This window comes from Thalassophryne amazonica, chromosome 1, assembly GCF_902500255.1.
Source record: "Thalassophryne amazonica chromosome 1, fThaAma1.1, whole genome shotgun sequence".
NCBI lineage: Eukaryota > Metazoa > Chordata > Actinopteri > Batrachoidiformes > Batrachoididae > Thalassophryne > Thalassophryne amazonica.
In genome coordinates this window covers 93562977-93707155 of record NC_047103.1, presented here as the reverse complement: position 1 = coordinate 93707155, position 144179 = coordinate 93562977, and the positions used below count along the sequence as shown (strand labels likewise).

The 144179-nt window shown below is 41.9% G+C and overlaps 1 protein-coding gene across 1 annotated transcript; it reads left to right on the top strand.

Moving 5' to 3' along the window:
• Positions 1–41453: 41453 nt before the first annotated feature.
• On the top strand, positions 41454–117367 carry dtx3l1 (deltex E3 ubiquitin ligase 3L1). The gene is made up of 5 exons (XM_034172747.1): positions 41454–41579; positions 67579–67664; positions 67733–67869; positions 97507–97718; positions 117287–117367. Exons 2-5 carry the CDS (start codon positions 67583–67585, stop codon positions 117354–117356), a joined length of 501 nt encoding a protein of 166 aa, XP_034028638.1. The 5' UTR covers positions 41454–41579; positions 67579–67582; the 3' UTR covers positions 117357–117367.
• The last annotated feature ends 26812 nt before the right edge of the window (positions 117368–144179 follow it).

Sequence of the window (144179 nt, the reverse complement as noted above, 5' to 3'; positions counted from 1 at the left end):
AGGCAGCCAGGCACCCCAACCATACAACAGCCTGTGCTTTGAGAATGGTGGAGACCCAGACTTACAAAAATTATTTTGATTATTTATACACATTCATATTTGCAGTTGATACATTTTGGCCAGAACTGTAACCATACTTTGAATATGAAACAGTACATTGCAATTTTTGCACCTGTGACTCAAAGTAATAAAGTGGAAATTTGTTGGAATATTTGGTTAAGACAATGATTTACCAGGTGTGCCCTTAAATTTTCAGTTGGTGGCTACTGCACTCTCAGTAAAAACTGTTAGTCTGGAGCTCTGCTTCTTAGATGTCGAAATATTTGAAAATGACAATTCCTGTGTTTGCGGTAAAACATTGAAGTTACAAATGTAGTTATGTAGGCAATTATAAATTACTTGTCTATTAACCTTACATTTTTTTAATTCTCTCTCTCTCCTAGGCCAATGATGATCAGAGAGATAATGGTGACAAGCCCTTGTATCCTGGTGCTCTAATTTCGAAAGGAGAGACTTTACTGATGCTGATGTCCTTTCTGTTGCTACACAACCTAACTGGTGAAGCACTTACTCATCTGCTGGAAATGTTTAATATAATATTTCCTGGTCTGATCCCATCCACGCATTACCTGTTCCACAAAGAATTAGGAAGATCATCTACATTTGAAGTACATTTTTATTGTGAATGCTGTACAAAATATTTTGGCATTAGAGCTGACTGTCCCCATCAGTGTGACTCTTGTAGCACACCATTTGATCCAGACGCCAACGTAAGAAAAGGCTTCTATTTCTTAGTGTTGCCCCTTCGTGCACAGATAAAGCAGCTTCTGCAAGAGCACAGTACCAGTCTTAATCACAATGCTAAAACAAATGGGATTCTCTCTGACATACAGTCAGGTGAAGAATATCAAAAGTTATGTGAAAGTGGAGTTCTTGGAAAAGATGACATAACATTAATTTGGAATTGTGATGGAGCACCAGTCTTCAAAAGTTCAAAATGCAGCATTTGGCCTGTTCAATGCCAGATCATTGAACTGCACCCAGACCTAAGACAAAATCTAATTTTAATACCTGCGTTATGGTTTGGACCTAGTAAACCATCCATGTTTACATTTCTAACACCATTTGTCAAAGAAGCATCATTATTGGAAACTGAAGGTGTTAATTGGCAAGACATCCAGGGTAACCAGCATGTTTCTAAAGTGTTTGTGCTGATTTGTAGCTCTGATTTGGTGGCCCGACCTTTACTTCGTAACACAAAGCAGTTCAATGGCTTTTATGGCTGTGATTTTTGTTACCACAAGGGTGGTAAAAACTATCCATATGAAAGACCCGAACCTCAGCTGCGAAATGAGAGGGAACATTTTAGTCATGCAATGTCAGCATCAAGTGATGAACCAGTGGCCCATCTCCTTTAATGAAGCTTGGTCATTTTCAAATGATAAACGGTTTTATTCCTGAGTATTGATACAGTTGATACAGCAAACAGTGAAGCCCCCTGGTACATTGGTAAACAGATCAAAGAGGTTGATTTGCGCCTAGAAAAAATAAAGCCTCCTGTAGAGATAACTAGGACCCCAAGGTCAATTAGTGAAAGGAAGTTTTGGAAAGCTTCAGAGTGGCAAGCCTTTCTCCTCTTCTATGCCTTGCCAATTTTGAGAGGTATTCTCCCTGCCAAATTTTGGAATCATATGTTCCTTTTGGTATTCAGCATATACACATTACTGCAAGATAAGATCAAGGCTAGAAACATCGTGGTAGCAGAACTGGCTCTTTGTTATTGAGTTTCAAAGACTTTATGGAAAGGACCACATGACATTCAACATACACTTGCTCACACATGTCACACAAAGCGTTAAACACTGGGGGCCTTTGTGGGCCACCTCAACTTTTCCATTTGAGTCCAATATGGGCACTCTACTTAAATATTTTCATGGAGCACAATCTATCCCTTCGCAAATAGCTGAAAAATTTCTAATGTGGAGAGAACTGCCTGGAAAGGCCAAACAAGCCATTAATTCTAGAAATACAAATGTTCAATCATTTATAGAAAAACTTTATTGCCGCAAGTGTAGAACAGAGAAATGTGTCACCTTAAATGGAAATGTTAAGGGTTTTGGTAATCCCACATTCCAAGAAAATATCTCGGCTTCACATCGGCTTGCCATTGTTAAATTATGTGGCAATATTAGCAACTGCTTCTGGTATTACAGACGTTTTTTGATTGATGAAGTTCTGTATCACATTCAGACATACAACTAAGGAAAAGGTTCAACAGTGCTGTGTACTTGAAAAATGGTCAGCTGTGTTTAATAAATAGTCTGGTTGTCTTTAAACAGAGCTGTGCACATCAAAACCCTTTTCATTGTACTTGTATCAAACATTGCTGTGTTTTGGTTGAGAAACTGGCTAAATCTGGCCGGCCTTTATGTAAAGATTCACAGATAAATGTACACAGTCATTTCATACATGAGGTCAGAAAAACTGGAAACTTAAGTGCCATTTGGCCTGATATGATTACTGCGAAATGTGTTGTTATTGAAACTGCTGATAAACTTTACATTATACCATTGCCAAATCCATATGAACGAGACTAAAAGTTGATACAGACTGCTTTTGCCATATGACATACTGTAAAGTCTGGACTATAAAGTGCACCTCATTATAAGCCGCACCTGTTGATTTTAGGCAGAAAAATGATCAAATCAATAATACGAGGGCTGTCAATAAAGTTACGGTCCTTTTTATTTTTTTCAAAAACTATATGGATTTCATTCATATGTTTTTACGTCAGACATGCTTGAACCCTCGTGCGCGTGCGTGAGTTTTTCCACGCCTGTCGGTGACGTCATTCGCCTGTGAGCACTCCTTGTGGGAGGAGTCGTCCAGCCCCTCGTCGGAATTCCTTTGTCTGAGAAGTTGCTGAGAGACTGGCGCGTTGTTTGATCAAAATTTTTTCTAAACCTGTGAGACACATCGAAGTGGACACGGTTCGAAAAATTAAGCTGGTTTTCAGTGAAAATTTTAACGGCTGATGAGAGATTTTGAGGTGATTCTGTCGCTTTAAGGACTTTTCACGGTGCGAGACGTCGCTCAGCGCTCTCAGGCGGCGTCATCAGCCTGTTCAAGCTGAAAACATCCACATTTCAGGCTCTATTGATCCAGGACGTCGTGAGAGAACAGAGAAGTTTCAGAAGAAGTCGGTTTCAGCATTTTATCCGGATATTCCACTGTTAAAGGAGATTTTTTTAATGAAAGACGTGCGGACGGGTCCGCGCGTCGGGACGCAGCCGCCGCGACGCTCCGCCACAGGAAAAACACCTCTGTTGAAAGCCTTAAGGACAAGCTGGAACATGTCCTGCCTGTTAAACAATTTCTCATATACTCACTCCACTGAAAGCCATCAAAAGCCGCCTGGATTTTACAAATGGTTATCAACACGGAGGTGTTTTTCCTGTGCCGCCGCACCGCGTCGACTGCGTCCCGACGCGCGGACCCGTCCGCACGTCTTTCATTAAAAAAATCTCCTTTAACAGTGGAATATCCGGATAAAATGCTGAAACCGACTTCTTCTGAAACTTCTCTGTTCTCTCACGACGTCCTGGATCAATAGAGCCTGAAATGTGGAGGTTTTAAGCTTGAAACAGGCTGATGACGCCGCCTGAGAGCGCTGAGCGACGTCTCACACCGTGAAAAGTCCTTAAAGCGACAGAATCACCTCAAAATCTCTCATCAGCTGTTAAAAGTTTCACTGAAAACCAGCTTAATTTTTCGAACCGTGTCCACTTCGATGTGTCTCACAGGTTTAGAAAAAATTCTGATCAAACAACGCGCCAGTCTCTCAGCAACTTCTCAGACAAAGGAATTCCGACGAGGGGCTGGACGACTCCTCCCACAAGGAGTGCTCACAGGCGAATGACGTCACCGACAGGCGTGGAAAAACTCACGCATGCGCACGAGGGTTCAAGCATGTCTGACGTAAAAACATATGAATGAAATCCATATAGTTTTTGAAAAAAATAAAAAGGACCGTAACTTTATTGACAGCCCTCGTATAATATATTAATTATAATATATTAATAATTATAATATAATAATAAATAAGACACACTGGCCTTGTTGTTGACATAATGAAAGTAAACACTTCACTCATCTGGAAACATGCGATTTTCAGAGTCCACTTTTCTAACTTTTGACAACACCATAATTTATTCAGTTTTCTGAACCATGTACTATGAGAGAGCAGCTAAACTGTTGTGACCGCTCTGTCTGGTCCTTCTGTCAGCAAAAGATTCACAGGCAGACAGGGCTGTCCTCACGTGCCTGTTCAAAAATCACTTACTGCTTGGCCTGAGCAAATCTTCAATTAGCCGCACCGCATTATTAGCCATGGGCTCCAAATATAAGGAAAAAAGTAGCGGGCTTGTAGTCCGGAATTCACTGTAAATGCCCAGGCCAAATGCAACCTCTTCAGTCACTGCATCCAGTACACAAATATGATCAAGACACAAATGCATTGTTTAAAACCTGTTGTGATCACAATCCCCGATCAGGGACTAAATATGGTGTCATTTTAGTAAATTGTTTTCAAGGGATTACATACCAGTGGTAGTATTTTCTTGCTTAAGTATAAGTACAAATACAGCAGCGGCAAAATGGCTTGAATAAACTTAAAAGTATTTCAAATTATACTTAAGTGAAAGTACAAAAGTATGTACTTTCTAAGCAAAAGTGTTACAAGACTAATCCAGGACTAATCCAGGTCTAAAACTGGACTAAACCAGGATTAAACAAAGATTGAATGAGCCTTTTTTTAATTTTAATAAAATGTTTCTGATTAAAAAAAAATGTGCAGCTTTAAACAGATCAGTGTGAAAATAAATGTTTTAATCTATCCATCCATCCATTTTCTTCCGCTTATCCTAGGTCAGGTCGCGGGGGCAGCAGCTCAAGCAAAGCTCCCATGTTTAAATCAGTATTTAAAATAGTTTTACTTTTTAATCTTACAGTAAATCAGCTTAAATTAGGTGGTCCATAAGAGGCGAATAAGGGTCAACAACACGGAGAACACAAGTATACAAATAAAATGCTTCACAAATTAGGTGGTCCATAAGAGGTGAATAAGGGTCAACAACACGGAGAACACAAGTATACAAATAAAATGCTTCACAAATTAGGTGGTCCATAAGAGGTGAATAAGGGTCAACAACACGGAGAACACAAGTATACAAATAAAATGCTTCACAAATTAGGTGGTCCATAAGAGGTGAATAAGGGTCAACAACACGGAGAACACAAGTATACAAATAAAATGCTTCACAAATGAATTTAGTGAAACTCAACTAATTTAGGGTCCCTGAGACTGAAAATGATGCTTTCAATTTTGAATTGGCTGTCATTTTTAAGATATATAAAATATCACCAATCTGATGTTTTTGTGATATTTGCATTTAGAATTAAATTAAACCAAAATGTTCATATCCTATTTCTGAAGTAGGCAACTTCCAAAAAATTGTATACCAGTGTAATTTGAGAGATGGGAAATGTATAGCTGCTGACGTCTTTTTGATTTTTTTTTTTTTTTTTTTTTGTACATGTTATATTGAGCAGTCTGAGAAATGCAACTGGCTTAGACCTGCTGCACTGGAAAAAAAATGCTACTTTGGATCAACTTAAAAAAAATTGATGTAATTTGTTACAGCCACAATTTTCCATTAGACCAATGTAAATAAGTACTTTGAATGAAGTGCACTGTATTTCACTTTTTTCAGTGTGGGAAGTTCAAAACCCAGTACCGTCTTTAAGTATGTCTACACTCTGCTTTATTTTATGCATGCATTGTACATACATTGTTGCTATTAGCATGTGATGAATGCATGTGATGAATGCCAGTATGAATCAACTGTTAAAGTCAAATTTAATTTAAAATAAATGTTTATTAAATGTTTAATTGTTTCATTTAATGTTTAATTGGTAAATGTTTAATTTGTCTTTGTGTCTGTGTTACTTTGTACAAGAAAAATAGTTTCACCTACACCCAGGGATCTCTACATGTTGTCACATTTTGTTGTTGTGACACAATCAGCAAACATTTAGGTCAAAATGAGTAAAGACTAATCTCAAACCATTGTCTTTAAAATATCCCTTAACACCTATCTGTACTGTGTGAATTGCCCTCATAGTTGCATGTGGAAGTAGTTCTCTGATATGTTTATTACATAAAATAGCTCAGCAGTTTAAAACAGGCTGGAGACCCCTGACCTACGCCACTGCTCACTCTCAAACTATAGTTTTGCCAAATCTGAAAAAAATTAAAAACAGGATAAGATATAAAGCATATTGTAGTAGCCTATACTACAGAGAAATCGGTGTCTGTACTATCAATGTACTCTGTAAGTGCATCTTAGTCAAAAAATAATAGTAGTATAAATTTAAGTATAGATGAAATAGACTTAGTATTTTAGTATATTTTTTATAAGCAACGTAAACTTTGTCAAGTATATCTCTGATATTTATATATAAGTATATAAAAAGTAAACTGGAAGAATACTTTATTTTTTTAAGTTTAAAATGAGTATACTTGAAACATACTTGCATGTACTACTTTTTGTTCACATTATGTGTGAAGGGGCCTTAAGACATTCCCTCCTTTGGTATTTTGATGATGTGGTGGAGAACGCTGGTCACAATCTCCAACAGGTTTTCAGTTGGGTTTGGGGCCTGCTGACTGGCCAACATATTCATTCACATCATTTTCACACTCATCAAACCATTCACTAATCATTTTAGAATTTTCCACCCACATTCATTCAGGTTTTCTCATTATTTTTCACCATCTTTAAGTTACTGACATGCATGAGAGGCCTCACAAGACATACACATTCACAGTTGTCCTCCAAGGAACTGATGCTTCACTCTTGTCTTGCATGATAAAGTGCAATTGTTTTGGCTTTGATTTGTCCACACCTAAAATGTGAAGTCCAAAGACACATAGAGCTGATTTGCTGCTGTGCAAGACCGAGACAAAAGTGCTTTTGCTATCAAGCACTTGCGAAACGAGGTGAGTCTTTTTCCACTCTGACAACAAATGGAGATATCAGCGATATTAAAACAGACAAGCCCTTCCCCCCACTTCAACCTATTTGGCACAATTTGCTTGGAGTTAATAGTCTGTAGGAGATTTGTTCAGCAGTGAAGCAAGGGGATCACATCCAGTCCAAACAGCCCACAGTATGTGTCACATCTGATCACATCAGCTATGGAATTCAGACAACAAAAACCTTGCTGCTGAGAGAAAGGGATAACAGTATCTGTTTCTGCATGTTAGAACCAAAAATGACAGGTACTGCCACACATTTCTGGCCCCACACTGAAAAAAATGATACTTTGGATCAACTTAAAAAAAAAACTGATGTAATTTGTTACAGCTATTTTTTTTTAGTTTCTCACAATGTATATTTATGATTTTGTAAAGTGATTCCAGCAGATTTAAACTGGAAACCACAATTTTCCATTAGACCAATGTAAATAACTACTTTGAATGAAGTGCACTGTGTTTCAGTTTTTTCACTGCATGAAACATCATTCTCAGTTCACTCTTAGCCTCTCAGCCATACCAGCTCTTCACCATTGATAAAACTGCTCCCCAGAACAAGATCAACACTTGAAACCATGACATAATGGAATATGTGACGTTTGAGAGCATGTGCTGGTGCCACATGTTGTTGCATCTGACACATGATGGAGCTGTCTTCTATCCGGAAATGCAACCACCAAGATGGACAGCTGGTCCTTTCGACCACTTGAAATTAACCATTGATCTGCTACAGCCAGTCAGGCAGAATCACAACATACAGTTGATAAAACTTTATATCTGACATTTCCTCACAGTACCCAAGATCTTTAGACATGTCCTCACTGTCACCATTTAGCGTCCAAGGCTCACAACCCTGCAGTAAGACAGGAAACACGAGGATCCTAAAACTTGGACCTTCAGCCTCCTGCAAAGATACCAACATCGGCAAACATTTCTGTCCAGGGACTTCATGACTACATATGCTCTCCCAAGGCATCTCTTTCTCAAAGAGCCAAGACCCAAAGATATGAATCTTAATACTGAGATAAGTGACTGTCTCTACAAAGTTCAGGTGCATACTTCAGGAACACATCTGATGGCTGAGTCTAGGAAGTCTTGATCCAGGACCATCACAATACCAGACACTCTCCTCATTCATGGATTTAGGTGTTGTCATCAGGGTAGCCGTTGCAATTGCAAAAATCACAGTATTGTCCATGAAGTCAAAGTCAATAAACCTTTTCTTGCCAACAAAGGCACTTAAGTGAGTTTTCACACTTTAATAAATAAACACATTTGTCCTTTACTCATAATCTGTCTCATTGCACTTGGGTCCAACTGTCATGCCATCATCAGCCTTAACCAGACAACAGCTGGTGAGTCACCTGATCACAGATAACTCTAAGAAATGCTTCCTTGTCCACTGGCATGGATAGTAAAGCCTGCTTTCACTGCTTCCTATACCGCATGGAATTTCCATCAAAAAGTGCACTATGATCCCTATGAATGATATTCAGAATTCCTCAGATATGAAAGACCTACTCCTGTGAACACTGCCATCTCAAATACAGTCCAAAACAACTTTCAGCATCCGGATTCAGAAGAACTCCTACATTCCATTTGGTTTGCAAATCCTCCAGCCAGACTGGTTGCAAATTCGTAATCTTGAAGTCTGGCCAGATTTGATCTTGGACACTAAGCAGGTGGCTTTCTTCAAGCCTTCTAGTGCATACTCAAGGAAACAGCAACAAGTCTGTGGTCAAAACTCATAAAAAGGACACTTTCTGTAGACCCTAGAGTTCTTCTGAGGTCTCCAGGATTTCCCCATGATTTATTTCGCAACACTGCCAGTATTAGAATACTATGCCCAGGAGTGTGGCTCAATGAAACCAGGGTCCAGGAACTCATAGCCAAAACATTTGTGCAGTCAAGGCACATTGAGACATTTTCTCCATGGTTACCAAATCCACGAGAACTAATGGAGTCTTTATAGCTAGCCCTCCTGGTGCTAGTGATCACACTGAAATCATTTATGACATCACTTGTATAACCAGTATATCAGCTCTGAGGCAGTTGTCAGTGAAGCTGCAAATAAAAAAAGTCTGCCTCACGAAGATATCACTCACAGTCAGAATGTACACTGAGATAATCAATCAATCAATCAATTTTTTTTTTATATAGCGCCAAATCACAACAAACAGTTGCCCCAAGGCGCTTTATATTGTAAGGCAAGGCCATACAATAATGATGTAAAACCCCAACGGTCAAAACGACCCCCTGTGAGCAAGCACTTGGCTACAGTGGGAAGGAAAAACTCCCTTTTAACAGGAAGAAACCTCCAGCAGAACCAGGCTCAGGGAGGGGCAGTCTTCTGCTGGGACTGGTTGGGGCTGAGGGAGAGAACCAGGAAAAAGACATGCTGTGGAGGGGAGCAGAGATCGATCACTAATGATTAAATGCAGAGTGGTGCATACAGAGCAAAAAGAGAATGAAACAGTGCATCATGGGAACCCCCCAGCAGTCTACGTCTATAGCAGCATAACTAAGGGATGGTTCAGGGTCACCTGATCCAGCCCTAACTATAAGCTTTAGCAAAAAGGAAAGTTTTAAGCCTAATCTTAAAAGTAGAGAGGGTGTCTGTCTCCCTGATCTGAATTGGGAGCTGGTTCCACAGGAGAGGAGCCTGAAAGCTGAAGGCTCTGCCTCCCATTCTACTCTTACAAACCCTAGGAACTACAAGTAAGCCTGCAGTCTGAGAGCGAAGCGCTCTATTGGGGTGATATGGTACTACGAGGTCCCTAAGATAAGATAAGATAACTGACTAAATTAATAAACTACATTTGGAGAAAGCTTGAGTCTGAGCCTGATAATATGTTCATTAAGAGGGGTGTCATCTAACACCATAGGAGAGGTCATTTCTGCCACAAACGCCACTCCATTTATACAGTTGTATGCAAACGTTTGAGCACCTCTGATAATTTTCATGATTTTCCTTTATAAATCATTGGTTGCCTGGATCAGAAATTCCAGTTAAATATATCATATAGCAGACAAACAGATATTTGAGAAGTGAAATGAAGGTTCTAGTATTTACAGAAAGGGTGCCCAAATTTATACACCTGCCTAATTTTGTTTAAAGAATTATTGCACACTTTATGTAAATCCTATAAACTTCATTTCACATCTCAAATATCACTGTTTGTCTGCTATATGATATAGCTAACTGAAACTGCTGATCTAAACTACTGATTTATTAAGGAAAATCATGGAAATCACCAGGGGTGCCCAAACGTTTGCATACAACTGTATGTTGAGTAAGGTGTGTAACAAGTTATGCTTCATTTACACATAACGACAAGTCACGAATGCCATGAAGTATACATTCTTGGCTGCTGATCACGAATGTGATGATTCGGGGCAGAGGCATCAAGAGTCCTCAGGAACTGCTGCAACCTGTTACAATACGATACGTTACGATTAATGGCACGTGTTGCTGGAGAATTATCAGGAACCATTACGCACGGTCAAGAATAGTGTTCCGCGTTGTTACGCGCTATCGCGCGCTATTGCGCGTAACAGCGCATCGTTAAGTTCTGTCACGTTGTGAATGTGGTGAATTGTCTCCACACACACACCCATATTCGTCCAACCGAATTCAGATCGCTCAAGTTTTTCAGAAGAACTTTGTGACTGCATGCGTAGTTGGGCTCTGTGCCCTGGAGTGGTGCAGAGAGGAGGAGGAGGACAGAGCCAGATGTGTGGCTTCATGCGGCTCTCGTGTCGCGCATTTTGCCAAACATCAGGCACATGCAGCAGGTGGAACACCTGCAGGAGCGCGCTGAAGAGCACTGAAATTAGACTTTTAGCAGACTTGGTGTCAGCTGTCAAACTGAATGTGATGCAGCAGGGTTTAATTGTGCGCGTGCTTCCTCCGCCGGACTGGAGGAGGTGCAGAGATGTCTGGCTGCACGTGAGTCTCGCTCCTCTGGTTGCTCAGACTCGTTCTCCCGCTCATCGGTTACAACAGCAGGTGGAACACCTGCAGGAGCATCCTGAGGAGCTTCAGCAGGAACTGTGGAACGACACTTGGAGCCGAGTTTAATTGTGCGCACGTGACAGAAAACTGACGTGGTGCGCAGTGAAATGTGACGCCGCGTTACAAGTCGTGTCAAAACTTGACAGTTTCCGTGTCACTTCGTAATAACACGTGAAAGAAAAATGACATTCGTAACGTGTGCATTTACACATAAGCAAGACGTGTCACGAATGTCATTTTTCTGTCATTCGTGACACATTCCTGACATTCTTAATGTGACTTAATGCATCTGAATAGGTTTCTTAATAGTGCGTGTTGGTGCGTGATATTCTTGATATTCGTGGAGCATGTTTTTGCCTGTCAAAAAATCTTCCACGAATGTCACACACCACCCTCATTTCGTCTCACGTCGTGGAGGTCACAACTGAGCGTATTGATCCGTCTTGATGAGTATTGATCCTTAATAGAACGTGACAACGTTCGTAGTGGTTCCTATGATAGTTCTTGGAGCCCAAACTGTCACGCATTATTACGAAGTGACACGGAAACTGTCAAGTTTTGACACGACTTGTAACGCAGCGTCACATTTCACTGCGCGCCACGACAAATCAGTTTTCTGTAACGTGCGCACAATTAAACTCGGCTCCAAGTGTCGTTCCACAGTTCCTGCTGAAGCTCCTCAGGATGCTCCTGCAGGTGTTCCACCTGCTGTTGTAACCGATGAGCGGGAGAACGAGTCTGAGCAACCAGAGGAGCAAGAGGAGACTCACATGCAGCCAGACATCTCTGCACCTTCTCCATTCCGGCGGAGGAAGAAGCGTGCGCACAATTAAACCCTGCTGCACAACATTCAGTTTGATTGCTGACACCAAGTCGGCTAAAAGTCTAATTTCAGTGCTCTTCAGCGCGCTCCTGCAGGTGTTCCACCTGCTGCATGTGCCTGATGTTTGGGAAAATGCGCCACACGAGAGCCGCATGAAGCCTCACATCTGGCGCTGTCCTCCTCCTCCTCTCTGCGCCACTGCCCAACTACGCATGCAGTCACACAGTTTTCTGAAAAACTTGAGCGATCTGAATTCGGTTGGATGAATATGGGTGGGTGTGTGTGTGTGTGTGGAGACAATTCACCTCATTCACAACGTGACAGAACTTAACGATGCGCTGTTACGCGCAATAGCGCGCGATAGCGCGTAACAACGCGGAACATTATTCTTGACTGTGCGTAATGGTTCCTGATAATTCTCCGGCAACACGTGCCATTAATCATAACCCATGGTAACAGGTTGCAGCAGTTCCTGAGGACACCTGACGCCTCTGCCCCGAATCATCACATTCGTGATCAGCGGCCAAGAATGTGTACTTCGTGGCATTCGTGACTTGTCGTCGTTATGTGTAAACGCAGATATGAATCAGAGATCATGTTCTGAGTAGCATACAGGATTACATCAATTTGTGGACCCTTGCTCTGATTTTAACATTATAAATTGTGCTCTTGTGCTGCTACTTCTGTGTTGTCAAAAGTCTCACACGTTCAAAGGTCAGAGCAAGACTGTTGCAGGTTCAGACCAATAAAGACCATTTAAGCGCTTGTTAAATCCCCATCTTGCACTTGCATGTTTATGTTGTTTCCTCATCTTCATTGAGGCAGTGGTGTAACAGACTTGAATCAGAACAAATTCAGTGAGAAAACTGAGGAATGCAAATATCAAAAAACATAGATGGCTTTCAGCACATAGAATGTTGTGCAGTGTTAACAGGCTAGAAGCAGCTGGCTTTTTGTGCCTCTATGTGGTGCTCCCCTCAGTAGTGTGCAAAAGGTGAGCAGAGGCAGCATCGGTGTGTTGGAGCACACTTGTAAAAACCTCAAGATCTCTGAGGTTTTATGAAATATGTATTTGAAGGTAAGTAATATCACCTTTTGAAAAATATCAACAATAAAGGAAGAATTGGATGAGATTGCATTGTATCACACCAAATCGAATCACACTGAACCAGATCATTCCATAATAAAAAAGCATTACTCCTGAATCATATTGTAGCCCATGCATCTAGATCTGTATCTGATAATTTTATAAGGGAGTGATGTATACCCATAATGTCGACCATTGTGGTGACCAGACCAAAAGCAGGTGTATCCACCAACTGAATTCTGGCCACCACTTTTCGCACCTCAAACAGTGCATCCACTGCAATGTACAGTGGTCATCCTTGCTCAGGGAAATGATGTTCAAAGTGTTCCATGGTCTTCTCTTTGCATGGTTACTCAATGTTTGGAATCTGCCTACTCCAGGCAGATTTGTGGAGAACCATACTGTTTGTACTTCTTCATGGTTGATGTTAATTAAGCCTAAGACAAGCTCAATGCTTGGAAATGTTTATGTATCAATCCTCTGACTAAAGGAAACTAGTTATAAAATAGATTATTTCTATTAACAATAAACTGCATATTTATACTGTATATCCTTATATTTTGTCCAATTACTTCTGGCAACTGAAAATAGGGGAACTCTGTAAAAATTGTGATGATTACCATAATTACTAAATGTTAATACAGTATAAGGAAGTCTACGGTACAAGCATATTGTTTAATTTTAACTCTTCGGTGATGTACAGAGACAAAATTCCCCCCCCCCCCCCCCCACCAAAAATAAACAAACAAAAAACAAAAAAGAACTGAGTCACTGGCTTAATACTTAATGACACAATTTTTTTTAATTAAGGGAGCTCTTGTATGCATATTGTTAAGTTGCACAACAGCTTGTATTTTACAGTGTTGTGTTATAAATTAATGTGTGAGGCAACAGTAACTCAAACATAGGAGGAGAGAGGACACTAACCCACTGTGGTCAGGAATCTGATCCAATACAGGAAACAGAATGAGTCACTTCTTCCAGTGAGCCAAATCCGTACCGCCAGAGGATTGAACCAGTGTGGGAGGAAAAGCATATGGTGATCAACTCTGAGATTGCTGTTCATAAATCTTGACCTGTCTCATACAACTCTGTTTGTTCCAGGAAACACATACAAATTCTAGACAGTCTTTTTTGGTGATTTTACTATGATTTCAACATCTGCAAATTAACACAATTGACCAATAATTTAGCTGTATAAACATTTTATATGTCCGTATATTCACAGAGTTTTATTAAGCGATTCCACCTTGGCACTCAATGCCCTGATTTCTCAGACTCTGTACTTGGTCTTTGCAGGCAGATAAATAGTCCACACTGAGGAGTTACTGCTTGTTTCCTTCCTATGGATTTCCACTTTCTCCAACCTTCCGATGGTGCACACATTTTTCATTAACAATACACAGGCCTATTGTTACCAACACATCATCCATCACAGAAAAAAAAAAAATCACTATGTGGACCAAATCCTCAAACCCGTAGTTCTGATTTATGGTCATTTCACAAGTGGCTCTGAAAGTGTGAAAAGACCCTCTGCTTTGTGGGGCGAGGTTGCTCTCTGATTCTGGATTAGCTGACAGTGTGGAAACTATAGATGGATGAATGCAAAAGGAGCCTGAGGAGTTAATTAAAGCACAAGTACCCATTTTTACAACTTTGGTCATATTACAAGATTGTTAGCAATCATGTCTCTGAGTGCTCACCCACCTTTGACAGGTGTATGAGAAGAGGAAATATGAGTACCAGTAGGGCAGTGACTGCAGAGCTGCAAATTAAGTTTAACCACCTTTTTCTAAACCTTAAAATTGCATAGTGCAGTTATTACTGTATTTGTGCATTTCGTCATTCCTTTCAGTTGTTATATTTCATGATATTATTACAGTTTTTGCAATTGCTTACACATTAAAATTAAAACGTTCACTCAGATAGTAAAACCTAGCATTAGCAAAACATTAGCACAAATTGGCACAGCTCTGAGTGCATTCTCATCTTCATATTTTTAACATAGCACCCCACACAATGTTTGTCAAAAGATGACACACACTTTATGTACAACACAGCAATCAATCACTTGTTTGCAACTTCAAGACACTGCCTTTTAAAACATAACACCTCTCAGTAGTGGGCACAGTTCCGCTAACCGCTAATTAGCTAAGCTAAATTTTTCGTTAGCAGATTAGCTTTTCAGCTAACTTTGAAACCATCAGTGTACCAATTACTTCTGCTAAATGTAGGCCTGCTAGCATTTTTACTGGCATAGTAATTAAAGCTTAACAGTCAAAACCATCTGCAAACCCTAAAATCAAACATTAGTGCATGTTGTGTTTTGCAACAGTCAGGCTGCTGTGAGAAGCTCAGCCCTCCCCCAGTAGAAGGGGGCAGGGCAGCTGCCGACTGCTGCGACAGAAAAGCATCACTTACTTTTTACATACAACAACACAGGCAGTGGCACAAGAGATTAAACGTAAAGCACTTTTCACTCATGGCCACAACATAACTCTTCACCAAACTAGCAACACTCCTTGAAATATAAAAACACAACAAATCTATAACACTAACAACACTGCTAAACTAACATGTACCACAATAATAATTTAAACAACAAAACAAAACACGAACTCCCATAATGCATTGCAGCAGTGACAGACAGTGTGTCTGCTTAAAAGACAGCCTGTACATGCAAATCTACTTTTTAAAGTGAAAAGACACTTACTTGTGGAGTTAAATTTGTCTCATTAATACCTGCAATTCACAGAGGGTGATTTACAAATAGCCCTTGATTTGCACATGTTTTGTGATCCACAAACACAAATTTCGATTTGTAACTTGTGTGTTGGTTTGTACAAGTGTGATTTGCTATTCACACTCCCATACAGTAGATGGCAGTGTTCTATGCATTTTGACAGGGGTGATGAGAGGAGACTCATTTCCCGTAATGCCTTTTGGCATGTGTGTCAGTTAACATTCAAACCTTCAGAATTAGCATGTTACTTTAAAAGATATGTGCAATATTTTCACTTTGTAAACATGACAGAGTTGCTGTTAATGTTGAATGAATTTTGTTCATAAATGAAACCATGACTGAAAAGTGCTTTGCTTTCATCACTTGTGCCACTGTCTGTGTTGTTGTATGTTAAAAGTAAATGACACTTTTTTCTTCTTTTCTTTTTTTTCTTTTTTTTGGCAGCAGCGGGCCAGGTGCATGAAGGCAAAAGCTCTGGCTCATTGTGATTGCTTTTGATTTTACTCAGAATCCCCTGTGGTGCTTAAACTCATAACTGGCTTATCAGTAGCTGACAGTGTGCCAAGTCAATATTAAAACTTAATGGTAACTTCTGCCAAGATTTTTAGTGGCTTAGCATTATAAAAGTTAACTTTTCAGTTCTAATAATAATAATAATACATTTTATTTGTAACGCACTTTACATTCCATAGAATCTCAAAGTGCTAAAGTTAAAGGATTTGCGGTTATCAAAACTAATGTTTTGGTCAGCTGTGCCTACCACTGACACCTCTGTCAAAATTCATCAATAATGTCGCACCACAGGTGAGAGACTCACAGGTGGCTTGGACCAGTGCTAGGTTTGTAGGAGTAGTTAGCAGGAATATACCCAGGAGAGGTCACTTAAAGTGATATTTTTTTTTCTGGCCATGATAATGTGTGCACACGTTTTCCTTTAATTGAGCCCACGAATTAGTAAAACGTGCTCTCAAATTAATAAAACATGCGCATGTTTTCCTGGCCGTGATAATTCCTGTGCACGTTTTAATGGCCATGATAATTCATGCATACATTTTCCTTTAATTGAGCCCTCGAAATAATAAAACGTGCGCACGTTTTCCTTTAATTGAGACCTTGAATTAATAAAATGTGCTCACATTTTCCTTTCGTTCAAAATAATCTCCATAATATGACCTAAATTGTCATCCATAAATTTTAGACCCCATTCCTACCAGGCTGCTCAAGGAAGCCCTACCATTATTTAATGCTTCGATCTTAAATATGATCAATCTATCTTTGTTAGTTGGCTATGTACCACAGGCTTTTAAGGTGGCAGTAATTAAACCATTACTTAAAAAGCCATCACTTGACCCAGCTATCTTAGCTAATTATAGGCCAATCTCCAACCTTCCTTTTCTCTCAAAAATTCTTGAAAGGGTAGTTGTAAAACAGCTAACTGATCATCTGCAGAGGAATGGTCTATTTGAAGAGTTTCAGTCAGGTTTTAGAATTCATCATAGTACAGAAACAGCATTAGTGAAGGTTACAAATGATCTTCTTATGGCCTCGGACAGTGGACTCATCTCTGTGCTTGTTCTGTTAGATCTCAGTGCTGCTTTTGATACTGTTGACCATAAAATTTTATTACAGAGATTAGAGCATGCCATAGGTATTAAAGGCACTGCGCTGCGGTGGTTTGAATCATATTTGTCTAATAGATTACAATTTGTTCATGTAAATGGGGAATCTTCTTCACAGACTAAAGTTAATTATGGAGTTCCACAAGGTTCTGTGCTAGGACCAATTTTATTCACTTTATACATGCTTCCCTTAGGCAGTATTATTAGACGGTATTGCTTAAATTTTCATTGTTACGCAGATGATACCCAGCTTTATCTATCCATGAAGCCAGAGGACACACACCAATTAGCTAAACTGCAGGATTGTCTTACAGACATAAAGACATGGATGACCTCTAATTTCCTGCTTTTAAACTCAGATAAAACTGAAGTTATTGTACTTGGCCCCACAAATCTTAGAAACATGGTGTCTAACCAGATCCTTACTCTGGATGGCATTACCCTGACCTCTAGTAATACTGTGAGAAATCTTGGAGTCATTTTGATCAGGATATGTCATTCAAAGTGCATATTAAACAAATATGTAGGACTGCTTTTTTGCATTTACGCAATATCTCTAAAATCAGAAAGGTCTTGTCTCAGAGTGATGCTGAAAAACTAATTCATGCATTTATTTCCTCTAGGCTGGACTATTGTAATTCATTATTATCAGGTTGTCCTAAAAGTTCCCTAAAAAGCCTTCAGTTAATTCAAAATGCTGCAGCTAGAGTACTGACGGGGACTAGAAGGAGAGAGCATATCTCACCCATATTGGCCTCTCTTCATTGGCTTCCTGTTAATTCTAGAATAGAATTTAAAATTCTTCTTCTTACTTATAAGGTTTTGAATAATCAGGTCCCATCTTATCTTAGGGACCTCGTAGTACCATATTACCCCAATAGAGCGCTTCGCTCTCAGACTGCAGGCTTACTTGTAGTTCCTAGGGTTTGTAAGAGTAGAATGGGAGGCAGAGCCTTCAGCTTTCAGGCTCCTCTCCTGTGGAACCAGCTCCCAATTCAGATCAGGGAGACAGACACCCTCTCTACTTTTAAGATTAGGCTTAAAACTTTCCTTTTTGCTAAAGCTTATAGTTAGGGCTGGATCAGGTGACCCTGAACCATCCCTTAGTTATGCTGCTATAGACGTAGACTGCTGGGGGGTTCCCATGATGCACTGTTTCTTTTTCTTTTTGCTCTGTATGCACCACTCTGCATTTAATCATTAGTGATCGATCTCTGCTCCCCTCCACAGCATGTCTTTTTCCTGGTTCTCTCCCTCAGCCCCAACCAGTCCCAGCAGAAGACTGCCCCTCCCTGAGCCTGGTTCTGCTGGAGGTTTCTTCCTGTTAAAAGGGAGTTTTTCCTTCCCACTGTAGCCAAGTGCTTGCTCACAGGGGGTCGTTTTGACCGTTGGGGTTTTACATAATTATTGTATGGCCTTGCCTTGCAATATGGAGCGCCTTGGGGCAACTGTTTGTTGTGATTTGGCGCTATATAAAAAAAATTGATTGATTGATTGATTGATCCTCACAGCGCGGAGGCGCTTCGGCCTCAGCATCCTTTATAATGTGCTTAAACTCCAGATGATGCCATGCTGGATAGTCAGAGTTCTCTATATGTCCTTGTGCGCCCAAACCATGATACACCCTGACCAGATCCATTTCAAATGGGGAAATGTATTACACTGTCTCCTGGTTTGTTGACTAATAGCCAACATTTATGTGTCAAGACAATATTGAGTAATTGAGTGCACATTTTACAAATTGTGGCCACATTTAAGTAGATTGTGCCTTCTTTTACTCAAACAATGCTTAAAATGTGCGCACAATATAAAAAATGAGCACACAATATAATAAAACGTGCACACAATATAATACAACGTGCGCACATTCTCTCTACATACAAAACATTTTGACACTTCTAGGGCTCCATAGTGTTGTGGCTGGCGTGCCTGGCTGGCTTTTGTTTGTCTTCTGTTTCTGTCTTTTGGTTTTCCTTTCAGGTGGTACGCGTTTAGGACTGAGTGGCTGAGTTATCAGGACCTCACCCTGATCACCTGAGGCTCGTCAGGACTCACAGCTGTGGTGCATCTACACGGATTGGAGCATGGTGGCATTTAAGTCTGGAGTACACAGTGTGTATTTGCCAGAGACTCGACCTTGTGACCAGACGGGTGAGATCGTCGTCTCAAGAGCCATCTCATCATCAGTGGATGCAGAGAACGTCCAGGTTTGATGCATGGTCTGTGAAAGAGGAGAGGGTGAGGTCTCACGCTTGTCAGCACACTTCCTGAGGTACGTTAGGTTTTGTGACTAACATTTGTACAGTCAGTAAATGTGGTGTCCCTCACACCTTACTATATTGAGCTGTTATGTTAGTCGTTTTAATCAGCTTCCACTGCAGTGAGTTTGTGAACAGGATGTTCCATGCCTGCAGGGTGGGAAGCTGATTAGTAATTAAGCCAGGAAGTGTTTGCTGTTTGTACACCTTTGAGCGGTCTCTCTGTGTGTTGAGTGTGGACTCACATGATGATTTCTTCATTCACAGACTCGGTTTGTCGCGGCCACCTGGGGGGTGTCGGTGGGGTCCTTGGGTCCGAACTGGTTCTGGCTCCGGACCGTTAGCGCTGCTGGGAGCGCACCGCAATCCACCACGCCAGACCGCGCACTTTTATATTTATCACATCACTGTTATGTTTATTAAACTCTGTTATCCTTTGTACCGTGCTCTGCTTATTTCATACTGGGTCCTTCAAACGCTGGTCAGTTCTCCGGGCTGCATCCGACACATAACAGTAGTCTCTGGCCAAACATCACGGACCCAGCGGTAGCAGAGACGGTAACGCACCGGGAAGGCGGCAGCAGACGTTCAGAAGTTATCCGGATCAGTTGCGGGTGCTCTCCACCCGGATGGTGCGTGTTTGAGAACCCATTACTGAATACTGATTTGAGCTCTCTTGCAGCTGTGTTCCTGTGTTGTGCCTTATCCGTGGATCGTGGTGGAGTGTGACTGGCGACGGCTTCGCGTCACGCTCCGACCGGATAAGAGGTTTAAACGGGAGCTGCAAGAGTGTGTCTGTAATGGGTGAATGCGCACGGCGGAGCTCTGTGGCACGGGTCGCTGAGCTTCCTGTGTTACAGTTGTAGCACCGTTTCCCCGGGTGAAGATAACTACTGCGTCTGTTGTGTCAGCTCCGGCGTTATTTAGTTGAAACACATTTTGGTTGTGTGTTTACACGTAGCTGCGCACAAAGAAAAGCATGAGTTTGTTTTCTCTGTTACCAAAGGGGGTTTTTCATTTTTAGCACTTTGGCTCCCTCTGTTGGTAACTGAGTCACATTACCGTCATAGCTCTTAAGGTGGAGCAGGTGTGTTCCATTTGTTTGAGCTTGACGGTATAAATCACTTATTAGTTTTGTGTTGGTTCATTTTTCGTGGGTGTTTTTTGAGTTGGTTTTTGTGTGGGATTTTTTAACACTAATTGTCTGGGGTCGTGACCCTGCAGTTCTGTTTGGAGCATGAGAAGGACCCAAATAACTGTATGTTAGTCTGTTAGTCTTTCTTTTTATTTCTTTTAGTTTCACCTCCCCAGGGTTTGATGGGACGGTCCCCTGGGGGGTGATGGGGGGGTAATTGGGTTGTTTTTTCTTTTTTCTTTTTTTTTTGTTTTTTGTTATGCCCTCTCTTCTCCTCTGACTCCAGCCGGGTGAGCCGTACATGTCGGCATTGCTGGAGTGGTGCAGTTTGGTTATGCTGGGCGTTTCCCAGGTAACCTCTGCACCTGGGAGGGGGGGGGTTCGGGGTGTTGTTGTTTTTTTTTGTTTGTTGATTCCCTGTTCCACCTCCGGCTTCAGCGCGCCTTTGAGCCGTCTGCCATCGGCGTGGCTGAGGTTTGGGGCAGTGGGATATACCCGCAGCTGGTGGCTGGTTTGGAAGTCGGAGGAGTGGCGCCGTTTTGTGCCGTCTGCCATAACCGCTGTTCCACTCCTCCTGGTTGGCTTCTGGGGTATAGTCACGGTTGGTGACGCTGGACGTGCTTCCAGTTTCCACTGCGCCAAGGGGGTGGGGTTGGGGTTGTTTTGTTTGTATGGTTTTTTTCTTTCCTTTTGTTTTTCCCCCAGTTTCCGCCCTCAGGGTGTGACTGTGGTGTCCTCTGGGGGGGAAAGGGCTGTGGGTCCATCTAGCCTTAGACGGCCGGGGCTGGGTCCGTTGGTCATGAGGGGAGGCGTCTCCTGGGGTTGATGGAACGGTCCTCTGGGAGGCGCTGGGAGTCCCCGTGGGTGACCTTGGATCCCAGAGGGACCTCACTGTGGTTATTACTCCTGGAGCTGGCGGGATGTTAGTCGTTTTAATCAGCTTCCACTGCAGTGAGTTTGTGAACAGGATGTTCCATGCCTGCAGGGTGGGAAGCTGATTAGTAATTAAGCCAGGAAGTGTTTGCTGTTTGTACACCTTTGAGCGGTCTCTCTGTGTGTTGAGTGTGGACTCACATGATGATTTCTTCATTCACAGACTCGGTTTGTCGCGGCCACCTGGGGGGTGTCGGTGGGGTCCTTGTGTCCGAACTGGTTCTGGCTCCGGACCATTAGCGCTGCTGGGAGCGCACCGCAATCCACCACGCCAGACCGCGCACTTTTATATTTATCACATCACTGTTATGTTTATTAAACTCTGTTATCCTTTGTACCGTGCTCTGCTTATTTCATACTGGGTCCTTCAAACGCTGGTCGGTTCTCCGGGCTGCGTCCGACACATAACACATAGGAATGTATCGATACATTCAACCGATTCATTCTTCAACCTATATTCAATTGAATACACCACAAAGGCCCGAGCTCATTTGAAATGGACAGACGCAAAGTGGAAAAGTGTGCTGTGGTCTGATGAGTCCACATTTCAAATTGTTTTTGGAAATCATGGATGTCGTGTCCTCCGGACAAAAGCGAAAAAAGACCATCCATAGTTCAAAAGCCAATATAACACACCCCCAACATCTGTGATGGTATGGGGGTGTGTTTGTGCCCATGACATGGGCAACTTAAGCCTGGGTCCCACCAAATAATGAAGGATGAAGAAGGAGCCACGCATGGGTGTGTCAGTGATTATTCAAAGAATGACCCACGTTTTCATCTATCACGTATCCACTATGAAGGTGCCTCTATGTGCCTCTCTGTACCCCGCATGTGCCACGTAGCAGCCTCTAGTGAGCCATGACTGACCTGTCATTAGCTCCTCGAATGGCTCGCTTCAGCCACACTAAGCCACGTAGTGCCATGATAGCTCCATGATAACGCCATGTTGGTACACGTTTAGGCATGGGTTTGGTCCAAACTTCCAGCCCTCCCACACCTGGTCCCTTTAACGTGTGGGTTTTCAATTCACAGATTCACAGCAGCATTTAAAGATGTCCCATTTTTTAAATGCAGTCCAAAAATAGACACTCCAGCACAGTCCTGCGGTTGTACACTGTGCGCCAGGCTGCTGTCCACCTGTAATGCACCAGACCAGCTAGAACCGAACCACGGGTTCCTGATGAGCCGCCTCTGTGCTCCTCGCTGGCTCTGTGGCTCGCTGGCTTTTCTTCTGCGGCTTTAAACTCACAAAACTTTATGTTCGTCCATTTATTTCTGCAAAATCGCTCTTTTGCACATGCTGTTGTCCTTTCATGGACAGCCGCCTCTGTGCTCTTTCTAAGTGGCTTCCTTTCCATCCATGGCTTGCTGGCTTTATTTTTTCCCTGGCTTTAAACACAGTCATTTTTACACCGTGATTCCACTTTTAAATTTGTGTTCGTCCGTTTATTTCTGCAAAAGCGCTCTTTTGTGCGCGGTGCCTTTCTGCATACAGAATGAGGTGACCGCTTTAATTATATACACCTGTGGATCATTTTCAAATATATATATATATATATATATATATATATATATATATATATATATATATATATATATATATATATATATATATATATATATATTTCTTCCGCAGCTTACAAGTCACTGTGATACAACTTTGTGTTATGTCTTCAAAATCGGTCTTTTACATGCTCTCCTTCTGTGTTGCCGCACAGCTTCTGTTCTGCTTTTATCAGCGTCACTGGAGTTATTTCTTCCATGGCTTTAAACACACATCCACTTTCACGCAGTCATCCAAATTTTAACTTTGTGTTTGTCCAATATTGACTGAAAAATCAATCTTTTGTGACCTGGCATTCTGCCTAAATGTCTCATTTGAAGAGTGATGATGAGTCACTGCCTCAGTGTGCACACACAGCGGAGCTCATGTGATCCATTATCAAGACATTAAATCAACATACTTTTACATACAACAGACATCAACATACAACAGACATACTTTTACAGCTAGGAACTGTTTTATCAAGCTATAAAAAACATTAAAAATAGTTACCTTATGCTGTTCCACATGGAGCAGGAAAGACAGGAAAAAAAAAGCATCCAGATGAAACAGTCCTCTGTGATTCCAGAAGTGATTAGAGGTGTTTACAGCATCCAAGGTTTGGCAGAAAATGATTAATCTGCTACAAAATAATTGTGCGCAAGGGGAGAGCCACTCCAAAAATAGCTCTCAGGTCCTGTGTAGGTGCCAGGCACATGGATAATGGGCTTTTAGCAGACTCATAAGCATCACTCAAATGCCTCTAAGCCATCGCAGTACCTCGTGCACAAACTGCGCCACGCTGTTGTTGCTAAATTTTGAACTTCTTGAAATTAGTGCCACGCTCAGAGAGGAGCCTCGTTAAGTGAAGATAATGCCTCTCAGAGCTGCTAAGAGCCATGAAACTCCCACGATAGTTGAAGAAACCCTCTCGTAGCAAAGAAAACATGCATGGCTCATTATTCATCCTTCATTATTTGGTGGGACCCAGGCTTAACACTTCTGTGATGGTGCCATCAGTGCTGAAAGGTACATCCAGATTTTCTAGCAACACATGCTGCCATCCAAGCAATGTCTTTTTCAGGGACATCCCAGCTTATTTCAGCAAGACAATGTCAAGTCACATTCTGCACATGTTACAACAGCATGGCTTCGTAGTAAAAGAGTGTGGGTACTAGACTGGCCTGCCTGCAGTCCAGACCTGTCGCCCATTGAAAATATGAGGCGCATTATGAAGCGCAAAATACGTCAATGGAGACCCCGGACTGTTGAGCAACTGAAGTCGTACATCAAGCAAGAATCGGAAAGAATTCCACCTACAAAGCTTCAACAATTAGTGTCCTCAGTTCCCAAACACTTATTGAGTGTTGTTAGAAGGAAAGGTGATGTAACACAGTGGGAAATACGTATACCACTGTCCCAGCTTTTTTGAAATGTGTTGCAGGCATCCATTTCAAAATGAGGAAATATTTGCACAAAAACAATAAAGTCTATCAGTTTGAACATTAAAGATTTTGTCTTTGTCGTGTATTCAATTGAATATAGGTTGAAGAGGATTTACAAATCATTGTATTCTGTTTTTATTTACATTTTACACAACATCCCAACTTCATTGGAATTGAGGTGGTACATACTATATTTACAATTTGTCAATAACAATTTGCTAGCTCCAACCATGCCAGATGTTATCCCAGTATAACTCATTTATTTCATTTAATTAAATTTATTTCAGTTATATGGCACCAAACCACAACAAAGTTGCCTCAAGGCGCTTCACACAAGTAAAGACTGAAGTAAGGACTTACCAACTCCCAGAGCAAGCACACAGGTGACAGTGGTAAGGAAAATCTCCCTCTGATGATTTAAAGAAGAAACCTCAAGCAGACCAGACTCAAAGGGGTGACCCTCTGCTTGGACCATGCTACTGACATAATTGACAAAACAATTTACAAAACAAATATACAGGAAATTTATCGGTGCACAGTATGAGAGGGTTGCAGACGTCAACACCACTCCCATCTTTGGATGGAGCCTCACCTCAAACACAGAGAAAAAACAGAATCAGGCATCGAAAAGAAAACAAATACAGTATAATTTGTCAGCATTAAGCAACAAGAAAAACAGAAGAAATACTAAGGTGATCACCGGCCAGTAGCCCTAAGCTTCACTAAAAGACCCAGAATTTAGATAAAGTTCAGGCCGCAGCCCACTCTGTTTCCTAATAAAATGAATTCAAAGACTAAAAAGCATAGTAACACACTATGCCAGTATGCTAGTCATACGAAATGAAGCCCGACTGGTATTCATATAAGAGCTTATGGGCTCTGAGATAATCGTCAAGTTGGTTATAGACGACTCTGGGCAATTCTATGGTAACAGAATTACACCAGCAGCAAAATCTGGACATATGGCATCTAACCACGACAGATTAGCTCAGATTGTAATTCCCTTATCGTAGAATTGCCCCTCTCTCAAATACTTTAGATACCATGCTCAGAATCGAAACCAGTTGGTAGTTACCTGCCTCAAGTTTGCTGTTCTTTTTGTGAATCGCCATCACCCTAGCCGCATTTAGATCATCTGGAATTTTACCAGTAGCCAAAGATAAATTTAGAATATGCGTTAAAGGAGAAGTAATGAGCTTGGCACCATCTTTAATAAATCTGGGTGACAGTTGGTCTAAACCGGTAGCATTGCTCAAATATAGATCGGACAAGATCTTAGTAACCATGTCCTCCGAGACCAAAGAAAGTTTAAAACTATTTACCGGAGCAAACAAAGATTGATAGTACTCCCTAATATGGCATATGCCATATTTACAGACAGAAGGCGGAAGCTTGTCAACAAGTGTTGAAGCGATGGTAGTGAAGAATTTGTTGAAGTGCTCGGATACCTTTAATTTATCGAAACATGTCTCTCCATTTATATTTAGACCGATGTTGGAAGGTTTTGTTTTTGATTGCGATGACGTTCCAAGACTTTTTAGAGTTTGCCACAATTTTTTAGGTTGTTTTTTATAGTCATCGACTTTACTTGCTATGTAATTAGATTTGGCTTCTTTTTTTCCAATATTGCACCTGATTTCTAAGATAAATGTACTTTTCGTTTAAATTGTGGTCTTTGTTTTTTTTTAATTTAGAGAAAGTTCGATCCCTTTCATGTATAAGATGCAGGATCTCTCCTGTCATCCAGGGATCTGTATGTTGCTTAATGCGAACATATTTGAGCGGTGCTATTTGGTCTATGATGGAGAGAAACTTATTTTTACATACATACCATGCCCCATCCACCGATGTACAACCATACACCTCCTGTCAGTCCACCTCAGACAGACAAGTTTCAAATAGTTGTTTACTATAATTTTTGAGAGACCTGATATGTATACCATAATGCTGATTAATTGGTGACTTTTTAAGCTTACGAGTACAATAAATGAGTAAATGATCACTAACAGTGAAATCTGATACACCAGTTTGAGATATTTTGGCAGGGTCAGATACAATAAACAAATCTAGAACCATTGCTGTGGTTGGAGTAATCCTTGTTGGCTCAGTAATTAACTGTGACAAATCAAACTGCGATAAAAAACGTTTATAGCTAGTGTGAAGTTCACTGGTTTTTGCTTTAGGAGCACTAACATCCACATTGAAGTCACCCATTATAATACATTCACTAGCTCTAAAGTAGTCACAGTTCATGCATGATTGCTCTAAACGTTGGAAAAAGTCTGTCTGCTTTGGTGGTCTATAGCACGCGCCGATGAGGATGGGCTTCGTCTTTGGGAGATATACGTCAATCCATACTGTCTCTAGATCAGGGGTGGCCAAGTTCGGTCCTCGAGAGCCACATTCCTGACACTCTTAGTTGTCTCGCTGCTCCAACACACCTGAATCCAATGAAAGACTCGTTAGCAGACTTTTAATGAGCCTTTCATTGGATTCAGGTGTGTTGGAGCAGGGAGACAACTAAGAGTGTCAGGAATGTGGCTCTCGAGCACCGAACTTGGCCACCCCTGCTCTAGATCATCACTGATGTCATTCCGTGGGTTGAAAGCAATGTCACTCCTTACATAAATACAGACACCTCTGCCTTCACGATTCCTGTCTTTATGTGTAAGCAGGTAACCAGGTATTTCTACTTCTGTGTCTGTCACTGTTGCATCAAGCCATGTCTCTGTTACTCCTATTGCGGCTATTTTAGTGTCCACCACCAACCTGCGTAGTTCATCCAGCTTTGGAAGAAGGCTCTGCGTGTTGAGGTGTACGAAGTTGAGGCCCTTGGAGTGCAGGAAGTCCTATTGCCTCAGCTCGGGTTCATCTGAGACAGGATCAACAGGCTGGGGGGCGTCATCAGCGGGATCAAACAAAGAGTCAGATATCTGCTGCAACACACATTTGGGACAATACCAAGGGTCATCACAGTTACCTAGGCGATGGTATTCCTTCACTGGCATATCCATACACTTTCGATGGCTCTAGACATCACAGGAGTCACATTGCAGGGCTGCTTGATTGCTTTTAACATTCTTGTCACATAATCCGCAGGGATTCGTAGCATTCGTGGTTGTCTTTGATGGGCCTGGTTGTATCTGGATGTCGCCGGACATCAGTATCAGTAGCATAAACAGATATAATCCAGGTTTGACAGTTCTCTTAGTCCACGATTGTTTACATTTGGATCGGCGGCCAAAGTCAAGGTCAGTTCCGGTTAGCACTAGCGTGCCTGCCAACCATTTTCTAATCCACGAAATCACAGCAGCATGATCACGATTTTCTTCCCAGGTCTTCTCCCTGCTATCTATGTATCTTCTTATGTTTTTGGTGCATGTTTCATGTTTGGAATCAGGGTATAAGTTGAATAAACTGACCAAAAATACGAGGAGCAGGAAAGATAAACAGCCGAATGCCATGTTGGTCATGTTATGAACAAAGACTAACCACGTACAAAAGTTTGAGCATCACCTCAATTGGGGGGATGAAAAAAGACAAGAGTACAAGGCGACGTTAGCTCCAAACTGGTCTTCGGCGCCTGTTGCGGGATCCGACTGTTGCGGGATCCCAGTCTTTTGTTGCCACTCTTACAGCTTTTTTGAAATGTGTTGCAAGCATCCATTTCAACATGAGCAAATATTTGCACAAAAACAAAAAAGTATCAGTTTGAACATTAAATATCTTGTCTTTGTGGTGTATTCAACTGTATATACAACCCCTGGCAATAATTATGGAATCATCGGCCTCGGAGGATGTTCATTCAGTTGTTTAATTTTGTAGAAAAAAAGCAGATCACAGACATGACACAAAACTAAAGTCATTTCAAATGGCAACTTTCTGGCTTTAAGAAACACTATAAGAAATCAGGAAAAATAATTGTGGCAGTCAGTAACGGTTACTGTTTTAGACCAAGCAGAGGGAAAAAAATATGGACTCACTCAATTCTGAGGAATAAATTATGGAATCACCCTGTAAATTTTCATCCCCAAAACTAACACCTGCATCAAATCAGATCTGCTCATTAGTCTGCATCTAAAAAGGAGTGATCACACCTTGGAGAGCTGTTACACCAAGTGGACTGACATGAATCATGGCTCCAACACGAGAGATGTCAATTGAAACAAAGGAGAGGATTATCAAACTCTTAAAAGAGGGTAAATCATCATGCAATGTTGCAAAAGATGTTGGTTGTTCACAGTCAGCTGTGTCTAAACTCTGGACCAAATACAAACAACATGGGAAGGTTGTTAAAGGCAAACATACTGGTAGACCAAGGAAGACATCAAAGCGTCAAGACAGAACACTTAAAGCAATATGTCTCAAAAATTGAAAATGCACAACAAAACAAATGAGGAACGAATGTGAGGAAACTGGAGTCAACGTCTGTGACAGAACTGTAAGAAACCACCTAAAGAAAATGGGATTTACATACAGAAAAGCTAAACGAAAGCCATCATTAACACCTAAACAGAAAAAAACAAGGTTACAATGGGCTAAGGAAAAGCAATCGTGGACTGTGGATGACTGGATGAAAGTCATATTCAGTGATGAATCTCAAATCTGCATTGGGCAAGGTGATGATGCTGGAACTTTTGTTTGGTGCCGTTCCAATGAGATTTATAAAGATGACTGCCTGAAGAGAACATGTAAATTTCCACAGTCATTGATGATATGGGGCTGCATGTCAGGTAAAGGCACTGGGGAGATGGCTGTCATTATATCATCAATAAATGCACAAGTTTACGTTGATATTTTGGACACTTTTCTTATCCCATCAATTAAAAGGATGTTTGGGGATGATGAAATCATTTTTCAAGATGATAATGCATCTTGCCATAGAGCAAATACTGTGAAAACATTCCTTGCAAAAAGATACATAGGGTCAATGTCATGGCCTGCAAATAGTCTGGATCTTAATCCAATTGAAAATCTTTGGTGGAAGTTGAAGAAAATGGTCCATGACAAGGTTCCAACCTGCAAAGCTGATCTGGCAACAGCAATCAGAGAAAGTTGGAGCCAGATTGATGAAGAGTACTGTTTTAAGTCCATGCCTCAGAGACTGCAAGCTGTTATAAAAGCCAGAGGTGGTGCCACAAAATACTTGTGATGTGTTGGAGCATTCTTTTGTTTTTCATGATTCCATAATTTTTTCCTCAGAATTGAGTGATTCCATATTTTTTCCCTCTGCTTGGTCTAAAAAAGTAACCGTTACTGACTGCCACAATTTTTCTTCCTGATTTCTTATAGTGTTTCTTAAAGCCAGAAAGTTGCCATTTGAAATGACTTTAGTTTTGTGTCATGTCTGTGATCTGCTTTTTTCTACAAAATTAAACAACTGAATGAACATCCTCCAAGGCTGGTGATTCCATAATTTTTGCCAGAGGTTGTAGGTTGAAGAGGATTTGCAAATCATTGTATTCTGTGTTTATTTACATTTCACACAACGTCCCAGCTTCATTGGAATTGGGGTTTTCTTTTCCTTGATGGTGGAAGTAGAGATGAGCTTCTTAATAAGCCCACGACTGTGTTCAGTATTTGTCAATAAAAGTGTGTGTAATGTTAATGTCACACACTGTCAGCCACGGTGCACCTAATATCTTTTTACTTCAGTGTGCACGCGCAGCTCAGTTCAGCATTTACACACAAACACATTTAATTAATTTCCATTTTGCATTGCAGTGAGTTGAGAGAACAGTGATCGAACCGCAGCTTTCATTGCTTTTGCAAGTTGTCTCTAAAAGTTCTAAAAGTTGGCAGACGTCATCATACACACAACACTCTGCACTTATGGTGGCATCAGCACGACCCAACCAAACTATTTGAATGCATGTGCATATTCAGATGGAGGCGTGGTCAGGGAGGAGCTTAGTGCATGTGCACATATGCTAAATTCCATGTTCAGTGGGATGTTCAACCGAATGTGCACACACTTTGATACATCTGAATATATTTGTGCTTATGCCTGATTCAGGGCTTTGGCGTACGGCAACTTTAAGTACAAAGTCAACGCAGGTCTTTGTACATGAGGCCCCTGATGTATCAAAGTGTGTGTATGCATGTATCCAAGCACGTTCTGTTTGTACATCCCACTGAAGCAGAATTGAGCACACATGCACACGCACACACAACAGGCTCCTCCTTTTCCACACCCTATTTGAATATATACATTTTTTTAAATAGTTTTTTGTGTTATTTGATGGTACCATAAGTGTGGATTGTAGTATGTTTGAGGACTTCCGCCATTGTCTCTGTGTTGTCTTGTGTAAAAAATTAAAGCACTTTTAGAGGCAACAAAAGCTGTGGCTTAGTCTCTGCTCTCCCATGCAGCTCACCACAATGTAAAAGGAAAATGAAATGAGTGTGTCTGTGTGTGTAAATGCTGAGGCCAGAGCAGCACACAGACTGAAATAAAAACATAGGTGCAAGGTGGCTGACAGTGTGTGACATTCTCAACATTACACAGGGTGACAATCAGGGGCTTGTTAAGAAGCTCTCTAGTTCCACCATCAAGAAAAAGAAAACGCATTAATAATACTACTAATAAAAAACATATTTGAATGTGCACATGCTCAAATAAGCCCGTGCTAGTTTTTGTTCAGAACAATTACACAAATAAACTATTTAACCATCAAGCAGCCACCCATCATACACCATGCCAGCCTCTAGCGTGATGCACATTTGCGCATCACAATTGATTTGAACATTGATGGAATGAAAATGTTTCCTGTTAACAACAAACGTGCCCCTGTTCTGTGGAATGGTCTCCCTGCGTAAATAAAACAATGAGATTCTGTGGAGACTTTCAAGTACAGATTTAAGACGTACTTATTTTCCCTTTCATATGGCTAGCATACTGGTCCAGTTTTGTTTTACGCTTTTTACTCTTTTAATTCATGTTATTAGTAATTGGAGTGGGCCGCGGCCTCAACTTCACCTAAATTCTGGGTCTTTTAGTGAAGCTTAGGGCTAGTGGCCGACGATCACCTTAGCATTTCTTCTGTTTTTCTTGTTGATTAATGCTGGCAAATTATACAGTATTTTTTGTCTTTCTGATGCCTGATTCTGTTTTTTCTCTGTTTAAGGTGCAGCTCCATCCAGAGATGGGAGTTGTGTTTGTGTTGGCGACCCTCCTGTCCTGTGCACCAACAGCATTTCTTGTATATTTGTCCGTGAATTTGTTCTGTGAATTATTTCTGTAATTTATTTTTTGTAGCATGGCCCAGGCAGAGGGTCACCCCTTTGGGTCTGGTCTGCTTGAGGTTTCTTCCTCAGAGGGAGTTTTTTCCTTACCACTGTTGCTCTGGGGGTTGGTAAGGTTAGACCTTACCTGTCTGAAGCTAATTTATTTGTAAGAATCCCCCGGAAAGTCCCTCTGTTAAATAAAAGACATGTGCAGAAGAGGTTACAATTTGCCAAAGAACACATCAACTGGCCTAAAGAGAAATGGAGGAATATTTTGTGGACTGATGAGAGTAAAATTGTTCTTTTTGGGTCCAAGGGCCGCAGACAGTTTGTGAGACGACCCCCAAACTCTGAATTCAAGCCACAGTTCACAGTGAAGACAGTGAAGCATAGTGGTGCAAGCATCATGATATGGACATGTTTCTCCTACTATGGTGTTCGGCCTATATATCGCATACCGGGTATCATGGATCAGTTTGGATATGTCAAAATACTTGAAGATGTCATGTTGCCTCATGCTGAAGAGGACATGCCCTTGAAATGGGTGTTTCAACAAGACAATGACCCCAAGCACACTAGTAAATGAGCAAAATCTTGGTTCCAAACCAACAAAATTAATGCCTCGCAGATGTGAAGAAATCATGAAAAATTGTGGTTATACAACTAAATACTACTTTAGTGATTCACAGGATTGCTAAAAAAAGCAGTTTGAACATAATAGTTTTGAGTTTGTAGCATCAACAGCAGATGCTACTATTATTGTGAACACCCCAATTTCTACTTTTTTTTTTACGAAAAGCCCAATTTCATAGCCTTAAGAGTGTGCATATCATGTTGCCCCCCTGTGCAGTGACAATAAAGACTATTCAATTCTATTGTATTATTCTTTACTTATTCTGGTTTCCCGTACTGAAGCCATTCAATATGAAATATTAATATTTACATTTCCTTACATTATTTTGGTGCTTCTGTGTGAGGTCATTCCAATTAAATATCAATAAATATTAATATTTCAATTCCTTACATTATTTTGGTGTTCCGTGCGAGGCATATTAACAATAAATGTTAACATATAAATTCCTTTCATTATTTTGGTGCCCCGTGTGGCACGGTAACACATTCCATCACTGATCTATTACAGTTTTTGCCAATTGCTTACACACATTTTGCAAAATTTGGCTTGCTGTGTCAAAAAACTCTACACACAAGCAGACACAACACTTGTTACCAGACACCTCACAGCGCTGTCAAAATTAAACCCTACAATCAAAACCTAACAATCCCTTCTAAAAATGTCATTCCAGCAACAAAATGATACACACATGCACCATTTTGAACATGATGTGTTTTACATAAAACACTGGTCAATATATTTTATTTACTTTTTCTCAACAACAGCTTTTTTTTTTTTTTTTTACAAAGAAACAGAAATTTCTTACAAACACCTAAAGAAAGACAGAGTACTGTACAGTTCAAAATAAAAAAGCAAACAAAACAAAACAATGAAAACACGTGTTTACAAGGGATGTGAATCGTACAACAACTCACGATTCAATTCGATTCTGATTCTTGGGGTGACGATTCGATTCAGAATCGATTTTCGATTGAGAGAGCTCTGAGAAATAGTTATATTATTTAAAAATGTTTATGTTTAAGAAAATGCAGCTTTACAAGGTTAATCAAGTGTTTCTAGATGTAAATTTACTTATCTGCTTTGCTCGTTTGGAATTGGCTTGCAGTTTACCGAAGCGCTGGTCAGTAGTCGGCAGATACCGCTGCTCCCGTCTTTTAGCTCCAGGTGATGGCGTAGCATGTGGGCTTGCGGATTTGAAGTGTTTCCGAAGTACTTGTCTTTCATTTTGCAGATTTTGCACACTGCATAAGTCATGTCAAGCTCCTTCTTACACAGCAAATAATAAAATCCAAAATGCGCCCAAACATTTGCCTTCAGCAAAGACAGTGCTGGTTGAATTAGCTCTTCGTCCGCCATGCTAAGCTACAGCCACTGAACTCTGCAGCTCATGAGTGTTTGAAGCACGGCAGACCCCCCCCACGGGGACGCTGTAGTACGGAAGCCGTTGCCTGACAAACAGTACATGCAGCGAGTAAGCAAGAAAATGTTTAAAAAAATGCTTTTTAAAAATCGATTCTTGGACATTTTGGATCGATTCAGAATCGTAATAAATAAGAATCGCGAGTTGGACGTGAATCAATTTTGTCTGACACCCCTAGTGTTTACAGTACTGCAGTTTACATACATGGTATGATAACACCAGAATGACATTGCACTTGACAGTACTACCCACTGTGTGGTGGCTGAGGTTTGAGGTGACCCTTTGTCCACACTCTAAAAAATGAACCACTGTCTCAATGAGAACAAGTGATGTAACAATTTGCATAGAGTTCCTTCAGTTATTTTACTGTCAATTAACTATGTAAAGTTATTTCAGTGTATGTAACTAGAGAAGTCTTCTGGCATTATGAAACAACTAAATTGAAATAACAACAACAAAAAAATGCAAACGGTTGCATCAATTTTTGAGACAGAACCTTTTTTTTTAGAGTGCAGCTTCTCTCAGTGTGAGGCCATGGTTGATCACATGGTCCACCAAAGTTTCTCATATTTCATCTGAAACATTTCTCCTTCTTGCTCTTCTTTGTCCTTGTCCACATATGTGTCTTTGTCTTCCTTGTCCTCTTCCTTTTTCTCTGGGTCTTATCACCTCCATGATTGCAGTTTTGACAAAATGTCTTACCTGAGTTCTATTTGCAGTGCCAAATGTCAGCCTGATTGGTGGTGAGTTTTCCGTGTGAGTGCTTTCAAATGTGTGCATAAGTATTTCCATTTGCCAGATGTGTTTCACATTTTTACTAAAAGTGTTATCCCAGCGATAACAAGGTATTTTATCTTTGAGTTTAATGTTCTGCAACAACTGTGTTGAAGAATTGCAAGCAAAGTGCAAAGCAGAAAATGTGTTTAAGGTACCTAAAAACGTGTTTTAGGTAATGTTACAAGAAGGTTTGGATATGAAGTTGTTGTCTAAGCATTCAGTTTTTGATAAAAAAAAAAAAAAACAGAGTTGGATGTGCCTTCACATCCATCAACCCTACAGGGTCGAATTGTTATTGACAATTATGATGTTTGAAGCAAAAAGAAGCATAGCATAAACTAACAACATGTAACAAAGAAATGCATATTCCAAAGAGCAGGCATTTAAAGGAAGAGGTGCAGATAATAGATAGTAATAGATAACTGTTCAGTCAACTTACACACAGCTCTCTCTCTCTCTCTCTGTGTGTGTGTGTGTGTGTGTGTGTGTGTGTGTGTGTGTGTGTGTGTGTGTGTGTGTGTGTGTGTGTGTGTGTGTGTGTGTGTGTGTGTGATAAAGTGAGAGAGAAAATCTCAAAAACATTCCCCCACATCACAGAAAAGTGGACTTAATTGAGAGTGAAGAAAACAAAATGGAGCTGTAGCGTGGTGATTCTCCTTTCACTTTCACACATCACACAGAAGAAGACAATAGGATTGAGTGTGGAAAAAGTAAAGTGCAGACTCGACATGCACAGACAAGTAAAGAATCCCTGGATGTCTCATTGATCCACATGTTGAGCTGAAAGAAGCCTGGCTGAGCAGGCACTCTGCACTTCTACAAATTTGTTTGTACTGTGTCTTCACAACAGATGTACTGAGAGTGAGCTTCAGTGTCACGTCAGCTGTAACACTGCATTCTGCCAGCTTTTCCAGCATCACTTAAAGTTAGCTGCTCTTTCACAGTCAGATTCAAATATATTAACAACAGTTGACCTGACTTGTATACAACTTGTACCACAGTGGATGGTTCCTAGGACTTTTACTGATGCTTTTCCAAGAATGTGGGAATTGTAGCTTCAACACTAAACTTAAAAAGTAAAAGCAGAAGTGCAAATGGATTGCTTCATACTTTAGATAAATTCGAAACATATTTAAAAGTTATCCTCTCTGAGTCAAGACAAATAAAACCAATATTGGTTTGCTAAAACAAAAAAACAAAATCAAGTAAAAAGGTATTTTACCATATCAAATGCAGTTCAATTTCAGTTAAAACTGTAGATTGTTTTTGTCATCTTTGCAGAGATGCCTGGTGGTGCTGTTAACTATGTAAGTGAGCGAGTTGTGCAAGAAAATGAACACAAGAAAATGAACAGCTGTGTATTTAGGGTCCTGGGGCCTCATTTATGTGTGTTTATATTAGTGGAAGATAAAAAAAAAAAAAAAAAAAAAAATCAGTTAATGAAGCAAGCAGCAACATCCAACCAACCATTTGTAATGACCATTCACTTATAGTGCCACACGTTTTACATCACAATCACTTATGGACAAAACTTTAACAATCTTTAAAAAAAACATACCACAAGCACCAGCATGGAACTTGCCAAATAACAGGAAAAAACTACACAATTATTTGTACTTACAGTTGTCCCACAAATCTTTGCACTGAGTCCCAGCAGAGGACTGCCCCTCCCTGGGCCTGGTTCTGCTGGAGGTTTCTTCCTGTTAGGGGGGAGTTTTTCCTCCCACTGTAGCCAAGTGCTTGCTCACAGGGGGTCGTTTTGACCGTTGGGGTTTTACATAATTATTGTATGGCCTTGCCTTACAATATAAAGCGCCTTGGGGCAACTGTTTGTTGTGATCTGGCGCTATATAAAAAAAATTGATTGATTGATTGATTGATGTGACATGACCATACTGCTGTCCTTATCAATATAAGATTTCTCCTCATAAATTTTTATTCATTCATTCATTGTCTATCAGTTATCTGTGTCTACATTGCTATGGTAGACAGCTAACCAGCTCAACCCACACTTCCCAAGTCATCTAACTCTTTCTGAGGGATCCCAAAGTGTTCCCAAAACAACTGGGAAAAATAATCCCCAGCATGTCCTGGGTCTTCCAATGACATGCTCCCAGTTGGACATGCCTTCAAGACTTCCCTACAGGGAGATGACCAGGGAGCATCCTCAACAGATGCCTGAACCACCTCAGGTGGCTCCTTTAATTACACAGAAGCAGTGGCTCTACTCCATGTCACTCCCAGCTATTTGAGCTTCTCACCCTGTCACTGAGTAAGCCCAGATACTAAAGAGGATCTCATTTTTGCTGCTTGGGGACCTATAAATGCTGTACAACTTTCAGTGTGGAGAAAGAGCTGAGCCCAGAAGGTGAGACTCACTATTTACCAGTGGATTTACTGTCATATCCTCACCAATGATCATGAACTTTGGGTAATGACCAAAAAAAAAACAAGGTCAAGGTCACAGATACAAGCTAATCAAATCTCAATTTAATGTTAAATTGCAGATTGGAAATGATTTGTTTCATGCCAGTAAAGCAGACAGGACCATGTCCAAATGATGGTGATAATACAGCCATGTCCACAACTAATATATTTGTGATCAAACGTTTACATCCACTCATCATGGGAATGAATGTCACAGTAATTTGGGGCTTTTAATTATGTCTTTGAGTTGTTATTTTTCCAGGGAGGAATGATTGTACAGCATTTATCATTAATGACTTAAAAAAAAAAAGAATTGATTGCAAAGTTTGAATTTATTTGGGATCTTCTCTAATCCACACAGGGTCAAAATTCTACATACAGGCTCAAATATATACAAACATTCTAAGTTGTGCGGAAGGTTCTGCAATGTCGCTTAATGTGACAAGCCCAAGGCTTATTAAATCCTCATTAAAGATCATGATTAACTACAACTGGTAGTTTCTCTTTGCCAACGTAAACAGGATGCTTTTGACAGCACTCTTTGGACCGACCAAAGACACAAATCACGCACTGCGCGTAGGGCACCATGCTGCCTGGGGGGCACCATAAAAATTCAAGCTTGTGAAAAATCATCCTAATAGGCTACTAGGAATGATATACCGTATTTTCCGGACTATAAGTCGCACTTTTTTACATGTTTTGGCCTGGGGTGCGAGCTATACTCCGGTGCGACTTATAAATGAAAAATATACCGGTAGGATCTCAATTAATTTACTGTAACAAAACAATTTTACGTGACAGAGTCAATCTATGTTTTAAAATGGCCACCAGAAAAGGAAATGCAATGCATCATGGGCACTGTAGTATGGTGGCCGTCCTATAGGTTATGCTGGTCGCGATAACCAATCAGAGAACAGAACGTTGGACGCGTATTCCTCACCTCACCCACAGCGTGAGAAGCTGACGAACACGGTGCTTGCTGTTATTCCAGCATGGCGAACAAAACGGCTTCAACCCTTGGATATCAGTGTGAGCAGAGTGTTTAAGTTGACGCTGAGAGCTGCGTGGGAGCACTGGGTGAGCGACGGTGGAGGATTAGCGTGTGCACTTGGAAGGAGCTGGCGTTGATGATTGTGAAAAGCGTTTGAAGCAGACGAACATGGTGTTTATTCCGGGACGGCTAACAAAACAGCTTCAACCCTTGGATATCAGTGTGAGCAGAGTTGACGCAGAGAGCTGCATGGGAGCACTGAGCGACGGCGGAGGATTAGCGTCTGCACTTGGAAGGAGCTGGATCGACAGCGCTGGGCGGTCATGAGCTGCGCAGGTAGGCGCTGCATGGTTCGGCTCGCAATGTGGTCCGCAAAATACAAACGTATCCGTAGGTAAAATGCAGCTCACGAGAGGGCACTCGAGGCTTGTGTGAGTGTTCCTACGACTTCTGACTACCATAGAAAAATAAAAATTTCAATGTTACTGATAACATAACAAGACAACGGAGGAGGCCCGAAAAAATGCCACCAAAAAGAAAATCATACTCTGCAGATTACAAGTTAAGACTGGTTAAATATGCATCCGAAAACGGTAGCCGTCACAATATTATCATCTGAACTTTTCATGTTAACATACCTGTATGTCCATGGGACTTATAGTCCAGTGGACCTTATTTATGGTTTATTTTTCTTTATAATGGATAAGTGGCTGGTGCGACTTATACTCCGGTGCGACTTATTTATGGTTTTATTTTTCTTTATAATGGATAAAGTGGCTGGTGCGACTTATACTCCGGTGCGACTTATAGTCCGGAAAATACGGTATTTAAAATTTATGTAAAGCATGTTAATAGGTATAAGCAAAAGTAATCAGAGGAGGAGCCATGCAGGCAGGAAGTGGTGTGGGCAGCCTATGTGTGTGTGTCACCAACTGTGTCACCTGCCTGGGAGAAGGTCAGTACGGGGCTCTCCTCTTGTTTTCTCCCAGACGGGGAGTACTGCATGCATGGACTGATTGATTGTGCAGGTAACCATCCACACTATGCACCAGGATCACTGATGCCACATCAGAATGTTGCCAGTTTTTTTAAAGAATAAAATTGCACTGTTCTCGTCTTTAACATTTCAGGAGAGTGAAAATATAGTGACTTGGAAGATTAGTGAGGGTTTTTTCTGCTGTTTTTCATGTAAGAAGTTGAATCTTCTAGATCCATACTATATTTTTTAAGCCACTGCATCACTTTAATAGTGTCTAGTGCAACCTCACCCGGATCATTTTTGGAATCATGTTTTCTGGAATTAGGCTACAGAGAGCTGAATGTTCCTTTGTTTACAGCCAGGGCTCTGTAACACTCACTGTTTTAAATTCCACATGCAATTAAATTCCCACTTATGCTCACTGATGTTAAATAAGCCTTAACTGCCGTGTAATTGAACATTTTATTTCAAAATCACGATTTAGATACTGTTAAATGTTTTAGTTCTGTACGCCACCTTTAATGCTGCAGGTGGTGATTCTTTTCATTATTATTCTGATTATTTTCAGAATTAATTTAATGTGCAAAATGTCAAATATTTGTGAAAATTTACATTGACTTTATGATGTTTCATCAATGAAATGGTCCAAAAATATAAAGAGAATTGAACATTGGCTACAGTGGGAATTTCCTTCCCACTGTAGCCAAGTGCTTGCTCACAGGGGGTCGTTTTGACCGTTGGGGTTTTACATCATTATTGTATGGCCTTGCCTTACAATATAAAGCGCCTTGGGGCAACTGTTTGTTGTGATTTGGCGCTATATAAAAAAAAAATTGATTGATTGATTGAACTGGCAATGATCTAAATGGGAGAAAAGCACAGATTCCTGTGTTAAAAGCTGAAACATGAAAAAAATATTAACTTTTTTTTCAAGTTTAATTAATGAACTACAGACTGTAGTAATTAATTAAATTTTAAATAATGGTGGTGGTATTTTTTATTTAAAATTTTACATTTATTTCTTGTCATGTTTGGCGCCATTGTTAATGCAAAAGTATTTATTTGCAGCTGTTTTAAAAATATGAATAAATTATTGTTAAAATAATTACTCAATATTAATTTAATATTGTGTATTGAGAAGTTATTTTGGAAATAAAGAGAACCGCACTGACAAATTCTGAATTATTGTTCATTCGGGTGGGGGGGGGGGGGGGGGCACTGCAAATCATTTGTGCTTAGGGCATCCAAATGGCTAGCACCGGCCCTGGCTGGTGAGCACGGTGATTACAACAATGAACTGGCAACAAGTAGAGAGTGAGACCAGGTTTAAATGCTGCAGGTTCAGGTGGAGGCAATCAATGCAGATGAGGAGCAGGTGAGCTTGATTTGGTGGAGGCAGAGTAGAAACTTCGTCAGCCACACCCAGCACACAGACTTTCACACACACTGAACACAGAGACAGAAAACAGAGGGGGAGAAAGGGCAGAACCTAACATTAGCTTCTGAGATCTGATGGGATCAGGGTGACAGAGCAGACTGGATGCATGCAACTAGTGGAATATAACAATTAACAAAACCATTTTTACCAAGTAATTTGAGAAAATAATAATAATAATAATAATATTTTTTTTCTATAAAAAACAAACCAAGTCACAACAAGCCCAATGAATGAGTCATCCCACAATATATCATGCACATTGGTCAACTGTTGATTGTATTTCCTCAGTGATGTCATTAGCCGGTACATGTTACAACATGCACAGCAGTCCAGTGACTCAGTCAGTTTTTGTTGAAGTGGTTTATAAGACTCAATTTTATGTTTTTTTTTTTTTTTTTTTTAAGTAATCATTGACACAAACTGGCTGGGATAGACTAACTCACTCACCAACCTACTCAACAACATTTTTTCTGACCTGGTCCTGTGCTGTCATCAGTACAGGCAAATGTCACACATCTAACAAATCAGGTCACATGTATTACAAATAATGCTTCAGACAGCATTTATACTTATACATATAAGGCAAAATCCTTCAAAGAATGCCCTTTCTCTCTCTCTCTCTCTCTCTCTCTCTCTCTCTCTCTCTCTCTCTCTCTCTCACTCACTCACTCACTCACTCACTCACTCACTCACTCACTCACACACACACACACACACACACACACACACACACACACACACACACACACACACACACACACACACACACACACTCTCCCTGTCGGAGCAGTTCCACCAGTCAGACAGATAATTGGTGCTGAACCACAAACATGCAGGTGTTGACACACCTTCTCTTCTCTCTCTCTCTTTGTCTCTCTCTGTTGATTATCGGTTCAAAGCTGACCGGTCAACATCAGCTGTGAGGCAGCGTAGGAGACGAGGAGGGAGACGAGAAGAATAACTCCCAGAGAAAACCCTTTCAGCAGGTAACAGCTGTAATCATACACGTTGTGTGAAGGAATTCGCTGTGTTTTTTGTGTCAGCCAAACCTGACACGTATATATGAACAGATGTATCATTACAATAAAGGCTATATTCTATTCTATTCTACCTGTATGTTGTTTAGCACTCACAGCACTAAGTGGAAAAACCTGACATTTGTTTTCCTCAAGTAGAAGGTGGAATGCAGAAGGACAAGTGAGAGTTGTCTTTGTTTTACTTATTTTCACATGAAACCTTTCTATCTGACTATGATTCAGTCAGATCATCGTGATCCTCGGGTGTTCTTTACATGACTGAAATAAAATTGACAAGTTTCACAGACACAGTCTTGTGTATTAGTCAGCACAATCTGATTGGCTATTTTGTCACACACAGAAAGACGTTTGTTTCCCTGTGCACTGTAATTTCAACAACACCTGCAAATTGTTGTAAACCCAGTTCAGTTAACAATGCTCAAATTGCAGTTCTCTGAACAAGTGGAGCGCAGCAACCTCAGCTTCTTCTTCTTCTATACAACCCCAGTTCCAATGAAGTTGGGACATTGTGGAAAATGTAAATAAAAATAGAATACAATGATTTGCAAATCCTCTTCAACCTATATTCAATTGAATACACCACAAAGACAAGATATTTAATGTTCAAACTGATAACCTTATTGTTTTTGTGCAACTATTTGCTCGTTTACTAGTATGCTTGGGGTCATTGTCTTGTTGAAACACCCATTTCAAGGGCATGTCCTCTTCAGCATAAGGAAACATGACATCTTCAAGTATTTTGACATATCCAAACTGATCCATGATACCTGGTATGCGATATATAGGCCCAACACCATAGTAGGAGAAACATGCCCATATCATGATGCTTGCACCACCATGCTTCACTGTCTTCACTGTGAACTGTGGCTTGAATTCAGAGTTTGGGGGTCGTCTCACAAACTGTCTGCGGCCCTTGGACCCAAAAAGAACAATTTTACTCTCATCAGTCCACAAAATATTCCTCCATTTCTCTTTAGACCAGTAGATGTGTTCTTTGGCAAATTGTAACCTCTTCTGCACATCTTCTATTTAACAGAGGGACTTTGCGGGGGATTCTTGCAAATAAATTAGCTTCACAGAGGCGTCTTCTAACTGTCACAGCACTTACAGGTAACTCCAGACTGTCTTTGGTCATCCTGGAACTGATCAATGGTTGAGTCTTTGCCATTCTGGTTATTCGTCTATCCATTTTGATGGTTGTTTTCCGTTTTCTTCCACGCGCCTCTGTTTTGTTTTTTTTTTTGGTCCATTTTAAAGCATTGGAGATCATTGTAGATGAACAGCCTATAATTTTTTGCACCTGCGTATAAGTTTTCCCCTCTCCAATCAACTTTTTAATCAAACTACGCTGTCTTGAACGTCCCATTTTCCTCAGGCTTTCAAAGAGAAAAGCATGTTCAACAGGTGCTGGCTTCATCCTTAAATAGGGGACACCTGATTCACACCTGTTTGTTCCACAAAATTGACGAACTCACTGACTGAATGCCACACTACTATTATTGTGAACTAATAGTCCAATTTCATAGCCTTAAGAGTGTGCATATCATGAATGCTTGGTCTTGTTGGATTTGTGAGAATCTACTGAATCTACTGGTATCTTGTTTCCCATGTAACAATAAATATACTCAAAACCTGGATTAATCTTTTTAGTCACATAGCACTACTATTATTCTGAACACTACTGTACAACTATTAGCTACAGCACATTCAACAATTTAATTTGATAGCTTGTCTAACCCAGATGCACGGCAAAGCTCCACAACCCAACAGAAGTTGTAACAACACAACAGAAGCTGTAACAACACAACAGAAGTACGCACAACACAAGAAAATGACTATAACTGACGGACTGTTCAGTACATTGAGATACTCTGCTCATTATTTGCACCTGGTCCGTCACACTGAGTAATGTTATTTATTTACTTTATTCATGAAGGCTAGCTATATTTTCATATTTTATTGTTTTGGTTGTAACACACTAAATAGGAAAAGTCAGTGAAAGTCCTGTGGGTGGAAACATCTGTTTGGGTTGTGAGTAGTTACATTGTGTAGTGAAGCATTGCAAAGCAATTCTGTGTTTGCATGTGTTGTCTAAATTTACCACAAACAGGTTATAAAATTATACTGTTACATGCTATAGTGCAACACAAAATATGAAAATATATTACAGTATCTGCAATGACAAAAGAGTTTATGTAAGAATCTGACTTTTTTTGTTTGTTTTTGTATTATCAGTGCTGTCTCAGCTTTTTCTGATTTGGGGTGGTGTGTGTGTGTGTGTGAGTATATACATTTATATATCATCTCTCCTCTATCTCTGCTCCAGCCTTCAAAGTCCCTATTTCACCAGACTGAATTCTTAAACCTATATTAGATTAACCATGGAATTGATCAGCTGGTCTCTGAATGCTATTGACGCCATTTTTTCAAAAAGGAGATCAGGGCCGGGGGACCCTGCGTGCCCAGATGGAACCTACCCTGTGGGCTATGTTCTTGATGCCTGGGAGACGTGGTGGGTCGCATGCGCCATTCTCTGTGGAGGACATTGAGGATTTATTACCTCCGCCAAGGAGGTTATGTTTCGGTCACGTCCATTTGTTTATTGGTTGGTTGGTTTGTTATCATGATTACTCAAAAAATCCTCAACAGATTTCAATGCAATTTTTACCAGGGGTGTATCTCTGCCTAAGTCATTAAATTTTGGTAATAATCTGGAACACGATCCGGATCCAGTAATTTTTTTAAGGGTCCTTTATCATTGCAGGATAGGGCCAATTTCAACATTTTTGCATCTAACTTCATGAAGACGGGTCACAAAGGCTGAACAAAAATTAAGTTATGACACAACAATAATTTAGCATTTGTTTCTCCTCACTGAATGTTATTGTTCATTCGGCTGCTCTTGGTTTTGTTCGGGGTCGCCACAGCGGATACAGCCAGATCCGCATTGGTAATTGGCAAGTTTTATGCCGGATGCCCTTCCTGACGCAACTCCAGTTTTACCTGGAGATACACGCACAGCCACTGGTGTTCCAAAGAGGTCTCCCATCCAAGTACTAACCAGATGCCGCACTGCTTAGCTTCTGAGATCTGACGGGATCAGGCTGACACAGAGCAGACCGGCTGCTATTGTTTCTCCTTACTGAATAAACTTATTAGAAAATTAAAAAAAAAAAAAAAAAAACTTGTGTAGTTCATACAGTTTCTCTTTATAAATACATTTGCTGAAGATCTAAGGGTTTAACCACTGAATCTGAAACATGACGGTAGATGCATGAAATGACGTAGAATATCTTTGTCAAAGGGTATTCCATGTGACATCAGTGACCCTATGGCCTTGGTGGAGGTTTGCGATCTCCGAGTGCTTCTAATTTATATTTGGTTTCATTATAGGAGGGCTGGTACTTATTGGTTTATATGCTGCCCTGACCTACCAGAAAATTGGCAAGCTGGCTGCCACCAGAACCATGACCCCTCACCTGTCCGTCATGATTAATGGCGATACATTCTCAGACTGCGTTAACCCTTGAACTCAGACACAAAATGGATAACATCTTGGCGCAATGCACACCTTGCAAAGGAAGATGTCGGAGACCAGGGAATATTCATAATTTGATTTGGTTGTTTATGTGAAGCTGTAAATGTGTTTTTCACTGAACATCCATAAACATGGCAGGCTTATCAGCCTCTAAAGGATAAAAAAGCCCCATTGTTTTCCTCCAGAAGAATTTCTACAGCCTTGGTGAACATTTGGCTGCCTCCTTATCTTCTCTAAACTCCAGTACACAAGGACAGAAACTGACTCACACATGGACAGAGACTGAAAGCATGCTCCACCTTCTCCCTACCTGTCCACATCCACCACCCCATCCCAGCCCCCGCTCATGCCACTCCTTTCCCCCTCCAGGAGTTGTGCAGTTTTAACTGCAGTAGGTCCCTATTCCCCCCAAGCTGGCGGCGCCGCAACGACATGTTGCTGCGGCTACCACACACTCACATCGCCTCAATTTGGAAAACAGACTGTTTCAAGTTTAGTGCACATAAACAATGTCAAATGTATATGTGTTGTCTTAATTCTGATGTGTGCCATTATTGCAGTAAATAAGTAATAACTGTGTATTAATTGCTGTATCTTTTCTGTGGCAATTGGAGTGTGGACATAATCTCGTTGTTGCACGTGTAATGACAATGACAATAAATCTCATCCATCCATCCATCCATCCATCCATCCATATACGGTGCATCCAGAAATTATTCTCAGCACTTCACTTTTTCCACATTTTGATGTTTCAGCCTGATTCAAAATGGAGTGAATTAATATTTTTCACTCAAAATTCTACTCACAACATCCAATAATGACAATGTGGAAAAAAAAGGTTTTTGTTTTATTTTTATGTCTTCCACATGTACATAGGTATTCCTTTGCTCAATACTTTTTGATGCACCTGTGGCAGCAATTACAGCCTAAAGTCTTCTTGAATGTGATGCCACAACCTTGGTGCACCTATCTTTGGCAGTTTTGCCCATTCCTCTTTGCAGCACCCCTCAAGCTCCATCAGGTTGGATGTGGAGTGTTGGTGCACAGCCATTTTTAGATCTCTCCAGAGATGTTCAATTGGATTCTGGGCTCTGGCTGGGCCTGTAGTTGTCCTGAAGCCACTCCTTTGGTATCTTGGCTGTGTGCTTGGGGTCACTGTCCTGCTGAAAGTTGAACCGTAGACCCAGTCTGAGGTCAAGCAAGCTTTGGAGCAGGTTTTCATCCAGGATGTCTCTGTACATTGCTGCATTCATCTTTCCCTCAATCCTGACTAGTCTCCCAGTTCCTGCTGCTGAAAAACATCCCCACAGCATGATGCTGCCACCACTATGCTTCACTGTAGGGATGGTATGGCTGATGGGATGGCTTGGTGATGAGCAGTGCCTGGTTTCCTCCAAACATCACTTCTTGCATCCACACCAAAGAGTTAAATAGCAAATGGACTGCATTTATATAGCACTTCATTTATATAGCGCTTTTCCATCTGCATTAGACGCTCAAGTGCTTTACAATAATGCCTCACATTCACCCTGATGTCAGGTTGCTGCCACACAAGGCGCTCACTACACACTGGGAGCAACGAGGGGATTAAAGCTCTTGCCCAAGGGCCCTTAGTGTTTTTCCGGTCAGGCTGGGATTTGAACTAAGGATCCTCTGTCTTAAGCCCAACAGCTTAACCGCTAGACCATCGCCTCTGGGGAGTTAATGGTCTAGTGGTTAAGCTAGACCACCACCAAAGTTCAATCTTTGTCTCATCAGTCCAGAGAATTTTGTTTCTTATAGTCTAAAACTCTGGAAGGTTCTCAGAAGAATGTGTGTATATATATATATATATATATATATATATATATATATGCACACTTCTGATAATCCGATAACATAATTATCAAAGATAATGTTTTCATTATCGGATTATCTTTTTAGATAAATTTAAAAACCATCATCGGACTAATTATCTTCTGATGAATTACCTTCCGATAACGTATTTAACTAAGCTGAACAGAAAAAAACATTTTCAAAACTGTTAAAGCTGTTGAGACCTACCTGTTAAAAGTTTCCTAATAGGCATGTTGTTCTACTCACTTATGGTTCAAATTTTAACCACTCATTTTAGACAAGTTATTTAAAATTATTGTCATGTCTGAAGTTTATAAAGTGAAAATATCAGATATATGTTTTTGTTTTAAAGTAATGTGCTAATTTTTAAGGTTTTGTGAGCACATGCTGTGCCAGGCAGCAATGCATTATGGGTAGCATAAGGTAATCTCTGACGTTCACGACAGGACAAATGCATTTCAGACACTCTGTTCAGGGTCCACAGATAACAGCATTAAACTCTATTGCCTAAAACTCTTGTGAATATATTCTCTGGGTTTATAGACGTTAGTGTATTTGCGTTTCTTAAATTCCACGCATCTTAAATGTAGCAGACACGGATTATCTGGAATTTTGACATTTTTTCAAGGCCGCTACTGCCATCTACTGGCCAGGAGTGTTCATGGCAGTATTAAACGTCTGGGTACCTGGCTGCTCTCAAAGTGTTGGTATTGTCCATTGTCCAGACACTTTTTATGTGCATATATGTTAACTTTGTATTCTAAAACTACGGTTAGAAGTAATTCCGACTCCTTATTGCTCCACACGAACGAGGTTGGCGCCATGTTTTTAGATTTTGTGGAAGTGACGACAAGAGAATAAGTCTCCTGATTGGATAGAATTTCAATCAGTACCGCCACCCAAAGGTTTGGCAGACTAATTACAACACATTTATACGGTTCGATGTGGATGGATTTTTTTTTTTTTTCAAACGACGTAGTGTGGATGAAGTTTTTTCCCCAAACTGAAAGGGTAAGATATTCGGTTTTACAAATACCCGACAACGTGTGTACATGGCCTTATGTCTGTGAAAGGCACTATATAAATAAATTAACTTATTTACTGATATTGAGTGCATGTTTTACAAGATCATAAAAGTTTTAAAACATGCAATTGCGATGACACTTCCAGGGCTCATTAAAAATGCCTGTTTTTACAAATAAAAATGGAATATTTTACAAAAGCACATTTATCTTTTAAACCAACACACGTCACATTAATGTGTTGGTTTACATAATGTGCTGCTTCCTGCAGGGGGCAGCATGGTCAAACATTCTTGGTTATTCTTTAGGTCTTTTACTGCTTTTGATGCTTTCAAAAGCAATTGTGTTAAAAATCAATTTCAGCTCTTTAGTAACTGCAAATGTCCCATAGACAACACCGGAATTTATCAGTTATCAATTATCTGTAACTTCCGATACATTTTTGGGTGGTTTATCTTTATCAAAGATAACTTTTCAGTTATCTTATTATCTGTTATTGAAGTAAATTGTTTGGTTATCTGTGCCCACCACTATATATATATATATATATATATATATATATATATATATATATATATATATATATATATATATATATATATTTCATAGTTCATGGTAGCATTTTATATCACCAGTTATACAGCTTCATGATGAAGTGGTATAGAGAAGGATTTTATTCAAAAGGAGACCTGAAAGTTTAGCTACAAATTGCCAGAAGATCTGAGACACAAGTCGAGATTTGATCTGTTTTGGTGAAAGAATGTCCTCCTCTGATTTACTCCACTATGAAGCTAAGAGTGGCGATGCAAAATGCAAAATTTGCACTGTGTACAATTTCTCCAATCACAGCCACATAAGGCTATAACTTCTTCTGGGTTGTTTGGGTATCTTGGTGGATTTCCTCACTCTTCTCCTTCTTGCACAGTCACTCAGTTTTTGAGAACTGTCTACTCCATGCAGATTTACTATAGAGTGCCATACTGTTTGTATTTCTTCATAACTGATGTAAATAAAGTCAATTTAATTTTCAATTTATTTTCATTTATATAGTGCCAAATCACAACAGAGTTGCCTCAGTGCGCTTCACACAAGTACTGTCTAACCTTACTAACCCCCAGAGCAACAGTGGTAAGGAAACCTCAAGGAAACCTGACTCAAAGGGGTGACCCTCTGCTTGTGCCATGCTACAGACATAAATTACAGAATACAGTGGTCCCTCGCTATAACGCAGTTCACCTTTCACAGCCTTTCAGTTTCGCAGATTTTTTTTGTGCAATTTTGCATGCTTTTTTTTTAACAGCGCATCGTGTTCTCCGTCCTTATCAGGCGGGCCGGTCGCGGCACCGGTTAGCATCACCGTGATTGCTCTCACTGCCTCCGATGCGCTTACTTAGTCTGCGGACTTGGTAAATGCAGCAGCGGGCCACTCACACCGCTCTCCTGTCTGCTGTGCGGAGCTGCGCCAAATCTGGCAACAGGTCCAGAGACTACGCTCGCTGTTTTGATGCGGATGTTGACCACAGCCGCAGAGCTCCGTGGCCACCGAGAGAGGACTTGGATTCTTTGCGGGTCCGGCATCTGTACGTCCGGAGGCAGTGAGTGAAGGGAGAGTTCTGCGTGTGTCTGTTAATAATCTTCTCGCCCAGAAGAAAAAAGAGAGTGTTTACACAGGAGAGAAATGTGAGAAAATGTTAATGCCTGTTTGAGAAAAGTGTATAAAGTGTGTAGTGAGGGGTTTTACAGCCTTAAAACATCTATAATAATTGCAAAAAAAAAAAACAGATCTGACTACTTCGCAGATTTCGCTTATTGCGGGTTATTTTTAGAACATAACTCCCACGATAAACGAGGGACCACTGTACAGGAAATGCTGTTGGTGCACAGGACAGGAGGGTCACCAGCACAAATACAACTCCCATCTCTGGATGGAGCTGCACCTTAAACAGAGAGAAAAAAAACAGTGTTCAGCCATCAGAAAGACAAGAAATACTGTATATTTTGCCAGCATTAAACAACAAGAAAAACAGAAAAAATACTAAGGTGATTGCTGGCCACTAGCCCTAAGCTTCACTGAAAGACCCAGAATTTAGGTAAAGTTCAGGCCGTGGCACGCTCTGTTTCCTAATAAAATTAATTAAAAGAGTAAAAAGCGTAAAACAAAACTATACCAGTATGCTAGCCATATGAAATGGAAAATAAGTGCATCTTAAGTCTGGACTTGAAAGTCTCCACAGAATCTGACTTTTTTATTGACGCAGGGAGATCATTCCACAGAGCAGGAGCATGATAAGAGAAAGCTCTATGACCTGCAGACTTCTTATTCACCCTAGGGACACAAAGTAGTCCTGCACCCTGAGAATGCAAAGCCCGGGCCGGTATGTACGGTTTAATTAGGTCAGCTAGGTAGGGAGGTGCCAGTCCATGAACAAATTTATAGACGGGGATCAGAACCTTAAACTCTGATCTCACTGGGACAGGAAGCCAGTGAAGAGACGCCGAAATGGATGTTATGTGGTGGAACTTTCTGCTTTGTGTCAAATGTCTGGCTGCAACATTTTGAACCAACTGGAGAGCCCTAATGCTAGACTGCAGTAAACCAGAAAATAGAACATTGCAGTAGTCCAATCTAGAAGAGATAAATGCATGGATCAGGGTCTCAGCATCAGCCATAGACAGGATAAGACGAATCTTCGCTATATTTTGCAGGTGGAAGAAAGCTGTCCTCGTAATATTTCTAATGTGGAGGTAAAAGTACAATAGAGGATCAAAAATTACCCCAAGGTTCCTCACTTTGTCAGTGTGATGTATGACACGCGAGCCTAGGCTGAGCATTAACTGAGCGTTAACTGGTCAAATTGATGCCGATGTCTCACTGGACCAAGAACCAATCATTTCAGTCTAATCAGAGTTTAAAAGTAGGAAGTTTCTAGACATCCAACTTCTCACTGATACAAGGCAATCTTCAAAGGATTTTATGTGAACGAGATTACCAGCAGTTATCGGCATGTATAACTGAGTATCATCAGCATAGCAGTGAAAGGTAATTCCCAAACCCCACAATATGTGCCCAAGTGGTGTAATATAAAGGGAAAAAAGCAGGGGGCCTAAGACGGATCCCTGTGGAACCCCAAATTTCATGTCACTAAGGTTAGAGGTAGTGTTACTGTACAAAACACAGTGAGAACGACTGGTCAAGTATGATGTCAGCCATGCAAGGGCACTCCCAGTAATCCCAAAATGATTTTCCTCTTGTGTGGGCCACTGAAGAGGAGGTACTGCTGGCACACCACCACCAGATGGCGCCCTGCTTGGAGTGCGGGCTCCAAGCACGGTGTCAGAGCCGCTGGAAGTGACAGCTGTCACCTATCAACACCAGCTGTCACTCATCACCACCACTACAAAGGCCGGACTGCAACTCCACCTCCTCGCCGAGAAATCTTCTACCATACAGGTAATTTCTCTACTGAACCTTAATCGAGCATTAGTCTGGTCTCTTTTGCAGCCATTTTCCTGGGACGGATTCCTTGTCTGCTGAGTTGGCGTTTGGTGTGGACTGCGACGGCTTCGCCTCCCACCCCACCCAGATAAGTGGTTGTCTCAGGAGCTGTCTGAGTGTGTTATCGGAGGTGGAGGTTCTCCCTCCTAACTGTATACAGACTGTGGGATTACTGAGTGTGCGAACTCACACTCATCCAAGAACTGTTTCTGTTCTCTGCCAGCAGTACCAGGTCTGACTGCTGAAGACAGTGGCCACCTGGGGCGCAGGGCTTGGCGGCTCCGGTGTTCTTCAGATCCGTTGGTGGTGGAAGCTGTGTGGGATCCGGCTCTTCTCGCACCAGACGTCTCCTATCTTCGAGCCTGCCACACGTCACCTTGTGTCTGATTGATATTCCGCAATATTTGTATTTGTCTGTACTTCGTTGTGCGCTTCACAACATTAAATTGTTACCTTTTGGCTATTCCATTGTTCCTTCATTAATGCCCCCTGTTGTGGGTCCGTGTCACGACACCTTCCCAACAGGATTTCTCGGCCAGCGTCATGGATCCCGAGGGGTGTCAACCATCGCTTGAACAGCCAATGGAAGAGCAAGGTGCACAGGCGCCAGCAGGAGGCGTGTTAGGTGGGCTGCAGCACATCTTAACCGCCTTTACTGCTCGGTTGGACTTAGTTACCGAGCAGAGCGTTATTCTCAATCGAAGGATGGAGGCTCTCACCACCCAGGTGGAAGCGCAGGCTCAGGGCGCTGCTGCAGCACCTCCTCCTGCTGACCGAATGCCAGAGACAGACATTCCACTGGCGTTCAACGAACCCCCTCACCTTCCCCTGAAGCATACATAAGCCCTCCGGAGCCGTACGGAGGCTGTGTGGAGACGTGCGCGGACTTCTTGATGCAGTGCTCGCTCGTCTTTTCACAGCGTCCCATCATGTACGCGTCAGACGCTAGCCGGGTGGCTTACGTTATAAATCTGCTTCGAGGAGAGGCACGCGCCTGGGCTACGGCGCTCTGGGAGCAGAATTCACGGCTCCTAACGATTTACACTGAGTTTGTGAGGGAGTTCCGACAGGTGTTCGACCACCCTCATAGAGGCGAGACCGCTTCAAGCGTGCTGCTGTCGATACGACAGGGGTGTCGGAGCGCAGCGCAGTATGCAGTCGACTTCCGGATCACGGCAGCGCGAGCCGGCTGGAATGCTGTTGCGCTCCGCGCTGCCTTTGTAAACGGACTGTCTCTGGTCCTTAAGGAGCACCTGGTGGCGAAGTACGAGCCGCGGGATTTAGACGGGCTTATCGACCTGGTTATACGGTTAGACAACCGATTAACAGAACACCGACGGGAGCGAGACGAAGGGCGTGGTCAGGCACAAGCCATCCCTCTTCCTCCCGGGTCTGAAAGGGAGCCGACTTCCCCACGTTCCACAGCCAGGGCTCTCCACGTGACGACAGCTCCCCCTGCTGACGTTGCTATGGAAACGAGCAGGGCCAAAAGGCGATCAGATCAGAGACAAAGGAGGCTGATCCGTGGAGAGTGTTTTCTCTGCAGCTCAACCGAGCACATACAGAGAGAGTGCCCCAAACGGTCAAAACAGCAGCACTCGTCCTTAGAGACTGGGCTAAGGGTGGGCCATAACACGCACACGGGGAAACCCCGTAGATCCGCACGAATCCCAGTCATAATCCTTAGTGAGGATTTAACCCTTCACGCCCCAGCACTCGTAGACACGGGGTCGGAAGGGAATCTGCTGGACAGCAGATGGGCAAAGGAAGTAGGGCTCCCTCTGGTGGCTCTGCCTTCACCTTTGAAGGTACAGGGCACTAGATGGCACCCTTCTTCCATTAATCACACACCAGACACAGCCCGTGACATTGGTGGTGTCTGGGAATCACAGGGAGGAGATTGTGTTTTATGTAACACCTTCTACCTCCCGAGTGATTTTGGGTTTTCCATGGGTGTTGAAACACAATCCCCGGATTGATTGGCCGTCTGGGGTTGTGACGCAGTGGAGCGAAACCTGCCACCGGGAGTGTTTAGGATCCTTGGTTCCACCCGGTGAGACAGCTAAAGAGGAGGTCAAAGTCCCCCCCAATCTGACGGCGGTACCGGCGGAGTACCATGATCTTGCTGACGTCTTCAGCAAAGATCTGGCACTCTCCCTTCCCTCGCACCGACCGTACGATTGCGCCATCGATTTGATCCCGGGCGCTGAGTATCCGTCCAGCAGGCTGTACAACCTCTCACGTCCGGAACGCGAATTAATGGAGACCTACATCCGGGACTCCTTAGCTGCCGGGTTGATCCGGAATTCCACCTCCCCGATGGGCGCGGGTTTCTTTTTTGTGGGTAAGAAGGACGGTGGACTCCGTCCATGCATTGACTACAGAGGGCTGAACGAGATCACAGTTCGCAATCGATACCCTTTACCTCTGTTGGATTCGGTGTTCATGCCCCTGCATGGAGCCCAAATATTCCCTAAACTCGATCTTAGGAATGCGTACCACCTTGTTCGGAGTGGAAGACGGCATTTAACACCCCCTTAGGTCACTTTGAGTACCTGGTCATGCCGTTCGGCCTCACAAACGCCCCCGCGACGTTCCAAGCATTGGTTAATGATGTCTTGCGGGACTTCCTGCATCGGTTTGTCTTCGTATATCTAGACGACATACTCATCTTTTCTCCGGACCCTGAGACTCATGTCCAGCATGTACGTCAGGTCCTACAACGGTTGTTGGAGAACCGGCTGTTTGTGAAGGGCGAGAAGTGCGAGTTCCACCGCACTTCTTTGTCCTTCCTGGGGTTCATCATCTCCTCCAACTCCGTCGCCCCTGATCCGGCCAAGGTTGCGGTGGTGAGAGATTGGCCCCACCCAACAAGCCGTAGGAAGCTGCAACAGTTCCTCGGCTTTGCGAACTTCTACAGGAGGTTCATTAAGGGCTACAGTCAGGTAGTTAGCCCCCTGACAGCCCTGACCTCCACTAAGGTCCCCTTCACCTGGTCGGATCGGGGCGAGGCCGCATTTAGGGAGTTGAAGCACCGGTTCTCATCTGCACCAGTTCTGGTGCAGCCTGATCCTACTCGCCAGTTCACAGTGGAAGTGGATGCGTCTGACTCAGGGATAGGAGCCGTGCTGTCCCAGAGCGGGGAGTCCGATAAGGTCCTCCACCCTTGTGCCTATTTTTCCCATAGGTTGACCCCGGCTGAGAGGAATTATGACGTCGGCAATCGGGAACGTCCACATCGGCCTGGACTTTGTCACAGGCCTCCCGCCGTCCCAGGGCAACACCACCATCTTAACGATAGTGGACCGGTTCTCCAAGGCGGCCCACTTCGTGGCCCTCCCGAAGCTCCCTACGGCCCAGGAGACAGCAGACCTCCTGGTCCACCACGTTGTGCGTCTGCATGGGATACCAGCGGACATTGTCTCAGACCGTGGCCCTCAGTTCTCCTCTCAGGTCTGGAGGAGTTTCTGTAGGGAACTGAGGGCCACCGTGAGTCTCTCGTCCGGGTATCACCCTCAGACGAACGGTCAGGCAGAGCGGACCAACCAGGAGCTGGAGCAGGCCCTCCGTTGCATTACCTCCGCGCACCCGACGGCCTGGAGCACCCATCTGGCCTGGATCGAGTACGCCCACAACAGCCAAGTGTCATCAGCCACCGGCCTCTCCCCGTTTGAGGTGTGTTTGGGGTACCAGCCCCCATTGTTTCCACTTGTGCTTGTGGAGAGGTCGGTGTGCCCTCGGTCCAGGCCCACCTCAGGAGGTGCCGCCGGGTGTGGCGGACCGCCCGTTCTGCCCTGTTGAAGGCCCGGACGAGGGCCAAGGCCCATGCAGACCGCCGGCGTTCCCCGGCCCCTGCATACCAGCCCGGGCAGGAGGTGTGGTTGTCAACAAAAGACATCCCGCTTCAAGTGGACTCCCAGAAACTGAAGGACAGGTATATCAGACCATTTCCCATCACCAAGGTCCTCAGCTCGGCCGCAGTGAAGCTACGGCTGCCAGCTTCACTGCGGATCCATCCTGTTTTTCACGTGTCACTGATCAAGCCTTACCACACCTCACCACTCTGCACCCCTGGACCTGCACCGCCTCCTGCCCGGATCATCGACGGGGAGCCGGCATGGACCGTGTGTCGGCTTCTGGACGTCCGTCGCAAGGGTCGGGGCTTCCAGTATCTGGTGGACTGGGAGGGGTATGGCCCCGAGTAACGCTCCTGGGTGAAGAGGAGCTTCATCCTGGACCCGGCCCTCCTGGCCGAATTCTACGCCCGGCACCCGGACAAACCTGGTCGGGCGCCAGGAGGCGCCCGTTGAGGGGGGGGTCCTGTTGTGTGGGCCATTGAAGAGGAGGTACTGCTGGCCCACCACCACCAGATGGCGCCCTGCTTGGAGTGCGGGCTCCAAGCACGAGAGGGTGTCGGAGCCGCTGGAAGTGACAGCTGTCACCTATCAACACCAGCTGTCACTCATCACCACCACTACAAAGGCCGGACTGCAACTCCACCTCCTCGCTGAGAAATCTTCTACCATACAGGTAATTTCTCTGCTGAACCTTAATCGAGCATTAGTCTGATCTCTTTTGCAGCCATTTTCCTGGGACGGATTCCTTGTCTGCTGAGTTGGCGTTTGGTGTGGACTGCGACGGCTTCGCCTCCCACCCCACCCAGATAAGTGGTTGTCTCAGGAGCAGTCTGATTGATATTCCGCAATATTTGTATTTGTCTGTACTTCGTTGTGCGCTTCACAACATTAAATTGTTACCTTTTGGCTATTCCATTGTCCCTTCATTAACGCCCCCTGTTGTGGGTCCGTGTCACGACACCTTCCCAACATTTCCAGCCTATCAAGTAGGATATGATGATCCACGGTATCAAACGCAGCACTGAGATCGAACAGCACCAGAACCATAGTGGTGTCCGAATCCACTGTAAGCAGAAGATCATTCACCATTTTAGTGAGAGCCGTCTCTGTGGAATTATATTTTCTAAAAGCAGACTGCAGTGGCTCAAAGAGATTATTCTCAGTAAGATAGTCCACGAGCTACTGTGACACCACTTTTTCCAGAATTTTAGAGCCAAATGATAGATTTGATATTGGCCGATAGTTTTTCAGTGCACTAGGGTCAAGATTAGGTTTCTTAAGTAATGGTTTAATCACTGCAGATTTGAAACATTTAGGAACATATTCACTGGCAGCTTTGCCATCAGAGAGCCTCGTCCACATCTACCACAAAATACTCCAAGCTGTCATTGATGTTCAAGGGGGGCACAACACAGTATTAAGAACAGGGGTATGTAAACCTTTGTGTATATAAACAGTTGTATGTAAAGGTTTGGGGACCTGTGATCATTTTCATGATTTTCCTTTATAAATCACTGGTTGTCTGGATCAGAAATTTCAGTTAAATATATCATATAGCAGACCAACTCACTGATATTTGAGAAGTGAAATGAAGTTTCTAGTATTTACAAAACGTGTGCAATAATTATTTAAACAAAATTAGGCACATGCATAAATTTGGGCACCCTTGTTATTTTATTGATTTGAATATATTTAGCACTAATTACTGGAACACAAAATTGGTTTGGTAAGCTCACTGACCCTTGACCTCCTTACACAGGTGAATCCAATCATGAGAAAGGGTATTTAAGGTGGCCATTTGTAAATGCTTCCCCTGTTTGCATCTCTTCTAATAAGTGGCAACATGGGAGCCAATAAACAACTCTCAAATGACCTGAAGACAAAGACTGTTCAACGTCATGGTTTAGGGGAAGGATACAAAAACCTATCTCAGAGATTTTAGCTGTCAGATTCCACTGTGAGGGACATAGTGGGGAAATGGAAGATGGCAGGAACAGTACTAGTTAAGGCCCGAAGTGGCAGGCCAAGAAAAATCACAGATTTTGCTGGTTTCAGTTCAGAAGTCTCCGGGTTCAAATCCCACCCCTGCCACATTTCTCCATGTAATGTGGAGTTGCGTCAGGAAGGGCATCCGGCGTAAAACCTGTGCCAATTCAACATGCAGATCCACCTTTGATTTGCTGTGGTGACCCCGAGTGCAAACAAGGGAGCAGTCAAAGGGACTTACTAGATGCTGTATGATGCTGTAATGCAGAGGAACCCTTTTCTGCATACATGCCACAAACAGAGCTCATCTGCACAGGTCCTCAGCAGCCTCGGGGAGATCCCATCATGTCCTGCTGCTTTCCTCTGCTTGAGCCGCAGGAGCTGGCCTCTCACCTCAGTCGGAGTTACAGTGGAAGGGGGGAAGGTCTGGGGTGCAGTGGAGGTGACCATTGGGGTAGAAGGTGGGGGGGTCAGAGGGACTGGAGGGCTGGCTGCTGGAGACTTGTGGAGGGCTGGGAGCAGGCGGGGGGGCAGGCGTGGAGGAGCCAAAACGGTTAAAGTAACTGTTTAGCTCCCCTGCAAACCGAGAATCCCCATCTGCAGTCCTGCTGGCACCCTGCCCAAATCCGGAGGCGGTCTTGAAGCATCGCCACACATCTCTGACGTTGTTCCGGTCCAGCTGCTCCTCCATCTTCCCTCCATACACCTTCTTGGCAGCACGGATCTTCCACTGGAGCTCCTGTTGGACTCTACGCTGCTCCTCTCTGTCTCCCGAGTTGAAAGCCCTCTTCTTCTGGTTCATCAGGGCCTTCAGCTCGGGGGTCAGCCAGGGGTGGTTGTTGGGGAAGCACCGTACCCTCCGGGTGGGCACAGTGCTCTCCACACAGAAGTTCATGTGCCAGTGACACACTGGGTCAGGCCGTTGATGTCTTCACCATAAGAGTTTTGTAACATGCTCCAGTCTGTGGTTCTGAAGCAGTCCCTCAACCTCTCAGTGGCCTTTTCAGTCCAGAGTTTCACTGACCTTTTGTGTATTGGTTCTCTTCTCACCCTGGGTGTGTATTGGGGGAAGCAGATAGCAGATAGACGAGGTTGTGATCAAAGCATACCAGCGGGGGGAGGGGGGCGGAGGTGTAAGCGTCCTCCACATTAGCATAAAAAAGGTCCAGTATTCTATTGTCTCTGGTTTTACACGTGATGTACTGGGTGAACATGGGGAGGGTGGCGGAGAGGGAGGCGTGATTAAAGTCTCCAGTGATGAGAAAGAGTGCACGTGGGTGTTGTGTCTGCAGCCACATGACTGTGCTGTGAATGTGCTCACAGGCAGCAGCGGCGTCCGCAGAGGGAGGAATATACGCGCAGCACATAATCACACTGCTGGGGGAGGTAGTACGGCCTCATGCTCACCGCGAGTAGCTCCACTTCCGAGGAGCAGATCTGCTCCTTCACGTGAATATGAGTTGCGCTGCACCACCTCCTACTCACATAAATGGCGAGCCCCCCTCCTCTCTTTTTTCCGCTCTCCTCCAGCGTCCTGTCCGCGCGGATGAGTGTGAAGCCGTCCATGTTGATTAAAGAGTCTGATACATGTTCATCCAACCACGTCTCCATGAAGCACATGAGACTGCAGTTTTTATACAGCCTCTGGAAACGGGTTAGCACTGCTAGCACCTCGGTCTTGTTGCAGAGAGATCTTACATTCCCCATGGCCACAGATGGAATATAAGTCCTTCTCCTCTTTGTCCGGCCACCCCTGCAGCCCCTATGTTTCTTCCGAATGTCTGCAGGTACGTCCGGGTGCTTAGCATAGCAGGGGCGCGGCCTACTGTGCATTGAGTCTCTTAGTCCAAGCAGCTGATCCCAGCGTCCATCTTGAAAAAAAAAAATGGCTTGATAATTCTCCACCGCATCTGCCATGATATGTTTTGTTTTCTGCTGGTACGTGGCGATGATGTCACAGACAGGCAGAGTGAATCAAGTCACATTTAACATCTTTATCATTAAAAGTGCTAACAAAACACATCCATATAAAATGTGCCATGCTTAAATCTAATGTGTTACTTGCTAGTATCGATACAATTGATGAATTACCTTTTAAAACAATTTTAGATCAAAATATGTCATCCGGAAGGTCAACTTGCAGAGCACAGATTGATGTTGTTGGATCACAGGAATATAAATAAATACATTGATGTAGTAGATGAATCATTACACTCCTTTGTTTCAGTGCACATGGTTCCCGGGTCAAACCCCACTCCTACCATCAAGAAGGGGTGAGGAGTTGTGTCAGGAAAGACATCCAGCATATAACTTGTGCCAAATCAGCATGCAGACTGTAGCAAAATTACATACCTCGTAATGGAGGGACCAATAAATATGTAGTGAATTTACAGGGCCTTCACACGGGCGCACCAGAATAAATATGTAATGAATTTACAGGTCCTTCAGACACGCGGGGGACCAAAATACATGTAACAAAATAAAATTAATTTAATTGTTTGGAATGAATGGCACCTCACACTAAGGCACCAATTTAATGTAGTGAAAGTATTGTTAAACTCCCAAACTGAATTAGATTGGCCTAGACCTCACTTATTGGGTCACCAAAATAATTAAAAATTTTAGGGTTTAATAATGATTATTTAATTAGAATAAATCTAATCCTCGGGACACCACCTATTTGAAGCATCGGTATTTTAATTTAAACATTCATTAATTTATCAGTCTCAAATTAATCAATCAGTCTCAATTTAATTAATCAGTCTCGGGTCTGAAAGTCTGAATTCTACGATACGATTGACCAACAGTTTCCTTCTGAACACAAAATGAACCACAGCAGAAATATTATTATTTATTTATTATTTATTATTATTTACAATTATACAAGAAATGAACAGTTTACTGGCATTTTTGTGGACAGTGATTAAATAAGTTCATTTGTGGACACAATTTGCTCACCCATGACACTTTGAGAGAAAGAGATAAAGCTTTACGCTTTTAAACTTTAAGTAAATAAATCTGATTAGAATTTAGTGATGAAATTTGAAGCCAATTAATTTTAAGAAAATTATTAAACAAACATATGAATATGTTTAAACAGAAGCCACTTTGCATCCATTGATAACACAACCCTTTTTCTGGAACCTTTAACTGGGTCACTTAGCTGATCCATTGAAGAGGTGGTTTGGATGACCCATTCGTCCATCGTTGATGTAGGCTCTTTACAGCATGCTCACTTGGGTCAGGAGTTAACTCAGTGGTCTCTCCAGGTGATCCCAAGGCTTGTGTCGGCTGGCTTCACCAACAGGGTGGCTGCTTGCAGTCAGGTCATCAGCTTGTTAGACCCCAGATGTGGAAGGCATTTGTTTAAAATGGTTTTTGGTAGCTTTTAAAAAGTTTGTCTGAGCCAGATTAAAAGTCTTTGTGAATTTAGAAAAAAAGAAGTTAAAACTTAAAAACATTGGAAAATTACAGAAAAGGAAAGTCGCTTTTCTATCAATTCGCTAGTATTTTGAAAAGTTCAGATCTGAAGTTCTCTTAAAAATTCAAAAGACCTTAAAGCATCAGGCTATTTGTTAAAAGTTTGTCAGACAGTAACAGTGAATCAGTGAAGCAACGTGGTAGCTTTAGCTTAGTTAGCATGGGGCCTTGTTGACCCAAAAATGAAGTTAAGCGTTTTAACGAAAGGAAGAGAGAGGGTTGCAGAGCGCTCCAAGAGCGGGAGACGAGAGAGAGAAGAGAGAAGGGAGAAGGAAGATAGCAGACACCCTGTTCTAACTTTTTAGAGGGGACTTACGTCATTAAACTCTGCCCATTTAGGGTATGTAATTTCACAGAAAATGTCATGTGTTAGAAAGGGAGACAAAAATGATTCAATTATTTAAACACATTAACTATTTTGGCATACTATTTGTTCTAAGGCTGGGCATACACTGTACAATATTTTCAATCGATGTACTTGGCTCCAGCTCAAACTGTGTGACAAAACTGCAGGCTTTAAAAGTTCAGAGTGCACGATTCATGTTCTCACACTGTACAGCCCGATGCTCTGATGTGATCTGACTGTTCACATTGTACGTTCAAAAACCACACGTCGGGCTCGTGTTTCCAAAAGCAAAACGTAACAGAAGCTTTTTTTTTTCTTTAAAAAAAAAAAAAATCATGCCTATCAGCACACACAGTGAGTGAAATCAGGTGGAGTGAGACTGAACGCATATGCGCATGCACACACACAGCAGACAGCAACATGATTCACGAGAGGGTGGTAAAAAAAAAGAAAACATAAACATTCATAACAGGTGTTGCTACTTACACTGTTGTATAAATAAACTGTATTTCATACGGAGTCTTACAGCTGTGCAAGGTGTAGCAACTTACTCCCTCATCTGTCGTAAATCTTGTTGTTGTCTGCTGTGTGTGTGTGTGCGTACGCGCATATACATTCAGTCTCCCCCCCCCCCCCCCCACTTGATCCCACTCACTGTGTGTGCTGATAGGCATGAACTTTAATATGATATTAGGTTATTGCGAGGGAACGCAATTAAAAAAAACACAAAACTTTACATGAGATCACTGTTTGCTCTCTCCGGTGTTTGCTCATGGACAGAGTGCGAGGTAATCAGCGCATAGATGCTTGTAGCGCTGCTTTAACAGTGCGGAACCCTCACTAGTCACGACGGCCGACCAAAATATCAAATAGGTTTGATTTTCATCCGACCATATGATTCCCAATCGGGAGGTGGTCGTGAGATGTTAAACGCAGCTTGTGACTCCATGTAGACTGCACGATGCAGGATGCACGATTAAGCTGAAAAAGGGCCAAAACTCGCACAGTGTAAGCCCACCTTAAGACACTCGAATGCATGCACATTAATAGTCACAACAGAATACTTCACCATCAGCATATTGATAATGCAGAAAGATCACACTTAAACACACATCAGTTACAAGGAACACACATCAATAAAATGGAATGATTATATGCAAAGCATTTTGTTTGATTAATCAATACAAACAACATTAGAAGTTTTTATATATGAATAAAAGAATACTGATGCATTTTTTATTTTATTTTAAGCAATTTCTTCATAATTTTCTTTTACTTAGACCTAAAGATAATAGCTTGTTGTCAAGACTCAAAGTTTCATGACCAGGTCTTATCATGGAAGGGATCTTCCTGCAGTTTTGAGAGGTTCTGGCCTTGGCATGAGGCCATAAAAGAGAGGCTCTGGGAAATTTCAGATTCTGACGTGAAGCAATTACAATGTCATGTAATTCATAGTGACGGAAATTTAACCGATAAAGCAAGCAAGAGCTCCTTTGAAGAACTTTGAGTTACAGTTCTGTTTCTGCTGTGAAGCACAGTGTTGAGGCCCAAAGTGATGTCTCCGGTTTATCTCCAGATGGACACAGGAATTTCTCAACTGGGAGTGAAAACAGTCTCTGTCTTCAGTCCAAACCTCAGGTTTTTGTTGAGAAAGCATTAATGTATGTATTTAATTAGGGCGAATCGAGGCCATGTGCTGCTAGACCCACCTTGGATCTGCTGTGGTGACCCTGAGTGAAATCCAGGGAGCAGCTGATCGGACTTACTTGAGCTAAGTTGTGTTTTTTTTTTTTTTTAAACAAATCCTCTTGCAGCAGCAGCAATAATAAAAGAGACTGAATAAAAATGAATCCTCAACCCTGATAAGTAATGCAACCAGCCAAAACCAGTTATATTATCATAACTGGTGCCAATCATGGCTGACTAAGGGTTATGAAGTAGAAAATACTAAACAGTCTGTTTGGAGGCCCTACACAAGAAAAAAGAAGCAACATGAATAACCATGGCATTTGTTTTATCCTGAAAGATCTTTTAAACTGGGTGTTTTGAAGCCATAGACTGGTATGTTTCCTGTGAATGAATGAATATCAGCCATGAGGAGAAAATATTTCAAGATGTAACCATGGTGTGACTGATACTGGTGTACATGCACGCAAACTGTCACTGTCTTAAGTTGAGTTGATTGTTAAGCCCTATTCTCACTTTCACATACCTGTAAGACTTTGGTTTGAAACCTTGTCCATACTTTGTGAAACGACGGATGTCCCTAAAAGGTGCCTGGAGAAGTGACAATGTGCTATGAAGAGAAGGGACTATGGAGAGACAGTACTTAGACCAGCAGAGTTGAAGATCTTGCAATTTTCTGTGGGAGTGATGAGGATGGACAGGGTTAGGAATGAGCATATCAGAGGCAAGATTAAGATGTTTTGGACATATGCAGAGGAGGGAACCAAGGTACAAAGGGAGAAGGATGCTGAGGATGGAGCCACCAGGCAGGATGAGAATATGGAGGCCAAAGTGGAGGTTTTTTGGATGTGGTGAGGGAGGACATGCAGGTGGTTGATGCGACAGAGGGAGATGCAGAGGATAGGGTGAGATTCCAGCCTCATCCCTCATTCCAGCCTGTGTTTTGCTCTCGTTTTGTCTGTTCTGCCATGTATGACCTTGATTTATTTTTGACCTCGCTTTTGCCATAGCCTTTTTTTTTTTACTTGGACTTGATTTCGTATTCAGCTCATTTTTGACCACGCCTCAGCCTCACATGTGCCAGATACCTGTGCACTGCTGGCTGTCTACTTGTGTATTGTACCTGTGCCTGTTTCAACAACATTAAGCCTTTTGTATTACTCCACCTCCTGAATCCAGGAGTCTGCATTTTGTGTGTAGCATTCTGCTTGTTCCACGTCATGAATCATGACAGAATGAACTGGCCAAACATGGACACAGTGCCCTCAAATCTGGCCGTCCAAACCCGGACATTTCCGTCATCAGGGACATATTTTCCGAAATTAACTATTTCTTTTATTGTTTCCATTCATGCCACACCCCAAGGAAGAAATTTTACTTTTTGGACAAAGCCTAGAACTTAGTGGAAGCCAATTGCTGGCTTTATGACTTCTACCCTGAGTTAGAAGATTTGGACAATTTGTTTGCTACTGGGAGCCTTGCAGTCTGGATGCAGCAGCCTGAGCTACACCTGCCATCCAGCTCACCTTGCTCTGACAGTGAGTCCAACTGGATTGACATAGATGATGATAATGAAGACAGTTCTTCATTAGAGATGGAGAGGCTGGCACTCCAGGCCACTGCTGTGGCTCTTTTCAAGATTCAGGGCTTATTTGTTGAATTTTGGGACAATTCTGGATGGAAGCACAGACAGCAAGCTTTTTTCTGAACTTGATCAGATCCTGCAAGCTGAGGCTAATATGATCACTGCTTTTCCAGAACTCGCAAACATTAAAACCCTGCTCAAGCAAGGTCAAATCCCTTCATGCGTTGAGGACGCCATGGACTACATCTTCAATTCTGATATTTATGAGAACTGCCTTGACATGCCATGCATTATCACTCTGTCTTATGCAGCAGTCTCGTCTCTCTGTTCTTCCACCTCTGTACCTTGCCAGCCAAAGACACGTCCATCATCTTCACTGGGCTTTCGCCCACAATGATCACATCTTGTCCACCACCTACACCAGTCCCATGGTGCTCCTAAGCACGGAAGCCTGCTGTGCCATGTTATTCTACTGGACCGGTCTGACAGCCGTGTGATGTCCCATCACCACAAAGCCTGACTACTGTGTTACCTGACTACTCTAGGGTGATCACTCTCACACAGACATCAGAACCGATCACATCTCCAGGATCGATGGTAGAGCCATCAGGAAAGACCTCCTCATCACAGCTTTCAGCAGTGCACATATTGCAGGAGACATATTCAGCGAGCACAAGTTTCTACAGCAGCGTTTAAAGCGTCATCCTCGGCATGCTCGTCTCTGACTCCATCGGAGCTGTCGCCGTCAGCAGAACCAAGGGTGACATTCACGTTACCACAGCTGTCTGTGGCGCACAGATACTCAAGATCTCCAGCGGCACCTAAAGAGTTGTTCCTGGCGTGCACATCTCAGACACCATCGGCGTCGTAACCACCTCCAGAACTGATGGCGAAGTTCATTCTACCACAGCTCACACCGGCGCATGAATTGACGGGATCATCAGTGGCACCTCCACAGTCGTCAGCAGCGCCGGCCGCATCCGCCACTGTGTGCACACCACCACGCCCATCTGTGGTGCTGGCAGACTTTTCCCCCTTGCTGTTACCTCTAGACCCATCAACGCCTCCCCTGCTTCCTGGATTGCCAGCAGAGCCATTGGGGGAACACATCCATCCAGGCTCTCAGCAGTGCGCACACCTCCAAGTTCATCTGCGGTGCCCACCACTCCAAGACTTTCAGCCTTGACCTCCCTTCAGTGCCACCTCTACCCACCCAATCATGGATGTCATCCATGACTTTGATCTTTGGTTTCACAGCCTGCAAGACAGTTAAGTTGTCTTTGGTCTATTTCTGGACAATGATTCTCAGTTTTTTCTTTCACCAGTTGAGATCACTGGAGATGCAGTGCAATAGCTTATGTCAGAGTCCAGTCATGTCTCCATTTGCACCTCATTTTTTATTACCTTCTCCCGTATTTTGTATTTCGTCCTTTATTTTTGAACAGTGCTTGAATTTTCCCTGCTGGTTTGTTAGTCTTTTGCGTTCTTCTGTTAAGTGGTATTTTTCCACCCCTCAGCTCTCAGTTTGCACTTCTGGCAGTTCTTTTTAGTCCTTTTGTTTGTTGTTGCTGTTGTTTTTTTTTTTTTTGCACCTTTTGCGTACATTTGGTAAACAGTTATGCTACCCATTTAGTTATTTTGCTAATCTATTTGTTCCCTGGCCCTTACAGTATTTTATTTTGTTGGATTTTTCATTTTTTCTGTTCTTTCATTTAGCAAGTGTGTACCTCATGTCATGTCTCTGGTTGCTTACCTCTGTGTCCTTTTGTGGATCTTTTTGCTATCAGTTGCCTTTGGTATAAATTATGTTGTTGGTTTTCTTGCATTTTATGTTCCGTTATTATGTGGTTTTGGTTTCTCTGGGTTTTGTTAACTGATTTTTTTTTATTATTATTTCAGCAGTTTCCATGATATATTTGGATATATTGCAACTAGTGCTTTGCTTTTGGGGCTCCACAGACTCTAGACTGGGTAGACAGGTAGCTGACATTTTTCAAGGGTGGTAATAAATTATGATAAGTTTCTATAATTTTGTAATGGTGTGGAGTCCAGAATGTTTTTAGAATCTTAGACGTCAACAGTTTTTAGAAGACCTCAACCCTTTCATTTCCTGTTAATTATGTAATTTTTTAATGTTAGTTTACTGTCTTAATGTATTTATAAATTGTTTAGCCTCTTGTTATCATATACACATTATTATTAAATTTATAATTATTATTATTTTATTTTATTATTACTTCTGTTCATTTGATTTTTAAATGCACCACAGTGGAAATAAGTGTTTTAACTTTCTTGTGTCATCCATGTATTTTTAACAAATTTACAATTATATTATGTACTTAAATTGAACTTCCTAAATAAAATAATGCACGTACATTTTTAATATATAGATGATTTACCACCCCCTGCATGGCATGTGAGTCCAGAATGTAATTTTCAACTTTCACTGTTTTAGTGTTGTTAGCTAATATCTGTAGTTTCTCCAAAATGTTCCATTTTGGCTGTGTTCATCCTTGACCCAAAATACATAAGCATACAAAATGGCAATTGTCTGCTCTCCCCAGTTTGTCTGTCAGCAAAGTTATACACAGGCACACACGAACACACAGCTTTTTGCTTTTTCTGCATTCTGCCGTAAGCAGGTGTTTTTATTTTTACAAACCCACAAACAGAGACAGTGGAGGAAGACATCAAAGTCACTACCCATCTCACTCATAGTAACGGCAACATGACACATAACTAAACTGACTATACCAATTGAACTACAAAAACAAAACAAATCAGTAACACTAACAACATTGTTAAACTAACATGAACCACAAAAACAACATTTAAACCCCCAAAACCCAGAACTCCCATGGTGCATTGCAGCCCAGTGTCCATTGTTCACTGTTATAATATCTGTCGTTTCTCCAAAAAATTAGTCCTATCAGCTTTCCGTTTTTGTAGCGTTCATCATTGACCCAAAATACATAAGCATACCAAACAGCAAATGTCAGCTCTTCCCAGTATACATATACATGCACAGAGGCCACTTGGCTATTATAATGTAGATGTGGATACATCCAAGTCATAAATAAATAGTGCTGATGTGTTAATCTCCATGTTTGTTTCAGGAATATGGGCTCTGGTCAGAGCAGCGAAACGCTGCACCTTAACCGTTACCTGAACGGGAAAGGTCCTGCATCACTGGAACATCAAGGTCCTTCACACTAAACACACCATTTCTCACTATGTTGTTCTTCTCACATGAGTGTACTGTCTGTGCAGCTGAAGATGGTGCAGCTGGGGTGGACACAGTAGTGAACGGAAAGATGACCTGGGAGGTCCTGCACACAGATCTTCCAGGCTTCCCTAATGATGACACGCTGCAGATCAATTATGAGCTCCCTGATGGTATCCAAACGGTCAGTTTAGCAAATTAAATCTTTCTACTCTGAAATGTAATGGCTCTACTTCAACATAAAGGGCAAGTTCACATTTTAGAACTCCAAACATCTTCACAGTGTCTTCAATGAAGCACCTGAGTGCTGCGCTCATGTTTTCATAGCTGCTTTGTTTCTGAGAATGAAAAAAAAAAAGAATGAATGAGTGTGAAAAAGGGCAGCCACTGTTTGCTCAGATTGGCAGCAGAATAATGCTTGCCATCTAATTTTCAATTTTTAACCAGTGAGTGGTACTCTGTCAGCTTTGTGTATTGTTTATTAATATACTGGTTTATAGCAACCCTACAATAGTCCTCAAAGTTAAGTCTGTTCAATTTCTTTATTGCTGAAGGTGCCCTTTAAAAACAAACAAAATTTTTGAATTGCATGGCAAATAAGAACCACCACCACCACCCTTACCCCCCCCCCCATATATATATATATATATATATATATATATATATATATATATATATATATATACACACACACACAGTGATCCCTCGCTATAATGCGGTTCACCTTTCGCGGCCTCGCAGTTTTGCGGATTTTTTTAGTCCAATTTTGCATGCTTTTTTTTTTTTTTTACAGCGCATTGTGTTCTGCGTCCTCATCAAGCAGGCCGGTCGCGGCACCACGAAGGGAGAGTACGCACATTGTGTTCTGCGTGTCTGTTTATAAGAATCTTCTCACCCAGAAGAAAAAAGAGCGCCGACAGCTACGCATAACTCTGTTCTTCACTTGGAAAAAGACACCTGCACAGAGGTGTGACTCAGTGGAAAAAGGCGCCCTTCTAACATATAAGGGACCCTAAGGATAGTCCTGGGCTGCTGAGTTTGGTGGGTGAGCTAGTATGGTACTATTTTGGGTCCCAGTGCACTGTGAGGTGTATTTGAAGATTATAAAACCATATCTTTGGACTGACTCTGGGTACAGTTCCAGTAACTCGGGAAAATCCTGCTGACAGCTGGGAAAGGCCACAAGCCGGGATCCTTCTGAGGCATGTGAGACCAATAGGCCACTTATGAGCCTGAGCATTTGGGTGATATTTGTCTATCTTTTCTCTGTGTTTCCCCAGTAGTTATGTACCTTTTTTGACTTAGTGGGAGAGCTGTATGCGTGCACCTTTAAATGTTAAATACGAGGTCTATTAGAAAAGAAACCGACAGTTTTATTTTTTTAAAAAACTATATGGATTTGAATCGTGTGATTACATCAGCCAAGCTTGAACCCTTGTGCGCATGCGTGAGTTTTTTCACGCCTGTCGGTGACGTCATTCCCCTGTGAGCACGCCTTGTGGAAGGAGTGGTCCAGCCCCCTCGTCGGATTTTCATTGTCTGAGAAGTTGCTGAGAGACTGGCGCTGTGCTTGATCAAAATTTTTTCAAAAACTGTGAGGCACATCCGAGTGGACACCATTCGAGAAATTCAGCTGGTTTTCTGTGAAAATTTTAACGGCTGATGAGAGATTTTGGATCGTTTCTATCGCTGTAAGGACTTCCCACGGAGCGGGACGTCGCGCAGCACTCCGAGGCGATGTTGTCATCCTGTTTCAAGCTGAAAACCTCCAAATTTAAGCCTCTGTAGACCCAGGACATCGTGAGAGAACAGAGAACTTTCAGAAGAGGTCGGAATCAGCAGTTTATCTGGACATTCCACTGTTAAAGGAGATTTTTTTTAATGAAAGACGTGCGGACGGATTGGCGCAGCTGCCACAGGAAAAACACTTCTGTGTTGATAACCATTTGTAAAATCCAGGCGGCCTTTGGTGGTTTTCAGTTGAGTGAGTATCTGAGAAATTGTTTAACAGCAGGGCATGTTCCAACTTGTTCTTAAGGCTTCCAACGGAGGTGTTTTTCCTGTGGCGGCCGCACCGCGCTGGCTGCGAGCTGACGCGCCAATCCGTCCGCACGTCTTTCATTAAAACAAAATCTCCTTTAACAGTGGAATGTCTGGATAAACTGCTGATTCTGACCTCTTCTGAAAGTTCTCTGTTCTCTCACGATGTCCTGGGTCAACACAGGCTTAAATTTGGAGGTTTTCAGCTTGAAATAGGATGACGACGTCGCCTCGGAGCACTGCGCGACATCCCGCTCCGTGGGAAGTCCTTACAGCGATAGAAACAATCCAAAATCTCTCATCAGCCGTTAAAATTTTCACAGAAAACCAGCTGAATTTCTCGAATGGTGTCCACTCAGATGTGCCTCACAGTTTTTGAAAAAAAATTTGATCAAGCACAGCGCTAGTCTCTCAGCAACTTCTCAGACAAAGGAATTCTGACGAGGGGGCTGGACCACTCCTTCCACAAGGCGTGCTCACAGGCGAATAACGTCACCGACAGGCATGAAAAAACTCTCGCATGCCCACGAGGATTCAAGCTTGGTTGATGTAATCACACGTGATTCAAATCCATATGCTTTTTAAAAAAAATAATAAGGTTGGATATTTTTCTAACAGACCTCGTAGACTGCATTTATATAGTGTTTATCCATCTGCAACAGATGCTCAAAGTGCTTTACAATTATGCCTCACATTCACCCATTCACACTCACACACCTATGTAAGGGTGCTGCCATAGAAAACGGGGAAAAAATGGTTAAAAGTAAGTGTCACAGTCCAAGGGCAAAATTTCAGCTCAGTGCTTAAACATACCATTGGTCCTTAGTATTTGGACAATGACACAATTGTTGGTAATTTTGATTGTATACACCAGTGCAATGGCATTGACAGGAGGCAATCAAGATCTGCTTGGAGTGCAGGGTTTCAGCTTTAATTGAAATGTTTAAAAGGTCATTTGAATGTGCGAGGGAGTTTTTCCTTACACCCCTATTCCACAGGGTGTCGTCCTAATAGCCCACAATCCAAAAAGTGCAAAAACAGGAGGAAATGGCTTAATACAGCTTACCTCCTAACAGGCTGGCGTATAAAGTGCAGACCTGGCAACTGGCTGGCTTATAAAGTGCAGGCCTGGTAACTTGCCTGAAAATGAAAGTAATTTGCTGAGTCCTTGGCCAGAACTGCATCAAATGCTGCAACTGCTTCAAATTTTTACCCTGATGTAACACAATGCCATACTCACTAATAATACCCTGTTTAAAGATGCCCTGTTAAGACAATGACCACGCACTAGCAACCGTTCTTTCTTGTTTATCCCAAATAGCTAATCAAGGCATATTTTGAAGCATCACAGTAATGTCTTGATCCATCATTTTGTCAATCTTGAAGAGAGTTAGCATATGCAGTAGATGTGGTCATCATCTGCATCAGTTTGAAATGGGGGTGAGCTTTTCAAAAATTTCATCTTGATTCACCTTTCGGGTGTTTGTAGGCGTAACAGCTTCAGTCATGTTCAAGCATCTTTAAACAGGGTAGTCCCTGTGAGTGCAGCTTGAAACGTGTTTGATTGTGCTCCATCAGGTTAAAAATTTGAAGCAAAAGCAGCGTTTGTTGTGGTTCTGGTTGCAGGTACGAGGTCTGTGAGAAAAGTAACGGACCTTTATTATTTTTTTCAAAAACTATATGGATTTGAATCACGTGTGATTACATCAGACATGCTTGAACCCTCGTGGGCATGAGAGTTTTTTCACGCCTGTCGGTTACGTCATTCGCCTGTGGGCAGTCTTTGAGTGAGGAGTGGCCCACCCTCTCGTCGATTTTTTCATTGTTTAGGAATGGCTCAGAGACTGCTGCTTTGTTTGATAAAAAATTTTTCAAAACCTGTAAGGCACAACTGAGTGGACACCATTCGATAAATTCAGCTGGTTTTCGGTGAACATTTTAACGGCTGATGAGAGATTTTTGGAGTTTTACTGTCGCCGTAAGGATGGCCCACGGCACCTGACGGCGATCTGTGCTCCGAGGCGGCGGCGTCTTGCTGTTTCAAGCTGAAAACTTCCTAATTTCAGGCTCTGTGGACCCAAGACGTCGTGAGATAACAGAGAACTTTCAGAAGAATTCGGGATCAGGAGTTTATCCAGACATTCCACTGTTAAAGGAGATTTTGTAATCAAAGAACGTGCAGGCAGATTCGCATGTCGGGCCGGACCCAACCGCGGGGGGTTGCCACAGGAAAAACACCTCCGTTGGAAACCTTAACGGACAAGTTGGAACATGCCCAAGCTGTTAAACAATTTCTCAGATACTCACTTGTTGAAAGCCGTCAAAAGCCGCCTGAATTTTACAAATGGTTTTCAACACGGAGGTGTTTTTCATGTCGCAGCGCAGACGGATTTGCCACGTCGTCACGGATCCGACTCGGCAAAATCTCCTTTAACAGTGGAATGTCCGGGTAAACTCCTGATGCCGGCTTCTTCTGAAACTTCTCTGTTCTCTGACGATGTCCTGGGTGAACAGAGCTTTAAATTAGGATGTTTTCAGCTCGAAACAGCCAGATGGACGCCACCTCCGACCGCGCCGCGCCGATCCGCTTTGTGGGCTGTGCTTAAAGCGAAAGAAACTCCACAATCTCTCATCAGCCGTTAAACTTTACACCGAAAACCAGCTGAATTTCTCGAATAGTGTCCACACGGATATCCCTCACCGGTCCTGAAAAAATTTGATAAAGCAACGCGTGCCGTCTCCCTGCAGCTTCTCAGACAAAGAGATTCCGACGGGGGAGAGTCCACACCTCACTCAAAGCCTGCCCACAGGCGAATGACGTCACCGACAGGCATGACAAAACTCACGCATGCGCAGGAGGGTTCAAGCTTGTCTGACGTAAAAACATATGAATCAAATCCATTTATTTTTTGAAAAAAATTAAAAGGGCCGCTTTTTTTTATCACAGACCTCGTATATGTTTTATTAGCCAACCAGTTTCCAGGTCTACACCTTATAAGCAAGCATGATAGGAGGCATGCTGGAGTAAGCTGTTTCATCCCATTTTTTCACTTTTGTGGATCATGGGTGATCACAATACAATGGTGCCCTGTGGAATAGGGATGTACTACTTATACCAAGTTTGTTCAAGAATGACAAAGATAGATCAAGAAGTTACTATGGTGCTGCAAAACATGCTCCACTTTGCTATTCATGATAAAATGAGAAGGAACGGTGCTCTGTGGAATAGCCCCATCCCCACTGTACTTGCCTATGTGCTTGCTTGGGGGGGGGGGGGGGGCTTATGTTGTAATTTGGTGATATATAAATAAATTAATTAACCATTTCAGACTTTCAACCATTACGCCACAAAGCTGTAACTAATGCTGCACCAGACAAAAGCTGTACTATGCTGTACAGTACATCGAGTCTTAGCCAGAGAAGCCTGTGAATCTTTCAGAGTTGCCATGGCTGTCTTAGTGGCTTTCCTCACTATTCTTCTTGGGCACTCGACCAGTTTTTGAGACTTTCCAGCTCCACAGAGACTTTCCATACAGTACAATACCATTTGTATTTCATAATGAATGACAAATTAATTCCAAGAAATGTTCAGTGCCTTGGAAATGTTGATGCATCCATCCCTGAGAAAACTATATGGAAAATGATGATGTCACCATACCGAGTGCGACATGCCCAGATGTGTGGCGCACAGACAATGTGTGTCATGTCCTGCATATGTATTCTATGCAAATAAGCCTCTCTGCACCTTTGTTGTTTGTTACTGTCTTGGCTCCTGCGCAGGCAATCAGTAATGCTCATTCCTGTCTCACCAACTTGTATTTGTGTTATGCACACAACAATCTGTCTCTGACGAACTGTCTCTCATATTGATATTCCCGACAGGACCCCTGTGTGGGTGGTGGGCGATTGTCTGTTCTCGGTTCTGTGTATGTGAAGTTGTTTCCTGAAAAGATGACTCGCATACTAGTGTTTTCTGTCTCGCTTGTGTATTCTTGCTGTAGATACGGCAACATTCTCTTGGTCCCCCTGTAACACTTTCTGACCCCTGTGGTGCTTTCTCTGGCAGGACTTGTGTGGGGTAACAGGTGGGGCTGAGCTGTGTAAATGTCTGTGACTTCTGGGGATCACTACAACAAAGTGATTAAGATGTAGAAAGAAATAATGCAATGAGAAATAAATGGTGCGAACTTGCATTGCCAAAATGGAGAAACTGTACCTCCTTCATCTATTAAAACTTCTACAATATTTAGTTTGTCTAATTACTTGTGGCCTCTGAAAATGGAGGGACTATTATGGGCGGTGATGGTCTAGTGGTTAAATCATTGGGCTTGAGACCAGAGGATCTTCGGTTCAAATCCCAACCTGACCAGAAAATCACTCAGGGCCCTTGGGCATGTTCTTTAATCTCCAGGTTGTTATGGCAGCACCCTCACATCAGGGCGCATGTAAGGCATGGTTTGAGGTTTTGAGTGTCTGATGCTGATGGAAAAGCGCTATATACTATAAATAGATTTCCGACCATAAAATATTGCATTGACAGTATTTGACCGTTTCACATTTGATGTATTACTCCGCGCCCTGACCGCATTGGTACGCAGATGCCAATAATGGAGCTGTCAGCTAACAGCGATGCTGAAGACACTGTTGCTACTGTAAGCTTTGCAGGCCGAATTACTTACAGAAGAATGCAAACTAAAGAATTGGATTAGAATGGGTCTGATGATTTGCGAATGTTAATGTTAATGCTGGATTATGGTCACAAATATTCATTTTACCAGCTCCGCTAAGGCATTGTAAAATTCCTTTCTACCAGGTTTTATAACTAAATTCAGTTCAGGGTTTTAAACATTGTTATTGTGGTTCATGTTAGTTTAACAGTGTTGTCAGTGTTATTGATTTATTGTGTTTTGTAGTTGGTTTACTCAGTTTAGTTGTGTCATGGTGTCATTACCATGAGTAAAAAGAGTATTGCTTTTGATGTCTTCAGCCACCGTCTCTGTTTGAGCGTGTGTAAAAATTATAAGCACTAGCTTGCAGCAGAATGAGGAAAAAACAAAAAGCTCTGCATACATGGACTGGGGAGGGCTGACATTTGCTGTTTGGTATACTTAAGCATTTTGGGTCAAGAATGAATGCTGCAAAAACAGAATGTTGATAGCACTTAATAGTTTTGGAGAAATTAGCAATTTTAACTAACCAGTAAACAATGGACATTGTGCTGCAATGCACCATGGGAGTTTGGAGTTTAGAGGTTTTAAATGTTATTATTGTGGCTCATGTTAGTTTAACAGTGTTGTTAGTGTTATTGATTTATTGTGTTTTTGTAGTTCAGTTGGTTTAGTCAGTTTAGTGTGATGTTGTTAACATGAGTGCGTTAACTGTCAAGCATGTGTGCGTGCAAAGTCTATCACGCCTCCTTGTGTGTTCTTGGCCTCCAGCCTGTTGCATCAACCACACCTTTTTGCCTGATGATTTTTGTACTGCTGCTTTTCTTTGACTGCCCACTCATGTACCGACTTCTGCTTTCCACAACAGTAAAGTGTCGCGGCTCGTCTTTAGTCTTCTCAGGATGTCGTCTTTTAGATAACACAAACTAATTGCAAGTGATATGCTAGAAAATGACACAACACTTTAGAATAATTCAGCCTTAAGCAAGATAAAATGCACAGAGTTTTAAGTTTATTTAAGCCTTCGACACAAAGCTTAGACAAACTGAGTCCTCTAGAGAGACTGAATATGACAACCGCGCTCGTCTATTTATTGGAGACCCGCGGGCATCGCTCCTCCTTCGACTTTTTTATTTATTTCATTCCCAAGACATGGTTTTCTATTGGAAGCGTCCTCTAGTGAACCCTAAGCAGGTGTTAGGCCATTATTTCAATGTGACAAACGCTCCCATTAAAACATGAAGGATTTACAACTGATTTTTTTAAAAGACCTTCAGCCACAGGTGCAGCTGGCCTGAGGCCCCCCCCGCACGTGGCCTCAGTCACACGTGCAGCTGGCCTGAGGCCTCTGCACGCGGCCTGCGGGAAAGCACCTAAAAGGCCTTGGAAAGCCCCTGACAGACTAAATGACTAATAGAGCCCTTTTTTTGGGTTGAACACCTGCTAGTTCAACCAGAGGACATACAGTTCGGATCAGGACACTTGATAGTTCATCACAGTTCAAATATGGACCTAAAAATTCTTCTACAGTCCCTCCTCTGGGACTCGAAAGAGTCCCATTACATCAACTATACTCTTGGGTTGTTTACTGACAAGACATCCTCATTTGTGCATTGCAATAAAAAAGAAAAACACAGCACTCGACTTACTGATAACTCTGGTGCGGATATGAATATCAGTGATACTTCACACGGTAAATATATTGCAGTGCAGGTGAACCTACATACTAAGGCACAAGGTGAGCAATTAGCTGGATTATATCAACACAAGGTGACATTCAAACATTGAGTTTTGGTGTAATTCAAGGCACTTAAAATGGCCACATAAAACAAGTTACATCAACCTCTTAATCATGGCAAAGTAAAGGCTTCACATTGACATCAGTGCAACCAATCATCTTCTGGCATCTATTGACTCACTCAACCAGAGGCTCCAACCCATTATACTTGGTTCTACATATTATTTTGTTAAAGCGTCACACATTTATTATTTAAATGCATCAAATAACCCCTACGTTACCACTATTTAGTCAACCAATCAATAACTATTCTAAGGTTAGCGTAGCTATGTCTAGTTAAATGATAAACACAATAAATGGTTTCCCTTCATGTCCGTCCTTAAGTCATTTGCCTTAGTCAATCGTATAATGGTTTTCATTATAGGCCATTTCTCAACATTCTCCACTTTGTTTTTCTTCTTTTTCAGCTTGTTTTCTAATGCCCTTTTTGGCTAGACGCCAAATTTAGGCGATGCATGTCTCTTGAGGCATGCTATAATTTAAGAAAAAAGGGGTCCCTATGGTGCATCTTTACTACTAAATCTACAAACACGCCGTGTAAGGGTCCCCTTTTTATAACTTTGCAATGTGATATCTATGTGTATGCATTTAGCTTTATCTGTGTTACGCAGATGATGGTAAGGACAGACATTTACCCAACCTTCGTTACTAACATATATCCTTCTTTGTTTTATTTACACTCAGATTTCTGAAACCAGTCCGCAATTCAAACTCAAGAACCAAGATCATAGTCCGTGTTCAGTGCCATTACGTCAGTCCGCGCTCCTCAGCATTTACTCAGCATCTGAAGTTTTGGGAGAAGTTGGGGAACATGGGGAGGTTGGCCTTTCAGGGGTAGTGGGGGAAGGATCAGGAATTCTGGCTTTCAGACAGTCGTGCAGTTCTCTGATGGATATTTCCAGTGGATATTTCCAGCTCCTTGTGCTGCTTGGCCAGGTTGTACAGGGCCCCCAGAGAATTCTTGCCCACATTCAGGGTGGTGGTGGCCAGCCCTAGCTGTTCCCTTTCCATATGCTCCATCATGCAGGCTAGCATGTCCATACTAGACTGAAGACCACACAGTTGAGTATGGAGGCCCTCCTGAGCACAAGAGATGTTGGCATTGTCACGGTGTATCCTGAACAGGTATGCAGCTGTCTGACTTAGTTGTGGCATGATTTCCTCAAATAGCTCATGGGGAATGTGATTTGTGAGGGGCAGGAGCTGCTCCAAGGTTTTTGGAACAGACTCTTGTGGAAGACGAAGCTCTCGAACCAAGATTGCCATGTCCTGTGGGGTGACCATGACCAGATTAAGGTTGTGCAGTCCAGGGGACAGGAAGTACAAGGGGGAAGGCATTTCGTGTGTGGGGGGAGTATTGTTGATGTCGCACAGGAAAGTGGGTGGGACACTCTGGGCATTTAGCAGCCTGTACAAAGCTCCCCTCTGTCCTGGTGGGTGAGTTCGGCTAAGGTCTACCCCTGCTGATCCTCCTCCAGAGGTACTGGGCTGATCAGAATATCTCTCCTGCCTTGGGGGTGGAAAGCTGGGGACAGGTCCTAGCAGCGAATTGGGTCTAGGATGCACTCGGGCGGTTGCTGCATATGGCCGACCTTGGCTGCCTCCCCTGGAGGGTATCGTTGCCACTGGCACATGTGACTGTCTCCATGGCATCTGCGGAAGGGGTGTGTTCCTGAGTCCAAAGGGTCCTTCAGGTGATGGTGGAGTCCTCGGGCCGACTCTTGCTGCAGGCAGATTCTGTGAAGCTGTCATCGCTAGGTGCTGGAACGATGAAGATCCTTCTGTTGCCAACTGGTTTAGCTGCTGGATGGATGGCGGCTGTGGCGACCAATCATGTCTCGACCATCCCTCCTGTATATCCTCTTCTCCAAACAGTTCTGAGAGTCCAATCAGACTTGATAGAGGCAGATCAGGCATAGGTCCCTGATCAGGGGAGTCTGGTCTCTCAGCCATACTCCTGTGTCCTAGTAATATACATATACGTTCATTATTACAGCTCCATGTCATTCTTTCAGATATTGTCTATCCTATCCCTCATTTTTGTGGGTGCATGTGTGTGAATATAAATGTGCGTGCATGTCTTCTTCCTTGTCTACAATATCACCAAGCACGGTCCATCCCAGTCCTCCCTATCTGGGGTGTACGCCACAATATTAGGGAGCTGGGGGCTGTCAGGGAGGATAATTGGTATTTCATCCATTTCCATATATTCTGGTTCTCTGTCTGTTTCGTTGGTGCTTTCTTCCAGGGCTCGGATGGCTAACAGTGGGAGCTGTCCTACTGTGGATGAAATCAATTTATTGACCAGAAATGTTATCAAGGGAATACCACAACATATTACCAGCAAGACCGCCAGCCCTGTTAGTGCCAAGACTACACCTATCTGGTATAACCAGTCTTTCCATGATATCCACCCTCTCCTCAGAGTCCCAAACAGTGAAAACAGTGGGCCAATATTCATTCCATTCCCTACAATGTATCCAGAATCGTCAGTTTCATTTCTCCCTCCTATGGAGTTACTTAACAGTTCCTGTTGCATCTCTTCAAGTGTGATTAAGAGCTCTGTCAAATTTCCGTCTTCCCCTGTACGCATGGGAATAGCTGTGCACCATTCGGTGGCTTTGATCATAATACAAACTCCTTGTTCATCAGCCATCATCATCTCGATAGCTAATCTGTTTTGCATTGTCATTAGCGAGGTGGCGTGCAGTTGTTCGGTTAAGGCTCCTACTGCTGCCAGTGTCCAGTTCAGGTATCTTTGCTGATTATACCACAAGTAATTAATCCACTGCACCTCCTGGAACCTAGAACGGATTTTTGGAGTAACCCCAAACAGAGCCAATGCCCATCCCCATTTATCCGCATCTTCATCTGCTTTAACTCTGCTACTGTCTATGGCTTCTAACTGTCGGGGTATCCCTTCTGGTATCCCGTTTCTTACTGTGATGTTGTAGTCTGTTTTAAACGTCATTATTCCTCTTTTCTTACGAAGTTTCTGTGGCATGGGTTGTATTGAATTTGGCATTTCAATTACTGTTATAGCTCCTGTGAGCATCACAGGAGCACAAAGGCCCTTCCAATTAGGGGACAGCGATGACAGGAGTTTCCTTCTTTGTCCGCATATCCAAAAGATGTCAGCTAAGGGTACCGTTCCCTTAGCTAAATTTGGAGTAGATACCCATGAAGCATGGGTGAGATTCAGTCCAATTACAGACCCCCCTGTGGCCGGTACTATTTGTTCACACTGTATGCCTGCTGCTGGCAGGGTGTGACAGACGGTAATGTTCCATGCTGTTTTGGCCGGTTTGTATTCTTGCTGCTTTTGCATACACTGTATGTGGTGTTTTGGCTGGGTCGTCCCTACCTGCCAATCGCTTATGTATTGTGCTACTAAGCCTTTAGCTATACAGAATGGGTGTATCATCCCTTTCTCTATTTTAATCATAGGTGGAACGGTTCCTTCTGTACTTAGGGGCACTGGACAAAGTTTACTGTCGGCAGCATATTTTTCATCACTTACTGCCATTTTCATAACACATTGTGTATAGCATTCTGCTTGGTCTGAGTTATGTTGGGGACTCCTATAACAGTTGTTGATATCAGGTAGGGGTTTAGCCTGAGGTATCACACCTTTCCGGTGACAGGCTATGCAAGGCTTTTCACTGATCTGCCTAGCTGAAAATTTCAACCATTGGTAAAATAAATTGGTCTTCAACCCTTGTGTGCGGGCTAGGTCTGTACTGGGATCCCATCTCCCTAAGTGACTGCTTGTTTCTAGGCTTCTAATTGTCCTCTTTTTCCTTGGTTTGATTTTTACCCATTTTGTGGCTTCATGTACTGTAACAGTTACGTCTTGCTTGGTTTCCCTGCATCCTCTTTTATCACAAATTACCTCTATGTTGAGTGTTCCCTCCTCTTCACATTTGATGCTAATGGCTTCGCCTAATATGTAATCCCCCAGCTTTCCCTGTATTCCTATGTTCTTGTAGGCTTTTGATTTAATGTATACCAAATTATATGTTTTTCCTGTGTTTAGAATGCCTTGTTTAGCTGCTATTGCGGCCATGGCCACGGCACAGTCCGTTGTATGTTTGTATGTTGTATGTTCCGTTGTTATGTCTATTTTCTCCCATACTGACCATCAGTAGTATTGTCAATCCCTTGAATAATTCCTTAATCATTGCTCTGATGACTGTTGAGATGTGCTACTAGATGTGCTACTAAGTGAGCCGTCACTAGATGAGCTGTCACTAGGGATGTGTGGTGTATCTGTGCTTTGTCTGGGTTGTACTTCCTGCAGTTCTTCTGTCGGTAAATCTACTGAGTTGCTGTCCGAGTCTGATGTCTCCTGTGGCCTGTCTATCTGTCGGTCTGTATTTCTGTCTGTCTGTTGGCCTGTGTCTCCAGTTGTTTCTGAGTCTGCATCTGAGTCTGTCGCTGCTCTATCTGGCAGGGATCCACTACTCTCTGAAGCTGTGCGTCGTCTTTGTTCAATCAGTCTCTGTGAGCGCCTTGGCCAGTGTTCGCCTGGCTGCAGGGAGGTGTGGCCTTCCCTCTGTGCTTCTTCTGGCTGCAGGGAGGCGTGGCCGTCCCTCGGTGCTGCTGTAGGGTCTCTGGCTTCTCTTGCTTCCCCCCTTGGCCCGGCGGCCCTGCCAAGACGAGCTTGCCGAGGCCGCAGGGGCGCTGGGCCACCAACCCTACATCAGTGGTTTAAATGAAACCAAGTGTCCTTACCGTCTACTTTGACTGCTGTACGTGAGGCAAGAATAACTTTAAAAGGACCTTCTCGGCGGGGCCTGTCCCACTTCTTTTTGAACACCTTGACGTAAACCAGATCACCAGGCTGGATGCTCTGATTTTCAAGTGGAATCTCTGCTTCTCTGTCTTCTGTAGCACCTTTGACCTGCAAAAAGATAGTTTTGTGTATTTGGGTTAACTGTCTCAGATAATTATGCCATTCGTCTTGTAGCTGCTCCAGCGATGGTCCTTCGTAGGGTCCTCTCAGGTATGGAATAGGCATCGGCCGACCTGTAAGAGCTTCAAATGGTGTCAAATGGGTTAGTCGGTTAGTTTGTGAGCGCATTGACAATAAAGCAAGCGGCAACGCATCCAGCCAGGTTAGTTTGCCATTGCTGTCTGCTATGATTTTTGCTAGTTTGTTCTTTAAAATGCCATTAGCCCGTTCCACTGCCCCATTTGATTGAGGGTGATAAACACACCCAAACTTCTGTTTGATACCCAATTGTTTGAATGTTTCTTGTGTAACCTTGGCTACAAAAGCCCTACCGTTGTCAGATGAGATAGTATCTGGAATGCCAAATCTTGGAAAGACATCTCGGCACAAGAATTTGGCTACCGTTTTATGGTCTTGATTTGCAGAGGCTACTGCCTCAATCCATCGGCTGAATCTGCATATCACTACCAAAACATATCTCATTCGTTTAACTCGATTTTCAGCTCCCATGTCTATGAAATCCATCATAAGATGTCTGAATGGCCCATCAGGGACCGGAATGTGGGCTAAAGGGGCTGTGAATGATTTCCGGACATTGTACTGTGCACATACCTCACACTCATTCAACAAACGGTCCACTGTTGCTGCCATATATGGTGACCACCAGACAGCTTTTAGTTTGTTCATATTTTGGACTCGCGAACAATGATCGGGTCCGTGGGCCCAAATGATTGCATGTCGTAATAAATTGGTGGGTAACACAAAATGTCCATGACTACTGCGCCACAGCTTGTCCGCTGGCCCCTGACTGCGTGTCTCAATAGCGCCTCGTTTAACCCACATTCATTTTTCTTCTCCACTGGCCCTACTTTGAGCCACTATCAGTGCGTCAAGTGAAACCAGTGGGGCACAATCTTGGATGGTTAGCAGGGGAAACATATTTTCTCCTTGTGCTCCTTTGCGCGCTGCGTCATCTGCTAGATTGTTACCTTGAGCTATGATGTTATTATTCTTTTGATGACCTGCACATTTAATGATGGCTACCTCAGACGGTAATTGGAGAGCTTGTAACAGTTGGGAAATCGCTTCTCCATGAGTGACAGGGGTGCCATCTGCTCTCAGGAATCCCCTTTGTTTCCAAATGTTTGCATGTACATGACATACGCCATAAGCGTAGGCTGAGTCTGTGTAGATATTAACACGTTGATCTTTAGCTATCTGGCAAGCCATAGTTAAGGCTTTGATTTCTGCCAGTTGGGCTGAACAAGGCTGATCAATTCCTTGGGACTCCAGTAATTCAAAGGTCTCGCCATCCGTGTTTAGTTTAACAATCCCCATACCCGCATGCAATCCCGCGGCATCCCGAAAAGCATGAGCCATCCACGAACAGGGTTAGATCTGCATCTATGGCGTGATTATACAAATGTTCTCTGGCTCTCAAAAATTTCTCTGTCTCTGCCACACAGTTATGTGGAGTACCATCTAACGGTGTGGTCAATTTGGTGGCGGGATTCACCGTGTGACAACGTTGTATTGTTATTTCTGGAGCGGACAACACAACTTCATATCCAGTGCGTCTAGCTTGTGTTAAGACAAAACGTTGACTGGTTAGCAGGGCATGTAACTGATGCGACGTGTACAACGTTACTGCATGTCCCATGATTATGGATGATGCTTTTTGAAATGCAAAGGCAGCTGCTGCTAGACCCTGATAGCATGGTGGCAATCCTGTTTCAATGTTGTCAAGCTTTGTACTATAATAGGCCAATGGTTGTTTTCCTTCATTTGTTTCCTGCATTAGTACAGCACAAGCATATCCAGCTTTTTCAGTAACATACAAATGGAAAGGTTTCCCATAATCTGGGTTACCTAACGCGGGAGCAGATTGCATGTCTGTTTTTAGGGCCTCAAAAGCTCCCGTTGCCTCATCTGTCCAGACGAGGAGAGCTGCATTGCTTGTTTGCCCCACTGCTCTAATCATGGCACGCAAAGGTGCAGTTTTTATAGCATAATCACAAATCCACGGCCGACTGTACCCTGCCATCCCAAGGAATGAAAGCATCTGTCCCACTGTTTGGGGTTTGGGAGCCTTGATTATAGCCTCCACTTGGCTTGGGGCTATACATCGCGTGGTCCCACACAACTGTCTTCCCAAGTATTCTACTTGTTTGCAGAACTGCAATTTGTCCTTACTTACTTTATGACCTCCATCTGCCAATGCATGCAATACAATTAATGAATCTTTTTCACACTGTTCTTGAGTCTCTGATGCAATAAGGAGATCATCCATATATTGCACCAATGTACTGGGTATATCAAGGTGTTGTAAATCTTCAGCCAGGACTTTGTTAAAGATGGCTGGGGACAGGTTCAGTCCCTGAGGTAGCCGTGTATACGTTAGCTGTTGTCCCAGAAATGTGAATGCAAACAAATGTTGTGAGTCTGGGTGCACAGGCACACTGAAATAGGCTGAACACAGATCAATTACTGTGTACCATTTTGCTCCAGCAGGGATGCTTGATAGTATAGTATGCGGATCAGGTACTATAGGTGCATCCATTTCTATTATTGCATTGATAGGACGCAAATCATGTACCAGCCGATACTCTTTGGTATTGTTTTTAGGGATAGGATAGATAGGAGTATTGCATGGGCTTGCAGTTTTTATTAGAACTCCAGCTGCCATTAGTCCCTTAATTACTGGTTTTATGCCTTCAATTGCCTGAGGTTTTAATGGATACTGCCTTTGGTGAGGCAGTTTTGCTCCCTGTTTTACTTTTATTTTTACTGGTAAGGCTGTTTTTACTAGTCCTACATCCGTTTTGCTTTTGGACCACACCACTGGTGGTATTTGCTCTAACAATTTCTCTTGTTGGGCCGATAACACCATCTGTCCCTCTGGTCTAGGATTGAGCTCCACTTTTTGAGCTATAGCTTCATCATTTACTTTTAAATTAATTCGTACAAACTGCTGGTCTTTTGACAGATGTACTTGTGGACTTTCCATGTTTTGCCATTCTTCAACTTCTGAGGCTGTCTTTACCATTGGACCTAGGTCATGGGATTCGTACTTTTCAGAGACTAAAAGGGTCACATGAGGTGTGGCATTCGGCACTTGATACCATTGTTGTTCAGCTGAAGTTAGCTTGACAGAAGCTGCGGCCCCTTGGGGGCCTAAATAAATTTCTGTGGTGGTTATGTGAAACAGCCGTTGATTCATCAATGCATCCCAGCAGCATGCATAGTCAGTTTGTTCTTGTTTGGCGTCGAACATCAGGGTGACATGTAAAGGTAAACTAGGTGTACATACTGCTTCATAGTGTTGTTCTGCCCAGGGCTTCCATTTTTCCCATTCTAGTTGGAGATTTGAATTTTCTGGTTGTAACTTCAGCCAGTATACCATGGGTTGCACAGGTCGGCCCTTGTTTTCCATGTCCATAAGCACCATAATGTTGGCGAGTGCTTCGTCAGGAAAGTGTATTTGCAGTCCTTGATGGGTACACACTATCTGGGTTTGTAGCTTACATAAAATGTCTCTTCCCAGCAAATTCACAGGTGTATTTTGTGAGTATAACAGGGGTGCTTCAATTGTTTTTCCTGCAATCGTTACAGGAAGTGGGCGTGTAAAAGGTATTATTTGAGTTTTCCCAGAGAAGCCGATGGTCTTAATTACAGACCCAGAGAGGGGGAGATGAGCGCCCATTTTCCCTATGCAAGAGTATGTTGCCCCTGTATCCACCATGAAAGGGAAATCTCTGTTTTGTATATTAACAGTGACGGTTGGCTCTTCCTTAGGTATCATCGAAATAGCCAATGCCACCGTTTCCCCCTCTGTCTTCTCTAGGCCTCCCTATAGCCAATAGGCAGAGGGTCCAACCCAAGGTCGGGCCGGACAATTTCTCATTCGATGTCCAGGTTGTCCACAGCTCCAACACTCATTAGAGGGTTGATCCCCTATTGGGGGTGTTGGTCCCATAGGCGGTCCCGCTTGACTGTTCCTGGGAGCTGAGTTTTGGAATCTGTTTCCAAATGAAGGTTGGCGAGATCCTCTTCGCCACCCTCCTCTTTGACCTTGAAAGTTCCGTGACTCTCCTCTCCACCCATGACTGTAGGTGGGTCCATTTCCGGGTGTGCCAGTGCTATGGTAGTGATAGTGATGCTCCACTGGTGCTGAGACTTCTCCTGCAGCAGTGCTCCCTGCTGCTCCTTGGGGGCTCTGTGTGGCTGTTACCACAGGTGCCTGTATGGTGGCAGCAGTGTTTGTCGTAGGGCCTGTGCTTGCCGGCTCAGAAGGAACAGGGGTCATCATTGGTGCCTGGGTCTTTGTTTTTTCTTTCTTGACTTTGGTTAGCTCTCCCAACTGCATCTGCACCAATTTTTTCATCAGGGATTTTGCTGCATCTTCTTCTTTTTGTTTTTCTTTCTTGTAGATTTCAAGATGGTGACAAATATGCTCAGAGTATAAAGCCCAATTCATTTTCGATAGTCCCACAACTCCATCTAGGGCTTTCTGAACCTCATCTGGTAGAGCCTTTTTTACAGTTATTTTAAACAGGATTTCAGTTGCTGGAGAATGGTTCCATGCATTTCCTGTTTCCTCCGCCCATCTTTTCTGGAATCGGTGCAGGAACTTCTTTGGGCACTCTTCAGGTGTCCACTCCTCATCATCCAATTTAGAGGGATCCAAGACCTCAGGGTACTTTCTTCTCAGTCCTTCCCACATGGAGTTTCTATAGCGATTAAAGGGGACTTCATCATGTTGATTAGTGCCCATCATTTGTGTTAGTCCAACCTTTCCTGCTAATTCTTCAGTGTCATGTTTTCCCATGACATGCATTAGCAAGGCTTTTATGTCACCTAAAGACAAGGTTACCCCTGCAGTGCCTTCTTCTAAGGCAGTTATCCATCTCCCAGCTCCTTGGGTGATGTCTGGCAGTCTGTTGGCCAGCCCCACCATGTCTATCCAGCTCCATGGGGTATACACATGATGACCATTTCTAACCACCAATGGGCATATGAGGTCTTCGTCCTCCTCTTCTTCTGTGCGGACTCCATACTGTCTTCCAGATCGAGTGCGACTGACTGGTTCCAGGCAGTCCATCCAGTCGGTTATATTCTGTTCTAAAGCCGCTATGTCTTTGGCTACACATTGTTGTCTTTGCCTGAGTCGGGCCTCTTTTGCAGTCTCAATGATGATCTCACCAGAAATTTTTCGGGTGGGTGGCTCTATAATGTGATTCCCTTGATTGGGCGTCGATTGTTGTAATATTCCTCTTTCCTCGGCGTCCCTATGTCTTTGTATTCTTTCCTTCGCTAGCCGAAGTTGCTCAGCTAGTTCTTCATTATCTCTTCTGGCCAGATCCAGTGTGTCACAGAAGCTCTTGTGCCACTCTTCGGAGCCTCTATAGCCTGTGAAGGTCCAGTCGGCTGACTTATGGTGGGAGGGGACGGTTTTCAGTGGACCTCGATGTGCAGGCGGAGCCTTCAGGTCTCTCTCTTTATCCTCGTCTGCCTCCGTGTCACTGTTATTTGTGGCCCCCCCTGCTGGTCGTGGTGAGCGACCACTTACTTTCGGACTTGGAGACCTTGTATGATCCATTTGACAGACTGAGGACCTGTCTCCTTGTGGCTCTCGAGCTTTTAGTGTCAGTGTGAATTTGCCCTCCACATCCATGCCTTGGTCCTCTTCACGAGTTCCTAATACAAATTGTCCAGCTGTCTTTCCCATATCATGACGTTTATATGGGGGTGGCTCTGCTTCCCAGCTCGGTGCACTGGCTTTAGTCTCTTTGGATCTTTCCTCTGTCATTTTTTCTCTTTTCTGCTGTAGCCTCTGTGCTTCCTGCTTGAACAAGGCCAAAACTTCTTTTTCTTCAGTGCGTTTTTTGTTGTTTTTTACGTTCTTCTGCTGATCTTTAATTTCTTTTTTCTGTATTTCTACCGCAACTGCTTCACACATCACCGGATCAAATGATCCCACCAAAGGCCATTGCCTGCCCCCATGTGACCTTTTGTGCCACTTTCTCATACATTGGTTGGCCTTAGTGCGTTTTCCTGGATATTTTCTTAGTACTAAGTCTAGCGGGGTACTTTCCCGACCTTGACCTTGAGAGTTACCCATGTAACCCTGACAAACGCTATGTGAGGTGTTTCTATGGTGTTCTGGTAGTCCCTCAGGGGTTGTCCTGATCCAGACCAATAACTTGCCGGCTGTAACACCTGTTTTGTATTTTAAACCCTTGAAAGGATTAAATTTCCAACTGTTATGCCCGTCTTCTTTTTCTTTAACTAAATACGAAAATTTACCCGTTTCCCACCGAACCTTCCTTGGGACCACAGTCAGAGTCAACCTAGGAAACAGTTCTTCACCTGGATCGGTTGGCAGTGTTACTAAATGATTTAATGGTATGCTAAGTTCTTTATTAGGGTCAGCACAAAGCAGCTGCAGCCACGGGGTTAAACCCTGATGCCACAGACGTCTTATCAGCAGCTCCCAATTAATTAGAGGGAATTGTTCTTTCTTTTGCTTCAGATTGATTACCTTAGTAATCTGCCATAATTTCTGATTGATCTCTTGTTCGTCCTGCCAATGTTCTGCTCCTACCCTGTCAAAATAGGTCCTTTCCAGCCAAAAATGTGTCCTGATTCCCTGGGTTTCGATGTCTCCGTCAGTCAAGTAATGTTCTGGGAGTATTATTTCATCATCACTTAAGTCTCCCATCAATGACTGTCCCAAGCATTGATCAGTCTGTCAGCTTTTTCACTATAATCTAAGCTTTATCTCTTTTGATTTATAACCAATTTTATTTATTTAATCCTCTTACAACCCTAACACTTCCTAATGTCTTTGCTCCCGACTTTCTATTTTCCTTCTAATTTTTTTAACTTTCTGCTTCTAGTCTTTTTCTGCTATATTTGTTTATTAGTTTTCTTTCTTTGAAATAATATATTTACATAGCACTCTTCTCCTGTCTTTTTCTTCACTGTCTCTGTTTCACACTTTCCTCTCTGCCTGTCATGCACCTCCCAAGTCCTCCTGTTGGGTCTAAATACCTCCCCCTCGTACTCTTTCACATTAATCTTGTATGTCAGCCAGCTTGCAAGCCCTCACAGCTTTTTGCTTGCACCTCCCCGCTTACTCTCCACTCTCCCACACACAATTTTCAACAGCTTTATACACAAAAATTATTAAAAACAACTTTCTATATATCTCTATCTAGACTTCTGCCACTTTTCACTCCGCGGCTTTAAACAACCTTTTTATTCACTTAACACCAATGTGTTCTGTTTAAGCATGTATCTCTTCTTCACGTTAGACAGCTTCTCCGGCGCTGTCAGCAACTTCATATATTACTTTTTACAAGCCCTCTTTGAGCGTACAATATTTCATTTACTTCTACGCCTTACCGCGCCTCGTGTGCGTATCCTGTGCTTAATATATTATTTTTCACCAGCTCCTTTCTGAGCATACAATATTTCATTTATTTCTACGCCTTACCGCGCCTCGCGTGCGTATCCTGTGCTTAATATATTATTTTTCACCAGCTCCTTTCTGAGCATACAATATTTCATTTATTTCTACGCCTTACCGCGCCTCGCGTGCGTATCCTGTGCTTACTATATTATTTTCACAAGCTCCTTTCTGAGCATACAATATTTCATTTATTTCTACGCCTTACCGCGCCTCGCGTGCGTATCCTGTGCTTACTATATTATTTTCACAAGCTCCTTTCTGAGCATACAATATTTCATTTATTTCTACGCCTTACCGCGCCTCGCGTGCGTATCCTGTGCCTTTCTGCACTTTCTTCTACCTTTTTTTTTCACTTACTGAGCTCCTCGTGAGCTTAATGTGCCTTTGCACTGAAAATATTCTCTTTTTCTTTTCTTATAAAAAACTCATATTACTGTGTACTTAATTACTTATTCTTCTCCCACGCCCCACAAGCGTGTATTTGGTGCCTTACTGCACTATTTTCTGCTTCATTAATTCTCATGTATTCTGCACTAACTCTCTATTTATTTTATTTTTTTTATAGTTTTTCTCTTTTCTTAAAAAATGACGTCCTTTATTGAGCTCTTTTACTTACTGTCAGCTGTGCTACTTTGCACTTTTAAATCTCTTTATCACGTACGGTATTTCTACTGCGCCCCCTCAGGCGCTTATCTTGTGCTTCCTCTGCACGTATTCTCTGTTAAACTCTTTTTCTCACTTATTTCACTTCAGTCTCTGTTAAACTCTTTAAATAACCTTGTATTACCTTGTATCTATTTGTCAGTATACTCCCCTAAATTAACCCCTACAGCGCATGCTATCAGCCGGCACGTTAGTAACGAATTTCAACACCAATTATTCCCCAAGCATCCAGGTTAGTTCTCCACGCACTCTTTCCACACCAGAGTTCATGAACATTCCTGACCTTTCACTCACACAGACATTCTTTTTCCCGGGAACACACACACCTTCTGAGCATTTTATCTACAAGGCCTGATCATTTTCAATCTTATCTTTTTTAGTCTCTTATCAATTTTCTTAGTCCAGGTTCTTTTGGGTAAGAGGCAATTAAAAATATCACCTGTCAACTTGGGCGGAAATCCCGACTCACTCCTGCAGAAATTATAAAAGGTTTCTGCTTACCTTTTAGTCATGATCACTGTTATTTACGGTCTGGAGGGATGAGCTGGACTGCCCCAGGCTGCCGGAATGCCCCTGGACCCTCCTGAAGCTGGCTCGCCAAGTTCTGTCGCGGCTCGTCTTTAGTCTTCTCAGGATGTCGTCTTTTAGATAACACAAACTAATTGCAAGTGATATGCTAGAAAATGACACAACACTTTAGAATAATTCAGCCTTAAGCAAGATAAAATGCACAGAGTTTTTAAGTTTATTTAAGCCTTCGACACAAAGCTTAGACAAACTGAGTCCTCTAGAGAGACTGAATATGACAACCGCGCTCGTCTATTTATTGGAGACCCGCGGGCATCGCTCCTCCTTCGACTTTTTTATTTATTTCATTCCCAAGACATGGTTTTCTATTGGAAGCGTCCTCTAGTGAACCCTAAGCAGGTGTTAGGCCATTATTTCAATGTGACAAACGCTCCCATTAAAACATGAAGGATTTACAACTGATTTTTTTAAAAGACCTTCAGCCACAGGTGCAGCTGGCCTGAGGCCCCCCCCGCACGTGGCCTCAGTCACACGTGCAGCTGGCCTGAGGCCCCTGCACGCGGCCTGCGGGAAAGCACCTAAAAGGCCTTGGAAAGCCCCTGACAGACTAAATGACTAATAGAGCCCTTTTTTTGGGTTGAACACCTGCTAGTTCAACCAGAGGACATACAGTTCGGATCAGGACACTTGATAGTTCATCACAGTTCAAATATGGACCTAAAAATTCTTCTACAAAAGCCTTCTGAAAACCAGAGCTGTTTGTTTGAGCGGTGCATTTGTGTCCAGCAGTTCCTGACCATCCAGCCTGATAGAACAAACTGGCCAACAATGGACACAGCTGGCTCTGACCCATTTTTGCTGTCGGTATACCACCATAAGCTGTATATACCCTGATGACGCTGAAGCAGGGTGGCCGCTGAGTCCCAGATTACACCATCGACTTCCGCATTCTGGCGGCTAAGAGTGACCATGACCTGGCTCTAGTATTTAGTAAAAGTAAAGCCAAATCTCTGCCTCCACATTGGGTTTTTTAATGGAGAAAAAGATGAGACGCTGCACCTGTACATTGAATACCGTGATCTTAATGATATTACTGTCAAAAATCACTATCCGTTGCCACTTATTTCATCAGCATTTGAGCTGTTAGAAGGAGCTAATGTCTTCACTAAACTAGATCTGCATAATGCCAACCATCTGGTGAGAAAAAAGCAGGGTGATGAATGGCAAACCGCCTTTAACACTCCTTCCAGCCATTACAAATATTTAGTCATGCCTTTTGATCTTACCAATGCTCCCGCAGTGTTTCAAATTTTAGTTGACGACGTACTAAGAGAGTATTTGAACAAATTTTTCTTTGTATACTTAGAATATATCCTCATTTTTTCTCCTGATTCTGAGACTCACACATGCCACGTACATACCATTTTGCAAACATTACTGTGCCATGATCTCTTTGTCAAAGCTGAAAAGTGTGAATTTCACAAATCTACCGTTTCATTCCTGGGCTTCGTCATTTCTGAGCGAGAGATTCAGATGAACCCAGATAAGGTAGGGGCTGTGCAGAAGGAGGTACAAAGATTCTTAGGCTTCCCCAACTTCTATTGAAAATTCATTCATAACTTCAGCACTGTAGCCAATCCCTTGGACAAGTGTTTAGGATCCTAAAGGAATGCTTCACTGCGGCCCCCATATTGCTCCTCCCTGACCCTGCTTGACACTTCATGGTGGAAGTTGATGGTTCTAATGTTGGTGTGGGAGGAGCGCTTTCCCAGCGGAACCCCTCTGATAATAGGTTGCATCCATGCGCCTGTCTTTCGAAAAAGTTGACCACAGCTGAGTGCAACTACAGCACCGGAGACCGCAAATTGTTGGGGGTGAAAGTGGCCTTGGAGGAATGGCGCTACTGGTTGGAGGTGGCACAGATGCTGTTCTTAGTTTACTTCAACCACAAAAAACTTAGAATATCTGCAAACTGCTAAGTGTCTCAACTCTCGTCAGGCTAGATGGGCTATCTTTTTCAGCCATTTCGATTTTGTTCTCTCGTATCGGCCGTGCTCTAAAAACAGGAAACCGGATGCGTTATCTTGTCAGGGCAATCCAGTGGACATTCTGTCTGATCCGGGTACCATACTACTAGCATCGTGTTTCCTCTCTGCATTAACCTGGGAAATTGAATCCAAGGTCCAGTCTGCCGTGGATAATTCTCCTGTTCCTCCGGGTTGTCCTGCCGATAACTTGTTTGCTCCAGCTGTTGTCAGGGGGGATGTGATCAGGTGGGCTCACGACAGCTGTTTCTCCTGCCACCCAGGTATTAAGAAGACCATGTTTGAAATACAGCAAAGGTTTTGGTGGCCAGGTTGCTCTAAGGATGTTATGGAATATATCATAGCCTGTGAAACCTGTCGAATGCATAAATCTTCTAACTGTCCTCCTGCAGGTCATCTACTGCCATTGTCTGTGCCCACTAGTCCCTGGTCATATATTACTGTAGATTTTGTCACTGGTCTGCCGCCGTCGGAGGCATTACTGCTGTTCTTACAGTTGTTGATCGGTTGTCTAAAATGGTTCATTTTATTCCCCTACCTAAATTGCCTTCTGCGAAAGAAACCGCCAAGGTGATGTTAACGCATGTCTTTAAGATTCATGGGTTTCCACAAGATATAGTGTCTGACCAGGGTCCTCAGCTTGTCTCCAATTTCCCGAGGGAATTCTGACGAAAAATGTCAACTACCTATTTTATAAACACTACCCAGTTTAGAGCCTGTGGATCCCCATGGGCAACACAAACGTTGATTTTAATTCTGAAAAGGGTAATGCAAGAGTTTTGTGAAACTCTTCATCTGTAAATATTTATTATAATTTTGCTCTTTTGTTTCATTTTGGAAGATCTGTATCACATTGTTGTAAACCACAATGATCACACAGTCAGGGGAAAAAAGAAGGGAGATCTTATGGTACACGTACTTTAGCTGGAGGATTTGCTATTAAATTCACTTCTGGTCATTCACAACATCTCTTCCATCCAGATAAAACATGGTTTGTGGACTGACAGAGTTGAACTCGATTAAATCAAAATAGCAAAAATACTACACTTAACAGATGAACTGTTCTTTTCCTGTAGTCACCTAAACTGCCCAAATTATTAAAGACATAATACAGAAATACTATTCTTAAAACTAAATAACAGAAATTACTACATTGGAAAAGGGTTCAGAGTGTTGCTTTGAAAAGTCAATAATATGAAGGAATTTTAAAATACAGTAATATATGCAATACAGTAATATAGCAATTCTGCCTCTATACACCATCACAAAGGAGAAGAAATGAAATGACCAAGATGCAGTTGTAGCTGTCACAGTTCACTTATTTTGATCACTTCCTGTGGTGCGTTTATTCTGAAGCTCCTTTCCCTAATGTGAGTCTGTGGCATTACGTCCTGTTCACAGACACTTGGAAACCTAAATTCCATTTTCCCTGAGTCTGGAACATCTAGCTTTACAGACTGTCCTTCTTGTGTTAATTCTGTATTTTTGTTCCATTTCCTGGTCCTTGCATTTTCCTCACGTTTGCTGAGTTTGGTCTGCTGTCTCTGGACATAATTGCTTGGTATGTTGTTTGACTGTATTTTCACTCTCTGAATCGTTGACTGGTCAGTCTCTTTGCTCATTCCTACATGGACAGTTTTGCCATGCGAACTGCCTACTTTGTGTGTCTTGATGTACAGCCTGTTTATCGGGATCACTTGGGCTCTGGGCTTCTGTGGACTGTTGAGCAACAGCTTGCTAACAATCACCAGTGCTGTAAATAAAAACTGTTATTTTTGGCTGTCTGTAGTGCACCCAGTCTTTAAAACTAAGCCACAACAAAAGGCCTGGAAGACCACAAAGAATGACTAAAGTGGGTGATGGCAGGATTCTTTCTTTGATGAAGAAAACCCCTTTTACAACATCTAGCCAAGTCCAGAGCACTCTGGAAGAGGTAGACGTATCATTGTCAAAGTCTATAATCAGAAGGAGTTTCATAAATGTAAATGAAAATACAGAGCGTTTAAGTGCAACCCACTGATTGCACTTAAACTGAACACTTAAGAATGGATATCCCCTACATCCAGAAGACCAAGCCAACACAATACCCTTGGGTCACATAGTCACATTTACCACGTCATTAGCCTATCAGCTCTCCTGCAGATTCTCCAGAAGACTCATCTGATGGGTCACCAGTCAGAAGCTCAGACAGAGGACAGAACAGCAATTAAAAATAAGAAACACAAATCCTCTGAACATAAATTTATTTATTAACTTATCAGTCTTGCAGTAAACAAATTGCATCAACCTGCTGAAATTTATCAAGTAGTAAGTCCTTCCCCTCTTGTAATAATCAAGGTGGGGGTATAACAAACAAATGGAAGCATATCTGAAATAGATTTTAGACTAAAGTCACAAACATCAACATTTCATGAGTTCTGGATTTCAGGCACTCCGTAACTTAAAGAATTTTCATTCAACTATTCACAGCAGTCCATATACAGTATACACTGGTATGCTAGCTAGCTTATCTAGTTACTTATGGCTTCTAAAAATGTGGAAACTGCATTAAAATGGTAGTAATTCCTTAATTTTCTGTACTGCATGTAAGAAAATTGAGCCCAAATGCATTGCTTTGTCAACATCTATCTTTTTTCCAGTTAGCCAAATTTCCGATCCATTGTTTGCAATGCTTAATATCCACATTTTATTTTTATGTGTCTGTGAGAAAGCCGTGCAAGTGCAGTTGATTTTGCAAGGGAGTGATCATCAAAGCTTAGAAATCTGGTGTGGATGCGTGACTTTGAAGTAGTTGGTACTGCTACCTATTACCAATGTCTATGCTTACTGATTGTGAAAGAATCAAAAGACACAAACGTGACGATGGCAATCGGACACTTAATGACCATGGAATATGTAGAACCTTAAAAGATCAAAGGTTATGAATTCCTGTGATGCCTGAATCAGTGTTGGACAGTAGCTCAATATTTGCTGGGCATCACTGAAAGGACTTCACTTGGCCTGTTGCTAACATGAAGGGATGTTGCATCCTGGTTAATAATGAAGGTAAAAGGATAGAAACTTTTGTATAGTTCTTGAAGAGTGAATCACAGGCCAGTGTATCTTTCTATTTTCAATTTCTGTGTAAAAAAGTGTAAGGGAATGGTTTACATTTTCTTTCATTTTAGCTACAGTGAAGATGACATTAGGGTAAATATCTAGGATGAACAACTGGCAACTGGTCTGCTCTGTGTAAGACTGATCCCATCAGAACTCAGAAGCTTGGATGGGAGACCACTTGGGAAGACCAGTGGCTGTGTTTGTTTCTCTGGGTAAAACTGGAGTTGCATCAGGAAAGGCATCTAGTATAAAAATTAGTGAAAAATGTCAGTGCAGATCTGGCTGTATCCACTGTGGCAACCCAAAGGGAAAAAAAACAAAACCAAACGGGAGCACCTGACAGGACAACAACAACAGCATATAGGATGAACAATTGAAAATGGAACTGAATGAGAATTAGCTGTAGAACTAACTTGCAGAGTGCAGTCTATGTTGAACATGTGTGACCAAAGAATTGAGGCAAGGGTTAAAGATCAGGAAAATGGCATTCATAAGACCGGCAACGATAGATGGGGCTGAGACATGAGCAGTGAAGGACATGTAGGAGAAGCTAGTTGTGGCAGAAATGAGAATGCTGAAATGAATTACAGAGCTGGGCAGAACAAAAATGAGAGAATCGGAGAAACAACAAATGTGAGTGAAATGTTAAGAATGGGCAGCATAGTCTCTCACTATGACTCACTAACCCTAACCATTACCTTAACCATAATGAAAACATGGATGAATGTTCCCTGATGATGCAGAAATAAAGCACTAAATGATGTGAAGAGAGTGCGTGTGTCTGATATTATAGTGATACCTGGACGCGTAGATTGTGGTGACAAGATTTTCACCATAACCCATAAGTCAGACACAAAGGTCACAGAAAGCTCACATGCAAAGTGTACAATATAGAAATAATATCTGAAAATGATGAGGGGTTATCATGTTGACAATATTTTGATTGTGACCTACTTTTAACTAGGTTACAGAACACTCATGTGCAACCTCGTCCAAGATTTGTGGTCCACAGAGTATGTGTATCAATATGAAATCGATAGCTGTGAGCATTGATGAGTTATTGTGGTGACAAGGGATGTGATGGACGCATGCAGTCACAGCCATAACCCATTTTAATGTCCCCATTCTGGAGGGCAGAGGACAAAAAGTACAGGGGAAGACAAAGAGGTGAAGGCTGAGGGGAGGTAGATGGGTTGAGTAAAAGAAGACTTGAAGGAAAATGAGCTGAGTTGTGAGGAGGAGGAGGAGAAACTCCATCAGACACATTAAAGCTACAGTGTGAAGCATTTAGGGGCATTTATTAGCAGAAGTGGACTATAGACCATCTGTTCATTTACGCTGAACCATATGCAACTATGAAGCAACGTGTTTTCATGAGCTTAGAATGAGCCCTTCATATCTCCATGGGAGCGGGCCCCCTCATAGAGGCCACCATGCTGATAAAGTAGCCAAAAGGAACATACTTACTCTTGCTTTTACTTTTTGCAGCACAGCCAGAGAAGTGAAAAAAAGAGAAGAGGATCCAGTGGGTGCTCCACTGTACACTATGGGTTGCTAGTGCAGGTTAACAAGTTTGACAACCCTCATTTTTTGAAATTGACAATTATAAATAGCAACGGAGCATGAATCCTAAATCCCAGAGAAGTGAACATCTGAAGGGGGGAAAAAATTGTGTCTGCAGATAGCATAATGCAATCTACAACCTCACCACTACATGACAGAAAATCCAATAAGACACGTGGGAATCGATGGTGAGACTGACTGTGTAATACTTACCACACTTTCATTTGCGGTCTGACCACCAGCAGTGCTTTAGTCCCTGGATGCTTTTTCACATATGTGAAGGTTATTTTCTTTGTATGGTTCATTATGTTAATATATTGGTGTAACTGCAATCGGTTTTCTTTATTTAACCATTCAGGAGTGCTGAAGGAAATCTTGTATATTTCTGATTAGTTCAATAATGGAGATACTGTAACCAACATTTAGTTGTTTTCTTATTCATTATGTGCACTCCTTCAAGGTGTTCATGTCTGATTGCTTAGTCCGTAAAAATTCATTTTTACAGACTTGCCATGGTGGACTCCTCAGCCATGAGGAAGACTTTTCTAGTCCTGGACATAAAACCTTTGGATTTGTATGACCACAATAAGGCAAAAAAAGAAAATATGCACAAGTGTCAGTTGGCTGCTGGCGAAGTCCTACAGCACTACAGAGAATGTTCCAGTGGAGCTACATGACCCCTTTTACTGTGACCAGTATGAACAGTAAAACAGAATGACCTTCAGAAGGAAAACAAGAAAACTGATGCAAATATATCAAGAGGGCTGTTTTGTTTTATACTTCATGTTAGATGGAAGCATGTTAAATGCTTCTTCTTAATTTCATTGTGTTTTCTGTTCATCACACCTGATATAAGAATTAAATGAATAGAGTGAGCAGCCCTGACAAGAAATATATTTGCTTCCAAATGGAAAAATAATTAAATACAAATGCAGCTATGTGAGTCAGTGCTGATATTACACTGCTGAAAGGTGAACGTTTTTCCTACAGAAGAAACACCCTCACCCTGGACAGCCCTATGGAGGGCTCCAGCTGTGTGCCTACCTGCCAGAGAACCGAGAGGGCAGGCACCTTCTAAAGCTGCTGGAAAAAGCCTTCAGGCAGGAGCTCCTCTTCACTGTCATCACAAACACTAAAGGACAGGATGTGATGACCACAACATCCATTCCCCTCAAAACACAACGAAGCAAAGGGAACACCATGTGAGTACAACTTTCCTGCTGTTGATTGTAAAGGTGGTGTATGTGAAAATCTTCTCTGATCAGTGCAGGTCTGGGAGCATGCACTGAGACAAGACAGAACAACCACCCAGGTAGACAACCAGTCTATTTCCACCTCTTGAAAGTTACCATCTATCTGCAGCAACCACATAAGATTTCGGTGTTGGCCTTCTCCAGTTGCTGGGGTGCGCAGTACTGAGGAACCTGCATGCTGGATCATGTCTCAACACACACCATATGGCTAAAATGTTGTAGCTGATGTTAACTCATAATGCTAGTAACATTTCTCATTGAAGATACCCTACATAACCATTTGTTTGACACAAAGTCATTCCAGCAGTGCCAAAAGAATCTGTGAAGATACCCAGTACTAAAGACCTTTCAGGTTTCCAGACATTGTTCTGTGTTGATCACTCTTGAGCATGCAGGTCTCACAACCATACAGAAATACAGGAAGCACTAGGACCCTAAAGATGTAGGCATTCATTATCCTATAACGATATCGACATTGCAAAACACTGCTGTCCAGGGATCAGATGATTCTGCAAGCTCTTTCCTGGCATCTCTCTTACCCCTTTACACAGGGACAGGGTCTGTCCAGTGGACCTTGTGGAGTCATGAAATGGAGTCAAATGCATGATGCCAAAGAGGCGATGAGCTGCTGCCAAGACCTTACAAGGTCCTCTCTGTATCCTCTCACAAATCACCATCATTGTAACGGTTGCTGTGAAATATGAAGATGCACATGATTTCTGTAAAAGAGTCGCTAAGGCCGGAAGATGCACAAGTACCACACAGGCCACACAAAAACACCTCAAAGACAACCCCATGACTGCCCGATGGGCACGCAAAGACTGCAACGTTTCCCCTCAGGAAAGCAGATCATCCACTGTAGCATGATTGGAGTGACATTAGTTTGGCCAGGAATCCAGAAAAAATAGTAACATCATTTGAATATCACAGCCAATAGGCACAATGTTTGGGGCTGTGTGCCATGATTTTTATGAATAAAGTTCATTTTATAAAGTGGCGTTATAAAATACAAAATGAGTTCCTTGTCAGCTGATGTCTGCTGAGCTTATCAGAAAGTTTTGTGCGTGTTCAAATCTGAGTGGAAATCAGGCTAACAGATTTGTCCTATACTCTTCCTGCAGCTGATGGTTCATTCTGGGCTTGTGAAAGCTCCGGTGTCATTTCAACACAAGCAGACATACAGCTCAACTGTCACTAAAAGCATGCATCACATCAGACATGTCAGACAAGTAATCTGTGCCCCGATTGCTGTTATTGAGCAAATTGAGCTAAATATTAAATGAATACTTTTTTCCACATTTCTGTATAGTGCACATTCAGTTTGGATTATGTGTGCATGTGTGGGCTTTTTTTTCCACTTTCATTCGCCAGACAGCACCTGCCTGAAAACATCTTGCATGATACATTAAGTTAATTGTGGACTCACCACAGCTTTGTCTTTTTTCCTTGAATTGTATAATCCAGGGGCAGCATGGTGGCTTGGTGGTTAGCACTGTTGCCTCACAGCGAGAAGGTCATGGGTTCAATTCCCGTGGCCTTTCTGTGTGGAGTTTGCATGTTCTCCCCGTGTTTACGTGGGTTTCCTCCGGGTGCTCTGGTTTCCATAATCAAAAGCATATCAAAACCCCTGACTCATATATGTAACTTGTCATTTCAAACTGGGACATTCCCGATCAAAATGAAGATGGCAAAAGTTATTCCACTATACAAAAATGGAAATAAACATATCTTCACAAACTACAGACCGGTCTCTCTACTTCCACAATTTTCCAAAATTTTAGAAAAGCTTTTTAACAACAGGTTAGGATCCTTTATAGAAAAATATAACATACACTCAACAAAAATATAAAAAAATATAAAAAATCTAAAACTTTTTCCACATACACAATATCACCATTTCCCTCAAATATTGTTCACAAACCAGTCTAAATCTGTGATAGTGAGCACTTCTCCTTTGCTGAGATAATCCATCCCACCTCACAGGTGTGCCATATCAAGATGCTGATTAGACACCATGATTAGTGCACAGGTGTGCCTTAGACTGCCCACAATAAAAGGCCACTCTGAAAGGTGCAGTTTTATCACACAGCACAATGCCACAGATGTCGCAAGATTTGAGGGAGCGTGCAATTGGCATGTTGACAGTAGGAATGTCAACCAGAGCTGTTGCTCGTGTATTGAATGTTCATTTCTCTACCATAAGCCGTCTCCAAAGGCGTTTCATAGAATTTGGCAGTACATCCAACCAGCCTCACAACCGCAGACCACGTGTAACCACACCAGCCCAGGACCTCCACATCCAGCATGTTCACCTCCAAGATCGTCTGAGACCAGCCACTCGGACAGCTGCTGAAACAATCGGTTTGCATAACCAAAGAATTTCTGCACAAACTGTCAGAAACCATCTCAGGGAAGCTCATCTGCATGCTCGTCGTCCTCATTGGGGTCTCGACCTGACTCCAGTTCGTCGTCATAACCGACTTGAGTGGGCAAATGCTCACATTCGCTGGTGTTTGGCACGTTGGAGAGGTGTTCTCTTCATGGACGAATCCCGGTTCACACTGTTCAGGGCAGATGGCAGACAGCGTGTGTGGCGTTGTGTGGGTGAGCGGTTTTCTGATGTCAATGTTGTGGATCGAGTGGCTCATGGTGGCGGTGGGGTTATGGTATGGGCAGGTGTCTGTTATGGATGAAGAACACAGGTGCATTTTATTGATGGCATTTTGAATGCACAGAGATACCGTGACGAGATCCTGAGGCCCATTGTTGTGCCATACATCCAAGAACATCACCTCATGTTGCAGCAGGATAATGCATGGCCCCATGTTGCAAGGATCTGTACACAATTCTTGGAAGCTGAAAATGTCCCAGTTCTTGCATGGCTGGCATACTCACTGGACATGTCACCCATTGAGCATGTTTGGGATGCTCTGGACCGGCGTATACGACAGCATGTTCCAGTTCCTGCCAATATCCAGCAACTTCGCACAGCCATTGAAGAGGAGTGGACCAACATTCCACAGGCCACAATTGACAACCTGATCAATTCTATGCGAAGGACATGTGTTGCACTGCATGAGGCAAATGGTGATCACACCAGATACTGACTGGTATCCCCCCCCAATAAAGCAAAACTGCACCTTTCAGAGTGGCCTTTTATTGTGGACAGTCTAAGGCACACCTGTGCACTAATCATGGTGTCTAATCAGCATCTTGATATGACACACCTGTGAGGTGGGATGGATTATCTCAGCAAAGGAGAAGTGCTATCACAGATTTAGACTGGTTTGTGAACAATATTTGAGGGAAATGGTGATATTGTGTATGTGGAAAAAGTTTTAGATCTTTGAGTTCATCTCATACAAAATGGGAGCAAAACCAGAAGTGTTGCGTTTATATTTTTGTTGAGTGTAATTAACGAATGTCAATATGGGTTTAGGTCTGGTAGGTCAACTTTACTTGCAATAATTGAAGCAATAGAAGAAATTACAAACACCTTAGATAGTAAAAACTATATAGTTGGAATATTCATTGATTTAAAGAAAGCGTTTGACACACTTAATCACTCAATTCTACTCAATAAATTGGAAAGATATGGTATCAGGGGAGTGGCTTGGAACTGGATTCAGAGCTATTTAACGGAGAGACATCAGTTTGTGCAGATGGGTGCATTTAAATCTGGGTGTTTGGGCATCCCTTGTGGGGTCCCACAGGGATCCATTTCCTTCTCACTGTCGCCAAGTGCTTGCTCACAGGGGGTCGTTTTGACCGTTGGGGTTTTTACGTAATTATTGTATGGCCTTGCCTTACAATATAAAGTGCCTTGGGGCAACTATTTGTTGTGATTTGGCGCTATATAAATACAATTGATTGATTGATTGACAATATACAAAGAGTTTAATACTGTTGTCAGTGTGGAGCCTGATCAGAGCGTCTCAAATGCATTTCTCCTGTCATGAACGTTTACCCATAATGCACTGCGCACACACCATGTCCACACTAAAACCTTCAAAATTAGTGCTTTACTTTAAAACTGAAACATATATCTGATATTTTCACTTTATAAAACTTCCGACATGACGTTAATTTAAATAACTTGTCCGAAATGAGTTTGGTTAAAATTCTAACCATAAGTTAAAACTCTATGCCTCTGGATGACATGGTGCTATTGCCAGCATATTAGTATGGGGTCAAAAGAATTTTTTTTTTCTTTTTTCTTTTCTTGCTCACAGGGGGTCTTTTTGACCATTGGGGTTTTTACGTAATTATTGTATGGCCTTGCCTTACAATATAAAGCGCCTTGGCGCAACTGTTTGTTGTGATTTGGTGCTATATAAATAAAATTGATTGATTGATACTGGGTCCACATTTTTTTAATCTTTATATAAATGACATATTTAATGTGTCACAATTATTAAAATTATTATTATTTGCAGATGATACCAATATATTCTATTCCAGTGATAACTATAGCAAACTTATTAATGTGGTAAATAGTGAATTAATTAAGCTGAAAACTTGGTTGAATATTAATAAACTATCCCTAAATTTAAAAAAAGAGACTAAAGTCATGTTTTTTGGAAATCATAATGTCAATTCTAATTTACCAATAAATATAGACGGTGTCGAAATAGATCAAGTGTCAGAAGTCAAATTTTTAGGGATAACCATCGATAGTAAATTAAGCAGGAAGTCTCATATCAGCCACATACATAAAAAAAGTTTCCAAGAAAGTCTCTATTATGTACAAAGCAAAATATTTTCTGGATCATAATGTATTATATTTATTGTATTGTTCTTTAATCTCTCCTTACTTAACATATTGTATAGAAATCTGGCGTAACAATTACAAAAGTTTGCTACATCCCCTCTGTATAATCCAAAAGCGGGCAATAAGAATCATCTATAAGGTAGGATATCTTGATCACACAAATAGTCTATTTTTGCAATCCAAATTGTTGAAAATGCCAGATCTGGTTAATTTTCACACTGCACAATTATTATATAAAGCCAGTAAAAACTCATTACCCAGTAATATTCTGAGTCTCTTCACTCAGAGAGAAGGAAGCTATAACTTGAGGGGATGTGGTAACTTTAAAGTCAAGGCAGTGAGAACTACCAGGAAAAGTTTCTGTGTGTCCGTGTGTGGCATTAAGCTGTGGAATAGTTTGGCACCTCAGCTCAAGCGATGTCCTAACATCCATCAATTCAAAAAAAGATACAAAGAAATGGTTCTGTTGAAATACATGAATGAGGAGAGAGGTGCGTGATCGTCACATCTTTTTAATTTCTTTCTAGTTAATTTACCTTTGCTTTTTTGCCTTGTCAGCAATAGAAGGGGTCTCGCTAGGACACACAGACTTTCATAAAATACCTGGAATTATCCTGTACATCAATTTAATTATATATATCATAGCCATAATTGTAAACTATATTATAAAAAAAATGATAATAAAATCTTACTATATGTTTGTTAATATAATAGATGTTAACATATTTGCATAATACCTGTTATTGCCGGTGTCGTAACCATGGTCAAAAGTATTTTTTTTATACATCATGATCCTGTAGTTGAAATGCTAGTCAAATAGAAGTATGGTGATGATGGTAATAACTTAGAGAGAGGGGGAAACATGTATATGTATGTATGTATATATGTATGCATATATATATGTGTATGCATGTGTGTATGTATGTATGTACGTATATGAGTATATATATATATATATATATATATATATATATATATATATATATATATATATATATATATATATATATGTGTGTGTGTATGTATAATATGTATGTATATGTGGGTGTGTATGTATGTATATATACATATATGTATATTTATGTTTACATTTATATAAATATGTACATATGTAAGTTTATTGATACATAAAAAGACTTTTCCTTTTCTTTCCTCCTTGTTTCCCCCTCTTACATCACTTACATCATTATCACCAGATCAGGGTCAGCAAGTGGGGGTCTGTTGCTCAAAGGTCTCCCCCTTCTGCCAGCAGACTCCAAAACCTTGTCTTTTAATGCAGAGCCTAGGATATTCAGCAAAGGGTGGACCTGTGTCAGGGGGCGACCCCTCTCTGGCAGCAGGTTTACAAAATACTTTGCATCTTTTAATGCACCACACACATGACAAATGGGGAAGGAGGGGAAGGGGGAAAAAAAAAGAAAATAATAATAATAATGATAATGATAAATTAATAAAAAAGTTAAGGTAATTAAATTCATACAATAAAATGAATGTAGCATAATTGTATATATGTATATGTATTATGTGTATACATGTGTGTATAGGTGATGTATGTGTGTATTTTGTGTATGTATGTTCGCATGTATGATATATATATAGAGAGAGAGAGAGAGAGAGAGAGAGAGAGAGAGAGAGAGAGAGAGAGAGAGAGAGAGAGAGAGAGAGAGAGAGAGATTACCATCGACACACACAAGAATAGTCCTTTTAAGTAGTCATTTTGTAAATGTGGGGAATTTATTGACATATGAAAATGGCTTAAGGAATGACACCAGCAATATCAATAGCAATTTTAAAAAAAATGGTAGTAATAATAATAAAAGAAATAAAAAAACAAAAAAACAAAAAAAAATTTTGTTTGACAATAATTATTGTCATTATTACTGTCTATTATGGTGGGAATTGTTTTTATCATCATCATTATCATCATTATTATTATTATTATAGATACTCATCACTAATATATGATATCAATTACATAGTAATAAAAAAGGAATATTGGTCACACTCGGTAGTCGTAATAACGTATGGGTATTTGGGGGTGGGATTAAATAAGTTCGTCTTCATCCCACCCCTTTTCGGGTTAAGTGCGCAGGTATGTATGCGTGTATGTTTGTATCTCCTGTTCTTTTCAACCCAATGTGGGTAAATGTAGATGTCAAAGAAATGCTTCTTTTGTAAAACTCAAAATAAATGATCAATCAGTCAATATGTATGTATATGTACGTGTATATATATGTGTATATGTGTAGGGGTATGTATATGTATGTGTAGGTATGAATGTATGTATGTGTATATATATGTAGTGTATATTTATTTATGTGTTAGTGGGTATGTATATAGGTATATATGTGAGTGTGTATATGTGTATATATATGTATATAATGTGTGTGTATGTATGTACGTATACAGGTATATATGCACGGCCCAAGCAGAGGGTCACACCCTAGAGCCTGGTCTGCTTGAGGTTTCTTCCTAAGAGGGAGTTTTTCCTCACCACAGTTGCCTAGTGCTTGCTCTGGGGGTCGGCAGCATTAATATGGAGTGACTTGGGCCAAGTTTGCTGTGATTTGGCGCTTTATACATAACATACTTATACATGAATTGAAATGTAATTGAATATTGAAGTGTATGTCTGTGTTGATATGTAGTGTGTTGTGAATTTGTGTATATGTTGTTATGACTGTTATAATTGTTGGACTCATTGTAGCAGGGGTGGGCGTTGATAAGCTTTGCTTCTGCCCACACCCTTTCGGACTCACAGGCTTGTTTATATAACATTCATATTATTGGTATGTTTCTGTTCTTTCTGCTTTGTGTGTGTGCCAAATAAATCCATTCATTCATTTCCTCCCACATCCAAAGACATGCGGGTTAGGTGGACTGGAATCTTTAAAACTCTCCGTAGGTGTGTGTGTGGGTGTGTCTGTGTTTGTTTATTTGTGGCCCTGCGACAGACTGGCATCCTGTCCTGGGTGTACCCCGCCTCACGCTCTATGACTGCTGGGATAGGCTCCAACCCCCCGCGACCCTTAATTGGACTAAGCGGTAAAAGATGAATGAATGAATGTATAATCCAGAGTTTGACTCAGAGAGCTCCATGTGGATCTCCTCTGATGAAAAGAAGACAAAGAACTGAGTTTTCTGAAAAGGACAACAGTTATGTGACTTTTTTCAGTCCTTGCAATTTTTTTTTTTTTTTTAATCTTTTTAGTTTTCATGGCTGTCGGATGTTTTCTAGCCATAGAAAGTCCAGTGAAAGGTGTTATTTGTCCAGTGACGTCATTTTTCTGCAAATTTAGCTGATGCTGCCCGTGAATGATGGAGAAATACACCCGCATACACATGTGCACACCCACACAAGATAAATCCAAACTGAAGTGCAAGAAAAATTAACCATTTAATATTTCACTCATTTTGTCTGCTCGCTCTCTCTCTGTCTCTCTCTCTCTCTCTCTCTCTCTCTGTCTCTCCCTCTCTCTGAATGGGCACGAATAGAGAGGAAATATGATGGCAAACCACTCAAAATCCAGCATATATGTAAAAAAAGCAACAGATCAGAAATGTGACATAATCTTAAAACTCCATGTAACACAATGACACACACAAGGGCCACTGAAGCACTTACATAGAAAAGTGTTTTTGCGTCACCTTTGTGGATCAGGTGAGTTTTAAGCTGCACGACAAACCCACAGCTGCCTCCGCCCTGTGTAAAGGGGGCCTAAGGTAAAATCTCTACAAGCTCAACATCATCATATGCAGATATAGTTGTGATGGCTGAGTCTAAGAAGACAGTGAAAGCCTGGATCTTAGTCTTGATCCAGGATAATCGCGCACCCAGAAAATCTGATTCCTCACTCATTTTCTCAAGTGTTGCACAGGGTATCCACTGATTCTGCAACGCATCATTACAAAGTCATCGTTAGCAAAGCTGATGTCAGCAAAACGTTTTTGCACCAACAAACGTACCTAAACCACTTGTTTCCACAACCCTAACCAAGTAACAGTTCAGTGCTGATGAATGAACACATCCTTGCCAAATATTAGAATTTGCTGTAAGTCAGACATTCTGCCCCCACTATGATATTCAGTGACTTCTTGGGAATCAGTGACTTCTTGGGAATCCTCTGCATGTCCCAGACAGCAGCCTAGTCAATGGAATAAAACACTTTCTGAAATACTTTGTGGTGTATCTTGTACAATACATTCATGCTTCACTTTCAGATAATCTTAAAACCAGTTGTGGCACTTTGATGAAGTTGCCATTAAGGCATAAAAGTCAAATAGATTAGATTCGATTAGAAGAACTTTATTAATCCCTTGGGAAGCTTCCCTCAGGGGAACTGAGGTTCTGGCAGCATTGTATAGCATAAATAGTGCAGTGATGCAGAAATTTGTCATTTTCACATATAAATACTATTAGACCGTGGGCTACCTAGACCCCCCCCCCCCCCCCATCACCACCACCACCACCATTTTTATCCCAAATGATTCTACTTTACAAATAATCTTTCAATGTTTGGACAACTGTATTTCTATTTTTGCAATTTTCAGTTGTTCTACCTCTAATTTTGAAAATGTCAAACAAGTTCATTCTCAACCACAAAGGCCCCAACCTGATTTCTAATGTGCAGAACCATATATTTTCTGTCAATACCGAGATTTATGATATTCACAAAGTCACAGAAATTCTTTTTGCACAAAACAGTCAACAGGAAGTGGCCAGATTCAAATTGGCAGACTCTGTTTTAGTATATGGCATCGTATGTCATTATGAATAAATAAGAGAAGTATACACTATAGAACTAGAACAGCACTTTGCAGTTCTAATGAATTCTATAGTCTACTGAATGATATGAGCGAAGCGTCCCACAGCGGCGCAAAGCTCACTCATGATACAGGGTGTCCTAAACAGGAAGTGCCAAAATTCAAATCCACAGTAAAACAGGAAATGTTCAAATGTCAAACACTTCCTGGATTGACAGACAAGATCTCATGCAATCTCGTGGGAACTCGGTGGCAAGCTCACACTCAAACAGGAAGTGTCAAATTCTCAGTCACAGTGAAACAGGAAAGTTCTGATGTTGAACACTTCCTGGCATGGGAGGAGCTAGAGCGGAGGCTGGGGTTTCACTGGACTCCCCTGAAATCTGATTGGACACAGATGATTGACATGTTATGGCACCACACATCTGTTTGAAAGAGCTGCATTTTCAAATTAGTGAGTCACATTGAATGCTATTTTCCTCCTGTCCAGTAGTTTGTGCTCTATACCACAAAAAAATCTAATCCACCAGTAGAGCCACTTAGGTGCCTGGTCTTGAGAACCAGGGATGGTCGGTTGAAAAGCTTTTTCATCCTATGGGAACTCTCCCTACCCACCTAAGTGGCTCAAGAAAGTAGACAGCATGTATATAAGTGACATTTACATGACAATTTATATGACAATGGTAATGGTAAATGGTAACTGCATTTATATAGCGCTTTTCCATCTGCATCAGATGCTCAAAGCGTTTTACAATTATGCCTCACATTCACCCCGATGTCAGGGTACTGCCATACAAGGCGCTCACTACACACCGGGAGCAATAGGGGATTAAAGGCCTTGCCCAAGGGGCCTTAGTGATTTTCCATCAGGCGGGGATTTGAACCCATGATCAATCAATCAATCAATCAACTTTTTTTTTATATAGCGCCAAATCACAACAAACAGTTGCCCCAAGGCGCTCTATATTGTAAGGCAAGGCCATACAATAATTATGAAAAACCCCAACGGTCAAAACGACCCCCTATGAGCAAGCACTTGGCTACAGTGGGAAGGAAAAACTCCCTTTTAACAGGAAGAAACCTCCAGCAGAACCAGGCTCAGGGAGGGGCAGTCTTCTGCTGAGACTGGTTGGGGCTGAGGGAAAGAACCAGGAAAAAGACATGCTGTGGAGGGGGGCAGAGATCGATCACTAATGATTAAATGCAGAGTGATGCATACGGAGCAAAAAGAAAGAAACAGTGCATCATGGGAACCCCCCCACAGTCTACGTCTAAAGCAGCATAACCAACGGATGGTCCAGGGTCACCTGATCCAGCCCTAACTATAAGCCTTAGCGAAAAGGAAAGTTTTAAGCCTAATCTTAAAAGTAGAGAGGGTATCTGTCTCCCTGATCTGAATTGGGAGCTGGTTCCACAGGAGAGGAGCCTGAAAGCTGAAGGCTCTGCCTCCCATTCTACTCTTACAAACCCTAGGAACTACAAGTAAGCCTGCAGTCTGAGAGCGAAGCGCTCTAATGGGGTAATATGGTACTACGAGGTCCCTAAGATAAGATGGGACCTGATTATTCAAAACCTTATAAGTAAGAATAAGAATTTTGAATTCTATTCTAGAATTAACAGGAAGCCAATGAAGAGAGGCCAACACGGGTGAGATATGCTCTCTCCTGCTAGTCCCCGTCAGTACTCTAGCTGCAGCATTCTGAACCAACTGAAGGCTTTTTAGGGACCTTTTAGGACAACCTGATAATAATGAATTACAATAGTCCAGCCTAGAGGAAATAAATGCATGAATTAGTTTTTCAGCATCACTCTGAGACAAGACCTTTCTGATTTTAGAGATATTGCGTAAATGCAAAAAGGCAGTCCTACATATTTGTTTAATATGCGCTTTGAATGACATATCCTGATCAAAAATGACTCCAAGATTTCTCACAGTATTACTAGAGGTCAGGGAAATGCCATCCAGAGTAAAGATCTGGTTAGACACCATGCTTCTAAGATTTGTGGGGCCAAGTACAATAACTTCAGTTTTATCTGAGTTTAAAAGCAGGGAATTAGAGGTCATCCATGTCTTTATGTCTGTAAGACAATCCTGCAGTTTAGCTAATTGGTGTGTATCCTCTGGCTTCATGGATAGATAAAGCTGGGTATCATCTGCGTAACAATGAAAATTTAAGCAATACCGTCTAATAATACTGCCTAAGGGAAGCATGTATAAAGTGAATAAAATTGGTCCTAGCACAGAACCTTGTGGAACTCCATAATTAACTTTAGTCTGTGAAGAAGATTCCCCATTTACATGAACAAACTGTAATCTATTAGACAAATATGATTCAAACCACCGCAGCGCAGTGCCTTTAATACCTATGACATGCTCTAATCTCTGTAATAAAATTTTATGGTCAACAGTAACAAAAGCAGCACTGAGGTCCAACAGAACAAGCACAGAGATAAGTCCACTGTCCGAAGCCATAAGAAGATCATTTGTAACCTTCACTAATGCTGTTTCTGTACTATGATGAATTCTAAAACCTGACTGAAACTCTTCAAATAGACCATTCCTCTGCAGGTGATCAGTTAGCTGTTTTACAACTACCCTCTCAAGAATCTTTGAGAGAAAAGGAAGGTTGGAGATTGGCCTATAATTAGCTAAGATAGCTGGGTCAAGTGATGGCTTTTTAAGTAATGGTTTAATTACTGCCACCTTAAAAGCCTGTGGTACATAACCAACTAACAAAGATAGATTGATCATATTTAAGATTGAAGCATTAAATAATGGTAGGACTTCCTTGAGCAGCCTGGCAGGAATGGGGTCTAATAAACATGTTGATGGTTTGGATGAAGTAACTAATGAAAATAACTCAGACAGAACAATCGGAGAGAAAGAGTCTAACCAAATACCGGCATCACTGAAAGCAGCCAAAGATAACGATACATCTTTGGGATGGTTATGAGTAATTTTTTCTCTAATAGTCAAAATTTTGTTAGCAAAGAAAGTCATGAAGTCATTACTAGTTAAAGTTAATGGAATACTCAGCTCAATAGAGCTCTGACTCTTTGTCAGCCTGGCTACAGTGCTGAAAAGAAACCTGGGGTTGTTCTTATTTTCTTCAATTAGTGATGAGTAGAAAGATGTCCTAGCTTTACGGAGGGCTTTTTTATAGAGCAACAAACTCTTTTTCCAGGCTAAGTGAAGATCTTCTAAATTAGTGAGACGCCATTTCCTCTCCAACTTACGGGTTATCTGCTTTAAGCTACGAGTTTGTGAGTTATACCACGGAGTCAGACACTTCTGATTTAAAGCTCTCTTTTTCAGAGGAGCTACAGCATCCAAAGTTGTCTTCAATGAGGATGTAAAACTATTGACGAGATACTCTAACTCCCTTACAGAGTTTAGGTAGCTACTCTGCTCTGTGTTGGTATATGACATTAGAGAACATAAAGAAGGAATCATATCCTTAAACCTAGTTACAGCGCTTTCTGAAACACTTCTAGTGTAATGAAACTTATTCCCCACTGCAGGGTAGTCCATCAGAGTAAATGTAAATGTTATTAAAAAATGATCAGACAGAAGGGAGTTTTCAGGGAATACTGTTAAGTCTTCTATTTCCATACCATAAGTCAGAACAAGATCTAAGATATGATTAAAGTGGTGGGTGGACTCATTTACTTTTTGAGCAAAGCCAATAGAGTCCAATAATAGATTAAATGCAGTGTTGAGGCTGTCATTCTCAGCATCTGTGTGGATGTTAAAATCGCCCACTATAATTATCTTATCTGAGCTAAGCACTAAGTCAGACAAAAGGTCTGAAAATTCACAAAGAAACTCATAGTAACGACCAGGTGGACGATAGATAATAACAAATAAAACTGTTTTTTGGGACTTTCAATTTGGATGGCCAAGACTAAGAGACAAGCTTTCAAATGAATTAAAGCTCTGTCTAGGTTTTTGATTAATTAATAAGCTGGAATGGAAGATTGCTGCTAATCCTCCGCCCCGGCCCGTGCTACGAGCATTCTGACAGTTAGTGTGACTCGGGGGTGTTGACTCATTTAAACTAACATATTCATCCTGCTGTAACCAGGTTTCTGTTAGGCAGAATAAATCAATACGTTGATCAATTATTATATCATTTACCAACAGGGACTTAGAAGAGAGAGACCTAATGTTTAATAGACCACATTTAACTGTTTTAGTCTGTGGTGCAATTGAAGGTGCTATATTATTTTTTCTTTTTGAATTTTTATGCTTAAATAGATTTTTGCTGGTTATTGGTGGTCTGGGAGCAGGCACCGTCTCTACGGGGATGGGGTAATGAGGGGATGGCAGGGGGAGAGAAGCTGCAGAGAGGTGTATAAGACCACAGCTCTGCCTCCTGGTCCCAACGCTGGACAGTCACAGTTTGGAGGATCCAAGAAAATTGGCCAGATTTCTAGAAATGAGAGCTGCTCCATCCAAAGTGGGATGGATGCCGTCTCTCCTAACAAGACCAGGTTTTCCCCAGAAGCTTTGCCAATTATCTATGAAGCCCACCTCATTTTTTGGACACCACTCAGACAGCCAGCAATTCAAGGAGAACATGCGGCTAAACATGTCACTCCCGGTCTGATTGGGGAGGGGCCCAGAGAAAACAACAGAGTCCGACATTGTTTTTGCAAAGTCACACACCGATTTAATGTTAATTTTAGTGACCTCCGATTGGCGTAACCGAGTGTCATTACTGCCGACGTGAATTACAATCTTACCAAATTTACGCTTAGCCTTAGCCAGCAATTTCAAATTTCCTTCAATGTCGCCTGCTCTGGCCCCCGGAAGACAATTGACTATGGTTGCTGGTGTCGCTAACTTCACATTTCTCAAAACAGAGTCGCCAATAACCAGAGTTTGATCCTTGGCGAGTGTATCGTCGAGTGGGGAAAAACGGTTAGAGATGTGAACGGGTTGACGGTGTACACGGGGCTTCTGTTTAGGGCTACGCTTCCTCCTCACAGTCACCCAGTCAGCCTGCTTTCCCAACTGCTCGGGATCTGCCAGGGGGGAACTAACGGCGGCTAAGCTACCTTGGTCCGCACCGACTACAGGGGCCTGGCTAGCTGTAGAATTTTCCACGGTGTGGAGCCGAGTCTCCAATTCGCCCAGCCTGGCCTCCAAAGCTACGAATAAGCTGCACTTATTACAAGTACCGTTACTGCTAAAGGAGGCCGAGGAATAACTAAACATTTCACACCCAGAGCAGAAAAGTACGGGAGAGACAGGAGAAGCCGCCATGCTAAATCGGCTAAGAGCTAGTAGCTACGCTAAGCTAGCGGATTCCTAAAAACACACAAAGTGAATAATGTGTAAATAATTTAGAGGTGATTCAGCAGAAGGAGTGCCTTAATTAAGGCACCAAACAGGCCATGAAGCAGCACAGGTAACGCACGACAATGGTGCTAAAATAAAATAAAAATCGACTAAACACGCTGTGGAGCAGCACAGGTAACGCACGACAACAGTGCTAAAAAAAATAAAAATGAAAGCGTTAGCAAGCTAGTTAGCCTGCCAACGCTGATGAAAGTTAGCTGATAAAAGTGCTCCGTCGCGATGTTTCGACCGTTAAAGGTCTTCCTTAGGCGTTGGAGAACAGTAAAAAAGTAAAAAAAAAGTAAAAAGGTAAAAAAGTATAAAAGTCTTGAAAAAGACTGTTAGTTCAAAGTCCAAAGCAGCAGGTAGCAGTCTCTGTGTAAACAGTCCCAACAGAGAGCCAAAATTCGCCCTTTGATGATCTTCTGGACTCAAGCCCAACAATATTGAGATACGATAATTTGGCCATATTGTACAGCCGTACTGTCAACTAGCTGAAAACTTTGAATATTAATTTACATCTACATTAAAAAATGCTTAAAGTGGCAGTTGGTTAAGAGGGCTGTAATTAGGGGGGTCAGCTGAAAAGCAAAATAAGGAAAATGCTTAAAAAGGCGGGGGGGGGGGGGGTCTGGGGGGAAGGATTTAGTCATGCTTATGCTCCCAAGAACCATTTTCCTGAAAAAAGTCTGAAGGACCTAAAAGACATGGTTAGATGGTGAGGAGCTTTTCCAGACATATGAGAGACAAATATAGAAAAATGCTTAAAAAGGCAGGGGGTCTGGGGAGGCGGAGCTTCCCCCAGAAGCTGAAAGGTTTTTGCCATGCTAATGCTCCCCTGAAGCATTTACTCAAAATAAAGTCTGAAGGACCTAAATGACATGGTGAGATGCTGACGAGATTCGCTCATTCATATCCACGACATATACAACCCCTGGCAAAAATTATGGAATCACCGGCCTCGGAGGATGTTCATTCAGTTGTTTAATTTTGTAGAAAAAAAGCAGATCACAGACATGACACAAAACTAAAGTCATTTCAAATGGCAACTTTCTGGCTTTAAGAAACACTATAAGAAATCAAGAAAAAAAGATTGTGGCAGTCAGTAATGGTTACTTTTTTAGACCAAGCAGAGGAAAAAAATATGGAATCACTAAATTCTGAGGAATAAATTATGGAATCACCCTGTAAATTTTCATTCCCAAAACTAACACCTGCATCAAATCACATCTGCTGGTTGACATTGACCCTATGTCATGACATTGACCCTATGTGTCTTTTTGCAAGGAATGTTTTCACAGTTTTTGCTTTATGGCAAGATGCATTATCATCTTGAAAAATGATTTCATCATCCCAAAACATTGGAAAAGTGTCCAAAATATCAACGTAAACTTGTGCATTTATTGATGATGTAATGACAGCCATCTCCCCAGTGCCTTTACCTGACATGCAGCCCCATATCATCAATGACTGTGAAAATGTACATGTTCTCTTCAGGCAGTCATCTTTATAAATCTCATTGGAACTGCACAAACAAAAGTTCCAGCATCATCACCTTGCCCAATGCAGATCCGAGATTCATCACTGAATATGACTTTCATCCAGTCATCCACAGTCCACGATTGCTTTTCCTTAGCCCATTGTAACCTTGTTTTTTTCTGTTTAAGTGTTAATGATGGCTTTCGTTTAGCTTTTCTGTATGTAAATCCCATTTCCTTTAGGCGGTTTCGTACAGTTCGGTCACAGACGTTGATTTCAGTTTCCTCTCATTCATTCCTCATTTGTTTTGTTGTGCATTTTCATATTTTGAGACATATTGCTTTAAGTTTTCTGTCTTGACGCTTTGATGTCTTCCTTGGTCTACCAGTATGTTTGCCTTTAACAACCTTCCCATGTTGTTTGTATTTGGTCCAGAGTTTAGACACAGCTGACTGTGAACAACCAACATCTTTTGCAACATTGCATGATGATTTACCCTCTTTTAAGAGTTTGATAATCCTCTCCTTTGTTTCAATTGACATCTCTCGCGTTGGAGCCATGATTCATGTCAGTCCACTTGGTGCAACAGCTCTCCAAGGTGTGATCACTCCTTTTTAGATGCAGACTAATGAGCAGATGTGATTTCATGCAGGTGTTAGTTTTGGGGATGAAAATTTACAGGGTGATTCCATAATTTATTCCTCAGAATTGAGTGAGTCCATATTTTTTTCCTCTGCTTGGTCTAAAAAAGTAACCGTTACTGACTGCCACAATCTTTTTTTCTTGATTTCTTATAGTGTTTCTTAAAGCCAGAAAGTTGCCATTTGAAATGACTTTAGTTTTGTGTCATGTCTGTGATCTGCTTTTTTCTACAAAATTAAACAACTGAATGAACATCCTCCAAGGCCGGTGATTCCATAATTTTTGCCAGGGGTTGTACATATTAAGATGTATTTGAGATTTTTAATATGGTGGACATATATAATATAAGTAAACACATACAGTGAAGCAAATAAGTATTTGATCCACTGTCGATTTTGCAAGGTTTCCCATCTACAAAGAATGGAGAGGTCTGTAATTTTTATCGTAGGTACACTTCAACTGCGAGAGACAGAATCTGAAAAAAAAAACAAAAAAAAAAATCAGAAAGTCACATTGTATGATTTATAAATAATTAATTTACATTTTATTGCATGAAATAAGTGTTTGATACAACAGAAAAAGAGACCTTAATATTTGGTACAGAAACCTTTGTTTGCAGTTACAGAGGTCAGATGTTTCCTGTAGCTCTTGATCACGTTTTCACACCCTGCAGCAGGGAATTTGGTCCACTCGTCATACAGATCTTCTCCAGATTTTTCAGGTTTTGAGTTTCAGCTTCCTCCAAAGATTTTCTATTGAGTTCAGGTCTGGATACTGGCTCGACCACTCCAGGACTTTGAAATGCTTCTTACTGAGCCATTCCTTAGCTGCCCTAGCTGTGTGTTTTGGGTCATTGTCATGCTGGAAGGCCCAGCCATGACCCATCTTCAATACTCTTACTGAGGGAAGGCGGTTGTTTGCCAAAATCCTGCGATACATGACCCCATCTATCCTCCTTTTAATATGGGACAGTTGTCCTGTCCCCTTTTCAGAAAAGCACCCCCAAAAATGATGGTTGGGACGATGTTCTTGAGATTGTTCTCATCCTCCAAACACGATGAGTGGAGAAGATACCAAAAAGCTCTATTTTGGTTTCATCTGACCACATGACCTTCTCCCATGCCTCCTCTGTGTGGCATGTTGGTTTGCAGTGTACCTTTAAGGTAGATGGTGGGCGGCGCTAACATGGCCTTGAAAGCCGGAACGTGCACACTGTGCGTGCATACATGGAGTGGCAGTGAGTTGCGCGCTTGTGTATGACTGCATTTGGGCAAGTCCTATGCCAAACGCTGTGCGTTCCGAGGCAGAGGTTTGGTCTGTGTAGGGGATTCCTTCCTGGTTGTTGAGGCTGCGTACAGTCAGGCAGGCACACGCTGTGGGTTCGGGGTTCTCTACTGTGGTAAATCTGTTCATTGTTGCATTGGCTTTGGGCGCTGTGTTATGTCTGATGTTAAATTCTGCTTTAGAACCTGGGTTACGGGACCTTATCGGGAATTCTGTCACAGCTCTCTCCACCCTCCTCCTCCTGCTGTCTGCGGGTGCGCGCGCCTCCACCCGCAGGTAAGACGCCAATCACACAGGTGAATCACACATCTGGATGATCCAGATGGTCACTGATGAACTTCAAACGGGCCTGGACATGGTATTCTCAGACAGCTCTTTGGTCAGACAGCTCTTTGGTCTTGGCCACGGTGGACAGGTTGGTGTGTGATTGATTGAGTGTGTGGACAGGTGTCTTTTATACAGGTAACAAGTTCAAACAGGTGCAATTAATACAAGTAAAAAGTACAGAATAAGAGGGCTTCTTAAAGAAAAACTAACAGGTCTGTGAGAGCCAGAATTCTTGCTGGTTGGTAGGTAATCAAATACTTATGCAAATTAATTATTTAAAAATCATCCAACATGATTTTCTGAATGTTTTTTTTTTAGATTCTGTCTCTCACAGTTGAAGTGTACCTACAAAAATACAGACCTCTCCATTCTTTGTAGGTGGGAAAACTTGCAAAATCGAAAGTGGATCAAATACTTATTTGCCCCACTGTATCTACAGAATATTCAAATATTCATACTTTTTATACATTTGTTCTACTCACTGAGTTACCCATTTTATGCACAGGTAAGACGAATTTTATCCATGTCATTATATATTTCATGTCACTTTAGTTACGGTGTAGTAAGTTGCATTTTTGACATTTTTCTTAAAAATTTGATTTTTTTTTTTTTTTTACCAGGTTTGCATTAATAAGGGTTAATATATAATATATAACATGCTCCCTAATAGTTAGAAACAATGTATTTTGGTAATGCATTTTCGGTGGGTATCGGACTTCAAGAGCTCACCATGGCCACACCCACCAATGTTATAATTGCAGACCACTTGGTTCATTGGCCCTAGTTATGTGAAATGTATGTCTCCGAAACTCCCCTAAGGAGGGGAGGGGGGTTTCGATACCTGGGCCAGGTACAACAACAACAAGGCAGTACTGTGTGTAATCTTTCTTTCTTTCTTTTTGTTAGTGAAAGCTATCCAGACCAGGACTACTTGAAGACGCTGAGAAAAATACTTAAAGAGAAAGGCATCAAGTAGAACCAAACAGCATTGTGATGCATGGACAGATGATGGCAAAGGTCACATGACAATCTTAGCTCTGTATGTCTGTGATATGAACATGCATATATCTGTATCTGTATACGTATTATTAGTTGGTTTTTGAGATCATGTATGATCTTATGTGCTATCTGCTTATTATTACTGTACCACATTTCCAACTTTTGATGTATATTTATTATATCAACTGATGTGTTCACTCTTGTTTTTGTTGGGGTTTTTGTGTGTAATTTATTTAGTGTTATTTACAGTGTACACGTGTGAAGTAATAACACTGGATCTCCAATATGACATATTTTGTGTAAATTTACATTTGTTTTCAAGCAGATCAGCAAACAATCTCAGTGACAGTAATTTAATTGAAAGGGATCTCGACATTTACTCCACAGCAACTTCTTGTTGGTCTTCAAGATGTTTCACCATTCATCAAGTGACTTCTTCATATTTAAGTAAAGAATATTGTGGTAGTCCAAGTTCATACCCTGAAGGCTAGAGGGTCAATGTTGTAAAACAAAGTAAATCTGATCAGCAAATGAGATCATTTTAACAGTTTCTCTTGATAGTCGCTAAAGTCTACTTGTCTCTAGAGGATTGGTGTGTATGTGCTTCCCGATGAATGTGTGAAATAAACCTTCGTTTTCTTGGGAAGCTGTGAAAAACCACTTTATACACTGTTAAATAAATAAACAAAATCTATTATTTTTATGGTAAAAACTGGCAGGTGTGGTTGCTACAATAATTCTGTGAAAAATACAGTACTTGCTTACTTTGGTTGACCATCGGTTACGAAGATGTCAAACGGTTGTGCTGACTCCATTGGTGGAAAGAAGTGTGGCTGACAAGCCCAATTCTTGAGGCACGAACCTGTGGACAGTGGGATACAGTTGCAGCTGAGGCCTTTCGGTGTGCTTTGGGATCGTTGATCAGCTTCCTACGGCTGATTTCAAAGGCAAGGCAGGCTGTGTGTGTAGTGTGCACCACTTAGCTCTGTCTTCAGCGTAGGACTCCAGCTCTTTTGCAGAAATGTCACAGTACTTCAGTCTGTCCTTGACACAGTCCTTATAGCGCTTCCTTTGGCATCCTGATTTCTGTGACCCTGATGTGGAATGCGAGAGCTCTCCATCCGGATCACGTCCAGCATGTGCTTTTATAATCAAGGCCTCAATGCTGCTGAGGCCTGATCTGTCTAGGACCTCCAGGTTTGTGACCTTGTCTTGCCATCTTATGCCCAAGAGGGAGCATAGGGCCCTCATGTGGAAATGTTCAAGCTGCTTCAAATGTCTCCTGTATGGTGTCCAGGTCTCACCTCCATACAGGAGACTGATGAGTACAACTGCCTTGTACACCTTGATCTTGGTGGTCAGCTTAATGTTCTTGTGGGACATCACGCAAGTATGGAGGCAGCCTAGAGACTGGCTTGACTTGCTGACGCAGGGTGCAATTTCCTTGTCGACTGACCCGTCTGAAGAGATGGTGTTCCCAATATACTTGAACTGGACAACAACCTTATGCTGTGTGCCATCCATGCAGATAGTAGGAGCAGGCAGCCTTCCACTTCGATCTCCATCCGCCACTCCTGCCTTGCAATTTTAATGCACACACCTTAGTTCTACACGTTTAGAAAACACTTTCACCAATTTAGAGTTGGGGTCACTAGGCGGTGGTGGGTTTGGCACTGGGGGTCTGGTGGCTGCTGGGGGGATGGAGGGCCGTGGTCTCCGTGGGAATGGGTCTCGCTTGGGTGGTCTCCTGTCATGGGCTTTGGTGGTTGGGGTGGGATCCAGGTTGGGGGGTGGGTTGGAGGGTTAAGGGGGCCCCTGATGGCTGCACTGGGGGGCCTGACTGTCGGGGGCCTTACTGTTGGGGGCCTTGTGCTCTTCCTGGCCCCGGGGTCGGGCCTTGCCTCTTGTCTAGGGGCTGGGCCCTGCCCTCGTGTGGCTTGGTTGTCCCTACCTTGTGATTTTGGATTTGTTTGCGGTGGCTCCTTTGCTCCCTGTCCTTGCCGCTGCTCGCTGCCTCCCTCAGGGGCTGTGGCCCGGGTGGCATCGTTCTGGGGCTCCCCCTATGCAGCACCACTGGAGAGCAAAAAAACAAACAAAAAAAAAAAACCATAAGCACAGAAAAACAGTCATAACAAAAAACAAATCACAACAGACGGCAGACGACAGCCGAGACTTGGATGTGTCCAGTGTCCAGACAGACAGCCCGGAAGGCTGCACGTGAGGCCCCATCGACATGCCTTATCTGTCCATCCTGGGGGGGATCCCAGTCCTGAATCAGTCCACCAGAGTCTCAAGGTCCCACAGTCAACATCTCAGGACTGGGAAGGGAGGGAGGGGGGGAAGACGAAGAGGGGGGGGGACGAGGAGCGAGGCTATCAGGAATGTTCCTCGGGGGGAGGATTTTATCCCAGCGGCCTTGAAGGACAGCTGGTGTTTGGAAACCAAATAGATGACAAGATTAACAGACGCCTGGCAGATTCCACAGTCTGAAACTTCAGAGTGGCTCCCAAATACAATGTGGTCTTACTGACGATCAAAGCAGTTTTCCAGTGCAGCCTTTCTCCCCAAGATGGATTCCAACGTGCGGTTGACACCTGCCAACTGAGCTGACACTGCCATTCCAATCGAATCAATCATGTGGGGCAGCCTGGACGGGCCAATTAATGCCACCTCCACCTTCTTAATTTTCCGGTAAACCAGTCCTATGGCCACCCCACACAGGAGAAACCCAGTCACCACAGCTCCAAATAAGTAAACATCTTCAGTGTCCTCCACAGACAACGTGTACAGGCACATGACTTGCCACCTCCGCCAGCTGTCCATCACGTAACCTGCCACATGTGTCCCGGCAGGACAGGTCCTCCGCTCCCGAGTGTCTTGTGGAAAAAATAGTATCAATTGCGTTCAGAGACCACTTGATCAGATCCATTTTGTCGTTTTCCAGAGGAGCAGGGCTGGCAGCCTCACAGACAAAACACACTACAGTAGCAGGAATGTTGGGGAGGGAGGAGGAGAGAAAAATGCGACCGTCCCGGCCGAGAGCAAGAAGCCAAAAAAAAAAACAAACAAACTAAAAGAGTCAGAGCTAAAAGAGTGGCTTTATTTTAATTCTGTTCACTGTCACTAACCATCTCTCGTTAATAAATACCAAAATAAATTGCCTGATGATTAAGAGAGAATTCATTCTTAAACTCCCACAACTAAACCAAACTACATAAACGTCATATAATCATTGCTCATTGAACTTCGTCATCTTCAAATTGCTTACTGTGATATGTCCTGCATTTAACTCCTGACTGAGTTAAATAAATGTTTTAAACGCATGAATTTGTCTGTGATGTACTAGTATGGTTTTACAGAGGGGGTCGGGCGTGACCTGTGGAACTTGCTACTGAAGATTAGAGACTAATTTTAATATTTCCTATTGACTGACCCTAAAATCAATGATATTATAACCTTGTTATAATATCATTCAGTCATAGGTGGTGTCCCCAGTATTCGAGGTAAAATTATCCCCAAGTGATAATTTCAAATATCCTAAAACACATATTATATTCTTCCCTCCTACACACTCTAGGGCAGGGTGAGAGACTTGACTCTCGGGGAGTAGGTGACAGAAAGATGGTGTTGTAGACTACCCTAACCATGTTTGAAGTGTTTTTTTTTTTTTTTCAGTTTCACATCTGTTCATCTGTCATATGCTCAAAATGTGAATCTTGTCCCTGAGGTGTTGCTTCTTGTGCTCTGGACCATATTTTCATGCAGTGGCTGTTTAGTTTCCACATAGTAGAGGTCTTAGCACTCCCTGCCGCATCAAAAAGCATAAACATTACACTAGTGATGTTTCTGTGAAGGCTCTCAGTAGTCCAGGTGGTTTCCACAGTAGAGAAGCTTGAATCTTCGACTGGACTGGTTTGCTTGATGCGCGGATGTTTCGCTTCTAATCGCAGAAGCTTCCTCAGCTAAATTTCTTGCTCTGGTAGTCTGACTTCTGTCTTGACTCTTGCAGAGAAGAACAAACAGAAGCCAGCAAAAGCTGGATTTTTAAACCTAACAAGACCTCTCCTACTGAGAGGCAGACTGCTATTGGCAGTGACTAACAATTGCTCTAATTAGCACCTATTGTACTCTAGTTAGCACCCTCCTAATGACAGGGCAGCTGTCCCTCCTAACGATGGGACTGACGCCTGTCCTGACAACGTGAATGACTCATTACCAAACATGAACAAAATCATGAACAAAAGAGTGAAACTGCTTTGACCTGAGTACCCCATTGTAAACAGGGGACAAAGTGTGTCTCAGACCCCCTACCGGTTAAGGCTGGGTTTCAACTGTTTCACATACAAATCTTCCTTCACTCCCATCTCAAACCATTTCTTTTCTCTGGCTAAGATTTTAACTTCCTTGTCCTCAAACATGTGGTCTTTAAGACACTAACCACAGACTGAACTACAGACTGAGCTCCACCAGTGCTCTCTGCGGTGCTGGTATAGGCTTTTGTGCAACGGCTGCTTCGTCTCACCTATGTAGTGTTTGTTACAGTTTTCCTGACATCTGATAGAATACTAGAATTGCTCTGTTTGTAATTACGGATCCTGTCCTTAGGGTGAACTAATTTCTGTCTCAAGGTGTTAACAGGTTTAACAGGTGGTATCCCCCATTGCGGCCAATCTGTACATGGAGCTAGTGGAGAAGAGAACCTTCACAGGCATCTCTCCCAGTCACTGGTTCAGATATGTCAATGACACATGGGTTAAAATCAAGCAACAGGAAGTGGAGACCTTTACAGAGCACATCAACTTGGTGGACTCCAATATCAAGTTCACACAGGCGGATGCTAGAAACAACCATTTAGCCTTCTTGGACTGTGATGTTAAGATTGGAGAAAACAGGCAGATCCAGACAGGGCTTTACAGAAAACCCACTCACACTGACCAATATCTGCTCTTTGGGTCAAACCACCCCTTGAACACAAGCTTGGGGTGATCAGGATTCTTCAACACAGAGCCCTACAGGTGCCTACAACTACAGAGGGAAAGGCTAAAGAACAACAACATGTCTGGAAAGCCCTCACAGTATGTGGGTACCCACAATTGTCCCTGGATAAAGTGCAGAGGTCCCAAAGAACAAAGAGACCTGACAGACAGGAAACGGAGCCAAGAAGAAAAGTGTCTCTCACTTATTTAGCAGGAGTAAGGGAAAAACTACAGAGGATCTTCAGACAGCACAAAATCCCAGTTTACTTTAAACCTGTTAACACCTTGAGACAGAAATTAGTTCCCCCTAAGGACAGGATAAGAACAGCAGTCTGCCTCTCAGGAGGACGGGTCTTGTTAGGTTTAAAACTCCAGCTTTTGCTGGCTTGTGTTTGTTCTTCTCTACAAGAGTCAAGACAGAATTCAGACTACCAGAGCAAGAAATTTAGCTGAGGAAGCTTCTGCGATTAGAAGCGAAACATCCTCGCATCAAGCAACCCAGTCCAGTTGAAAATTCAAGCTTCTCTACTACTCTTGTGATGTGAAATCTGATCATTTGGGTGGTTGACTCTGTTGCAATGTGTTAATGGGTTTGAGGAAAACTGGTGTGTTGCATTTTCCAAAGATTTGATATTCACCCTCTTCCTTATTAATGTATTCCACACTTGTGAGAATCTTTTCATCCCTGTGGCACAATGTTTTGGTCATTCCAAGCTTTTGCTGTGGTGGATGGTGGGAATACTCATAAAAAACTTAAGTGAGACTGTACCAGGCATGACAAGTGGAAGGTCCTTGACTCACTGAAGCTTTTGAAGGCAGATGGCACATTTTGACTATATCACATCCCACTGCCCATATTCAGGATTAATCATTCCATGCTAATGTAAACGTCCCAAAATATCAAAGGAACACAAGAAGGGGATACCGTTTGAATGAACAGTGAGCTCCATTAACTCTGTGGCCTCCAACAGTGCACTGTACCTCACCACCATGTTCATGTCATCAGATGGACACACTGAACATAGCATTCATGACTTACAATTTCAACTTTATACTTATAATTCAGGCAATTAATTGAAAGGTTAGACCATTGTAGTTGAATGCAAAAGACATCATGATACAATTTGATATAACATCACTCTTACCTGCATACCCACCACTGACACTAATGACAATCATGAGGTGGTTAGAAAATGAGACCTTAGATGACCAGCCTTAACCCAGGCCAGACCTTGGCATGTGTTATTGTGTCTTAGAGCTGTGTTGAAACAAAACCTATAACATTCTTCTAAAAGACAAAGGACACACTTTTGTGGACAACGAGGTGCAGAGACAGATGATCAAGCATCCACGTGTGCCTTGATTGGAATAAGACTGGAGTAATAAATATCACTATCACGTGAATCATAACTGGCTCAAGGCTTTTTATGTATACAGTGGTGGGCACAGTTCTAATCCGTTAACTGCTAATTATCAAAGCTAACATTTTGTTCACGGATTAGCTTTTCAGCTAACTTCTAAAACCATCAGCAGACCACTTAGCTTCCAATAAATTTAGTTCCTCCATGAACAACATGAACCACACTGCATGCAATGCACATGTGTGGGCGGACTCTCATGCAATCATGACATGCTGATAATTGCGTACAGACAAGATCATATGGGGACCAGCCAGCCACGTCTGAGTGCGCACGCCATGGTGTGAACTTTGTTATCAGCTGGACAGTCAGGCTAATGAACCTTCCACCACGTAAATTATAGTCCACAACAGACAGAAAGAGTGGAAAATAAATAAAACATGGGGAAAGGTGTGAACTCATTCATATGTGATCATTTTGCACATAGTGCTATAGACACACGGCACCTCTCAGTTGATCACCGGCCAGCGAGTCACAGTAAGCCAGGACAAATAAATAAATACAAGCAACAACTACATACATAATTACTTAACAATTGCATAAACTAAATAATCACAGAACAAAGGAACAGAGAGTGAGACTTTTTTCTGTGAGCTGAGTTTGTTCACTGAGGTGGGCGTACTTGCAGCTGACAAGTTACACCTGGAAAACACATACCGTGCCATGAAGGATATCACCTGACAACAATCCACCCTGAGGCGCGTGCATGGGCATGTTGTCCTCACGAGGAAATACATAAAAACACATATCGCCTTTGCAATGATCAGCAGTGACTGCTTCAGTGCACACATCACCAGTGAGGCTGCCCTGTCTGATCATGTGAACACTCATCTGGTGATCTGAATGTCATGTCCACCACATGAGCTGTGGTACAAATGACCATAACATGTGGCGCCGGCTGGACATGTTATGGGCACATGGCTTCATTCATGGCAGTCCATGATTGTGTATGTCCATGACCATAGCTCATGTACAGAGGAACAGGAGAATGATATTTGTATTGTCCATTCTTTATAACAGGAATTACATATTAGAAACTGCTGTTTTATTTTTTTTTTGTTCTTTTTACAGTGACAACATTCATGACCAGTAACATGATTGTGCTACATTTAAACAGTACATTCATTGTTTCTTTAATGTTCTGAATCTGTGCTCTTGCATTATTTTGGACTTCCATATTTTTGTTATGTACATATGCCCAGCATCTAATTGCTCCGCTGCTGTGGGAGTGGTGTCACACTGCCCACGTCAAAATTATTTGACATTATATGCTTACATGTGTTTGTGTGCGTGCACAAGCGTGCATGAACCCGTCACCTCGGTATCATTCACACCTGTCCGACAGTAGGTGGAATTTTTCACGGTTCACCATTTCGTTTTTTTTTTTTTTGTTTTTTTTTTTAATGGTTTTCAGTTTCCTGGCAGAGTCCAACACCCACCAGGAACAGGTGTGATGTAATGCTGAGAATGCGGACACAGCTCCCACTTTGGTCATATGGAGACGAGATGTTTCTTTGCAGCAATTCCTTTACCCCATACTCCCGCAGTGGTCCCCACGGGACACCTCGATGGATCTGGTCATACGCCTTTTCAAGTCCGCAAAACACAAGTTGACTGGTTAGTCACACTCAAAAGACTAATTCCAATATCCTTGTGAAGGTAAAGAGCTGGTCACACTTTCCATGTCCCAAATGGAACCCGCATTGCTCATCCTGAGTCTGAGGTACGACTTAGGGCCACTTCACACATAACACGATAGACACAGAAACCGGAAGAAAATCCGCAAACCAGAAACAAAATGGGGAAACCACAACACATTCCACCTGCTGTCAGGAGGGACGCACAGTTGGACAGGCATGCACGACACCGCAGCAACGGTTTTGTGTACACTCTTGTTCATTTGCACAAACATAGTGTGTTGAAAGTCACACACACAGCAGCAGAGAAAAAACAAAAAAACCCCACCACAATTCAGAATACTTAATTCCTGTTATAAAGAGAGGATTTAGCTTCTACCTAGACGTATACCAGGAAGTAATGAAGTGACGTGGATTGCTGTTCTCCCTTTTATGATTTACATGAATTACCTAATGCGCCCATCTCATGAAGATCCAGCCAGCTCCCATGTCATGCCAAGATCTCGTATCATGAACACATCAGCCAGCATGGCGTGTCCAGCGCGCAGTGATACGTGTTTTAATTATTATAATGTGACACGCACCTCGCACGGGCATCCCATGGGGTGATTTCCTGCATGGCACGATATTCACCAGCGTCGCGGTGCGCTGACGTGGTGGTCATCTGAAGCGATCTGAGTTATGGGACTTCATATCCTACAACCCACTACAGGTGTTCCCCAGTTGTGACTTGTGAGCACAGATATCGGAACAGGTGGGTGATTCTCATGAAGGTGGTACAACTCATAGCAAAAATCAGAAACCATTACACACATGATGTTTTTCCACCTTTATATTAAATATGATCTAATTTCACTATTAAATTTGAATTTATAATCCACGTGCACATTTTTGAGGTATTTTTAGACATTTTTAGAGACACTGGGGGGACAAAATTTCATTACCGTAACACATATTTCATTAGAAATATGACACACCAAAATTATATTTTTTTACTTTTTATTGACGGCAAACATATAAATATTCTTACAGGTAGTAAGTATCATCCGCATTTTTTTATTATTAACACATACATTTTTATGTAAACAATTATTTCATCACCATAACATTTCATCATTTTTTCACATTAATTTTCATATTGATTTTGTTTTAAAGGACTGCATTGAAAAAACAGTTCTAGTACAGCATGGATGCTGTGACATATTATTAATCAATTAAATATTAAAAAATTTATTCATATAATTTCAATAAATCATGAAATGTCACACATTGCAGTAATGAACAAAGCATACGTTGATGAATATTCAGGTTTTGGTAGTGAACACTTAAATAGTCATAACAAAAATAAAAACTCCAATTTATGAATTCATGAACAATACAGTTCTTTCAAGACAACTTCAGAATTTTCTTAACAAGTATAGATGTAAGTAACATAGCTCCCGACTCCACAATGGATGCGTGACTTTCAAGATAGGAGAGGCTTCAGTGTGGAAGTGCTTTGGTTACAAAAGATCTGATGTACAACAAACTATGGTAATTATTAGGGTGTGCAAGAAGACTGTAAGGGGAAGTCACCTTCAATTATATTATTATTATAAATTATTATAAATGTACAAAGTGTTCATTAATGTGCATTGTCCTCATCAAATAAACAATAAATAAATAGAGGACAGCCAAAAATAAATGAGTATTTGATTAGTACTTAGCACTGTCAAATCAAAATTCTAATTATTTTTTTTTCTGTACCTGGCCCAGATCTCTGGCACCACACTGAAGTACCTGGCACAGGCTGTTGCAGGCAGTGGTTCAGAAATTATTTCTATGATGTCTTCCATATATCACCAAACCTTTTCGCTAGGGAATTGTACAGAGGGGAAGTAGAAATCTGTCACCTACACAGCTCATGGTATCAACTTTATACTGACCGCTGACAATCTGAAGAAAAAAAGCAAAATAATGAACATCAACAGCACTAAGTTTAAGATGCTGTCCAGCATACTTTCGTTAAGAATTATGATGTGGTAATGACCCTGACCTTTGGCATCACATTCCTGTATGAACCTGCATCTGAATTTATAAAAGAATATTTCCAGAATATTTAATATTTTGACCTCTCTATGTTTTCTGCTCTATGAGAGGTCTTGAACATGCCTGTGTTATAGTGCCAGGATAGAGGTCTCCATTATAGTCTACAAGGACCCATGTTCCATCCTTGATGGTCTCTTCAGACTCCCCTGTATCGTTGTGAGTGAAGACAAACTCCTTGTGGGAGAAGTTGTCACAAGAGTGCCTACAGAAGCAAGAAAACATCTCTAAATTTGACCCTCCCGGGCTCTTGCAACAAGCTATGGAGAAATAAGTTTTTAGTTTGATTGCAGAAACATGAAGATAGATTACCTTATCTTATATTGTAATTTGCACTCAAATAAATAATACAAATAGAAAATGTCAAAAAAGAAAGACGCAAAAGGAGAGGGACAAGGGATGTATGAATGTTGATCAATCAATCAATTTTTTTTTATATAGCGCCAAATCACAACAAACAGTTCTTTTCATTACATCTGTTTGAATTCTCTCCAAGCCCGGCGCCAGAAAAAAATATTAAGGGGGCGATGAGTTTATCACAGGGGGCGGGGGCGGGGTCGCGCCCCCCCCCCAAAAAAAGTGCACACCGGAGGGGATGTGCCTGAGTGTGCGTAATGAATTGGGTGCACTCAGAAAGCTCGTGTATTTAGGCTACACCGTTGTAAGAGACTGACTAAGAGTAAAGAGTGATGACAGTATTTTTTAATTATTATCTGAACGTATAGACCAGTGGTGTCCAAACTATTCCAGAAAGGGCCAAGAGGGTGCAGGTTTTCTTTGCAGCCACTGACTCCAGCAGGTGATTTCACTGATGAACTCATCCCACCTGCTCAAAGGGAAGTTAATCAGTGAAATCACCTGCTGGAGTCAGTGGCTACAAAGAAAACCTGCACCCTCTTGGCCGTTTCTGGAACAGTTTGGACACCAATGCTATAGACCCTCGGTCAAATGATCTCCTGCATACCACAAAACCAAACCAACAACTGATCTGAGAAACGACACGAGACAGTAGATTAACCCCACACACAGTCCTCCATCACAAGCACAAATACAGTGCAATTGGGCATGACAGTCACAACGGGTCAAAGATAAACCTTTCATGTATATATACAGTGGTCCCTCGTTTATCGCGGGAGTTCCGTTCTAAAAATAGCCCGCAACAGGCGAAATCCCGAAGTAGACAGCGTTATTTTTTACAATTATTATAGACGTTTTAAGGCTGTAAAACCACTCACTACACACTTTATACACTTTTCTCAAACAGGCATTAACATTTTCTCACTTTTCTCTCGTGTGTAAACACTCTCAAAGTTCAAACCTTAGTAGAAAAATGACACCAACCTGTTTTCAGGCCCAAACATTTGTTTGAGAAATAAAAATAGAATGTTTTCCTATAAATAATTATCATGGCTTTTAAAATTAACAAATTTAATTTTAACAATCAACCTACGAGGTTGGACATGTAAGAAATTATTAATAGTGACTGGACCAGTATTTCACAGTTCCTCTGATCACACCTCTTCGTCCTAGCGCCACGCCACTGTCGCGCCTTTTTCCACTGAGTCACACCTCGCTGCAGGTGTCTTTTTCCGAGTGAAGGACACAGTTATGGGTAGCTGTTGGCGCTCTTTTTTCTTCTGGGCGAGAAGATTCTTATAAACAGACATGCAGAACACAATGCGCGTACTCTCCCTTTGCGGTGCCGCAACAGGTGTCCCGTCATCTCGACAGAACACCGGCCTGCTTGATGAGGGCGCATAGCACAATGCACTGTTAAAAAAAAAAAAAAAAAGCATGCAAAATTGGACTAAAAAATCTGCGAAACTGCGAGGCGTTATATTTTGCAGTATTTCTTTTTCTTTCTTTTTTATTTTTGATAACTCTCACATCCGAGGGGGCGAGGTTGATGACGTGAGGGGGCGTCGCCCCCAAACGCCCCCTCGTGGCGCCGGGTCCGATTCTCTCTTCATTTTTTGTCTTTCTGTAGCTGTCTGGATGTTAGGTCTGCTGCCGCCTTTAGCAGTTGTCTTTCTTTTCACTTTCGGTATCTGTTAAGATAAATTATCAGTATCGAATACTACAATGAAAGTGACAACTCGTGAAACAGGCTCTCTTTCAACCTTCAACATTTATTTTACTGGAACAGGCCTACTACAGCAATGATTGTGTGTGTGTTTATTTACATATTTCCCCTGAAGTTGTTCACTGTATGAACTGCACTACCTAAGAGGCCCAGCCCACAAAATTTCTGATTCATAGGGCAGCCATTTTGTTTTTAAAGTTCACCATTTCTAAAACATCATAAATGTGAAGTTGTCTGTGTACTAATTCCATGAACTATATAAATTGACTGCATTTATATAGTGCTTTTCTATCTGCATCAGACGCTCAAAGGGCTTTACAATTATGCCTCACATTCACCCCGATGTCAGGGTGCTGCCATACGAGGTCTGTCAAAGTAACGGCCCTTTTTATTTTTTTCAAAAACTATATGGCTTTCATTCATATGTTTTTACATCAGACATGCTTGAACCCTCGTGCGCATGCATGAGTTTTTCCACGCCTGTCGGTGACGTCATTCGCCTGTGAGCACGCCTTGGGAAGGAGTGGTCCCGCCTCTCGGCTTTTAATGCTTACCAGTCCAGTAAGTATCAGTGAAATTGTGGAGAGCTGGACATGTCCAAACGTGTCCTCTGACATGCCGAAACGGAGGTGTTCCTTTGTCTCGCTTCCAAAGCGAATCGGTCTTTACGCGCGAAGCCTCCGTGCAGCTTTCCATGACAAAATCTCTTGTTAAAAGTGAAATCTGTCGGAAAATGGCTGATGTCCAGCTCTTGTGATAACCAGAGAAAGAGCACACGATGGTCTCGTATCCACAGAGCCATCTGTTTAGAAATGGTCCGGTGGCTTGTGCCGCATCGTCGCAACTCGGAGCGCGGCACGCCGAGCGTCCTTAAAGGGGTCCTTAATGCTGTAGTAACAGACCTTATTCTCTGTGAAGCCCGTAAAATTTTCACCGAAAGCCAGATAAATTTTTCGAATGGTTTCCAGGTGCCAGTCTCTAACAGCTTCTGAAAAAATTCTGATGGAAAAAAAGTCCTTTTCATTCCGCCATTTCCAGACAATGAAAATCCGATGAGGGGGCGGGACCACTCCTTCCCAAGGCGTGCTCACAGGCGAATGACGTCACCGACAGGCGTGGAAAAACTCACGCATGCGCACGAGGGTTCAAGCATGTCTGACGTAAAAACATATGAATGAAATCCGTATAGTTTTTGAAAAAAATAAAAAGGACCGTTACTTTATTGACAGACCTCGTACAAGGCGCTCACTACACACCGGGAGCAATAGAGGATTAAAGGCCTTGCCCAAGGGCCCTTAGTGATTTTCCAGTCAGGTGGGGATTAGAACCCATGATCTTCTGGTCTCAAGCCCAACACCTTAACCACTAGACCATCACCTCCACAGCAGATACTATATGTATCTGCTGTGTTTGTCCAGCTTTGTGTGTGTGTGTGTATATACGAGGTCTCTTAGATAATAAACCGACCCGTTTATTTTTTTTTTAACTATATGGATTTGAATGACATGCGATTACACCAATCATGCTTGAACCCTCGTGCGCATGCGTGAGTTTTTTCACGCGTGTCGGTGACGTCATTTCCCTGTGGGCAGGCCTTGAGTGAGATGTGGTCCCGCCCTCTCGGCTGAATTCCTTTGTTTCACACACTGCTCGAGACGGCGCGCGTTGCTTTATCAAAATTTTTTCTGGACCTGTGAGGAATATCCGAGTGGACACTATTCAAGAAATTAAGCTGGTTTTCTGTGAAAAGTTTAACGGCTGATGAGAGATTATGGGGTGTTTCTGTCGGTGTAAGGACTTCCCACGGAGCGGGACGTCCTGCAGCGCTTCCAGGCGATGTCGTCGGCCTATTTCGAGCTGAAAACATCCTAATTTAAGGCTTAATTCACCCAGGACATCGTGAGAGAACAGAGAAGATTCAGAAGAGGCCGGCATGAGGAATTTATGCGGACATTTAAGGACATTTTTTTAATGAAAGACATGCGCGCAAATTCGCCGAGTCGTTTCCGTGACGACTCGGCAAATCTGTGTGCGCCGTGACAGGAAAAACACCTCCGTGTTGAAAACCATTTGTAGAATTCAGGCGGCTTTTAATGGCTTTCAACAAGTGAGTAACTGAGAAATTGTTTAACATCTTGGGCATGTTCCAACTTGCCCGTTAAGATTTCCAACGGAGGTGTTTTTCCTGCCGCGACCCCCCGCGGTCAGGTCCGGCCCGACATGCGACTCTGCCCGCACGTTCTTTCATTACAAAATGACCGTTAACAATGGAATGTCCGAATAAACTCCTCATGCCGACTTCTTCTGAAAGTTCTCTGTTCTCTGACGACTTACTGCATCAACAGAGCCTGAAATGTGGAAGTTTTCAACTTGAAACGGCGAGACGCTGCCGCCTCGAAGCGCAGATTGCCGTCAGGTGCCGTGGACCGTCCTTAAAGCGACACTACCAGACCAAAATCTCTCATCAGCCGTTAAAATGTTTACCGAAAACCAGCTGAATTTATTGAATGGTGTCCACTCAGTTGTGCCTTACAGTTTTGAAAAATTTTTTATCAAACAAAGCAACAGTCTCTGAGCCATTCCTAAACAATGAAAAAAATCGACGAGCGGGTGGACGACTCCTCACTCAAAGACTGCCCACAGGCGAATGACGTAACCAACAGGCGTGAAAAAACTCTCGCATGCCCACGAGGGTTCAAGCATGTCTGATGTAATCACACGTGATTCAAATCCATATGGTTTTTGAAAAAATAATAAGGTCAGATACTTTTCTAATAGACCTCGTATATATATATATATATGTTTGTGCCCACACTGTTGAGGGTTAGGAATTGTCACATACAAAATAATCTGCTCATCTCACCCCTTATTTAGGCCTACCCTTAGGAAAAAGTAGTATACTTAAAGTTCATTTTATTAAGTATGCTTCAGTATAACAAGTATACTACAGACCATGTACTGTTAGTATACTAGAAAGTACACAAATTGAATATGTTTTCGGAATAAATTGGACCATTTCAAGTTCATAAAAGTATATTTTAAAGTTAATTTTAAGTTTGCAAAAGTACACTTTAAAGTATACAACAAGTACACTCATCTATATACTATCAATGTACTTGGTATATCCTTGTTGTATACTTAAAGTATACCACACATACACTTATCAGTGTACTTGATATATCCCTCTCCTATGCTTAAATTATACCACAAGTGCACTTATCGATATACTGCCATTGAACTAGTTGTATACTTTGAGTCCCTATTTTTAGTTTATTATTGTATACTTAAAGTATGTTGTTATACACATTGGTTATTTCACTATTTTACTTTTTATAAGTATAAAAAGTAAAATAACCAATGTGTAATATGCCAAGCAAAATTAAAGTACTTTAATAATAAGCTACAAGTAATATGCCAAGCAAAATTAAAGTACTTTAATTTTGCTTGGCATATTACTTGTAGCTTATCATTTATATACTGAAAATATACTCCTTAATGTATTCTTAAAGTTTACTCATACTGTATGTACACAAGAGTGTGATGCATTTAAAAAAAATCAATTCAATTCAATTCAATCAATTTTATTTATATAGCGCCAAATCACAACAAACAGTTGCCCCAAGGCGCTTTATATTGTAAGGCAAGGCCATACAATAATTATGTAAAACCCCAACGGTCAAAACGACCCCCTGTGAGCAAGCACTTGGCTACAAGACAATCACAACACAGAATGTTGAAAACAAATTTGATATATTTTCAAACATTTCAAAAACAAAGACCTATGAAATCAAGTCCTTCCTTTGTGGAGAAAATTAAAAAGAAAGTGCATGTAAAATGTAAACATAATGGTCTCTCCAAGATCAAGTACTTTGTGGCAGAAAGACGTAAAAAGTATACTAAAGTATCAGTTTTAGTATTAAAGTATAAGTGTAAGTGTAAGTCTTAGTATTAATGTACTTAGACATTTGTTTATACTATACTGTTCTCAAGTATATAAAATGTAGTTTATAAAAAGTCACCTTCAAGTATACTTCCTCAATTTCAGTAAAAAATAAGTATACTCATAGTACACTTGAATAAACTTTTTGCTAAGGGTACCTTTCCCTTTCCTTTCTCCTATACTCCTGTAGAAGTTCTGGGTCATTGTAAATTTTCTGTTTCTGCACCCTGGCTCTCGAAGCAGCTTTCTTAAGTTCACTTCCCTGTGCTATTCATATTAAAGAATATAAATTAGCATTAATTATATAATTATGACTATATGTAAAATAAATTTGTTCTTTTTTCAAAAAAGAAACTGTTCATACAATATACGTAATATTAGCCTTCGTTACCGCAACAGGCCTCTATATTACGTGGTAATGAAAGATGTTCATTACGGTAATGAATGACATTTCACTAAAGTAGCATAAAATGGCAGAAGCCATGATGATTTAGGTAAAACAGTTGGGCTCCTTAATACCTTATTTACAGTAAAGGGTCATATTAATGACTAAAAACTTTAAGTCTTACACATTACGGTAATGTACACCTGTTTGACACTCTGTTTTCCTTAAATATTTTTTTGTACATTGTTGGCAGCCATTATGTCTGATTACATTCTGTTAAACTATATAATTTTACACATTTTTATATTTATTTCTAGAAATATTAATTATATGAAACTGATGGGAAACCATCAAATTTTTCTCCGGACGCATTACGGTGATGAATTTTTTACTTAAAAATATTTTTAAAAATATAGAAAATATTATTTTTGTACCAAACAATGAACTGTCCCACATAACACATGGTGTACTTTCAAATATAAGTGAATTATTTTAGGGTTTCATGATTATATCACTAAAATCTTCACAGCCATAGCTTAGGTTGGCTTCATAAGAACCACCCAGCTGCACGTTGCAGGGAGACACGCCCACCTTTGCGAACCTCGGCAGCTCACAGAAACAAAGGCTCAGTCTATGTTCATTCATTCATTCTATGATTTCTATTTGATGTATGCATTAGTATTTGTTCTGCATCTGTCTGATGTTTGTGTTTGTAATGTAACACCTTGCATGCACGGTCACGTCCAGCTGCAGTCAGCTGACAGGTGCTGCATGTCCACAGCAAAGCGTATGAGCAACGCGATCACAAATTAATGAGTTCACACTGTCTATAATTGGTGGATGGTCTCAGGGGTGGAAACAAAGCAGTGTGTTTTTTATGTTATGCATCCAGCATAAACGACACACTGTTGCATCATTGACTTTTGAAAATTGTCTCGTCTTTTCCAGCCTGACATTTGTCTTTTGGGCATTTATGGGGCCATTATTGTAGGAAAAGTATTTGCAAATGTGTATTTTGATCTCTTCAGGAGACCAGCCAGGCTTAAAATAACAGTGATGAGCGATGTCATTGGTGCTTGCGCCCTCTGTTGGAGGCACACAGACAAGTCTCCACACACACACCGCTGCACGCATTTACAGATCTAACGCGGCAAAAATAGTAGCAAAAGTCACATGTAAGAACACATCCAGTCGAGTGGCCTGATTTTCAGACACACGCATAGATTTTGTTTATGCATTTGTGGGTGTGTTTACACACACAGATCAAAATATGCATTTGCAAATACTTTTGCGCACACACAGATTGCTATATGCATTTTTGGATCTGTTTTCACACACAGACAGATCAAAATGCACACACACAGATTGCTATACGCATTTGTGAATCTGTTTACACACACACGCAGATCAAAATACGCATGGGAAAGCTTTGTAGCTGGAATTCTTTCCCATTCTTGGCTGATGTATGACTTCAGTTGTTCAACAGTCAGGGGTCTCCATTGTTGTATTTTGCTCTTCATAATGTGCCACATTTTTGATGGGCGACAGGTCTGGACTGCAAACAGGCCAGTCTAGTACCTACAGTCTTTTACTACGAAGCCACGCTGTGGTAACACGTGCAGAATGTGGCTTGGCATTATCTTGCTGAAATAAGCAGGGATGTTCCTGAAAAAGACGTTGCTTGGATGGCAGAATGTTTTGCTCTAAAACCTGGATGTACCTCTCATCATCGATGGTGCCATCACAGATGTGAAAGTTGCCCATGTCATGGGCACTAACACACCCCCATACCATCACAGATGTTGGCTTTTGAACTTAGCGCTGGTAACAATCTGGATGGTCTTTGTCCTCTTTTGTTCAGAGGACAAATGTCCTTGATTTCCAAAAAACAATTTGGAATGTGGATTCATCAGACCACAGCACACTTTTCCACTTTGCGTCTGTCCATTTCAAATGAGCTCGGGCCCAGAGAAGGTGACGGCGTTTCTGGATGTTGTTGATGTATGTATGTTGAGGCCCGCCTTCGAGGCCTGTCAGCTCCACGGCTGCTGCTGCTGGAACACTGGCGTCAGCGCTCATCAGCCCGCCTTCGAGGCCCATCAGCTCCGTGACTGCTGCTGCTAAAACACCGCCGTTAGCGCTCGTCAGCCCGCCTTCGAGGCCTGTCAGCTCCACGGCTGCTGGAACACCACCGTCAGCACTCGTCAACTATGTTTGGTGGCTGGAGTAGATTAACGGAATTAATATAGTGAGTGTGGCACCCTGGACATTTTATTAGTTCAAATTATGTCCAGAATTATTTCTTTAACAGTGCTTGCAATTATCCTGGTCCCCCCACCATTATTTTTCTCATTAATATAGTTTAAAATGCTTTGTGTCACTTGTAGACTCACCTGTTTTACCTGAAGTGATTGTAGGGCAATACCCATTTGCATCAGAGGGTGGCAGTATTGGCTTTGTAATGAAGCTGACTGGCGCTTTAATCCTGTTGTAGCAGGAAGCAAGCTCAGTCATTAAGCAGAAGACGGTCAAGATAGCAGCACAGAAAGCCGATACTCACTGAAGACTGCTTCTATTTTCTGTTTTACAGGTGAGCAAAGTGCACAAGCATCCCATACAGTTCTATTAAGTTTATTTGTAAGTTGTGGTGCTATATTTATATGTTTAGAATGTAGTTAATGTCCAGGAATAAGGCAGCTAACTACTGCTAGCCTCAGCTGCTAACACAGTGTGTGTGGTGCCTGCCGTAGCGGTTGGCTGAGAGCCGTGTGTGAGTGTTAATGGAGTCGTGCTACAATGTTAGTAGCCTTATCTTGTACTTTTGTTGTCATGTGAATAAATCATAAATAAGCTCAGGAGGTTATGGCAAATAGGAAGCAGCTGCTACAAACGGTTTAAAATCTGCTGCATCTAAATATTGTGTTCAGTAAGTGAGATGTTGAACAACTAATATGAGCAGTTTAGTAGGTACATTCTGTGTTTAACGGTAGAACAGTAATGGTTGCATTATTTGCTTAACGGTGTAATGGTAATAATTCCATTATTAGTTACTGTATTATTTGTGGCGCTGTAATCCTGTTGTAGCAGGAAGCAAGGTCAGTCATTAAGCAGAAGACGGTCAAGATAGCAGCATAGAAAGCCGATACTCACTGAAGACTGCTTCTATTTTCTGTTTTACAGTGTGAACCGTACAATAAAGTCACTGGCACCCCAGGTGGGACGTCGTCGTCATTGTACGAGTGTAACACAAGATATTCTATTTTCTAGTTATGGGTTAGGGGGACTGCGGTTATGGAGGAAGAACTGGAGGAAATTAGAAAAATGTTAAATGAGATGTCGGCGCAAATGAAACCTATTAAAGAGGTGGCGGATCAATTAGAAATGATTTCACAGCAACAACAAAAAATACTGGAATTAATGAAGCAAGTTGCTGAAATACAGAAGGCAGAAATGAAGAGAAGCACAAGTCAATAAAACTTATAGAAAATCGCATTGCTGACCTTGAGCAACAAATTAGGTAAAATGACCTTCTCTTCACAGGTTTGGACATTAAACCTTGGAGTTATGCAAGAGCAGTGACTCCAGGAGGGGAGCCCTCTGAGTTGGACAACCAATCTGTGGAGGAACACGTGATCTCTTTTCTGAATGCTAAAGGAATTTTGATCAACTCTGGAGACATTGAAAACAGTCACCTTTTACCCCGAAGAGGTCAAAATCAATCTAAAGTCACAATATTGATGTTTGTAAATAGAAAACTGAAAGAATGCTGTTCTGGCTTTGATGGCTTTTCATCATTTGATGATGGAACTTTTGCGCAGGAGTCTAGCTTAAAAATCTTTGATGATACTGAACATAGTTTTCATAATTTTGAAAATAATATTGACCCAGATTGCTTTTTTCATGAAAATATTACTCAAAATTGTAAATATTTCACTGAAGAGAAACTGAAGGATTATTTTTTAATAAATGGGACTTTTTCTACTATACATTTTAATAGTAGAATTCTCCTTACAAATTTCTCTAAAATTCAGGACTGTTTAAGAACATCGAACAAGCAATTTTCAGTTATAGCAATTACTGAGACTTGTTTGAGAGACAAGCTAGAGGATGATGTTCAGCTTGAGGGATATGACTTTTTTGCAATAAACAGGAAGAATAAATGAGGTGGGTGGTGTGGCACTTTATGTAAGTTCTAATCACCAATGTGAAATTATACATAGTATGTCATTTTCCTTGGACAATATCATGGAATGTGTTACAGTTGAAATTAAATGTAAAAAAATCAAAAAATATAATTATCAGCTGTGTTTATAGAGCTCCAGGATCAGATATCAATACTTTTGTGGATAGACTGACTGACATGTACAACACAATTAATAATAAGCTTTTGTTTGTCTGTGGAGACTTTAATATTGATTTGACCTTGCTGACATGAGATTTAGAGTTCCACAGGGATCTGTTTTAGGCCCCTTGCTTTTCTCCCTGTATGTGGCACCCCTTGGGCGTATACTGCGGAGTTTTGGGATTGCCTTTCATTGTTATGCTGATGATATTCAGTTGTACATGCCGATAACTGCGGGAAATCTCACTCCCATAAAATCCCTGGAGGACTGTCTTCTATCAGTGATAAGTTGGATGTCTAGTAACTTCCTACTTTTAAACTTTGATAAGACTGAAATGATGGTTCTTGGTCCAGCGAGACATCGGCATCAGTTTGACCAGCTGGCGCTCAGCCTGGGTCCCTGTGTCATACATCATATGGACAAAATGAGGAACCTTGGGGTAATTTTTGATCCCACCTTGTCTTTTGACCTCCACATCAGGGATGTTACTAGGACTGCTTTTTTCCCCATCTGAGAAATATAGCGAGGATCCACCCTATCCTGTCCATGGCTGATGCTGAGACCCTGATTCATGCTTTTGTTTCTTCTAGACTAGATTATTGTAATGTTCTATTTTCAGGGTTACCACAGTCCAGCATTAGGGGTCTTCAGCTGGTTCAGAACGCTGCCGCCAGACTTCTGACACGTAGCAGAAGGTCTGAAAATATCACACCCATTTTGGCATCTTTGCACTGGCTCCCTGTCTCTGTGAGAGCAGATTTTAAGGTTTTGTTATTGACTTGTAAGGTTGTTCATGGACTGGCGCCATCTTATCTGGCTGATCTGGTGGAACTCTACGTGCCGGCCCGGGCTTTGCGGTCACAGGATGCAGGACTTCTGTGTTCCCAGGGTGAAGAAGTAGTCAGCAGGTCAAAGAGCCTTTTCGTATCGTGCACCCACCCTGTGGAACAGTATTCCTGCGATCGTGAGGCAGTCTGAGTCTGTGGACATTTTTAAGTTAAGACTCAAAACCTATTTTTATTCTCTTTCTTATGAATAGTTTTTATTTTTATTTGTTTTATTCTTTTACTTCTGTTTTTATTTATGTATTTGAATTTTTTATTCATTTTTAATTATTTATTCAATTTTATGTTGACTTGTTTTATGTAAGGCAGCCTTGAGACGGCTTTTGCTGTGATTTGGCGCATTATAAGCTAATTAAATTTTTAAACCCTTATGGTCAATTACAAATAACTGAATTTATAAACTCTGTGTTTGTATGGGTCTATATCCTGTGATCACACATCCAACCAGGATAACTATGAACACATCAACACATGCCATTGTAGTGAATACAACAGGTGGAATACTTATTTCCAATGTCAGTGATCACTTGCCACTTTTTCTAGCTTTTCAATCATCAGTGGACAGCGTGCACCAAACAGAAACTGTACATTTTATTAGGAAAAGTTAATATGACTGTGTTAATATGACTGTGTTATATTGATAACAATTTATATGATTATGTTATAATATGATAGTGTTAATGAGAACCTCAGAAGGGATTTATTGTGCCAGAATTAGTGTGAAATTTAATGTGATGATGTTGATGAATCATATGAATCATTTATTTCTATTGTATCTAATCTGTATGATAAACATTGTCCGTGGGTGCCTAAAACCAGAGATACACAAAGGACTGATAAACCTTGGGTAACAAAGGGACTCCTGAATGCATGTAAAAAGAAAAATTTATTGTATAAGCAGTTTTTAAAATTTAGAACTAATGAAGCCAATAGAAAATCTAAGACATAAAAATAAATTAACAAATATTATGTGATTGTGTAAGAAGCAGTATTACTGTGATTTGTTGGAGAAAAATAAAACTAACATTAGGGGGACCTGGAAGCTCTTGGGCGAAATCATTAAAAAGAAAAAAGTTGCTAAAGATTATCCATCTTACTTTTATATAGACTGATAAAATTGTAAAAGGAAATAAAATTATTGCTGATTATTGTAATGATTATTTTGTTAATGTTGGTAAAAAAATTATCAAACCCAATTGTAACTACGACAAAGTGTTCTATGGACAAGTGTAAATTAATTCATAAAATTCAGGATTCAATGTTTATTAGAGAAACGGATGAAAAATAAATTTTTAATATAGTTCACAAAATTAAGGTAAAAAAAATCCACTGATAGATGCCGGTGCACAGCGGTGTTTTGCTGTATCTGTTAATTTTGGCTCTCTGTTGGGACTGTTTACACAGAGACTGCTACCTGCTGCTTTGGACTTTGAACTAATAGTCTTTTTCAAGACTTTTTTACTTTTTTACCTTTTTATTTTATTTTTTTTACTTTTTTACTTGACTCTACTGGTGGTCGGCTCTCACTGCGGTATTGTATCACTTCTTGTTCCGGAGCACAGCGGTGTTTTTCTGTATCTGTTAGCTGTTTGATCTGCGCAGTTAGATTGATCTAGTTATCTAGATTACGATTTGTTTCCCAGTGTAATCTTTACGTGCCTTAACTAAAGCACTCCTTCTGCTGAATCACCTCTAAATTATTTACACATTATTCGCTTTGCGTGTTTTTAGGAATCCGCTAGCTTAGCGTAGCTACTAGCTCTTAGCCGATTTAGCATGGCGGCTTCTCCTGTCTCTCCCGCACTTTTCTGCTCTGGGTGTGAAATGTTTAGTTATTCCTCGGCCTCCTTTAGCAGTAATGGTACTTGTAATAAGTGTAGCTTATTCGTAGCTTTGGAGGCCAGGCTGGGCGAATTGGAGACTCGGCTCCGCACCGTGGAAAATTCTACAGCTAGCAAGGCCCCTGTAGTCGGTGCGGACCAAGGTAGCTTAGCCGCCGTTAGTTCCCCCCTGGCAGATCCCGAGCAGCCGGGAAAGCAGGCCGACTGGGTGACTGTGAGGAGGAAGCGTAGCCCTAAACAGAAGCCCCGTGTACACCGCCAACCCGTTCACATCTTTAACCGTTTTTCCCCACTCGACGATACACCCGCCGAGGATCAAACTCTGGTTATTGGCGACTCTGTTTTGAGAAATGTGAAGTTAGCGACACCAGCAACCATAGTCAATTGTCTTCCGGGGGCCAGAGCAGGCGACATTGAAGGAAATTTGAAACTGCTGGCTAAGGCTAAGCGTAAATTTGGTAAGATTGTAATTCACGTCGGCAGTAATGACACCCGGTTACGCCAATCGGAGGTCACTAAAATTAACATTCAATCGGTGTGTAACTTTGCAAAAACAATGTCGGACTCTGTAGTTTTCTCTGGGCCCCTCCCCAATCAGACCGGGAGTGACATGTTTAGCCGCATGTTCTCCTTGAATTGCTGGCTGTCTGAGTGGTGTCCAAAAAATGAGGTGGGCTTCATAGATAATTGGCAAAGCTTCTGGGGAAAACCTGGTCTTGTTAGGAGAGACGGCAGCCATCCCACTTTGGATGGAGCAGCTCTCATTTCTAGAAATCTGGCCAATTTTCTTAAATCCTCCAAACCGTGACTATCCAGGGTTGGGACCAGGAAGCAGAGTTGTAGTCTTACACACCTCTCTGCAGCTTCTCTCCCCCTGCCATCCCCTCATTACCCCATCCCCGTAGAGACGGTGCCTGCTCCCAGACTACCAATAACCAGCAAAAATCTATTTAAGCATAAAAATTCAAAAAGAAAAAATAATATAGCACCTTCAACTGCACCACAGACTAAAACAGTTAAATGTGGTCTATTAAACATTAGGTCTCTCTCTTCTAAGTCCCTGTTGGTAAATGATATAATAATTGATCAACATATTGATTTATTCTGCCTAACAGAAACCTGGTTACAGCAGGATGAATATGTTAGTTTAAATGAGTCAACACCCCCGAGTCACACTAACTGTCAGAATGCTCGTAGCACGGGCCGGGGTGGAGGATTAGCAGCAATCTTCCATTCCAGCTTATTAATTAATCCAAAACCCAGACAGAGCTTTAATTCATTTGAAAGCTTGTCTCTTAGTCTTGTCCATCCAAATTGGAAGTCCCAAAAACCAGTTTTATTTGTTATTATCTATCGTCCACCTGGTCGTTACTGTGAGTTTCTCTGTGAATTTTCAGACCTTTTGTCTGACTTAGTGCTTAGCTCAGATAAGATAATTATAGTGGGCGATTTTAACATCCACACAGATGCTGAGAATGACAGCCTCAACACTGCATTTAATCTATTATTAGACTCTATTGGCTTTGCTCAAAAAGTAAATGAGTCCACCCACCACTTTAATCATATCTTAGATCTTGTTCTGACTTATGGTATGGAAATAGAAGACTTAACAGTATTCCCTGATAACTCCCTTCTGTCTGATCATTTCTTAATAACATTTACATTTACTCTGATGGACTACCCAGCAGTGGGGAATAAGTTTCATTACACTAGAAGTCTTTCAGAAAGCGCTGTAACTAGGTTTTATTCCTTCTTTATGTTCTCTAATGCCATATACCAACACAGTGCAGAGTAGCTACCTAAACTCTGTAAGGGAGATAGAGTATCTCGTCAATAGTTTTACATCCTCATTGAAGACAACTTTGGATGCTGTAGCTCCTCTGAAAAAGAGAGCTTTAAATCAGAAGTGTCTGACTCCGTGGTATAACTCACAAACTCGTAGCTTAAAGCAGATAACCCGTAAGTTGGAGAGGAAATGGCGTCTCACTAATTTAGAAGATCTTCACTTAGCCTGGAAAAAGAGTCTGTTGCTCTATAAAAAAGCCCTTCGTAAAGCTAGGACATCTTTCTACTCATCACTAATTGAAGAAAATAAGAACAACCCCAGGTTTCTTTTCAGCACTGTAGCCAGGCTGACAAAGAGTCAGAGCTCTATTGAGCTGAGTATTCCATTAACTTTAACTAGTAATGACTTCATGACTTTCTTTGCTAACAAAATTTTAACTATTAGAGAAAAAATTACTCATAACCATCCCAAAGACGTATCGTTATCTTTGGCTGCTTTCAGTGATGCCGGTATTTGGTTAGACTCTTTCTCTCCGATTGTTCTGTCTGAGTTATTCTCATTAGTTACTTCATCCAAACCATCAACATGTTTATTAGACCCCATTCCTACCAGGCTGCTCAAGGAAGCCCTACCATTATTTAATGCTTCGATCTTAAATATGATCAATCTATCTTTGTTAGTTGGCTATGTACCACAGGCTTTTAAGGTGGCAGTAATTAAACCATTACTTAAAAAGCCATCACTTGACCCAGCTATCTTAGCTAATTATAGGCCAATCTCCAACCTTCCTTTTCTCTCAAAAATTCTTGAAAGGGTAGTTGTAAAACAGCTAACTGATCATCTGCAGAGGAATGGTCTATTTGAAGAGTTTCAGTCAGGTTTTAGAATTCATCATAGTACAGAAACAGCATTAGTGAAGGTTACAAATGATCTTCTTATGGCCTCGGACAGTGGACTCATCTCTGTGCTTGTTCTGTTAGATCTCAGTGCTGCTTTTGATACTGTTGACCATAAAATTTTATTACAGAGATTAGAGCATGCCATAGGTATTAAAGGCACTGCGCTGCGGTGGTTTGAATCATATTTGTCTAATAGATTACAATTTGTTCATGTAAATGGGGAATCTTCTTCACAGACTAAAGTTAATTATGGAGTTCCACAAGGTTCTGTGCTAGGACCAATTTTATTCACTTTATACATGCTTCCCTTAGGCAGTATTATTAGACGGTATTGCTTAAATTTTCATTGTTACGCAGATGATACCCAGCTTTATCTATCCATGAAGCCAGAGGACACACACCAATTAGCTAAACTGCAGGATTGTCTTACAGACATAAAGACATGGATGACCTCTAATTTCCTGCTTTTAAACTCAGATAAAACTGAAGTTATTGTACTTGGCCCCACAAATCTTAGAAACATGGTGTCTAACCAGATCCTTACTCTGGATGGCATTACCCT

Coding starts and splice junctions, on each gene's coding strand:
- dtx3l1 (XM_034172747.1), top strand. CDS start 67,583: ATGGGCTCTGGTCAGAGCAGCGAAACGCTGCACCTTAACCGTTACCTG. Junction 67,665..67,732: donor TGCATCACTGGAACATCAAG/GTCCTTCACACT, acceptor CTGTCTGTGCAG/CTGAAGATGGTGCAGCTGGG. Junction 97,719..117,286: donor CGAAGCAAAGGGAACACCAT/GTGAGTACAACT, acceptor TCTTTTTGTTAG/TGAAAGCTATCCAGACCAGG.